This window comes from Salvia hispanica, chromosome 1, assembly GCF_029641045.1.
Source record: "Salvia hispanica isolate PSC_SH4W2 chromosome 1, Shi_PSC_v1, whole genome shotgun sequence".
NCBI lineage: Eukaryota > Viridiplantae > Streptophyta > Magnoliopsida > Lamiales > Lamiaceae > Salvia > Salvia hispanica.
The window spans coordinates 5956060-6077955 of NC_142692.1; the positions used below are offsets into that span (position 1 = coordinate 5956060).

The 121896-nt window shown below is 36.2% G+C and overlaps 14 protein-coding genes and 1 pseudogene across 17 annotated transcripts in view; 11 read left to right on the forward strand and 4 right to left on the reverse strand.

The window, feature by feature from the left end:
* LOC125220008 (cytochrome P450 76T24-like) overlaps positions 1-1742 on the forward strand; it is a 2460-nt gene extending 718 nt beyond the window's left edge. The window contains exons 1-2 of the mRNA XM_048122116.2: positions 1-190; positions 983-1742. The exon at positions 1-190 is cut by the window's left edge and continues 718 nt beyond it. Coding sequence (XP_047978073.1) covers positions 1-190; positions 983-1597 — 805 coding nt within the window. The 3' untranslated portion in view covers positions 1598-1742. The remainder of the gene's footprint in view (positions 191-982) is intronic.
* A 3517-nt stretch (positions 1743-5259) lies between these two features.
* LOC125218978 (cytochrome P450 76T24-like) lies at positions 5260-7192 on the forward strand. Of its 2 annotated transcripts, XM_089056054.1 has the most exons (3): positions 5260-5896; positions 5978-6154; positions 6267-7192. In XM_089056054.1, exons 1-3 carry the CDS (start codon positions 5291-5293, stop codon positions 6879-6881), a joined length of 1398 nt encoding a protein of 465 aa, XP_088912180.1. In that variant the 5' UTR covers positions 5260-5290; the 3' UTR covers positions 6882-7192. The 2 variants fall into 2 exon arrangements, with proteins under 2 accessions (XP_088912180.1, XP_047976768.1); XM_048120811.2 differs by having other exon boundaries at positions 5260-6154.
* Positions 7193-10452: 3260 nt separating this feature from the next.
* Positions 10453-12308, forward strand: LOC125218979 (cytochrome P450 76T24-like). The gene is made up of 2 exons (XM_048120813.2): positions 10453-11382; positions 11523-12308. Exons 1-2 carry the CDS (start codon positions 10519-10521, stop codon positions 12135-12137), a joined length of 1479 nt encoding a protein of 492 aa, XP_047976770.1. The 5' UTR covers positions 10453-10518; the 3' UTR covers positions 12138-12308.
* A 6676-nt stretch (positions 12309-18984) lies between these two features.
* LOC125218926 (cytochrome P450 76T24-like) lies at positions 18985-20907 on the forward strand (annotated as a pseudogene). The gene is made up of 2 exons (XR_016134626.1): positions 18985-19942; positions 20014-20907. The product of XR_016134626.1 is annotated as a cytochrome P450 76T24-like (transcript).
* A 10244-nt stretch (positions 20908-31151) lies between these two features.
* Positions 31152-32930, forward strand: LOC125219940 (cytochrome P450 76T24-like). The gene is made up of 2 exons (XM_048122034.2): positions 31152-32074; positions 32178-32930. The coding sequence occupies exons 1-2, from the start codon at positions 31199-31201 to the stop codon at positions 32790-32792; spliced, it is 1491 nt and encodes a 496-aa protein (XP_047977991.1). The 5' UTR covers positions 31152-31198; the 3' UTR covers positions 32793-32930.
* A 3098-nt stretch (positions 32931-36028) lies between these two features.
* LOC148933162 (uncharacterized) lies at positions 36029-39700 on the reverse strand. Its single transcript, XM_089059324.1, has 2 exons — positions 38557-39700; positions 36029-36066 (listed from the first exon to the last, which is right to left on the reverse strand). The coding sequence occupies exons 1-2, from the start codon at positions 39698-39700 to the stop codon at positions 36029-36031; spliced, it is 1182 nt and encodes a 393-aa protein (XP_088915450.1).
* A 17215-nt stretch (positions 39701-56915) lies between these two features.
* On the forward strand, positions 56916-60220 carry LOC125221386 (cytochrome P450 76T24-like). Of its 2 annotated transcripts, XM_089058563.1 has the most exons (3): positions 56916-57842; positions 59068-59678; positions 60088-60220. In XM_089058563.1, exons 1-3 carry the CDS (start codon positions 56979-56981, stop codon positions 60131-60133), a joined length of 1521 nt encoding a protein of 506 aa, XP_088914689.1. In that variant the 5' UTR covers positions 56916-56978; the 3' UTR covers positions 60134-60220. The 2 variants fall into 2 exon arrangements, with proteins under 2 accessions (XP_088914689.1, XP_088914691.1); XM_089058565.1 differs by lacking the exon at positions 60088-60220 and having other exon boundaries at positions 56918-57842; positions 59068-59828.
* Positions 60221-60499: 279 nt separating this feature from the next.
* LOC148933163 ((3S,6E)-nerolidol synthase 1-like) lies at positions 60500-63704 on the reverse strand. Its single transcript, XM_089068846.1, has 7 exons — positions 63561-63704; positions 63200-63452; positions 62714-63092; positions 62128-62346; positions 61835-61967; positions 61136-61384; positions 60500-60901 (listed from the first exon to the last, which is right to left on the reverse strand). Exons 1-7 carry the CDS (start codon positions 63663-63665, stop codon positions 60593-60595), a joined length of 1647 nt encoding a protein of 548 aa, XP_088924972.1. The 5' UTR covers positions 63666-63704; the 3' UTR covers positions 60500-60592.
* Positions 63705-72016: 8312 nt separating this feature from the next.
* Positions 72017-74808, reverse strand: LOC125219298 ((3S,6E)-nerolidol synthase 1-like). The gene is made up of 7 exons (XM_048121240.2): positions 74674-74808; positions 74313-74565; positions 73809-74187; positions 73253-73471; positions 72997-73129; positions 72653-72901; positions 72017-72418 (listed from the first exon to the last, which is right to left on the reverse strand). Exons 1-7 carry the CDS (start codon positions 74719-74721, stop codon positions 72110-72112), a joined length of 1590 nt encoding a protein of 529 aa, XP_047977197.1. The 5' UTR covers positions 74722-74808; the 3' UTR covers positions 72017-72109.
* Positions 74809-82689: 7881 nt separating this feature from the next.
* LOC125185595 (WAT1-related protein At3g30340-like) lies at positions 82690-84961 on the reverse strand. Its single transcript, XM_048082158.2, has 6 exons — positions 84708-84961; positions 84494-84556; positions 84279-84395; positions 83621-84011; positions 83385-83536; positions 82690-83020 (listed from the first exon to the last, which is right to left on the reverse strand). The coding sequence occupies exons 1-6, from the start codon at positions 84872-84874 to the stop codon at positions 82897-82899; spliced, it is 1014 nt and encodes a 337-aa protein (XP_047938115.1). The 5' UTR covers positions 84875-84961; the 3' UTR covers positions 82690-82896.
* A 5365-nt stretch (positions 84962-90326) lies between these two features.
* LOC125222685 (calcium-dependent lipid-binding protein-like) lies at positions 90327-96003 on the forward strand. The gene is made up of 11 exons (XM_048125435.2): positions 90327-90775; positions 91054-91155; positions 92134-92184; positions 92953-93073; positions 93702-93823; positions 93925-94023; positions 94100-94180; positions 94270-94355; positions 94750-94975; positions 95159-95323; positions 95482-96003. Exons 1-11 carry the CDS (start codon positions 90671-90673, stop codon positions 95836-95838), a joined length of 1515 nt encoding a protein of 504 aa, XP_047981392.1. The 5' UTR covers positions 90327-90670; the 3' UTR covers positions 95839-96003.
* Positions 96004-104024: 8021 nt separating this feature from the next.
* Positions 104025-106342, forward strand: LOC125223787 (Protein kinase superfamily protein). The gene has a single exon (XM_048127081.2). It carries the CDS (start codon positions 104232-104234, stop codon positions 106194-106196), a length of 1965 nt encoding a protein of 654 aa, XP_047983038.1. The 5' UTR covers positions 104025-104231; the 3' UTR covers positions 106197-106342.
* A 1862-nt stretch (positions 106343-108204) lies between these two features.
* On the forward strand, positions 108205-109392 carry LOC125219596 (alpha/beta-Hydrolases superfamily protein). The gene has a single exon (XM_048121612.1). It carries the CDS (start codon positions 108278-108280, stop codon positions 109274-109276), a length of 999 nt encoding a protein of 332 aa, XP_047977569.1. The 5' UTR covers positions 108205-108277; the 3' UTR covers positions 109277-109392.
* Positions 109393-111386: 1994 nt separating this feature from the next.
* Positions 111387-113009, forward strand: LOC125185371 (putative carboxylesterase 9). Its single transcript, XM_048081898.2, has 2 exons — positions 111387-112091; positions 112489-113009. The coding sequence occupies exons 1-2, from the start codon at positions 111555-111557 to the stop codon at positions 112894-112896; spliced, it is 945 nt and encodes a 314-aa protein (XP_047937855.1). The 5' UTR covers positions 111387-111554; the 3' UTR covers positions 112897-113009.
* A 1473-nt stretch (positions 113010-114482) lies between these two features.
* LOC125222403 (Nucleotidyltransferase family protein) lies at positions 114483-118750 on the forward strand. Its single transcript, XM_048124983.2, has 6 exons — positions 114483-115553; positions 116588-116956; positions 117170-117393; positions 117477-117540; positions 117930-118126; positions 118363-118750. Exons 1-6 carry the CDS (start codon positions 114546-114548, stop codon positions 118571-118573), a joined length of 2073 nt encoding a protein of 690 aa, XP_047980940.1. The 5' UTR covers positions 114483-114545; the 3' UTR covers positions 118574-118750.
* Positions 118751-121896: the final 3146 nt, after the last annotated feature.

Sequence of the window (121896 nt, forward strand, 5' to 3'; positions counted from 1 at the left end):
AGCGGATCCGCAGGGGCTTTTGAAGGCGGCGGAGCTTAGTACAGGAATGCTGTTTGTGAAATTGGATGAGATAATAGACGAGAAACTGAAATCGAGAGGAGAGAAACGTGATTTGGTGGAAGCGCTTCTTGAGATCAACCAAAGAGATGAAGCTCAACTTAGCCGAGACGACATAAGACATCTCCTTCTGGTACTACGCTTTCTCACTAACATTTCTTAAAACTCGTATTGGATCAAAGTGGAACACATATTTAGAACGGAGGGTGTATTTTTTTTCTCCACAAATATTGTCGCACCCTATGTCCACAGTCCAGTCAATCAGAAATATTTTCTCACTCTTTTTATTTTTCTCTTTTTCCCTGTAATTGTGAATGGTTGAGCATTTTAGTGACAATATGTCTGAACCACTAAATTTTTATTTACTCCATAAAATAACATGGTAGTGTTTTTTGAGAAGCAGCTATAATTTTAAAATTAAATTGAGATATAAGAAACTTGGTTTTTTTAAAACTTTATTTACATCTTCCCTTTGCTCAATCATTCTCATAAAATTTTGTAGCATAAACTTGTTTGAAAATAATTTGTTTGGTAAACGTCTTGAATCGAATCTGTTTCATATGTTACGTACATGTCCAGATTTTTCTTTTATCTTTTTTTTTGACCGTATTAACTTAATTTGAATATTTTTTGGTCTTAGAAGCGCTCTGTTTTACGTTCAAAAGTTTAATATCTCAAAATGCCTTCTTATTTTGGCTATATCTGTCAATTTAAGGCGAAAACATGAATTCATTGTATCTGATTTTTTCTCAACTTTTTTTATATATTTTGTCCTGATTAAATCATTCTTATTAACAAACTTGTTTGAGAATAATTTGTTGGGCGTACGTAATCATCTCGAACTGTGTCTCTTTTACGAATCATGTAGAGTATCTTCTTTTGTATTAACATGCGTGAATTTGGACTTAACAACAATAAAATGCAGGATCTACTCGTAGCAGGAACTGACACGTCTTCAGCAACGGTAGAATGGGCCATGACAGAATTAATACGCAACCCTCATAAAATGACCAAGCTCAGAAACGAGATCAAGAGTTTCATGTCTGAAAATGGGAAGCAGCAAGTTCAAGAATCAGACATCCCACTTCTGCCATATCTGCAAGCAGTGGTAAAAGAAACATTCAGGCTACACCCCGCAGCCCCTTTCCTACTACCCCACAAAGCCAGTTCCGATGTTGAAATAAATGGCTACATCGTACCAGCAAATGCTCAGATTCTGATCAATGTGTGGGCGAGTGGCAGAGATTCAAGAATCTGGAAGCATCCAGATGAATTCCTGCCGGAGAGATTCTTGAACGAGAATGAGGGCGTAGATTTTAAGGGTCAAGATTTTGAGCTGATTCCGTTCAGCGCGGGAAGAAGAATCTGCCCCGGATTGCCATTGGCGGATCGGATGGTACATCAGATGTTGGTGACATTTGTTGAAAATTACGAGTGGAAATTGGAAAATATGAAGCCAGAAGAAATGGACATGAATGAGAGTTTTGGAATTACTCTTCGAAAGGCAATACCTCTCAAAGCAATTCCCACCAAACTGTGATGAGTCGATAAATATAGACTATGTACAAGAGGAGTCGAACTCAGCACATCATACAATAATGTCTAAACTCATTGCCGCTAGGACAAAGGTTGTGGACTGTTTTCCCTTTATGATCTATATTACTTTTGGTGTTTGTTTATAATTATTAGGAGAATTATTTTGGTTTTATAATTAATATTATTAAACTAATTTTATTTTTAGTCTAGAAAAATTATCAAGCTTTAATCACACACAACTTTAGCATATCATTTTTTATTTTATCGAAAATTTGTTTGAAGAAAAATGCTCCGCATAGAATATTTTCCAATTCATAAATTTATGTAAAATTAAATTTATAATCGCCGTAGCTCAGAACTAAACAAGTTCAAAACTAATTCTAATTCAATAATGTCCTACGTGAGCGAAAATTTTCACGCATATATGCATACACTTATTCCGTAAAAAACTAAACTTCCTCTGTCTCAATATAGTTGAAGTATTTCTTTTAGATACGTAGTTGAGTATGAAGGGAGAAAAATATGAGAAAGAAAGAGCCCAACTAATGGTTTTCCCAAAAACAAACGAGATTTGTTTTAATACTTCCATAAATTTTGGAGAGGTATACATTACATTTTACTTGGGCAAATTATCCATACTGAATACTAATAGATTTAATATTGAAAAAAGTGAAAATAACAATAATTTTAGCTCATATTATTCATGTGCCTTAATAATAGAAACTATTTCTATTTTGGCAGGTCCCTAGTTAAAGTGTTAAACACATAAACTTTGGATATTTTTATTTTAGGACGTGAAACCCACCATTCACTAACACTATTTTCACTATCTTTTTTTTTCCTCTCTCTTAATTTACCAATTGTGCATTATAATTTGTGGCGTTTCAAAAGTTTCTGTTTTTCGTGGACGGAGGTAGTATTACGTAGTTTTAATATAAATCGCTAAGGTCATGCTTGATATAATGGAATGGTAGAATGAAATGTGATTCCTACTTTCATTCTTTTTGTTTGCTTGATATGATGAAATGAATAAAGGAATTGATGAAATTGGAAAGGAAATTTAAAGAAATTTTAACATTTCATTCAAATATATATATCTCCGTTCCATTTCATATCATTATAACAAGTACTATGTCCTAACAGGTTTGATAACAAAACTGAAAAAACTCGATCACAATTCCTAGGTTTGATAACAAAACTGAAAAAACTCGATCACAATTCCATTCACATTACTGTGTGTGTATCTAGTAGTAAAAAACAAAGGGGTGCAATTTGTACTCCAAAAATAATGAAATTAGTAGTAGTATATTAAGATTCCATAACTAACTGGTAGTATTATTCTTGTCTGGTGGTTGAAGAATGCATTTTCATAATGCAAGCATGGGTACGATTCTGTGTCAGAGCATTTTCAATTATTTGCACTAAACATAAATTTATTTTAATATAAGGGTCCATTAAATAGTGATTTTATTCTAACAATTTACAACTAAATTCAAACCTAAAAGGATATTCTACGAGAATATACTACATTTTTTTGAGTAGAAAATGAGTCTCACTTCATTAGAGATATTCATTAGAGAGAAAATAATTTTTAAAAATAAGAAATACTATATTTTTGTGAGATCCATTAAAAAAGAAAAAGTGTGTAGTATAATAAAATGCCAACACGATAGGAAGAAAAATAGGGATTGAGCGAATTTATAGGCGCTACCGTAAATGGCCTAACCATATCCTTTAACGAATTACTAGTTTAGAATTTTAGATGATCGAGAAAGTAGGTCCGTTAAATATTTTGGTGTCCGTTAAATATTTTGGTTCGCCTATTACGAATTACAATCACAACGAATATGAAATTTAATACTAGCACACAAACTATATATGTATTTTAATATCTTACTAAAAATGATATTGATATGTTTAATAGTGTACACATATGAAAATCATATTTATTGAGAAATTATTATTTTACGTAAGTAAGGTTGCGTTAGTGTGCTAACTAATTTACAGTAATAACTAGTAATTTTCAATTCTGTGTATTAAAATTATCAACATAAATACATAATTATATCAATACAACATGTAAATTTAAATATCAACACAAAGACACAAGTTTATCGAGTGTTGATATTTTTAACATACAAAATTGATATTAGCTATTATATTAGTTATTACTGTAAATTAGTTAGTATATATATTATGTGTAATAAAATGCAAACTTATATATTATACAAACTCAAAACTCCTCAACACAACTTCAACACAGTTCAATACAATATCAACATAGTGTAAAATTTCAAGATTTTAATGTCAACACAGTATCAACACAACATCAATCATTGACTACCGTTGAAATTCTATTGACATTTTCCTGTTGATGTTTTTTTGTGATCTTTTGACATTTTATAATGGTCCAGATCATAGTTTTGAGTTTGTATAATATTTAGAGTTTTCATTTGATCACATCCCTTGTATAATTTGTGTATTTATGCAATGTGTGTGTTATGGGTGCACTATGGCAATGTATGTAGTGTGTGTGAAGTTGGGTATGTGTGTTACATATGTGTTTAGTTTAGTGTGTGCATTTTATTCGATTTCAATCATATGTTATTTGTAGTCACTAAACATAGAAATAATATATAAAGAATAATAATTGTAATTCCCTTTGTATTCACGTACTTACCAAGAACAAGAATGAAATGCAATTGTCATTCCATTTTTTTTTTCAGTTCATGTCCATAATCATTTTATTCTCTCCTTATTGCATTCCATCGTACCAAAAAGTCAAAAACGATCTAATAACCTTATTAATTCTCTTAATATTAGGTTAGTTAAAGGATTAGTGGGCTAGCCTATATACTCGTTTTTATTGATTAGTAAAACTAATACTATTAATTACTGTAATACAGTATGTTAACAAGTTATAATTCATTATACAACTAACAAAAACACGTTTAGATAAATAGTACTAGTAATTAATAAAATATAGAAAAAAAGAGAAAAAATATTGAATTTTTAAACTAAAAATTGTTGTAATTATTCATGACACTTTCAAGTCAAAATTTGCCATTATTAGAGCTATCTTCAACCATACGCCAAAACTCATTTTTTTGGTGTAGACAATTTCTCCAACCGTACATCAAACCCAAATCCATTTTTGGGGTTTTCAATGGAATAACATCAAATATGGTGTTATTGCAAAATATTTGTGAGACAAAAACTCAAAAATAGTGTAAAATTTGAATATGAAGTAAATGATTGGAATAAAACTAATTTTTTATATGACGTATATTCAAAAATGAGTTTGAGTTTGTCGTAAATGATTGGAGATGGCCTTATAAAGTGCTAGAAATTCGCAAAATTGAATTATGGTCCTAGTAAAAATTTAAAGCCCACTTAATTGCATGGCCCATATTGAGTGAGGGACCACTACAACGTTCAATTGCTTGGCCCATCAAATACAGTCAACTAAATTCAGTAAAAATTTAAAACCACTTAATTGCATGGCCCATATTGGAGAGCTATAGTTTTAAAAATTAATGATTTTAGATGTAATATTGGAATTTTGGAAATAAAGCAAGTGAAGCAGCCCTACAGATATTATTGCAAAATATACAAATACGTTACATGTAATTATTTTTATATATAAAAATTTTACTCAGCAAATTTTTATAACTATAGATCAAACTTCAATTTAGGCATGGATTTTTTAACATCTTCGGTCATCCTAGCATCCATTGCATGGATATGCGTGCTGATTTCCCGGGCCCAAAAAGTATCGAAACTTCCTCCGGGCCCGTATGGGCTCCCGATCATTGGCAACATCCTCCAACTCGGGCCCAAACCCCACCACTCCCTCGCCAAACTATCCCAGAAATACGGGCCCGTGATGTCGCTGAAGCTGGGCAGCATCACAACCGTAGTTTTCTCCTCAGCTGAAACCGCCAAACTCGTGCTTCAAACACACGACTCTTCCTTCTCCAGCCGAAGCGCCCCGGTGGCATCGAAAGCCCTCCGCCACGACGAGTTCTCCGTGGGGTGGCTGCCCGCCGGAAGCCAGTGGCGGAAGCTGCGGAAGATATGCAAAGAGCAGATGTTTTCGGCTCCACGGCTTGACGCCAGCGAGGATCTCAGGAGAGAGAAGCTGCAGAAGCTGCGCGATTACCTGGCGGAGCGGTGCGAGCGCGGCATCGCCGTGGACTTAGGAGAGGCGGCTTTCACAACGACGCTGAATCTGATGTCGGCGTCGCTGTTCTCGGCGGAGTTCGCGCGGTTCGATTCGGAATTGTCGCAGGAGATGAAGGAGGTTATCTCGAGAGTCGTAAAATCCGTCTCCACGCCCAATTTAGCCGATTATTTTCCGGTGCTGAAAGCAGTTGATCCGCAGGGAATTTTCAAGGAAACGGAGCTTAATGTTGGAAAGCTGTTTGCTAAATTGGATGAGATAATCGACGAGAAACTGAGATCGGGGGGCGACAAACGAGATTTGGTGGAAGCGCTTCTTGAAATCAACCGAACTGATGAAGCTCTACTTAGCCGAGACGACATAAGACATCTCCTTTTGGTACGCTCATTTTTATCAATAATTAAACTACTAGTTTTGTATGTTACGTATCTTGTTTTGTATTAACGAGTGTGAGTTCTTAACGTTAACAAACAACAACAATGGTATGCAGGATCTGCTTGTAGCAGGAACCGATACGACTTCAGGGACAGTGGAATGGACGATGACAGAACTGATACGCAACCCTCAAAAAATGGCCAAGCTCAGAAACGAAATAAGGAGCTTCATGTCTGAAAATGGGAAGCAACAAGTTCAAGAATCAGACATCCCACTCCTGCCATATCTGCAGGCAGTGGTGAAAGAAAACTTCAGGCTACACCCCGCAAACCCCTTCCTAGTACCCCACAAAGCCAATTGCGATGTGGAAATTAGCGGCTACATCGTACCAAAAAATGCCCAGATTTTCGTCAATTTGTGGGCGAGTGGGAGAGATTCCAAAATCTGGAGGAATCCAAATGAGTTCTTGCCGGAGAGATTCTTGAACGAGAATAACAACGTAGATTTTAAAGGCAGAGATTTTGAGCTGATTCCATTTGGCTCGGGAAGAAGAATGTGCCCCGGATTGCCGTTGGCCGATCGGATGGTGCATCAAATGTTGGTGACATTTGTGGGAAATTATGATTGGAAACTTGAAAATATGAAGCCAGAAGAAATGGACATGAATGAGAATTTCGGAGTTACTCTTGAAAAGGCGATACCTCTCAAAGCAATTCCCATCAAAGTGTGAGACTATGTGTCGACAAACATAGAATATAAAAGTGTAGTACTCCTTCCGTCCCATTCAAGATGACCACCTTTCCTTTTTTGTTTGTCCCTGTCAAGATGACCACTTTCTAATTTTGGAAATAACCTCCTCTTTGCTCCCTCCTCATTAAAATAATTCAACTACATTTTTTCTCTCTACTTTATTCCATCTAACAACACTTCCTAAAATCACGTGCTACTCAAGAATGTGGTCATCTTGAGTGGGACAGAAAGAGTATAATGAGTGCATATGTTATAATGTTTTCACAATATAATCTAGAAAACTCTATATTACTTTTGGTGGTGTTGTTTATTGTTATTGTTATTTTTGTTTTATAATAAATAAGTATATTAAAATAATTTTTATTTTAATCTAGAATAACTATCGAGCCTTGATCAGACAACTTTAGCATATAATTTTTTTTATTTAACAGAAATTTGTTTGGAGAAAAATACTATAATTATCTACGTTTCCAGAAGTCCAATTTACCTCTTTCCACTTTAGGTAAATAAAACCACCATTTAATTAAATCATTGCACTCACGTTATATTAAATATTCAATATATAAAAGTGATGTCTAAATCCACTAACTCATTTCTCTAATTTTTTCATAATGAATCAAATAATTTATTATAACTCGTACTAAATTAAAATAAGATTATAATCGACTGACGGAAGAGAGAGCACTAAAAAAACAATAATATTAGACATGGGCCTCGATATCATGACCGCAAAGGACCCAACTAATGTTTTTCCCAAAAATAAATGAGATCTTTTACTACGAGATCTGGACCGCAATATCATGACCAGAAAAGGCCCCACTAGTATATTCCCAAAAATATAGTATGTGATTTTTTAATACTATTTGTATCACGCTTATGTATAAATTAATATATTTTTAACATATTGATGTTCAATTTTAAATTAATTAAACAAATTAGAATCAATATTAACCATGAACAATACGAGTAATAATTTTAGTTATATGAGAATCAAAAATCTATACAAATCAAACATTGAAGCATAATAAATTTGAAACAAATCATATAATATAATGTTTAAACATTAAATCATGGAGTATGAAGATAAAAATCTATCACAATAAAGAATTAAACACAATGAATAATTACTCATCAATTTTAAAACTTCTTTATACACTACTTTAACTTAAAATTAAAATCAATCTCATCATTATAAACTAAAACCTTCAATTCTTCACAATTTGTCACTCTTCAAAAGAACTCGTAGGTAAAGCTACCGGCCTCACCTAAAACTACAATAAAAATAAGGAACAAAATCAATTTGCAATGCACAAAATTAATAATCAATATGTATTAAAACGATCATCCGTACAGCAAAGCATAATTAGATGTATAAGACTAATGAAAGTACACAATCGAACAATTCACACCACATAATTTTGTGGAGGCTTCCCTAGCCATCCAAATCAAGAATATAAAGCTATAGTAACTACAAATTAACATCAATCAAAGTGACAAATAGAGAATAAAAGTATTTATTTACCTGGGAATGAGAGACAGAGGTGAATATGTCTACTGTGTGAGAATATATATAGCATAAATGATTCCAGAATGTAACCAAAAAGCGCCAATAAGAAGCAAATCCAAAATTCAACCTGTTAATTTCACTAAAATCAAATATAAATATAGTAGTAATTATATACTATCAAATTAAAGAAAAGAATATTAATTAGAAAGAGAAATAGAAGTAACCCATAGCCAAACTTGAGGAAAACACCGAGTGGAGGAAGAAGAATAGCCACGATAATGTCGATAAAAGTTGTTGTTACTCGGTGGAAGAAGAATAGCCACGATAATGTCTATAAAAGTTGTTGTTCCCATTTTCCTTTTCTCTCCCTCTCTCTTTTTTTTAAATTTCCAAGAAGAAGAAAATAGAAATGTAGAAACGTTTAGGAAAGAAATTGAATCAAATTATCTTTGCTAACCTCCCACTCACTCATATATATATATGAAATATGGGAAATTAATCTCCACTAATAAGAAGAATCTCCACTAATAAAAAAAAACGTGGAAAACCAACTAAGACAATTACATTGCTAAAATAACAAAGTTGACATGATCATTTAGCGGTTTATATTTACATATGTATAAGAATTATATATTTATTTGAATTCATTTCTGAATTTTATATTAATTACATTTACATCCCTTAATATAAAATGATTATTTAAAACGTCTCAAAACTCCCTTTTTTATATAGTATATAGATTTAGATAGCACTAATATGAACTCCGTGCTATGCATGACCCTCCCTATCTTTACAAATTACACAGAGTTAAGTTGTCAGTAATTAATTGAATTGATAATAGTAATATCTTAAATCACAATTATATATAATAACTGTCATAATGAAAAATAATATTATTATACAAAGTGAGGTAGATATATACTGGGACCTACACTAACATCATCTTCAATAATAACGCAAAACTAATTAATACAATACGAAAATTTTAAATTGTTGTAAATAATTTATCTTACTTCCAAGTTGAAATTACTAAATATGCCACTATTATCAACACAAGTAGAAAGTCTAGAATTGTGCAAAATCATAATACAATACGAAAATAAAAATTGTTGTAAATAATTTATCTTACTTCCAAGTCGAAAATACTAAATATGCCACTATTATCAACACAAGTAGAAAGTCTAGAATTGTGCAAAATCATAATACTCTCTCCTTGAATAAAAGATAATTTTGACTAAATAAATAATTGTGAAGTTGGGTATGTGCGTTACATAGTTGTTTAGCAAGTGTGCATTTTATTGGATTTCAGTCATATGTTATTGTAGTTACTAAATATAGAAATAAAATATAAAAGAATAACGATTTCATTCCATTTGTATTTCATCTGCTTACAAAGCACACCAATGAAGTACAATTGTCATTACATTCCTTTCTCCATTCCATTCTCATTACCATTTTATTTTCTTCTTATTTCATTCCATCCTACCAAAAACAATGTAATAACCTTATTAATTCTCTTAATATTAGGTTAGTTAAGGATTAGTGGGCTAGCCTATACACACGTTTTTATTGATTAGTAAAACTAATACTACAGTATGTTAACAAGTTATAATTCATTATACAACTAAAAAAATTAAGTTTAGATAAATAGTAGTAATTAATAAAATAGAAAAAGGAGAAAAAATATTGAATTTATAAACTAAAAATTGTTGTAAGTATTCATCACACTTTCAAGTCGAAATTCGCCACTATTATAAAGAGCATGAAATCCGCAATATTCAATTATAGTCCTAGTAAAAATATAAAACCCACTTAATTGCATGGCCATATTGAGTGAGGGACCACTACAACGTTCAATTGCATGGCCCATAATATAAGCAAAATACAGTCAACTAAATTCAGCAAAAATTTAAAACCACTTAATTGCATGGCCCATATTGCAAAGCTATAGTTTTAAAAATAAATGATTTTTTTAGCTGTAATATTGGAAATAACATAACTGAAGCAGCCCTAGAGATATTATTGCAAAAATACAAAGACGTTAAATGTAAATTTTATTTTTATATATAAAGATTTTACTCAGCAAATTTTTTAACTATAGATCAAAGTCATGGATTTTTTAACATCTTCGGTCATCCTAGCATCCATTGCATGGATATGCATGCTGATTTCCCGGGCCCGAAAAGTATCGAAACTTCCTCCGGGCCCGTACGGGCTCCCGATCATCGGCAACATCCTCCAACTCGGGCCCAAACCCCACCACTCCCTCGCCAAACTATCCCGCAAATACGGGCCCGTGATGTCGCTGAAGCTGGGCAGCATCACGACCGTAGTAATCTCCTCAGCAGAAACCGCCAAACTCGTGCTTCAAAAACACGACTCTTCCTTCTCCAATCGAACCGTCCTGTCAGCCATCACAGCCCTCCGCCACCACGAGTTCTCGGTGGGGTGGCTGCCCGTCGGAAACCAGTGGCGGAAGCTGCGGAAGATATGCAAAGAGCAGATGTTTTCGGCTCCGCGGCTGGACGCCAGCGAGGGTCTGAGGAGAGAGAAGCTGCAGAAGCTGCAGGACTACCTGGCGGAGCGGTGCGAGCGCGGCACCGCCGTGGACGTAGGAGAGGCGGCTTTCACGACGGCGCTGAATCTGATGTCGGCGTCGCTGTTCTCGGCGGAGTTCGTGCAGTTCGGTTCGGAGACGTCGCAGGAGATGAAGGAGGCTATCTCGAGCGTTGTAAAATCCATTGGCAGGCCCAATTTAGCCGATTATTTTCCGGTGCTGAAAGCAGTGGATCCGCAGGGGATTTACAAGGAAACGGAGCTTAATGTTGGAAGGCTGTTTGTGAAATTGGATGAGATAATAGACGAGAAACTGAGATCGAGAGGAGAGAAACGTGATTTGGTGGAAGTGCTTCTTGAGATCCACCGACGAGATGAAGCTCAGCTTAGCCGAGATGACATAAGACATCTTCTTCTGGTACGAATTTACTATTAAGGTCTCTTCAAATTTTTTGATCCCTTTTGTTTTGAGAATAATTTGTTTGGCGTAATCATCTCTAACTATATGTTGCGTATTAACATGCATGAATTCTAAATTTTGACAACAACGGTATGCAGGATCTACTCGTAGCAGGAACCGATACGACTTCAGGAACAATGGAATGGGCAATGACGGAACTAATACGCAATCCTCAAAAAATGGTCAAGCTCAGAAACGAAATCAGGAGCTTCATGTCTGAAAGTGGGAAGCAGCAAATTGAAGAATCAGACATCTCATCGCTGTCATATCTGCAAGCAGTGGTGAAAGAAAACTTCAGACTACACCCCGCAGCCCCTTTCCTAGTACCCCACAAAGCCAATTGCGATGTGGAAATTAACGGCTACATCATACCAAAAAATGCCCAGATTTTCGTCAATGTGTGGGCGAGTGGGAGAGATTCCAAAATCTGGAAGAATCCAGATGAGTTCTTGCCGGAGAGATTCTTGAACGAGAATGACAATATAGATTTTAAGGGCAGAGATTTTGAGCTGATTCCATTTGGCTCGGGAAGAAGAATGTGCCCCGGATTGCCGTTGGCCGATCGGATGGTGCATCAGATGTTGGTGACATTTGTGGGAAATTATGATTGGAAACTTGAAAATATGAAGCCAGAAGAAATGGATATGAATGAGAATTTCGGAATTACTCTTGAAAAGGCAATACCTCTCAAAGCAATTCCCATCAAAGTGTGAGACTATGACTCGACAAATATAGAATATAAAAGTATGGTATAATAAGTGCATATGTTATAATGTTTTCATCATATGATCTAGAAAACTGGGTGTTACTTTTGGTGGTGTTGTTTATTGTTATTGTAATTTTTGTTTTATAATAAATGTATATTAAAACAAATTTTATTTTAATCTAGAATAATTATCGAGCCTTGATCACAAAACTTTAGCATATCATTTTTTTTATTTACCGTAAATTTGTTTGGAGAAAAATGCTATAATTATCCGCGTTTCCAGAAGTCCAATTTACCTCTTTCCATTTTAGGTAAAAACTCACCATTCAATTAAATCATTGTTTTCACATTTATATTAAATATTCAATATATAAAAGTGATGTCTAAATCCACTAACCCATTTTCCCATTTTTCTTTATAAAGTCAAATAATTTATTAAAATTCGTGCCGAATCAAAATAAGATTATAATCGGCTGACGGAAGAGAGAACACTAAATTGATTAAATTTTTAAAAAAACTCAAAACTAAAAATGTCCAACGGGAGTGAAAATGTTCATGCATGCATATACATTAGGGGTGGCAAATCATGCGTGTCGGATCGTTATCGTGTCGACACGAACACGACCCGTTAAGAAAATTCCAAACACGAACACGGACACGACCCGCTATCCTTAGACATGAACACGACACGAATACGACACGAACCCATTAATGACACGAACCACTTCGGGTCAACACGACACGATAACAACACGTATTGGAAAGTGATTAAATATTTAAATGAGATATGACTGTATGAGGTTATGAGAGTCAATTTAATAATTATTGAAAAATTAAAATAATAAAAATTAATAATATTAAAAAATTATTTGTTAACGGATAACACGAATACGACACGAACACAACACGAAATTTTCGTGTCCTTAACGGGTCGATCCGATAAGAACACGAACCCAATAAGCTCCGACCCAAATCCATTAATTTTGTGCCGATTCGTGTCGTATTATCGTGTCGTGTCAAAAATTATAACCCTAATACATATATTCTAAAAAACCAATACTATTAGACTTGGGCCTCAATATCATGACCGTAAATGGCCCAACTAATGTTTTTCCCAAAAATAAATGAGATCTTTTACTACTAGATCTGGACCGCAATCATGATCGGAAATGGCCCCACTAGTGTCATCCCAAAAATATAGTAATGTGATTTTTTAATACTACTACTCCCTCCATCCCACATTATTTGAGATATATTACCTCTATCCCTGAAAATTTGATACATATTATCATTTCGGTCCGTCCCTGAAAATTTGATACACTTCACTTTTACCATTTTTGATAGTGGACCTCATATTCCACTAACTCATTCCTACTCATATTTTATTATAAAACTAATACTTTAAAAGTAGGACCCACATCCCACCAACTTTTTCAACTCACTTTCCATTACATTTCTTAAAACCCGTGTCGGGTCAAAGTGTAGCAAATTTTGGGGGACGGAGGTAGTATTTTTTTGGCACGAGATTTAAGAAAGTTGTGTTTAATGAGTTAAATAAAATAAAATAAAATAGAAGAGAGAATAAAGTAAGAGAAATGAGAGAGGGTAAAGTAAAAGAAAAAAAATAAAGTTGGTGTGATTAGATGTTTTGTTTTTAGTCAGAAAAAGAAATGACTCAAGTAACTTGGTACAACCCAAAATAAATACTCCCTCCGTCCCAAGATAAGTGACCTACTTCTTTTGGGCATGGGATTTAAGGAATGATATTTAAATAAGTTAAAATGGAGAGAGTAAAGTATGAGAGAAGGAAAAGTAGAGGAGAAAAGAGAGAATAAAGTAGGTGGAGAATAAAGTAAGAGAGATGACTTTTTGCTAAAAATGGAAATAGATCACTTATAGTGGGACACCTCAAAAAGGAATACAAGTCACTTATCTTGGGACGGAGGGAGTACGACTCAAGTAACTTTATTGGGACGGAGAGAATATTAGATAGCACTAATATGAACTCCGTGCTATGCATGACCCTCCCTATTTTTACACTAAGTTAAGTTGTCAATTAATTAATTGAATTGAAAATAGTACTCCATCCGTCCCATAAATTATGTCACACTTTTCTTTTTAGTTTGTTCCACTAAAAATGTCACATTTTCATTTTTAGAAAAAGTTATCTCTCACAATAATATAAATACTATATTTTCTCTTTCCATCTAACACACAAACAAAAGCTTCTAAAATTCTGTGTCATATCCCATAAGTGTGACATCTTTTGTGGAACGGAGGAAGTAATATCTTATAAATCACAAATTATATATAATAATGTCATAACGAAAAACAATATTATTATACGATGGTAGATATATCCTGGGAAAAACAATATTATTATACAAAGTGATGGTAGATATATACTGGGACCTACACTAACATCATCTCCAATGATAATGCAAAACTCATATTGCATTACTGTGTGTGTATCTAGTAGTAGTAAAATACAAAGGGATACAATTTTTCCTCCAAAAAAAAAAAGATTAGGGAGTAGTATATTAAGATTCCATAACTCGTCTGGTGGTTGAAGAATGAATTTCAAAATGCAAACATGGGTTCGATTCTTTGTTAAGAACATTTTCAACTATTTGTTTTAAACTTAAACTCCTTTTAGTATAAGTATCACATCAAAAACTGAGAATTTTGCTATTGCATTTTAAGTTTTGCAAGACCATCTCAGTTTACACAAACAATCATAAACCACTTTTCAGTAATTTATTACATTCAAGTCCAATAGAAATAGAGAAGCAAGATAAATAAAAACACAAGAAAAAAGCATAGAAAAAACTTATGAAGAATGAATACGCAAGAAGCATATGGACAAAGGAGCGAAAAAAGATACTTCTTCCGTTCCACGAGAATATACATTTTTGGATGTGCATGAGTTTTAATGCACAATTGTTAAAATAAGAGAATAGTAGAAAGAAAAACTAATTAAAGTACCTAAATAGAAAGAAAAGAATTTTCAAATTTAAGAAGTGCATATTTTTGTGAAACATATCAAAAAGGAAAAAGTGCATATTTTTTAGGACGGGGGAGTAATACACAACACATGTATTTCCATACATCACACATTGCATTTTTCATTTTAACTCCTAAAATTGAAGTTTTGACAATATCAGAATACGTGCAATTTATATTTTTTTATTAAGGAATATGTACACGAACTACTTCTCCATCACGTTGCAATTAATTTTTTTTTAAGTATATTTAATGTTGCATTTAATTTGCATTATTTTATATTTTATTTTATTTAATAACATAAAAAATAAAAGTAAAAATAGTAGTGAGGTGGATAGAGCGGATTTGATGCAGTTATAGAAGACAAGTCTTGGAGGCTAAGAAAAGTATATTTTTGGTTTTATTTATTTCCTAGTTAATAGAATTAGGAGATGGAAAAAATATTACTCCCTCCGTCCCGAATAATTCGGGTCACTTTGACCGGGCACGAGTTTTAAGAATTGTAATGAAAAGTGGGTTGAAAAAGTTAGTGAAATGTGGGTCCTACCTTTATATATTAGTTTTATAATAAAATGTGAGTAGGAATGAGTTAGTGGAATATGGGCTCCACTACGAAAAATGGTAAAAGTGAAATGAGACAAATTATGTGGGACGGACCGAATTATCTGGGACGAATTATTTGGGACGGAGGGAGTAGTTATTTTTGCTTATTATCTTTTTAGTTAATTTCTTTACGTAAGTTTAGATTTCTTAGTTATTTTCTTCCCAAGTTTAGGATTTCCCTTTGCCTATATAAAGACTTCTTTATTGATCTTAAAAGATAGACTTTTGAATATATAATTTGATATTGAGTTTTTATACTTCGAAGTTCTCAAATAGTTTGAGTTCTTTTTATCTACCAGTTAATTATTCTCGTACTTTTCTTCGTTCATTTGCATCATTTGGTATCACGATCCAGGTTGATTATCAATGGCTGAACGTAGATATGGCGGCAGACGTGGCGATGCTCGTAGTGGCGGTCGTGGTGGGGGACATGGAGATCCCCCAAACGAAGAGGCTGCACGACAGCGTGATCTGCGCGACATTGAGAACGATGATCTGAGACAACAGGTTCGAGACCTACAACGACGATTGACACGATTGGAGAAGCGTCGGGGGAAATCCAACCCGATGAGATCTAATGCGTTGGAGCGTCGTTCAGTGGACGATTCGTTATTCAACGACGTCTACGGTGGCCGGTCTAAGCCCGTATACGACAACGATATATTGTCGAAACCGGTGTATGATGAGCCCGCATACGACGAAGATATATTTTCGATACCGGTGTATGATAAATCCGTATATGATGAGGATATATTGTCGATACCGGTGTATGATAAGCCAATATACGACGAGGGTATATTCTATGAGCTCCCTGGATTGATGAGCAAATCCCAGACTCCTTCCGTGAAATTTGACGACGCTGCCGAAGACAAGAGCGTTGTCGTCGATGCCGATAAGGACAATAGTTGGATCAGTACGGCGATGGCGATGGTGGAGGACTTTTTTGAGAACGACCAACTCTCCTCAATGACTACCGAGGACATTACTCACGTCTCCCGTCTTCTGGATAATGAAATCCGTACTTTTATGGAAGAGTTACAGTGGAGCAATTTGGAGTCGTATTCGTTCCGCGAGAAAATAAAAGAGAATCAGGAAAGAAGTAAGCTGAATAAGCAGCTTCCTTACTTGGTCGGAAACCGCCTCTTGGGGCTCCAGCCGAGAACGAAGCATAAAATTTGGGATGAATGGGTGGCAATGGATGAAGGTGGAAGCATTCAATTTGATGGAGAAGGGACGTGCCTTGCAACAGAAGAGTGCCTACTATACAAGGAGATTGTAGAAGGCTATGGTGGTGGATTTGGGATTGGAAAGAGGGTAAGGCCGAAGGGTTCGATGAATAGGTTGCAAGTTAATCATAATACAAAGAGGAAAAAGAGAAGACGTAAGAAAAATTGGGCAGAATGGGATGGCATTATGACTAATGTAGTTGGAAAAATTTTAATTGGGTTAAAATGTTATTTTAATAAAGCAGACTCGAGGACAGACTCGAGGACGAGTCTTTTTTAAGAAGGAGAGTATGATGCAGTTATAGAAGACAAGTCTTGGAGGCTAAGAAAAGTATATTTTTTATTTTATTTATTTCCTAGTTAATAGAATTAGGAGATGGAAAAAATATTAGTTATTTTTGCTTATTATCTTTTTAGTTATTTTCTTTACTTAAGTTTAGATTTCTTAGTTATTTTCTTCCCATAAGTTTAGAATTTCCCTTTACCTATATAAAGGCTTCATTATTAAAGATAGACTTTTGAATATATAATTTGATATTGAGTTTTTATGCTCCGAAGTTCTCAAATAGTTTGAGTTCTTTTTATCTACCAGTTAACCATTCTCGTACTTTTCTTCGTTCATTTGCATCAGGATTTGTAGGGCGGAATGTAGAGCTGGAAATTAAAATGCTAACATGATAAGAAGAAAAATAGGGATGAACAGATTGGGGTGCGTTAAAATGACAACACTCTTAAAATGACATTGTGACACCACGCTAGACTGCAATAGTATAAACGCTAGACAACAATCTACAACAATCTATAGATTGCGGTCTAGCGTATTGGATATTGTAGGCCGCGTCACCTTGCAGTCTAGAGTATTGGATATTGCAGTCTGCATAAATTTACCCTTGCGAATTTTTTATGATTGCCACATGGCAGCTGATTATTCGTCCACGTGTATAAATGATTGACTAAAAATAGTGGTATGATGTTATTTTAAGATGGATTGTCATTTTAACACATCCCTAGACGGATTTATAGGCAAATGTAAATGGCCTATCCATATCCTTTTGACTAGTTTAGATAACCCAAAAAGTAGGTCCGTCAAATGTTTTGGGTCGCCTAATACAAATTACAATCATAACAGTGTACGAAATTTAATACTAGTAAACAAACTATATATGTATTTTAACAGTGTACAAATATTATTTTACGTATATATATATAATGTGTGTATTTGTGCAGTGTATGTGTTATGGATTCAGTACGGCACTGTATGTAGTGTGTGTGTGAAATTGGGTATGTGTGTTACATATGTGTTTACTGCGTGTGCATTTTATTGGATTTGAGTCATATATTATTTGTAGTTTCTCCTTACTAAACATAGAAATATAAAAGAATAATGATTTCATTCCTTTGTATTCCATGGGCTTAAAAAGCACACAATGAAATGCAATTGTCATTCCATTCCGTTCTTCGTTCCATTCCTATCTCCATTCTATTCTCTTCTTATTTCATTCCATCGTGCCAAAAATGATGTAATAACTTTTTTAATTCTCTTAGTATTAGGTTAGTTAAGGATTAGTGGGCTACTATATACACGTTTTTATTGATTAGTAAAACTAATACTATTAATTACTATAATACATTATGTTAACAAGTTATAATTCATTATACAACTAAGAAAAACACGTTTAGATAAATAGGAGTAATTAATAAAATAGAAAAAAAGAGAAAAAATATTGAATTTATAAACTAAAAATTGTTGTAATTATTATCACACCCTCAAGTCGAAATTCGCCACTATTATAAAGAGCTAGAAATCCGCAAAATTCTATTATCATGCCCCATATTGAGTAAGGGACCATTACAACGTTCAATTGCATGGACCATATAATACAGTAAGCAAAATACAGTCAACTAAATTCAGTAAAAATTTAAAACCACTCAATTGCATGGCCCATATTGCAAAGCTATAGTTTTAAAAATAAATGATTGTAGATGTAATATTGGAAATAACATAACTGTAGCAGCCCTACAGATATTATTGCAAAATACAAAGACGTTAAATGTAAATTTTATTTTTATAAATAAAAATTTTACTCAGCAATTTTTTTAACATTAGATCACAATCATGGATTTTGTAACACCTTCGGTAATCGCAGCATCCATTGCGTGGATATGCATTCTAATTTCCCGGGCCTGGGAATCATCGAAACTCCCTCCGGGCCCGTACGGGCTCCCGATCATCGGCAACATCCTCCAGCTCGGGCCCAAACCCCACCACTCCCTGGCCAAACTATCCCAGAAATACGGGCCCGTGATGTCGCTGAAGCTGGGCAGCATCACAACCATAGTTTTCTCCTCACCAGAAACCGCCAAACTCGCGCTTCAAACACACGACTCCTCCTTCTCCAGCCGAACCACCCCGATGGCATCCAAAGCCCTCCGCCACCACGAGTTCTCCGTGGGGTGGCTGCCCGCTGGAAGCCAGTGGCGGAAGCTGCGGAAGATATGCAGAGAGCAGATGTTTTCGGCTCCGCGGCTGGACGCCAGCGAGGATCTTAGGAGAGAGAAGCTGCAGAACCTGAACGACTACCTGGAGGAGCACTGCGATCGCGGCACTGCCGTGAACGTAGGAGAGGCCTCTTTCACGACGGCGCTGAATCTGTTGTCGGCGTCGCTGTTCTCGGCGGAGTTTGCGCGTTTCGATTCGGAATTGTCGCAGGAGATGAAGGAGGCTATCTCGAGCGCCGTAAAATCCCTCGCCAGGCCCAATTTAGCCGATTATTTTCCGGTGCTGAAACCAGTGGATCCGCAGGGGATTTTCAAGGAATCGGAGCTTTATGTTGGAAGGCTGTTTGAGAAATTGGATGAGATAATCGACGAGAAACTAAAATCGGGGGGCGAGAAACGAGATTCGGTGGAAGCGCTTCTTGAGATCAACCGACGAGATGAAGCTCAGCTTAGCCGAGATGACATAAGACATCTCCTTTTGGTACGCCTCATCTCTAACTGTCTCAGTTTTATATGTTACGTGTGTGAATATTTAACAACAATGGTACGCAGGATCTACTAGTAGCAGGAACCGATACGAGTTCAGGAACGGTGGAATGGGCGATGACAGAACTAATACGCAACCCTCAAAAAATGGCCAAGCTCAGAAGCGAAATAAGGAGCTTCATGTCTGAAAATGGGAAGCAACAAGTTGAAGAATCAGACATCTCATCGCTGCCATATCTGCAAGCAGTGGTGAAAGAAAACTTCAGGCTACACCCCGCAGCCCCTTTCCTAGTACCCCACAAAGCCAATTGTGATGTGGAAATAAATGGCTACGTCGTACCAAAAAATGCTCAAATTCTCATCAATGTGTGGGCGAGTGGGAGAGATTCCAAAATCTGGAGGAATCCGGATGAATTCTTGCCGGAGAGATTCTTGAACGAGAATGACAACATAGATTTTAAGGGCAGAGATTTTGAGCTGATTCCATTTGGCTCGGGAAGAAGAATGTGCCCCGGATTGCCGTTGGCGGATCGGATGGTGCATCATATGATTGGAAACTGGAAAATCTGAAGCCAGAAGAAATAGACATGAATGAGAATTTCGGAATTACTCTTGAAAAAGCAATACCTCTCAACGCAATTCCCACCAAACTGTGAGTCGACAAATATAGAATATAAACGTATAGTATAATCCATGTTTGGTAGGGGTGATAACTCATCTAGTGATGGAAATCCATGAAAGTCCTAACTCATCAAGGGATGAAAATTCATGAAAAAAAATTACTTTCATAGATTTTCATCCCTAGATGAGTTATCACCCCTACCAAATATGTTATAACGTTTTCATTATATGATCTAGAAAACTCTATCTATGATACTTTGGTGTTTGTTTATTGTTATTGTTATTGTTATTTTTGTTTTATAATAATCAATAAGTATATTAAAATATTTTTTATTTTAATCTAGAATAATTATCGAGCCTTGATCACACAACTTTAGCATATATTTTTTTTGTTTTACCAGAAATTTGTTTGTAGACAAATGCTATAATTATCCACGTTTCTAGTTCATAAATTTATGTAAAAATAAATATATAACCACCAAATTAGCTGCTATTTATACAAGCTCAAAACTAGTACTACTCCGTGAAAAATTATTTTATTTTACCATTTTGGGTTTTCACGATTTAAAGTTCAATTTACTTTTTTTTTTAGGTGAGTAAACCCACTCTTCAAATAAATCCTTGTATTCACATTATATTAAAATATTAATGTATTAGTGATTTCTAAATTCCACTAATTCATTTTCTTATTTTTCTTTATAAAGTCAAATAATTTATTAAAATTTAAAAACCAATTAAGACTATAATTGGCGGACTGAAGAGAGCACTAAACTGATTAAATTCTTTAAAAAACTCAAAACCAATTTTACCAACAATGTCTAACATATGTGAAAATGTTAACGCATGCATACCCTTATCCGAAAAACTAATACTTCCTCCGTCTCAAGATAAGTGACTTATATTACTTTTTGGGGTGTCCCACTATAAGTGACCTATTTCCATTTTTAGCAAAAAGTCATCTTTCTTACTTTATTCTCCACCTACTTTATTCTCTCTTCTCTCCTCTACTTTTCCCTCTCTCATACTTTACTCTCTCCACTTTAACTTATTTAAATACCATTCTTTAAATCCCGTGCCCAAAATAAGTAGGTCACTTATCTTGGGACGGAGGGAGTATAACAGTATTAGATTTGGGCCTCAAATCATGACCGGAAAGGGCCCAACTAAAGTTTTTCCCAAAAAGTAAATGAGATCTTTTACTATAAGATCTTTTACCCTTAGTGTCAGTGTTTCCAAGTGTTTCCAAAAATAATATGAACTCCGTGCTATGCATAACCTGACCCTATCTTTTTTTTTATATAATTAAATCAAATTATATATTAACAAAAGGTTTTTTTTACATCAGATACTCGAGTATACCCGAGAGAATATGTCAAAAGACAAACCAAAACAAGAACAAACTAGTACAAAGTGAATTAATTAATTGAATTGAAAATAATAATATCTTATAAATCACAAATTATATATAATAGCATCATAATGAAAAACAATATTATCATACAAAGTGATTGTAGATATATACAGGGACCTATACTAAGATCATCTCTAATGATATTGCAAAACTCATAATAAATATGAAAATTAAAAGTTGTTATAATTATTCATCTTACTCCCAAGTCGAAATTCGGGCTAATATCAACGGAGGTAGGAAGCCTAGAATTGTGCAAAATCATAGTACTCCCCCTTAATAAAAGATACATTCTGACTAGAGGTTGGTTTTAAAAAATTGTTGGATTTTGTAAAGAATATAAATGAAAAAAATAGTAGATTGTGAGTTTTATTTTTTATATAATATTAATTTTATGATAAAATATGAGTGTAATGAGTTAGTAGAGTAGTATATTTTTTATAAATAGACGTTCCAAAATAACGAAACAATGCCATCTTTTATTAGGAAGCGGAAGGAAAATCAAGCTAATTAAATACTTCAACGAACCATCATTTTTGTCTATATAAAAAAAATCAATTTTGGTCCCAGTAAAAAATTAAAACCACTTGATTGTATGGACTATATGAAGTGAGGGACCACTACAATGTACGTCTCTAGTAGTGAATAGAGATCATATAGTACATAAGAAAAAACAACCAACTAAATTCATATAGTCTTATCCTTATCACTTTTGATATGCGGATCCAGGATTGATGTCAGTAACAAAAACATGCTTCAAAGTAACACAAAAAATAATAATCTTTCTATTCTATAAAAATATAAATTTTAGAGTCGGTATGAGTTTTAATGCGAAAATATAACAAGTATGAGTTGTAATGCGAAAATGTAACATAACAAAGATGTAAGAAGAAAAATTGATTGAAGTATTATTAATGAAGAATGAGATTCACCTTTTAAGATGGAAAAAGAATACTCCCTCCGTCCCTTCATAGCTGAGTTATTTTTCCATTCCAGGAAGTTCCCTCATAGTTGAGTCATTTTCACATATAGTAACTTTTTTTCTCTTTCTTACTTTATTCTCTATACTTTGTTCAATTTTTTTTATTCTCTCAACATTTTTCTCTTTCTTACTTTTTTTTATTTATTTAACACACTCAATATTCATTTCTTAAATTCCGTGTCGAAAAGTTTCGACTCAACTATTATGGGAAAAAGGAAGTACTATTTTTATGGGATGTATGGAATATATGTGTTATTTTTTTAATATACTACTCCCTCCATCCCACAAGAGTATGCACACTTAGAGCATCCGCAGCGGTTAAAAGGACGCTGCTCGTCCGTCCGTGCCGCTGAGCACGGTGCCGTTCGTCCGCCGCTGGAGCTTGTCCGTCCGTGCCAGCGGCACGGCGCTGCTCTTAGCTAAGAGCACGTCCGTGCCGCTGAGCACAATTACGTGGCAGCTTCTAATTGGCCAACGGCATAGCCGTTGGCAATTTCGCTTTTTTTTTTTTTTTTTTTTTAAATTCGAAATTTATTTTAAAAAATGTTTTTAAATAAAAAAAAAATATTTTCCTACTTCCCAAAAAAATATATCCGTTTTCTACCCACTTTTAATTTATTTTTCAATTTTTTTTCCCCAAAATTCACATTTTCATCTATAAATACCCCCACTCCAACATAAAAAAAATCACATTCTCATCTATTATCTATACTATCATCATCTACATTCTCTCATCTTTTTTCCTCCCACTCTATCATCTAACTTCCCACCACACTACACAATGTCCGGCTCCGGCGATCACCCCTCCGGCAATCGCGGTTGGAACCACGATTGGTTCGACTCCGAGGCCGGATATAGTCCGGAAACCCAATTTACGGCCCCTCCTCAAACACAAGGTTCACAAGCTCCGGGTGGCTACCGTCTTTACCCGGTGCACGACCTAAACGCCCCCGGGTTCGGGTGGGCACCCGAACCCGGATCGGGAGTGAGCAACAGCTCTACTCCTACTCCTACTTCTGGTCCTACTCCTCCTGTTCGTGGCACCCGCACCCCGTACACTCCGGGTGAGATGATGGCGATGTTCAAAGCCTACTTGGCAGTCTCCGAAGATCCGGACGTCGGCACGAACCAAACCGGGGAAACTTATTGGTGGCGCATCACTCGCCTCTACAATGAAACCCGGCCGGAGGGAACCATATATCGCAATGATAGTATGGTTCGCAATTGCATCTACAGATGCAACGAGACAATCGGGAAGTTCCAGGGGATTTACCTCCAGGAAGAGCGGTCGGCGGGAAGCGGCACGAACGAGCTCGACATCATCACTGCCGCCTTGGCGGCATACCAACGGGAGGAGTACAAACCGTTCAAGTACCTCGATTGTTGGCAGGAGGGGCGCCAACATCCGAAGTATAGGGGCGGCATAGCAGCATCCTCCTCCAGCTCCTCCAGCAAACGGTCGAGGTCGGTAGCTCTATCCTCCTCCGATGATGTGGCTACCCAACTTGCCGGAACTAACTTGGGTAGCCCCGACGCTGGCCCGAGCGGTTCCCGCCGGCCGGTCGGAAGGAAGAAGGCGACGACCACCCGCCGCCGCGCCCCGACTCCATCCGCCCCCGCCCCCGCCGCCGCCGCCGCCCCCGCTCCCTTTGTGCCTCCTCCACCCCCGACCAACTCGTTGTGGGCCATCTTGAGTCAACTCCATATGACCGATACGTCTCACATGACTCCGGAACAACTTGCAACACATGAGCAATTGATCCGGGGTCTCAAGAGGCAATTGGGGTTGGAGGAATAGTCTTCCACGTTTGTAATTTTTAATTTGTAGGATTTTAATTATGTATTTTTTATTTTAATTATGTATTTTTATTTTTACTATTTTAATTATGTAATTTGTATTTTTTAGGATTTTAATTATGTAATTTTTATTTTATAATGTATTTTTATAATGTAGAAATGTTTTTAAAAATTGGAGTATTTAAATTGAATAATAGAATGGTGGGACCCTTGAGCTTGTTCTTAGCTAAGAGCATGGATGTGGGTGTTGTGCTCTTAGCTAAGGACAAGGAATAAAAGTGGATCCGGGCCCACCTCCGTGCTCTTAGCTAAGAGCACGGATGGGGATGCTCTTAGTTGGTCAAAAATTTAAAGCACAATTAGTAAAGTAAAAAAGAGATAGAAAGAAAAAGTAATTAAAGTATTATTAGTGGAGAATGAGTTTCACTTTAATAAAGAAAAAGTGTTTCTAAAATTAGAAAATGCATATTCTTGTGAGATGAATTATAAAGGAAATAATAATGCGTACTTTTGTGAAATGGAGAGAGTAATATATATTATCTTATTTGACCATTGTGCTTATCACGCAAAAGTTATTGCTTCAATGATTAAATATTATTTGTTGGTGGGCATTAGGCGTATATATGACATGCTTAGCTAAATACACTTTGGTAACAGACTTGGATGTCTAAAAAATGTGGGAGCTAAATGACCTTTGGTAATTGAATGGAACATTAAGGCGAAAAATTTAAGGCCCTTCTTGGTACGATGGAATGAAATGAGGGTGTTGAATGACATTCTTACCTTCATTTTATTCCTTTGCTTGATAAATATTTTTATCAGGAATCACCATTTCTTTTGGAATGGTCATTCCATTCCACATGAGAATACTCATTCCATCAATTTAGCTAAGGAATGACCATTCCATTTTCCTTTTTTCTCATTTTAAATTTTAACAAAATTATATAAATATTATTTTACATTATATTTAAATTTAATATAATCACAATTTTATAATAAAATTAATTTTTTTTAATAATTGAAAAATCCTCACACACACTATACACATTTCACACACTACACACACATTCACACACTACATGTACTTCACACATTTCACACACTACACACATTTCACACACTACACACATTTCACACACCACACACACTACACACATTTCACACACTACACACATTTCACACACTACACGCACTACACACACTACACACACTTCATACATTTCACACACTACACGTGCTTCACACACTACACACACTACACACTTCACACACTACACACACTTCACACATTTCACACATTTTACACATTACACACACACCAGTGTCTGTAGTGTGTGAAGTGCGTGTAGTGTGTGAAATGTGTGAAGTGTGTGTAGTGTGTGTAGTCTGTGTAGTGTTTTTTTGGTAGAATCAACATATTAATTATTCATATTTCATTCAACACATATAGGAATGGAATCAATCAAGGAAAAACAATTCCATTCCTTTTGCATTCCTAGTGCTTACCAAGCACAAAAATGGAGTGGATTCCATTCCCTCTTCATTCCATTCCATCATACCAAGGAGCCCTTAGAGCATCCCCATCCGTGCTCTTAGCTAAGAGCACGGAGGTGGGCCCGGACCCACTTTTACACCTTGTCCTTAGCTAAGAGCACAACACTCACATCCGTGCTCTTAGCTAAGGACAAGCTCAAGGGTCCACCACTCTATTATTCAATTTAAATACTCCAATTATTAAAAACATTTCTACATTATAAAAATACATTACAAAATAAAAATTACATAATTAAAATCCTAAAAAATAAAAAATTACATAATTAAAATACTAAAAAATAAAAATACATAATTAAAATCCTAGAAAATAAAAATACATAATTAAAATCCTACAAATTAAAAATTACACACGTGGAAGACTAGTCCTCTATCCCCAATTGCCTCTTGAGACCCCGGATCATTTGCTCATGTGTTGCAAGTTGATCCGGAGTCATCCGAGATGTATCGTTCATATAGAGTTGACTCAAGATGCCCCACAACGTGTTGTTCGGGGGTGGAGGAGGCACAAAGGGAGCGGGGGTGGCGGGGGCGGGGGCGGATGGAGTCGAGACGCGACGGCGGGGGCGGTTGGCCGCCGCCTTCTTCCTTCCTTGCGGGCGGGAACTGCTCGGGCCAGCGTCGGGGCTACCCAAGTTAGCTCCGGCAAGCTGGGTAGCCACATCATCGGAGACGCCGTCGGATAAGGCAACCGACTTGGACCGTTTGCCGGAGGAGCTGGAGGAGGATGCTGCTATGCCGCCCCTATACTTCGGATGTTGGCGCCCCTCCTGCCAACAATCGAGGTACTTGAACGGTTTGTACTCCTCCCGTTGGTATGCCGCCAAGGCGGCAGTGATGATGTCGAGCTCGTTCGTGCCGCTCCCCGCTGACCGCTCTTCCTAGAGGTAAATCTCCTGGAACTTCCCGATTGCCTCGTTGCATCTGTAGATGCAATTGCGAACCATACTATCATTGCGATAGATGGTTCCCGCCGGCCGGGTTTCATTGTAGAGGCGAGTGATACGCCACCAATAAGTTTCCCCGGTTTGGTTCGTGCCGACGTCCGGATCTTCGGAGACTGCCAAGTAGGCTTTGAACATCGCCATCATCTCACCCGGAGTGTACGGGGTGCGGGTGCCACGAACAGGAGGAGTAGGAACAGAAGTAGGAGTAGGAGTAGAGCTGTTGCTCCCTCCTGATCCGGGTTCGGGAGCCCACCCGAACCCGGGGGCGTTTAGGTCGTGCAACGGGTAAGGACGGTAACCACCCGGAGCTTGCAAACCTTGAGTTTGAGGAGGGGCCGTAAATTGGGTTTCCGGACTATATCCGGCCTCGGAGTCGAACCAATCGTGGTTCCAACCGCGATTGCCGGAGGGGTGATCGCCGGAGCCGGACATTGTGTAGTGTGGTGGGAATTTAGATGAGAGAGTATGAGGAAAAAAGATGAGAGAATGTAGATGAATGATGATAGAATAGATGAGAATGTGATTTTTTTTGTGTTGAAGTGGGGGTATTTATAGATGAAAATGTGAATTTTGGGGAAAAAAAAGTTGAAAAATAAATTAAAAGTGGGTAGAAAACAGATATAATTTTTTGGGAAGTGGGAAAATATTTTTTTTATTTAAAAATATTTTTTTAAATAAATTTCGAATTTTTTTAAAAATAAAAAATAAAAAACCGAATTTGCCAACGGCATAGCCGTTGGCAATCAGAGCGTGCCACGTAGGGCTGCTCAGCGGCACGCACGTGCTCTTAGCTAAGAGCAGCGGCACGGACAGGCTCCAGCGACGGACGGACGGCACCGTGCTCAGCGGCACGGACGGACGAGCAGCGTCCCTGCTACCGCTGCGGATGCTCTTAAGTCTTTACCCTCAATCCCACCTATTCACTGTCTCTCGATTCTCTAAGCTCGTCTCTTCAATTTTTTAAACGTACATAGAATTTGCTAAGCCTGAATTTAACTTGGATATTAAGTTGGGCAACTTGGTTCATAAGAGTTAGTTTAAATTTAATATGGCTTGGACTTGCAACCAATCGATCCAAGATAGCACTGCGGGATTTCTTTTTTCCTCTGGGACGACTTTGAAAGCAAACATATAGGGCTAACATGAAAAATTTATATCTAGGTCCATGGTAACTAGTCGTCGGGGAGGAGCGACCGCACCCTCCTACCCTCCTTGGATCCGTCGCTGGCCTACTACCCTCCTTGGATCCGCCGCTGGCCTACTACGTACATTTGTTACTTGTAATCAAAATGAAAAATTAGTAATCCTCTGTCTAATTGTACGTGATACATTTCTTTTTCGCATATATTTTGGAAAAATCATAATAAATAGTTAAAGTAGATAGAACGTTAATTAAAAGAGAATAATATAGAAAAGACTATCTTCTATATTTTTGCTCTTTTGCTTTATTTTCTTTCAACTTTAATAATTTATTATAATTCTACAATACGTGTGAAAAAAAAATATGTCACATACAATGAGATGGAAGGAATACTACTTTATAGTACTCCATATAAAGTTTTTTTGTCTCAATTTTATTGCTTTTTCAAATTTCTCATTCAGTAAAAACTAGTCGGAAAGATCGAGAAACTTTAATTACTCTCCAAAGTATTACCAAATTTAATCTTAGGACTAATATTTTACTATATAAATAAAAAATAATTGCAATATATTTTAAAAAATACACTATTCTAACATATGGACTTCTATTGTTTGATAAATTTAATTATTCTCCAAACTACTATTACCAAATTTTATCTTAGGACTGATATTTTGCTATATAAATATAAAAATTGCAAAAGGTTTTTAAAAATACATTAGTTGACTTCTATTGTTTGACAAATTTAATTACTAATTTTTTAATCTCTAATTACGTTTAGTTTAATTTAGTTTTTTTATATATTTAAAAACAACACTATAGTAAAGAAAAAGCAAAATCAAAATATAAGAGCGGCGTCGTTTTAGGATCCCGATTAAATCTAATCATGAAGAATCGCTGGCTAACTATTATTACTACCAATTGTATAGTTTATTAAATAAGAAAAAAATGAAGCAAGTAAACATAAACGTTGTCGTTTCTGAGGCACAACATTGTGCTGTGTTTTTTCAGTTTTCCCTACATAGCAGGGGATCCACCCCATGAAAATGACTGCATGGACATTGAAATGAAAACAACCAAACTACAGTCGCATGTTACAGCCACTGAAGTAAGATGCTTTAGGGAACATATTTTATTTTGAAAGATAGGTATATCTAATCGATGAGATATTTTTATATAAAACTCCAAACCAATCATAAAATTGATCCCAATTAGAATGATGGAATTATATATGCATTCTAGATTTGAAGGATCTAAGAGTTTTAATTATTGTGTGGACATGGCCGGTGGACAAGCCACAAAAAGATGTCCACGGCCACGAAAACAATAGTCAAGCTTTATAGTGGACTTGTCCACAGTCAATAATCACAATATTTTATCAATTGTTGGTATATTTTTGTTTAATTCGAATAAAAATTATTGAACTATTATAATTAGAAAAAAACATATAATTTAATATAAAAAAAATTCAAAGGGTGTAAATGTGTGTGAATGGAAGTAAAATGGGAGTGAAATAAGGAGTACTAATATAAAAAAATTGAAAAAAAACAAAATAAAAAAAAATAAAAAGTTGTCCACGGCCGCAAATCTCCTGGCCCTGCCACAGGGAGCCGCAGTCAGAGCCACGTCCTCCACCCCACCGCCCCGTCCCTGCCAGGTAGCTGGTGCACCCGCGTTCACCACCCCCCGCCCCGTCCACCCTCGTCCTCCACTATAGGGAGGCGTGGCTGCGCCACCTCCCATAGCGGCCGCCGTGTCCTCCCATAGCGGACACTCTAAAGGTTTGGAAAATATCATGTCGTTCCATGTTTGATTGCAATTCTAATGTTTTATTAAATTACTATTATTTTCAAAAGCTCAGCCTTTAACAATGTATCTTGGTCTTGGTCTGTCCCTATGATGCTAATGCTATAAGATTACAATATACTCCATTTTATAATTATACATTTCACTTGTATACTTATAACTAATATAATCCCAGATAAACTCTATTTTGACAAATTCCTTTCTATTATATCTTGTTATTTTCATGTCGAATTGAGTGCCTACTAATTATAGTACTCTCCCGATTAAAAAAACCTAAAGGTTTGAAAAAAATTCAATCAATAAAAGTATTTTAATCTTTTACTTTTTTAGGAGATGTAAAATACTTTTACGACAATTTAGTACTCCTAAGAAACTATTTTGATTTATATTAAATTACATATAATAACAAAGATTATGTCCAAACAAAAAATCACGTACTCTCACTACAAGATAGTGTATGTGTATCATTATTATGTTTCACTGTAGTTGAATTTCTTTCTTTCGTAGTTCTTTAATTTTTTTGGCAAAATACGACATATTTATATTTTAAAATTTAATCTTTCCTTTTCTTTTTCTTTTATTTTTTTTTCTCATTCTATATTATATGCTCTATATATATTTAATTCACTACAATTTTTTTATAAATAAAATATATGCGCCATCATTATGTAAGGCCTTTAGCTAGCTACATTTGTATTTTTCATGTACTATTATTTTCTATAAAATTCTTGGATAGTAAGAATGACATGTGAAGTGCAATACTATGACAACAAAAAAAATGTGAACAATAATTGATTTTTGATGTAGTACTAGAAATTAAAATAAGTGAAGAAGCCGTAGATATTATTCCAAAATGCCACTCCAAATCAAATTTGTTTTTCTTTTTCAAATAGTACTCCATAAAAAATCAATATTAGACTTAAGTTTATTTCTATATATATAGAAAGTTTTATACCAATACTCATCAATTTTTCGACTAAAGATCGAAGTTCAATTTTCTCATGGATTTTCTAACATCTTCGATCTTTGCAGCGTCCATTGCATGGATATGCATACTGATTCTAACATCAAATTCTCAGGCCCGAAAATTATCGAAACTTCCTCCAGGCCCGTACGGGCTCCCGATCATCGGAAACATCCTCCAGCTCGGGCCCAAACCCCACCACTCGCTCGCCAAACTATCCCAGAAATACGGGCCCGTGATGTTGCTAAAGCTAGGCAGCATTACAACCGTAGTAATCTCCTCAGCTGAAACCGCCAAACTTGTGCTTCAAAAACACGACTCTTCCTTTTCAAACCGAACCATTCCTTCGGCCATCACAGCCCTCCGCCACCACGAGTTCTCGGTGGGGTGGCTGCCCGTCGGAAACCAGTGGCGGAAGCTGCGGAAGATATGCAAAGAGCAGATGTTTTCGGCTCCGCGGCTTGACGCCAGCGAGGGTCTGAGGAGAGAGAAGCTGCAGAAGCTGCGCGACTTCGTGGCGGAGCGCTGCGATCGCGGAACCGCTGTGGACGTAGGTGAGGCCGCTTTCACGACGTCGCTGAATCTGATATCGGCGTCGCTGTTCTCGATGGAGTTCGCGCGGTTCGATTCGGAGTCGTCGCAGGAGATGAAGGAGGTGGTGTGGGGAGTCATGAAATCCATCGGAAGCCCTAATTTGGCTGATTATTTCCCACTGCTGAAACCGGCGGATCCGCAGGGGATTTTGAAGGCGGCGGAGTTTAATTTTGTGAAGCTGTTTGCGAAATTGGATGAGATAATAGACGAGAAACTGAAATCGGGGGTCGAGAAACGCGATTTGGTGGAAGCGCTTCTTGAGATCCACCGACGAGATGAAGCTCAGCTTAGCCGAGATGACATAAGACATCTTCTTCTGGTACGAATATACTACTAAGGTTTCTTCAAAGTTTTTGATCCCTTTTGTCTTGATACGGCTATTCTTATCAATAATTAAACTTGTTTGAGAACACGGTATGCAGGATCTACTCCTAGCAGGAACCGATACGACTTCAGGAACAATGGAATGGGCGATGACAGAATTAATAAGCAACCCTCAAAAAATGGTCAAGCTCAGAGACGAAATCAGGAGCTTCATGTCTGAAAATGGAAAGCCGCAAATTGATGAATCAGACATCTCATCGCTGCCATATCTGCAAGCAGTGGTGAAAGAAACCTTCAGGCTACACCCAGCAGCCCCTTTCCTACTACCTCACAAAGCCAGCTCCTATGTGGAAATAAATGGCTACATAGTACCAGAAAATGCCCAGATTCTCATCAATGTGTGGGCGAGTGGTAGAGATTCAAGAATCTGGAGGAATCCAGATGAGTTCTTGCCTGAGAGATTTTTGAACGAAAACAACAATATAGATTTTAAGGGTCGAAATTTCGAGTTGATTCCGTTTAGCACAGGGAGAAGAATATGCCCCGGATTGCCGTTGGCGGATCGAATGGTGCATCAGATGTTGGTAACATTTGTGGGGAATTTTGAGTGGAAACTGGAAAATATGAAGCTAGAAGAAATGGACATGAATGAGAATTTCGGAATTACTCTTCAAAAGGCAGTACCTCTCAAAGCAATTCCCACCAAACTATGAGTCGACAAATATAGAATATATACGTGTGGTATATGTGTATTAAGTTTTACTCCATGTTCTAATGCTTTCCTTATATGATCTAGAAAACTGTTTATGTTACTTGGTATTTGTTGAGAGAGTGATTGTATATTCATTCAACTTGCTTGCTCCTGTGAGGAATTACACGCCCATTAAGTAGGTTAAGGAATACACTTTACATGGAAAAGATTTACCCTAATGATAACTAGGAAAGTATCAATTACAATTATTATATGATTCCCAAGAATATCTTCTTTCCTTGTAGTTGATTTCTTTCCAACACTCCCCCTCAAGTTAAGTAATGGGGCCCATTCTTAACTTGCCTAGTATCTCATGGAAGCTTCTTGCATTCACAGCTTTAGTGAGTATATCTTCCAGTTGATCTTCAGATCTCACAAATGGAAGTTCTACCGTCTTGGCCTCTATGTTATCTTTGATGAAATGTCAATCCACCTCAACATGTTTCGTACGATCATGCTGAACTGGATTCTCAAATATACTGATTGTCGCCTTATTGTCACAGAATAACTTGCACGACTCCTGTGATTTTAAGTCCAGCTCTGTCATCAATTTCTTCAACCAAAGAATATCAGTCAGCCCACTCTTAATTCCTCGAAATTCTGCTTCAGCACTTGACAAAGCTACCACTTTCTGTTTCTTGCTCCGCCATGTGACAAGATTTCCTCCCACAAAGGTGAAATAACTAGCTGTTGACTTTCTGTCATTCGGGTTTCTTGCCCAGTCAGCATCAGTGAAACCGTGAATCTCCAAATGTCCATGATTCTCGAACAGAATCCCATGGTCCGCTGACCCCTTTAGATATCAAACAATCCTCAGAGCCGCTTCCCAATGAGCTACTTGGGGTTCATGCATGAACTGACTGACTACTCCAACTGCATATGCTATGTCGGGCCTGGTGTGAGATAAGTATATCAACTTTCCCACTAGGCGTTGATATCTCGCCCGGTGAGTAGCTTCAGCTCCTTCAACTATCCGCATACCGTGATTCTGAACCATAGGATGTCTGCTGGTTTACAGTCCAACATTCCTGTTTCAGTCAGTAGGTCAAGAACATACTTCCTCTGACTTATGAAGATCCCCATTTTAGATCTTAGCACTTCTATACCCAGAAAGTATTTTAGGAGTCCTAAATCCTTCATTTCAAACTCTGCAAATAAGTTCTTCCTTAGCTGAGTTATCTCCTCTTCGTAATCACAAGTAAGGATCATATCGTCCACATAGATGATTAGGCATGTAATCTTTCCCTCTCGTTTTTTCGAAAACAGGGTGTGATCAGAGTTGCTTTGCTTGTACCCATATTTCTTCATTACCTCTGTAAATCTTCCAAACCAAGCTCTAGGTGTTTGTTTCAGCCCGTACAGTGTCCGTTTTAACTTGCAAACTTCCCTTCTTCAAATTCTCCAGCAAATCCAGGGGGTGCTTCCATATAGATCGGCTTCTTTAGTTCCCCGTGTAGAAAGGCGTTCGTTACGTCGAACTGATGAAGTGGCCATTCTTTTGCTGCGATAATCGAAAAAAGGACTCGAATAGTACTCATCTTTGCCACAGGTGAGAATGTCTCAGCATAATCAACTCCATAAGTCTGTGTGTACCCCTTGGCCACTAGCCTCGCCTTATACCTTTCAATCGATCCATCTAGCCTTCGCTTAATGGTGAAGACCCATCTGCATCCCACAGTTCGGACTCCATCAGGTTTCAGACATACTTCCCATGTATTGTTCTTCATTAGGGCCTGCATCTCCACAAGCATTGTTTTTCGCCAGTGGGCAATCTTCATGGCCTCCTCGGCCGTGTATGGGATTTCTTCTTCTTCATAGAGGGCTGCCTCAAAAGCCCTAGCCATCTCTGTTAGATTTGCCTTAGCCAAGTTTTCCATCGAGTATTTACTTTTCTTACTGATCCTCTCAGGACTGTATCTTTTAGTCGGGATCCCACGAGTACTCCTTGAAGGAAGTATGTATCGGCCAGTATCACCGTCAACTGCTGCACTTTTATTTTCATCTACACCAGATTCGTCAGGGGAAACAACTATATTATCTGAGCTAGTTTCAGGAATTACCTTAGATATCACTGAAGGAGGACTGGATTGAGACGTAGGCGATTGAGGAGGCTCTACAGCAGACGTAACCGGCTCGGCGGTAACACTAGCTTGCTCTGTTAGTTTCACGATCGGATAGCTTGGATGTGGCACAGACAAACTGAGGGGTCGAATTATTTCACTCCCCCTGAACAGTGCTCTCCCCCTGACCCCGAGCTTGGGTGTAGTAAAAATACTCACTTACAAGGAAATTACAATTCATGGTTGTTATAATCTTCCTAGACCCCGGGTTATAACATCGATAACCCTTTTGATTTATCCCATATCCCAAGAAAACACATTTTAAAGCACATGCAGAAAATATACTCCTTTCGTGTTTTGGCACATGCACATAAACCGAACAACCAAAGATTTTGAGCGGAATAGTGAGAGGTGTATGGATGTTCGTCAGGGAATAAAGAATTTGCAAAGGGGTCTGCATACCTAATATCTTTGTAGGCAGCCTATTAATCAGGTAAACAGCAATAGCAACAGCTTCTGGCCAGAGGAACTTAGGAAAAGGGCTCTTGTAACCTCTAAACTTATCCTATTTTTTCGTTCAGCTACTCCATTTTGTTCAGGGGTGTGGGGACAAGTAGTTTGATGGACCAACCCCTTGTTCTTAAAAAAGTCTGTCATGTCCTTGTTAACAAACTCCCTACCATTATCTGACCTAAGAATTTTAACAGTGGCTTGGAATTGTGTTTGAACCATTGTGAAAAAAAGAACAAACTTTTCAAAAACTTCAGATTTATTTTTTAGAAAATATATCCTAGTCGATCGAGTGCAATCATCCACAAAAACAAGAAAATATTTGAAACCATGATCTCCCACAATAGGAGCCGAACCCCAAACATCAGCATGCACTAAAGAAAAAATAGTCTCAACACGAGTATCATTTGATCTAAAAGACTGTCTATGGCTTTTTGCCAAAACGCAAGATTCACAAGTAATACTTTTAAAATGAGAAAACTTTGGAAAAAATAATTTTAAATAACCCGAGGATGGATGCCCCAGCCTGCGGTGCCACAGCCAAGCTTCCCGGTTTGCAGATCCGTGAGCAAGCATCGCGGTGCCACCTTGTTGAGCAATCTCATCCACATAATAGAGGCCTTGATGCTCAGTCCCACGCCCAATTATCCTCCTCGTCCCGATATCCTGTAATACACAGAAATTTGGGTGCATCAATAATGGACAATTTAATTCTTTCGTCACATAGCTAATAGACATGAGTTTATGGGACAGTTTAGGCACATAGAGACACTTTGTGAGTTTCAAAGTGGGAGAAATTTCAATGGTTCCACTCCCACCCACAACAGTTAATTCCCCATCGGCAGTTTGTATATGGCTTTTGGTCGCTCCATCAAATTCAGAAAAATCATTTCTATCATATGACATTGTATCAGTCGCCCCACAATAAAAAATCCACCCACTCTCCTTAGGATCAGTTTTATTTTGAGCAATACAAGAAATTCTTATATGTTCTAAGGGTGCAAAACGGTAAGGACTCAAAATAGATATTTCAGAAAGTTCTGGGGGTCTAATTCGAATTTCTCTATTATGAGGTATTAATTGCACATGCTTAGAAGTATGGAGACTGAAATTGGAACAATTCATGCCATGAGGTCTTATTTTAGAGCATCCGCAATGGTGCTTAGGCCAGCCATAGGCCAGCAATAGGCCAGCCATTCTCTCCCCTGCCACATCAGCAACACTAAAAAATCCACCTGCCACATCAGATTTAGGCCAGCCATAGGCCAGCCGCAATAAAAATAATTCAAAATATACTACATTTACGGAATTAAAATTACGGAATTAAATTTACGACACATATACGGGAAAATTCATTAATTGCATTTAAAAAAGTTACATAGATAAAAAAAATTACATTTAAGAAGGTGCATAATAAAGAAAAAAAACTATCGCCGTGCAATCCTCCGTGCCCACAACTCTTCAATTATATCCTTTTGGAGTTGAATATGAGCATCCACTTGGCGCATGTTGGCAAATTCCTGAAGGCGGCCGGCTTCATCGAGAGGTACCCCACGTCGTACACTAGGGGTGGCCGTTCCGCGGCTTGGACCGGCTTCATCGCCACTGACCCAACTAGTCAGTTGTACGCTTTCGTCTTCGACGATCATGTTGTGAAGGATAATGTAGGCGTACATTATCTGGGAAACGCATCCGACATCCCACAAACGCGTTGGACCCTTAATTGCCGCCCATCGAGACTGGAGCACACCAAATGCGCGCTCCACGTCCTTGCGCGCCGACTCCTGTCGTTGCGCAAAGTAGGCCTTCTTTTCATCACTTGTTTGTCTGATCGTCTTCATAAAGACCGGCCACCGAGGGTATATCCCATCCGCCAAGTAGTAGCCCATATCATGCCGGTTGTCGTTGGCCACAAATGAGACGGCTGGACCGACGCCCTGGCACTTCTCGTTGAAGAGGGGAGACGAGTTCAGGACGTTGAGGTCGTTGTTCGACCCGGCTACCCCAAAATACGCATGCCAGATCCACAGTCGGTAATCAGCTACGGCCTCGAGGATTATCGTGGGGTTCTTTGACTTGTAGCCGGTCGTGTAGGCCCCCTTCCAGGCAGTCGGACAGTTCTTCCACTCCCAATGCATACAATCTATGCTGCCTAACATCCCGGGGAACCCATGCTTCTCCCCGTGCATCTGCATCAAATTCTGACAATCTTCGGGAGTAGGGCTTCGAAGGTACTGCTCACCGAAAATGCTGATCACGCCCCCACAGAACTCCTTCAGACATTTCAGGGCTGACGACTCACCGATGTGGAGGTACTCATCCCACATGTCTGTCGCGCCTCCGTAGGCCAAATTGTCGCCGTGCACTTTTGAATAGGGGTGTGGCCGGGTCTGCCAACCGCATCGTGCCTGAAACGGAAACACAGATATTGACGCTCTAATGCCCCAACGATGCGCATAAACAACTCCCTGCGCATTCTAAAACGGCGCCGGAACATGTTGGCGGGAAACCGCGGGTTCTCTGAAAAGTAGTCGTCGTACAGCCGCTGATGTGCAGCTACGTGATCCCGATCAATCACTGCTCGGTGGTGGACAACTCGTGGAGGGCGAGGTATCGCCTGCTGTTCCACCATACGCATGTACCGCTCCATCTCGCGGTTCATGTAGGCATTCATAGCCTCGTTCATCCTCCGTTCGTACTCCTCAGCATCCCCACCACTACCACCACTACCACCACCGCTACCACCCGCGTTACTCATCGCGCGATGATGCTCTTGTACAGAAAGTTAGAGAGAGAGAAAACTCGTTAACAAGTGGTGCAAATGAAAATGAAACGAAAATCGCGTTTATATAGGTTTGTAAAAAAAAAAAAAAAATCGGCGCTGGCCGATCGCTGGCCGATCGGGCAGCTACAATGGCGGCTAGCCGATCGGCTAGCGCATCGGCCAGCGCCCACCAATCGGCCAGCCCACGCCGATCGGCTGGCCGGTATACCGCTGGCCGCCTACAATGGTTCGGCTAGTCAACCGGCCAGCGCGAAGAATCGGCTAGCCGGTCGCTAGCCGACCATTGCGGATACTCTTAGTATCACAAAAAATTGAGGGACCAGGGAGTAAATTAAATTGAGGATTAGGACTGAATAATCCCAATCCGTTACCTCCAAGAGAGGCGCCGCCTCCCTTCCTCTCTGCAAATGCTGCCTCCCCAATTACACCTCCGTCGCCGGCTTTGCCGCCTACGACTGGCTGCCGGACGGCTTCTCCCATCCTCCCACGAGCGACGGCGACCTCCCGATTGCCTCCCCCTTGCGGAAATAACCCGCTGCCGTCCTCGATTCCAACCGCTAACCGAGCTTTCGCCTTATGATTTTCATCCCACCATTCCGGGAATCCGGCGAGAAGAAAGCATGTCTCCCTGGTATGTTTGTTCTTCCCACAATGTGAACACCGCATCTTGGATTTGTCGGGTTTGAAACCTCCTCTGCAGTTGGGAGGTTGAGCGGCGGTTCGTTGCGGCGGGGGTTGATTTGGGCGCTGTTGTTGTTGATTTCTGACCGCGAATCCTAGCCCCACTTGGCCCGATGATGAGTCGCCGACGATTGCGCCGGTCTGGTGGTCAGGGTCAGTTGTCGACATCATTTTGTGTCGTGCGGCTTCTCTTTTCACCATCCCGTACGCAGTCTCGGCTGAGGGCAACGGGACCTCTTTGAGAATGTCCCTCCGAATTTCGTCGTACCTTGAATTCAGTGCGGTTAGAAACTTGAATAGACGTTGGGTTCCTACATATGTTCGGAGTTGGCTGATTCCCTTGTCGCAACAATCGGCCTGTTGATATTGGCACCGGTCGATCTCGATCCAGACTCCGTGAAGTTGTCGCCAGTACGTCTCGAGCCCTTGTTCTCCTTGGACAACCTTGCCTGCCTTCTCCTCCAAATCATACAACAGATAAGGATCTGCCATGCTTTCAAAAATGGTTTGTAGGCTCTCCCATAGGGCCTGTGCAGTCTGATGATGTGCGAAATCGACAACGATTTCAGTCTCAACGTTGTCAATTATCCACGAAAATACAATCATATCGGCTTCCTCCCAACTTGAGTAGCCTCGCATTCCTGGTTCTGGTGGAGGCGGCGTACCGGTGATGTATCGGTTTGCCCGTCTCCCTACGATTGCTACTCTTATCAACCGTTTCCACAGGGAGTAATTCGTCCCGTTAAGTTTAACGGCTAGAGTAACATTCTTGCTCATCTTCAATCTTACATCCTCAATATCGTTTGGTTTTTGCTCCTCCTCGCTGTCTGACATTTTTGGTATAGGTTGCAGATTCGCCTTCTTGGTCGGGAAAGGTTTCTAGGCTATGATGAAATTTTTCTGAGCCTTTGCTTTGATACCATGTTGAGAGATTGATTGTATATTCATTCAACTTGCTTGCTTCCGTGAGGAATTAATTACACGCCCATTAAGTAGGCTAAGGAATACACTTTACATTGAAAAGATTTACCCTAATGATAAGTAGGAAAGTATCAATTACAATTATTATATGATTCCCAAAAATATCTTCTTTGCTTGTAGTTATTTCTTTCCAACAGTATTTGCTACTTGTTATTGTTATTTTAATATTATAGTAATAAATTTTGTTTTAATCTAGCTAGAATACTTATCACGCCTCGATCACACATAACTTTAACTTGTCATTAAATTTTTATTTACCGATAATTTGTTCGAAGAAAAATGCTTATATATAGTTATTTACGTAGAATAATTTCCAATTCATAAATTTAAGTAAAATTAGATGTATAAATAATATAACCACTAAATTAGCTGAGAAATAAACAAGCTCAAAACTATTTCTATATTGATCAAAATTATAAAAACTCAAAACCAATTTTTTCCATCAATATCCCACGTGCACGAAAATTTTCTTGTATGTATACACTTGTTCCAAAATACGACCCAACTAATGGTTTTCCCAAAAATAAATGAGATATTTTTGTTATAAATTTGGGAGAAGTATGCATTACATTTTCTTATGATTCTAAAATCTGGAATTTACCTGCATTTACTCGGGCAAGTTATCTCCATATAGTATATGTAACACCCTGACTTTTTATTCCTTTTAATTTGTTTCGATAGAACGTCGATTGTCTAGCCGGAAATTTTGCCTCAATTCTTTTCGATGTTTGATGGAATGGGCTGGAAGTTTTATTATTGAATTTGGGCTAGGATCTTGTTTCTTTATTTATATCAAGCCCAATTCTTTTTCATTTTTGCATAAGCCCAATTCTTTAGATTTTGACAGCAGCGGCGCTGCAAGATTAAGGAGCGAGGGCTGCCGGCAATGGAGATCGAGCAGCGGCGAAGCTGTCGGCACACAGTGACAGGAGCGGCGGGGGAAGGCAGTGCGATTAGAGATCTTAATTTCTGAATTGGGAATAACAAAGAGTGAGAAGAAAGGCAGCGGCGAGGTGAAGGAAAGAGGGAGAGAAGGAGAGGCCAGCGGCGCTGAAGCCGCCGTGATATCGCCGGAGACGGACGGTGTTATGTGCTGCTGGAAGGGAGGTTCCAATTTGAGGAATTTCGGGGAAAGAGAAGAGAAGCATGAACTCAATGAAAGGATTTCTCCGCGAACAAAACTGAAGTCAAAGTAAGAAATTCAATTTCAGAAAATTAAACTAATAAGGTGGGCTTTTTGAACTAAAGTGTTTTCAAGAGCTTCCGTTTTTATATATCGGTTTGAGCATCATTTTATGTGATGAAATTCCTAATTGAAATTATTATTTTATTCTATGATGATGTGAGATGTGATTAAAGTGAAACTGATTGTCAGGTGTTGCAATGGATAGTTGTTTGAATGGTTGTGAATTGCTCAACTTGTTGATGTGATGTGATATAATGCTCGACCTTGACAAAAATATGTTTCATTTTTCAAATTCGAACATATAAAATAGAACAATAAAAAAGAAATAGTAACATTCAAAAGCTACCTAAAATCTGCATGAAATAGAAAAATGACATTAAAAAACTCCTTAATATCTATACACAAACGTAAATACAAAACAGAATACTCCCTCCGTCCCTGAAAATTTGTCACCTATTTCCTTTTTCATTCGTCCCTAAAAATTTGTCACCTTTCACTTTTACCATTTTTGGTACTGGACCCCATATTCAACTAACCCATTCTCATTCATATTTTATTATAAAACTAATATATAAAAGTAGGACCCACATGCCACTAACTTTTTCAACACACTTTTTTATTACATTTCTTAAAACCCGTACAGGGTCAAATGGTGACAAATTATAAGGACGGAGGAAGTAATAAAAAGAAATAGTAACATTTAAAAGCTACCTAAAATCTGCATAAAATAGAATAATGACATTAAAAAACTCCTTAATATCTATACACAAACGTAAATACAAAACAGAATACTCCCTCCGTCCCTGAAAATTTGTCACCTATTTCCTTTTTCATTCGTCCCTAAAAATTTGTCACCTTTCACTTTTACCATTTTTGGTACTGGACCCCATATTCAACCAAGTCATTCTCATTCATATTTTATTATAAAACTAATATATAAAAGTAAGACCCACATGCCACTAACTTTTTCAACACACTTTTTTATTACATTTCTTAAAATCCGTACAGGATCAAATGGTGACAAATTATAAGGATGGAGGAAGTAATAAAAAGAAATAGTAACATTTAAAAGCTACCTAAAATCTGCATAAAATAGAATAATGACATTAGAAAACTTCATAATTGATCTCTGGTATTTGTTAAAGTACTTCTCAATAATATATTCCCTCCATTCCATAATAATGGAAGCATTTCTTTTCAGCACGGAGATTAAGAAAAATTGTGTTAGATGAATTAAGTAAAGGGAGAGTAAAGTGAAAAATGAAAAAAATAGAGAAATGAGAGAGTAAAGTAGGTGTGGAAAAATGTGTAGACTTTTACTAAAATGGGAAATGACACTATGAAACGTACCAAAATGACAAAATGACTCTATTGTATGGAACGGAGGGAGTACTAAGAAGAGAATAATTTGGGGGTACAGTCGTACACATGTGCTCTCAGCTGGATCCGTAAATGGTAAGTAGGTCTCACATTCCACCAACTTACTTCATTCATATTTTGTTATTAAACTAATATAAAAAAGTGAGACACATATTACACTAACTTTTCCAACTCACTATTATTTACATTTCTTAAATCTGTGCCCATCAAATGTGACTCCTATCTTGGGACGGAAGAAAGTAATACGGAACACTCGTATTTCCATGCAACACCCATTGCATTTTCATTTTAACTAGCTCCTAAAATTGAAGCTTTGACAATATCAGAATACGTGCAGTTTTTTATTTTTATTTAGGAATATGTACACTAACTACTCTTCCATCACGTTGCAGCTTATTTTTTTTAAGTAAGTAATTTTAATGTTGCCTTTAATTTGTATTATTTTAATATTTTATTTTATTAAATAACATAAAAAAAAATAGTAGAGCGGATTTGTAAGGGATTTGTAGGGCAGAATATAAAACGGCTATTGCAGGTAGGTACTTTGAACTGAAAAATAAATGCAGCATATTATGGTCAACACTCAACTGGATAAAAATAGGGATGAACCTATTTGTGGGCGCTACTATAAATGGCCTAGCCAAGCCATACTATTTTGACTAGTTTAGATAACCAAAAAAGCAGGGCCATTAAATATTTTGGGTTGCCTAATTTCAATCATAACAAAATGAAATTTAATACTAGCAAATATTCCCTCCGTCCACGATTAAGAGTCTCATTTATAAATGACGCGGGTTTTAAGAAATATTAAGAAAAGTGGGTGGAAGAAAATTAGTGGAATATGAGTCTCACTTGTATATATTAGTTTCAAATGATATGTGAGTGGAATGAGTTAGTGAAATGTGGGGTCTATTTACCATTTATGGTAATTATGAACCGAGACTCTTATTCGTGGACGGAGGGAGTAAACTATATAGGTTTTTTAATATACCTTACTAAAAATGATATTGATATGTTTAACAGTGTACAAATATGAAAATTATATTTACTGAGAAATTATTATTTATGTATATATGTAGGGATGCGTTAAAATGACAACACCTCTTAAAGTGACATTGTGACACCACGTAGCCTGCAATATTATAAAAGCTACACTGCAATAGTATAAATGTTACACTGCGATCTATAGATTGTAGTATAGCGTATTGGATATTGCAGACCGAGAAAATTTACCCTTGAGCGTTTTTTATCATTGCCACATGCAGCTGATTATTCGTCCACGTGTTCAAATGATTGGCTAGGAATGGTGGTATGGTGTTTAAGAGGTGTTGTCATTTTAACACAAACAAACATATATATGTATATTTATTCCGCATAACGTGTGTATATGTGCAATGTATGTGTTATGGGTGCTATGGCAGTGTATGTAGTGTGGGTGAAATTGGATATGTGTGTTATATATGTGTTTAGTGTCTGGGCATTTTATTCAATTTCATATATTATTTATAGTTACTAAACATATGAATAAAATTAATAAAAGAGTAACACTTTCATTTCCTTTGTATTCCATCTGCTTATCAATCACAAGAATGAAATGCAATTGACATTCCATTCCTTTCTTAATTTCATTCATATTACCATTCCATTCTCTCCTTATTCCATTCAATCGTACCAAAAACGATCTGATAACCTTATTAATTCTCTTAATTCCATCATGCCTAAAACGATCTAATAACCTTATTAATTCTCTTATTATTAGGTAAGTTAAGGATTAGTGGGCTAGCCTATATAGACGTTTTTATTGATTAGTAAAACTAATACTATTAATTATGGTTTATGGAGTACTACTATAATACAGTATTTTAACAAGTTATAATCCATTATACAACTAAAAAAAAAAGTTTAGATGAATAATAATTAATAAAATAGGAAAAAGAGAAAAAAATTAAAATTTTAAACTAAAAATTGTTGTAATTATTCATCACACTTTCATGTCGAAATACGCCACTATTATAATGAGCTAGTAATCCTAAAATTGTTCAAAATTCAATTATGGTCCTAGTAAAAATTTAAACCCACTTAATTGCATGGTCCATATAGAGTGAGGGACCACTACAATGTTCAATTGCATGGCCCATATAATATAAGCAAAATGCAGTCAATTAATTCAGTAAAAATTTAAACCCACTTAATTGCATGGCCCATATTAAGTGAGGGACGATTAAATTCAAACATATCCTAATATAGTAGTATTTAAATATAGTAGTATTTATCTCTTTTGATGCTATTAGAACATTAGCAATGGGGTTCCCCCCACCCTCCTACTGGCTCCCATCGTGGAGAGGGAGCCGATGGCCACTCCCTTCCGCCTCCACCCCAAGGCAGATAAATTAGCTTAGCCAATCTCCCCCTTTTATTTAGAAAAAAAAAATTAATTCATCTTTTATTCACTATATATATCTCATTCCTAATCAATTCACATTCATTCCTTTCTAATCTCAATCTCAATTTTTCATCTGTCTTGTTTTTTCTTTAATGTAGAATGTTTAATTTTTTTTTTTAATTTTATTGAAAATTTCCTCTCGTATTTTTTCCCAGTATTGTAATACAATGAAGAATTAATTTATTATGTATATTTCAATTCAAAATATTTAGACATTGATAGTAAAAATAAAATAAAATAGTGATGATGTTGAAATGAGATGAGCTTTGAGATAGGCTCTGAGATGGGTCTGCTGACGTGGCAGGAGAAAATGGAGATAGGCCTTGAGATGGGCTCCGGAAATAGGCCACCATTGCTAATGCCCTTTGATAAGGCTAATTTCATGCATTGGTTATGTAGTGAAAAACATCACATTTCTGCTGGATCTAACAAGTTTTGTTAAGCCAGGTGTGTGTGTAGCGCTAGATCCAGGAGATGCTGGAGGAGGATATCTAGCGAGGAGCAGGAACGGAATCACGAGGAAAAGCTAGAGGAAGGAAGCCAAAAGCTGAGGGCAATCAAGTCAATCAATACCTCGCTGGGCCCCACCTCGAAGCTTATAAATAAAGGAGTGCGCAACAAGAATGGCAGATCGGTTACACTCCACACACAGTCACGCTCTTAGCACACACACTAGGGAAATGGGAAATTTGGGGTGGTTTTCGTTTTCGTGAATTACGTATCAGTGCACCACCGTCCCTTGAGGGCGAAGAAACAATTGTTCTCTTAATTTCTGTTTACTACTCTGTTCCGTCTCGAACTTCACTTTTGGAAGTCGAGCTTGCTGTTTTTGTTGCTGAATCAGTTTATCCGTTCTATTTACATTTGATTTACTTTGATGAAGTTAGATTTCGTGTTGATTATTATGATGCTTGCTATTTTGGTTTGTTTATTTGAGATGTTCTCTTGAATTTGTTGCTGAATATTTTAGGAGATTCGAGAATCGTGGTATTGAAGTTGTGTTCGGTTGGATTTTTGTTCGGATGCTTGGATCCGGAGTGGATTTAGCATCCGAAGTGTGGATCTGAACAGGGGAGGTGAAATTTGTGCATGAGATTATGGGGATTTTGTTCTGCTTGGTTTGCTTCGTCTAGCAGTTTAATTTCCGTCGTTGTTTAGTTTTCTGTTAAGATTATGCCTCCGATCTACATCTGAGTTTGTTTTTCTTGATCTCTGCATTTATTTGTGTTCGTTGAAGAAGATGAAGTCATTTTCAGTTGATGCTTTAGTTAGTTAGGCTGCAGATTCGATTCTGTCCGTACTTACCTTTTTCAGAGTTTGGTCCCCACTTGTTTTAATCTCCTTGGTCTAGATATGTTCGTAGAAGTCCCAGATCTAGTAGTTGATTTGACTTAGTTCTTATGCAAAATTCATTTTCGCCTAGATCTAGCAGTTAGCATAGCGTACTTTATTTCCAAATTCACTTAGTTAAATTCCTCAACCCAAAATATGCGTGGCAGCAGCCAACCCAAAAATAGTTTCCAATTCTCTACGCATGTATTTTACGAGTCCATCTCTGTGGGATCGATCCCTACTTCCCTGTGCTAGTTTAGTATCTGTGGTTGAGGGTTTTGAAGGTTTGCTTGCGTACCAACGACCAGACTTCCAGTCTTGTGAGTCTCTAGACCTTGTGATCTAGTTGATTTACTGGATCTAGGAAGTGTGTAATTAGAAATTGATAGGATACAGCAAGCAGAAAATCAACTCTTCAAATGGCGCCGTTGCCGGGGATGGATGGCGTAGTTTGTTTATGTGTTTAGAGATTTGGTGTAAATAGTTTTAATCTTTTGAATTTCGCTTTTGGCAGTTTATGAGCAAGGGCTCAAGGTCAGGAATCTGGAGCAACCCATCTTGGTCAAGGAACGTGCAGTTGAAGTGGCAAGTTAAGGAATCAACATCCGCCATAACTACCAGATCGGGGTTGTCAACTGTAGATCCATTTCCGTTTGAATCAGGGAGTGAAGAAGAGTGGAATTCATCGGGGAAAGAGGATTCACGGTCGTCGTCAGAAACTGAGCATTCGGAAAGGGAGGAAGAGGAGTCTGTAATGGCAAACTTAGTGGACCTAGACCCAGAGATTGGTTCGCTAACTGCACATCTCGACGGAGAGCCAGCTCATGCCATAGTGTCAAATCAACGTCAGCGGTCTATTGAGATCAAGACGAATGTGCTGGGCGTTTTACCTACATTCTCTGGACGAAGGAATGAGTGTCCTTATGAGTTTTTGAACGAGTTTAGTAAGCTATGTAGCATCCAGAAAAGGCCTAACGAAACTACCGAGGAGGACTATCGCCTGCGAGCGATTCCATTTGCATTGAAAGGAGAGGCAAACACTTGGTTGCTGAGGCTTCCACCTGACTCGATCACCACATGGAGGGATTTCAAATTGGAGTTCCTGGACTATTTCTTTCCGTCCAATAAGACAAACGCTTTGAAAAAAGAAATTCAAGAGTGTAAGCAGGACTACGATGAATCTTTAAGCCAATATTGGTCTCGGTTTAAAGGCCTGCTTGACGCTTGCCCAAATCACAGGATGACGGAGGCTGAAACATTTTATCTATTCTACGAAGGGGCAAATCCTGAGTCCAAGGACTTAATGAATTCCTCGAGCGGGGGGAATTTCACCAAGAATAAGGCAAGCGAGGCACGCGAGATTCTGGGAAGATTAATCGACGCGAAGAAGGCGTATGACTGCCCGCGTGCTATCATGAGGAGAAGCTCCGCGAACACAGTTAAGGAACGAGAAGGAGAAGAGGTTAGAGACAGAATAGATCGACTGGAGAAGGCACTGCTAAATGCCATTGAAAAGAAAAATACCCCTGGGTCGACTGATAAGGAAAAAAACCCAGGTCAAGAGGAACATCAGCTTCAATTTTACAATAATCCCTCACTCGATGGAGATTTCCAAGCTCAAGTGAATGCAATGGGGAATTGGAATCAAAGTAATCAAAATACCAACTGGAACCAGTGGAAGATTAAGGAGGCACCATGGAGGGACAATCCTTGTTTCAGATGGGCTGAAGGGAACCAACAACCACAGTCACAACACCCAGGTCCAGCGGAGAACCAGCAGACATGGCCCAGCCGGAATCAGGAAGGACCACAGCATAATTCTAACTGGGCAGGGAAGCAGCAAGAGGGGTTGAACAACTGGAATTTCCGTAACCAAGGGGATCAGCATAACTGGAACAACAGGAACCAGAGCAACCAAGGGAATTCTTATGTGCCACCGCATCAGAGGAACAATTCAGGAAACAATCAAAATTTCCAACAGAGTCACCCAGGTCCAGCAACCCAGTACAACAATAATCAAGGAGGTCAGGGAAATTTTCGCCAGAACCAGGTGGTTGGAACCAATCAAAATCAAGGATTTAATCCCAGTTCAATTCAAGGTTTCCGACCACAGCGGAATCTTGATGACATGGTGCATGACCTGGTAAATTTCCAACAACACATGCAGAATAACATGCAGGCTAACAATGACGTGGTGCACAAAATTCAAGATGCCCAGCAGGAGCAGAAGTCTGCCATGGACATGTTGGCAAAGCAGATGTCCCAGTTGGCCACGTCGCTGAACGAAATGCGGGGAAATGAAGGGAAATTGCCTGCCACTGTCAAACCACCAGACCGAGCAAATATTAGTCAAATTACCTTGAGATCGGGGAAAGGCTATGAAGGACCGAAGCAAGTGATAAACGAGGAGACACCCTCACAGATGAACGGAGAAAAGGGGAATCAGAAGTCTCGAGGAGATGATCCTGGACTCAGAGAAATTCCTATACAGGATGACCTCCAGGAGGGAGATTTAAGGGGATCGATGCCTCGACTAAGTGACCCATTTTTCCTTGATCCAGAACCTGAGTTGGAACTTAAAGAGGGAAGCAGGGAGACAGGTGCAGCCCCAGCAGGGAGTTCCACGAATGCAGTAAAGCGACCCAAACCATTCCCATATCGAGGAGAAGCCAAGAAAAAGAAAGATGATACTGAGGACCTTGTGGAAATATTTAGTAAGCTGGAGATTAACCTACCCTTTTTGCAGGCTCTGAAAATACCCACCTTCAGCAAGTTCATCAAGGAATTCATAGCAGGAAAAACCAAACCTGATGGGAAGATTGTTATAGGAGAAAATGTATCCGCCGTGATACAAAAGAGGAGGATGCCGTCAAAGTGTACAGATCCAGGTATGTTCACTCTTCCTATTTCTATAGGTGATATTAAAATTGAGCATGCCATGTGTGATCTAGGTGCTTCGATAAATGTCCTACCGCTGTCAATATATAAAAAATTGGTGGGAGTCAGTTTGGTCGATACTAAAGTAGTGATTCAGTTGGCCGATAGAACATGCATATCGCCTGAGGGAGTATTGGAAAATGTCATAGTCAGAGTGCATGATTTCCTATACCCAGCTGATTTTCATGTGATAAAAATGAGGGGTAATGAATCTGCTGAGTCTAGTGGGGTGTTACTGGGGAGACCCTTCCTTCGCACCGCGAAGACTGTTATTGATGTGTTTGATGGAACCATATGCCTGGACTATCATGGGGAGAAATACACCTTCAACATTGAAGAAGCTATGAAAAAACCGCTTGATGTTGAAAACTTGCATGTTGTAGATGTAATTAACCCCCTAGTCCAAGAATATCTTGAGACTGAACTAATGCAGGAACAGTTTGACAATTCGGAGCTGAGCCAGACTGTAGAAAAGGAGGTGACAGGATGGTGTGAAACTCTTTTCACACGGGACTTGACAGATGATCAGATCAATGAAGCGATCATGGCATTCTGCCACCAGCCACTATCATTCCAATCAGCCAGGTCTGCTCAGGAGAAGAGCCTAGACGAGGGAGCGAATCTAGAGGAAATGGCGACAAGAAGTAAGGCGGAGAACCCTTTACCTCAGGAAGCCATCACACTGAAGAAGGAGTTGAAAGCTCTGCCTGAAAATTTAAAATATGCATACTTGGAGGAAGGAGAAACTTGTCCAGTGATAATTAACAGCCGCTTGACTGAAGACCAAGAGAGTGCGCTGCTGGAAGTAATAAGGAGGAACAAGAAGGCCATAGGGTGGACACTTTCTGACCTAGTTGGAATTAGCCCTGATCTTTGCATGCACCACATCAGACTAGAGGAAGGGGCAAAGGCTCGGCGTGATCCACAAAGGAAACTGAATCCAAACATGAGGGAGGAAGTGCTCAAGGAAGTTCTGAAACTACTGTCCCTTGGAATCATATACTCTATTCCAGATAGCGAGTGGGTCAGTCCGGTTCACATGGTACCGAAGAAATCTGGAATACAAGTGGTGAAGAATGACAAGAACGAGTTGGTGCCTACTCGACTGGTCACTGGATGGAGGATGTGCATCGACTATAGGAAACTAAATGAAGCCACCAAAAAGGATCATTTTCCTTTACCATTCATTGACCAGATGCTAGAGAGGCTGGCTGGCAAACAGTATTTCTGTTTCCTCGACGGATATAGCGGTTATTTCCAGATTTTCGTGAACCCAGAGGACCAGGAAAAGACCACATTTACATGCCCTTTTGGAACTTATGCCTACCGAAGGATGCCATTTGGTCTATGTAATGCACCAGGGACATTCCAACGTTGTATGATGAGTATTTTTTCGGATCTACTAGAGGTGTGCATCGAGATATTCATGGATGATTTCACTGTATATGGAGGCTCATTTGACACTTGTTTAGCCAGCCTTGACCCAGTGCTGCAAAGATGTCAAGAGAAACATCTAGTTCTGAATTTTGAAAAATGTCACTTCATGGTAACTGAGGGGATTGTTTTAGGTCATGTGGTCTCTGAAAGAGGAATACAAGTGGACAAGGCAAAGGTGGAAGTGATTGCAAAGCTACCTTACCCTACAAATCAAAAGGAAGTTAGAGGATTCCTCGGTCACGCAGGGTTTTATCGAAGGTTTATCAAGGACTTTGCAAAAATTGCACAACCACTCACTCATTTGCTGCACAACGATGTGGAGTTCGAGTTTGATGAGGGATGCAAGAGGGCATTTCAATTGCTCAAGGAGAGACTAGTGTCCGCACCAATTATCAGGGCACCGGACTGGAATCACCCTTTTGAGATAATGTGCGACGCGAGCGATTTCGCTGTGGGAGCCGTCCTAGGGCAGAAGATAGATGGGAAAAACTACGTAATTTTCTATGCGTCCAAGACACTAAATCAAGCTCAGAAGAATTACGATACTACGGAGAAGGAAATGTTGGCTGTCGTCTACTCGTTCGAAAAATTCCGCCCTTATCTTCTTGGGTCAAAGGAGTTTGATTGGGAAGTAAGAGACAAAAGAGGAACAGAGAATCGAGTGGCTGACCACTTGAGTAGAATTCATCAAGGAGATACGGACGAGGCTATTCCCGATGTTTTTCCCGAAGAGCATTTGTACTATATGGACGAACCACCTAGACCGATAAGCTGGGAATCTGTCTTAGTTTTAACCGGTCCAGGAGAATCTGATCGAGGAAAGCGCGTACGTAACGCAGAACCATGGTACGCCGACCTGGCAAATTACTTGGTCACGGGAGAGGTGCCAAGTTCAGAGGAAGCCTCCCGGGCCCAGAAGATGAAGCTTAAAAGCGAAGCCAAATATTACTTCTGGGATGATCCTTATCTTTGGAAGATGTGTGCAGATCAGATAATTCGACGTTGCATTCCTGAATGGGAACAAAGAGATGTACTCCATCATTGTCACTCCTTGGCGTGTGGAGGGCATTTTGGACCAAGGAGAACCGCAAGGAAAGTTCTAGACAGTGGATTCTACTGGCCTACATTGAACAAGGATGCCTTTGAATACTGTCAATGCTGCGAAAGGTGTCAACAGACAGGGGGAATCTCGAGACGAGATGAGATGTCCCAAGTGCCCATAGTGATCTGCGAAATTTTCGATGTTTGGGGGATGGATTTTATGGGCCCATTTCCGTCGTCGTACGGAAATGCTTACATATTGGTCGCTGTAGACTACGTTTCCAAATGGATAGAGGCGAAGGCTACGCCCACTTGTGAGTCTAAAGAGGTGGCCAAGTTTCTGAAGTCAAACATTTTCAGCAGATATGGAGTTCCTAGAGCGATTATCTCAGATCAAGGAACACACTTCTGCAACCGCACTATAGAAGCGCTCATGAGGAAATACGGCGTGCATCATAGATTGTCTACACCATATCACCCCCAATCGAATGGGCAAGCTGAAGTCTCTAATAGGGAGATAAAGAGTATTTTGGAAAAATCAGTTAACACCACAAGGAAGGATTGGAGTAAACGCCTTGACGATGCTTTGTGGGCGTATAGAACTGCTTACAAGACACCAATCGGGATGTCACCTTATAGGTTGGTGTTTGGGAAAATGTGTCACTTACCCGTGGAAGTGGAGCACAAGGCATACTGGGCCATTAAGGAAATGAATATGAAGTCTGTGGCATGTGAAGAAGAAAGGAAGCTGCAATTACAGGAGCTGGAGGAACTACGGCTAGAGGCATTCGATTCAGCAATGTGGTACAAGGAAAGAACGAAGCTCTGGCACGACAAGAACCTCCGGGTCAAGGAACTTCAGGTGGGGCAGAAAGTACTTCTATTTCAGTCCAGACTCAAGCTAATGCCAGGGAAGTTGAAGTCAAAGTGGGTAGGTCCATATACCATCGTTGGCCTCCGCGCACACGGAGCAGTGGAAATCCAGGGAAGTGCTCCTAACTCGGTCCCTTTTCTTGTTAATGGCCATAGATTGAAAGTCTATAGGGATAATTCTGAGCTATGCGTAGTGGAGGAAATACCACTACGTGCGCTCTCAGTTATCACTTAGCCAGACAAAGGAATATTCTCGATGAACTCCTGGGTCAAGGGAAATGTTATGTTTTTACACACTGATCCAGGGGATTCGAGAATATTCAAAGGTAATTGTACATAGTTTAATTGCTTTAGAAGACAAAGAAAATCCAAACAAAATAAAAATTCAAAAATTTCCAAAAATATTTTCGAAGACCCAAACTCAAAGGGGATTTATGTCTCGTACTTTAACCTTGACCCAGGAGTCTGGGGTCTTCATATTTTTTTTAGGTCGCGGTCAAGGGAATCAATTAGAGGAAGAGTGCATGAAGGAGCAGTTGAGGAGGGAAGTTATAATTTGAAATTCAAAATGCCGACAATTATGGAGGAGTACGGTCGCTGATGTCATGCCTGCAACCGTCTCTCTCTTCTGTGTAAAAGATGCGAACCGACCTTCTCTCTCCACATAATAATTTCACAACTTGCTCCTCCCTCTCTCTACTGTCATTCTCTCTCTAAGCTTACAAACCCTAACCAAATCGGCCGAAGTGGCGAGGCACAGAAGATCATCCACAGCAGTCCCTCGATCAAGCCATTCCAGCAGTTGACCACCCCGACTATTCCCGAGAAAGTTCCAAATCCACCGAGGACGAAAATGCTAATGAGGAAACCAGGACTCGATCAAGCTGCAGAAGGAAAGGAAGAGCTGGAGCAACCAGCGAAGAAGAAAGTGAAAACAAACCGCCCCAGTGTTCCACCACCGTCTGGCTCTCGCGGGAGCCAGCCCCAGAAATGAGCAATTTCCCCAGACCAAGTAAATTTTAGTTTTTGTGTTTCTTTTTCTGTGTTTTATTTCCATGCGTTGCTGTGTTTTATGCTATCTTCTCCCACTTAGCCCAATGCTTGGTCTAAGTGTGAGAAGTTCTATGTTTTCTGTTGGTTTATTCTTCTCCCACTTAGCCCGTTGCTCGGTCTAAGTGTGAGAAGTGAAATTGTTGTTTAATTCTGCATTGAATTCTCTGTTTTCCCCCCTTCACGACGATGGCTTGAGGACAAGCTTGAGTGAAGTGGGAGGGGGAGAGGAATCAATGCAGTGTTATTATGCTTTGAGGAGTTGTAGGTCTAGGATTGTATCGCATGAACTAGTGGATATAATACGGCAGATTCCCTTAGGGAGAGTAATTGAAAATAGGAGGTATTCCAACTTAGAAGCCTGATTCTTTAGTAAGCCGAACCAATCTGAATGAAGCAAGAACGATAGTAAATGCCTTTACTTGCCTAGTTGTGAAGCCCTACTCTAGAGGTGAGTTATAAGCCTGTGATAACACTTAGAGCTAACACATGTCAAAAGTCTGCCACTGAATGCTGAAGGAAAAGAGAAAAGAAAAAAATAATAAAAAAAAGGGAAAGGAGAAAATATATAATCGCAAAAATTTGGAGGTATAAGCTGGACGAAGTCCAGAGGAGGAAATAAAAAGAGAGAAAAAAATCAAGGAGGTATAAGCTGGACGAAGTCCAGGAAATCAAGGAGGTATAAGCTGGACGAAGTCCAGGAAATCAAGGAGGTATAAGCTGGACGAAGTCCAGAAAGAAAAAAAAAAAAAAAAAAAAGAAAAAAAGGGGGATAGTGACGGAGGATAGAAGGAGGAATTCTCATAACCCGAGGTTTCAGTGGTTTGGCAATAACTTAAGAGAGAATCGGTCCTAACATCCCTGGTAAGGAATGAGCGATCGAGTGAATCTAACAATTGGGGAAGTAAAAGGCTATCTTGACGAGCTGACAGATTGGCTAGGTAGAGGGGAGAAAAGGGCCTATTTGGAGGAGTGCAGCCTGTTGGATTGATCTTAATCTTGTGGGGACGGTTGCCTAAAAGTTGAAACCAGTTCATGCATATGTGTTTATATGTTTTCATCCTATGTGATTATGTACTCTTTGTTTTAGTGTCTAGCTTTGCCTCAGTTGTGTCTAGGTGTAGGAGTTTTGTCTAGAGTCTGTAGAGTCGGTCAAGGGGATAACCATGCTTGAAATTCGCCTTATTCTTCTTTTCTTCTTGTCTTTATACTTGAGGACAAGTATGGTTTAAGTGTGAGCAGTTTGATAAGGCTAATTTCATGCATTGGTTATGTAGTGAAAAACATCACATTTCTGCTGGATCTAACAAGTTTTGTTAAGCCAGGTGTGTGTGTAGCGCTAGATCCAGGAGATGCTGGAGGAGGATATCTAGCGAGGAGCAGGAACGGAATCACGAGGAAAAGCTAGAGGAAGGAAGCCAAAAGCTGAGGGCAATCAAGTCAATCAATACCTCGCTGGGCCCCACCTCGAAGCTTATAAATAAAGGAGTGCGCAACAAGAATGGCAGATCGGTTACACTCCACACACAGTCACGCTCTTAGCACACACACTAGGGAAATGGGAAATTTGGGGTGGTTTTCGTTTTCGTGAATTACGTATCAGTGCACCACCGTCCCTTGAGGGCGAAGAAACAATTGTTCTCTTAATTTCTGTTTACTACTCTGTTCCGTCTCGAACTTCACTTTTGGAAGTCGAGCTTGCTGTTTTTGTTGCTGAATCAGTTTATCCGTTCTATTTACATTTGATTTACTTTGATGAAGTTAGATTTCGTGTTGATTATTATGATGCTTGCTATTTTGGTTTGTTTATTTGAGATGTTCTCTTGAATTTGTTGCTGAATATTTTAGGAGATTCGAGAATCGTGGTATTGAAGTTGTGTTCGGTTGGATTTTTGTTCGGATGCTTGGATCCGGAGTGGATTTAGCATCCGAAGTGTGGATCTGAACAGGGGAGGTGAAATTTGTGCATGAGATTATGGGGATTTTGTTCTGCTTGGTTTGCTTCGTCTAGCAGTTTAATTTCCGTCGTTGTTTAGTTTTCTGTTAAGATTATGCCTCCGATCTACATCTGAGTTTGTTTTTCTTGATCTCTGCATTTATTTGTGTTCGTTGAAGAAGATGAAGTCATTTTCAGTTGATGCTTTAGTTAGTTAGGCTGCAGATTCGATTCTGTCCGTACTTACCTTTTTCAGAGTTTGGTCCCCACTTGTTTTAATCTCCTTGGTCTAGATATGTTCGTAGAAGTCCCAGATCTAGTAGTTGATTTGACTTAGTTCTTATGCAAAATTCATTTTCGCCTAGATCTAGCAGTTAGCATAGCGTACTTTATTTCCAAATTCACTTAGTTAAATTCCTCAACCCAAAATATGCGTGGCAGCAGCCAACCCAAAAATAGTTTCCAATTCTCTACGCATGTATTTTACGAGTCCATCTCTGTGGGATCGATCCCTACTTCCCTGTGCTAGTTTAGTATCTGTGGTTGAGGGTTTTGAAGGTTTGCTTGCGTACCAACGACCAGACTTCCAGTCTTGTGAGTCTCTAGACCTTGTGATCTAGTTGATTTACTGGATCTAGGAAGTGTGTAATTAGAAATTGATAGGATACAGCAAGCAGAAAATCAACTCTTCACCCTTACGTACATTTAGAATCAAAATGCCATTGCATATAATGTTCTTTTGTCTCAATTTTATTATTTTTTTAAATTTCTCATTCTATAAGAACAAGTCACAAAGATCGAGAAATAAAACTATCTAAGTTAATTCGTTACAACACATCACTACAATGAAAAGTTGAATTATCGACGGAATTATTGATGGTGGACTGGCCAAGTCCTCAGGCACGCAGCTAAAAAATTACCGACATGCAAATTACTGATGATAAGCTTATAAATTCACAAATTCAGACACAATTTTTACCATCCCGCCTGTGAGATTATAAATGTCAAAGTATACCAAAAAAAATTGAATACAATGGTGGACTGGCCAAGTCCTCAGGCACGCAGCTAAAAAATTACCGACATGCAAATTACCGACATGCTCAAAATTTATAAATTCAGACACGATTTTTACCATCCCGCCTGTGAGATTATAAATATCAAAGTATACCAAAAAAAATTGAATACAAAATACCAATTAAATTACATCATTTTGTAATACTCTTGGCGATGATTACCTCATTGTTTACTTTAATTGATACTATTTTGTTTTGATTTTGATTTTAATTTTTTATTTTTATACTTTGATATTTATATCTATTCAGACTTCAAGAGTAGGATGGTAAAAAAATTATGATTTTGAGCTTTTTTGACTAAAATCAAAGTCAAAGATTGCAACTAGAACCTAACATTTATAATTTGTTTTTGAGTAAATATAACACAAGATTAATTTCAGACTTTAATTTACTTGTATAAATAAAAGTTTAATACACCACCAATACTCACCAATTTCTTCCTCATGGATTCTGTAACATCTTCGATCATCCTAGCATCCATTGCATGGATATGCATTCTAATATCCCGGGCCTGGAAATCATCGAAACTTCCTCCGGGCCCGTACGGGCTCCCGATCATCGGCAACATCCTCCAACTCGGGCCCAAACCCCACCACTCCCTCGCCAAACTATCCCGCAAATACGGGCCCGTGATGTCGCTGAAGCTGGGCAGCATCACAACCGTAGTTTTCTCCTCACCAGAAACTGCCAAACTCGTGCTTCAGAAACACGACTCTTCCTTCTCCTCCCGAACCATCCCGTCCGCTAACAAAGTCCTCCGCCACCACGAGTTCTCCGTGGGGTGGCTGCCCGTCGGAACCCAGTGGGCGAAGCTGCGGAAGATATGCAGAGAGCAGATGTTTTCGGCTCCGCGGCTGGACGCCAGCGAGGGTTTGAGGAGAGAGAAGCTGCAGAAGCTGCAGGACTACCTGGCGGAGCGGTGCGAGCGCGGCACCGCCGTGGACGTAGGAGAGGCGGCTTTCACGACGGCGCTGAATCTGATGTCGGCGTCGCTGTTCTCGGCGGAGTTCGTGCAGTTCGGTTCGGAGAAGTCGCAGGAGATGAAGGAGGTGATGTCGGGCCTCATAAAATGCGTTGGCAGGCCCAATTTAGCCGATTTTTTTCCGGTGCTGAAAGCATTGGATCCGCAGGGGATTTACAAGGAAACCAAGTTTTATTTTGAAAAGCTGTTTGCGAAATTGGATGAGATAATCGACGAGAAACTGAAATCGGGGGGCCAGAAACGTGATTTGGTGGAAGCGCTTCTTGAGATCCACCGATCAGATGAAGCTCAGCTTACCCGACGCGACATACGACATCTCCTTCTGGTATACATTTCTTATCAATTTAATTTTCCAGTTTTGTTGGAAAATAAATCATTATCTTCTTCCTCATTAAAAAGTGTTGAAACTAGGGATTTTTCAAACATTCATTATGTCTTCTTTTGGTTTATAGTCATTCTCTTAAGACTTTATAGCATAAAAATCATGTTTATTCGTTGAATTTGTTTCGTTGAATTTGTTTCATATGTAACGTACATGTCTTAGTGTCTAGATATTTTTGTCCTATTTTGGGTTTAAATTGTCTTCTTATTCTTTTGAACAATATTTGAATCCATAAAAAGGCATGTACAAATTACTCATTTTTGCCTTAAAAATTCAGGTACCTCAAATGCTTGAAATTCGAGATAAATATGAAGCGGTGGATTTTTGCCCATTTTGAGGGAAGAAAACTAAATTAGTAGTACTACAATTTTCCGATACTTTTATCAATTTTCAATTTTTTGTTTTAAGATGTTTAGAGTTTCTATGAAGTTTTTCAGAGCATCTAAATACGTGAAAACATAAAAACTTTCGATCTATTTTCTTTTGATTAGGTCATTCTCATTTATCTTTGGCATCAACAAAATTACTTGCTGAATTCATCTTTTGATTTCTTAGGGCATGCTTGGTATGATGGAATGGAGGTTGGAATGGAATAAAGATAGGAATGAAATGTCAATTTCCTTGGATTTCCTTTACATTTTCATTCATTCACTCGTTCATTCCATCACACCAAGCAAATGAACAGAATGGAAGTAGGAATCACATTTCATTCCACCATTCCATTCCATCATACCAAGAAGCCCCTTAGTATTTTGGATAATAGATTACCAACTTCTCACCTAAGGCATATGTACATATCACTCATGAATTTTGCCTTCAACAGTGTGAAATGATGGATTTTGGCCATGCACGGCACGAGGGGCAAAAATCATCCTCATATTGTTTTCTGATTTTTTTTCTTCAAGTTTTTAACTTTAAGTTGTTTAGAATTTATGGGAAGTTTTCGGAGCCTCTAAATATTGTGAAATCATAAACTAAGGTATGAGCAACTAGGGTTCCTTCAAATATTTGATCCATTTTCTCTTGATTCGGTCATTCTTGTCGAAAAACATGCACGAGAATAATTTGTTTGGCGAATTCATCACGAATATATATGTTTCATATGTTGTGTATATACTTTTGTATTAACATGCGTGAATCGTGACTTACTACCAACAATGGTATGCAGGATCTGTTCATGGCAGGAACCGACACGACTTCAGGAACGGTGGTATGGGCGATGGCAGAACTAATACGCAGCCCTCAAAAAATGTCCATACTCAGAAACGAGATTAAGAGCTTCATGTCTGAAAATGGAAAGCAGCAAGTTCAAGAATCAGACATCCCACTTCTTCCATATTTGCAAGCAGTGGTGAAAGAAACATTTAGGCTACACATGCCCGGTCCTCTCCTACTACCCCACAAAGCCACCTCCGATGTGGAAATAAATGGCTATATCATACCGGAAAATGCTCAAATTCTCATCAATGTGAGGGCAATTGGGAGAGATTCCAAAATCTGGAAGAATCCAGAGGAGTTCTTGCCTGAGAGATTCTTGAACGAGAATGAAGGCTTAGAATTTAAGGGCCAAGATTTTGAGCTGATTCCGTTTAGTGCGGGGAGAAGAATGTGCCCCGGAATGCCGTTAGCAGATCGGATGCTGCATCAGATGTTGGTGACATTTGTGGGAAATTACGAGTGGAAACCGGAAAATATGAAGCCAGAAGAAATAGACATGAATGAAACATATGGACTTACTCTTCAAAAGGCAGTTCCTCTCAAAGCAATTCCCACCAAACTGTGAGCCACTAAATATATGTGTGTGTGCGCTATAATGTTTTCATTTTATGATCTAGAAAACACGATCGATGTTACTATGGTTATAAAATTAATGTTGTGATAATTTATTCTTAATATAAAATATTTATCAAGAATTAAGGGATAAAGAAAGGGAAACCTCCAGAATGTGTACATTTAGTTGCAGATATTTCCTGCATGGACAAAGAAGGGAAACAATCAAAATATAGTCGCAGATATTTCAAAATTCACATTTATCATTGCAGCCACAGAAGTAATGTGTTGCGAAACTAAGATTTCACTATCTCATTTCTAAACACATTTTATTATAAAACTAATATATAAATGTATGATTCATATTCCACTAACTTTTTCAACTCACTTTTATTACATTTGTTAAAACCCGTGCCAGGTCAAAATGGGACAATATTTGGAGGACGGAGGGAGTAAAATTTTAAAATCTCACATGATTGTATGGACAACTACAACGTACGACTCTAGTGAGATCACATAAAATAAGAAAGAAGAAAAAAGCATCTAAATTGGTTCAGCGGGACATTTTTTTACTCAATTTTATGAATTTGTTCAATTTTCTTGATTCCGTAAGGACAACTCAGAAAAATTATAGAACGATTTAATTCGTCATCCACACATACCAATTACAAAATGTACATAATTGTAATTAGCTAGTGTTTACTTTGTTGTTGGGACCCCAATCATAATAATTATTTATCATTATAACTAACTTTTAATTAGATGTGGTTCTTAAACAATAAAAACATAAAAAATGATGTGAAAATGACTGCATGGACAAAGACAGGGAATAATGGAAAAAGTAGTGCAGTAATAGATATTTCACAAGTTGTGATTTCAGCCACATAAGTAATGTGTGGCGAACTAATTAACAAAGCTACAGTTTAAGATAGGAGTGCTTTAGCAAAGGCAGGATCGGCAAACATGATCTGAAGATGATGTTGAAGAAGATGAAGACGATGATCTTCGTCATAGGTATACATGGTCGGAACCATACGCGCTGCGTTGAGACAAGCCCTTCTAAAACCCGCAGAAAATGAAGTCGTTGAAGAGAAGCCATGCTTGTTTATGTTTTCCCATGTCTCTGAAACCATGTTCATCACCTCCTCTCGCGCCTCTTCCCTCGATTTTGCTTTCCCTTCTTTCATGTAGAAATCTATGTAGGATCCGTCGAACCCTATTTGCTCCTCGTCCTAATTTTATCATCACACAGTCAGAATGACCAAACTGATAGAAAACGAAATTCTGAGTACGAAAATAACCCTATTATAGTCAAATGCTGATGACTTCCTAGAAATCCTAAACGACTAAAAGCAAAAACTAAAAACATCCAAAAAATAGTAAATTGACGTTTTTGCCCCTTAAATGAATTTCAAGGCATTTCGAGATACTGTAACTTTTCCTTGCAAAACTGCGTTTGAAATTACCTTGGCGGAGCCCAAGTCGTCGAGAAGCCTGAGGAGTTTGGCGACGGAATGTGTGAGTCCATTGGGATCAGTGAGAAGAGTTTGAGTTTGGTGAGAGAGAGGGTTTCCCATTAGTAAGAAGAGATGAGATAGCACCATAGGTACTCCTGAGCTTATCACTCCATTCTTGAGATATTCCTCAGCCTTCACCACTTCACCATTTCTAAGCCATTTTCCCTCCACAAGAAATGCATCCATCAAACTCCCCCACTGCAATATTACGTAAAATTGGTAATTAAGAGAGAAAAATAAATTGATTAATTAGAGTATTGATAGTTGAAAGTTAATAAATGGGAGATGAGAGGAAGATATAAAAATGGTTAAAAATGAAAAAATTAATTACTACCTCCGTCCCCAAAATTTGCTACACTTTGACCCGACACGGGTTTTAAGAAATGTAATTTAAAGTGAGTTGAAAAAGTTGGTGGGATGTGGGTCCTACTTTTAAAGTATTAGTTTTATAATAAAATGTGAGTAGGAATGAGTTAATGGAATATGGGGTCCACCACCAGAAATGGTAAAAGTGAAGTGTATCAAATTTTCAGGGACGGACCAAAATAGTAAACTCTATCAAATTTTCAGGGACGGAGGTAGTAATTTTTATGGATGAATGAAAATGAAAAAAATTAGAGTATTAGTAGTAGACGAACTGCACTGCACCTCTCTTTTGAGAAAGTGGCTAGGATTCCATCCATGCTCTCGATAGACGAAGCTGCTGATTTCCTCCGTAGTCTCGTAAATGGCATTCAAGCATGTTTTCATATAACTTGGTAATTCATCACAAACATCCCATCTGTATTCAACAAAAACACACACATATGATATATCAAATCAATTAATCTGTCGATCCATTGTTTCAAATGGTCGTTTTCTTTTTACCGAGCACTTGCTTTTGCTTGGTAATTCTGTTTTACAGAGTACTTTTGTACGTTGACAATTTTTAGTAATCATACCTTTTAACAGCGTGGGTGAATAGAATGAGCTCGTCAATAGTGCCATAAAGATCAAATATATCGTCTACGGCGTAGACAAGAGATATCGGCTTCGTTAGCATGATTCTATGTTTCGACAACATTGGATTCCTTAGGATCGCCATCGACCACACATGCCATTTTAACGGCTGATTCCTCGACGACTTCAGCTCCTCGCTCAGCCCCAGCCTCTTCCACCACCTACAACATCATTCACTTTGAAAATTAGTACTGTCCCCATTTGGGAGGCTAAAGATCCCCCCAACTAAGGTCTGTTCCCTTCGTCCCAATTTCCAATTTAGAAGTCTCAGTTTTCCATTTTAACTGGCCCTTCCAACTTAGAAGTCTCTGTCAACTTTTACTACTTTAAATAAGTGAATCTTACATTCCATTATTCAATCTAATTATAGTATTCAATTAATATATAAAAATAAGACTCAGTTGATTGTTTTTCACCCGTGCTTATTCCACTCATTACACAACCAATTCCTAATTAAAATTATAGTAGGACTTTTAAGTTGGGACATAGAGAGTTCCTATTTTAACCCGAGTCGAGCTTCTGACTTACTCTACAACTCGAAGGATTTCATGTTTGTGGAGGGACTCAGTGTATGCGAATTCGAACTCTGCAAGCTCTCTCAAGACATGATTATCATCACCCACAAACTGAAGATAGCTCTTCGCAGTAAAACCAGCCACAATCTTGTGCTGTGGAAAACTCAATCCAAAATTCACCACTCTCTCTAGTTCGTCGTCGAGGCAGATCGCGGCCCTGTTCGCATTCAGCCACAACGAGCTAAACTCTCCAGCCTCGCGCAAAATCTCCTCCCCTCCGGTGTTCAAATGAGACGCCTCGTGCATCGCCACCAAACCCCTCGTCACTCCACCGACCAGACCATCTTCCAGCCTCAGCTCCCCACTCCGCAGAAAATGTCCAAAAAAGTCATCTGACAAAAAATAAATATTACTGTTACAAAAAGAGAACTGAAATTACTATATAAATTTTATAAGCAGTCCTATCAAATAGTATGAGACGTAACATGAAAATCCGCACCTGCAATGACTCGGTATCCGTGCTGCCTGAGCAGACGGAAGCGGAGGCAAGCCTCTAGAAGGCCGTCACTGGAGGTGTGGGCCAAGTATTGTTGATGGAGAATGGATTCGATCTCGTCTTTGAAGTGATGGCAGAGGCCGAGGCGTTGGATTGTGTCGACGAGCACTAGGATTTGCAACGAATCTTGCTCAGTTTTCATCAGCATTTCTCTTACTTGCTCCAATTTTGCTGCGTGTTCGAGCAACGACGATTCCTACACATGTATACATATAAATTGCCTCAAATTCGTTACTAGGATTTTTTCGAAATATATAGACAGAAAAATTAAAGAGACAGAGCAGAAGTACTAATTCACGGCTACCTCTTTGGTTAGAGGCAAAAAATCAAATGTTTGGTAGATGGCTTCCATTAGGAAAATATATTTTGCAAAGGTGGAAATAAAGGAGGAATGTATACTAACTAACATAATACTAAGCACTTGTATTTATAGATACACAGCTCAACCATCATAAGAATAATTGGTACTGTAAAAACAAGTTGATGTTAATATTGGATTTATGTGTTGCTAGCTAGATGAACTAAAAGCATGATAAGAAAAAGTAGAGTGTTTGACAGGGTAGAATATTTTGTAGATTACGCTGTAAAATTATGTAGTAGTAACTATAGATGAAAAATAGTCATATTTCTTGGTATGTCAACCAAAATTAATTTATATTCTCGAATAAGATGGTTCCCTTTTTTCAATTAACAATATTTGAGTTTTTTTTTCTCTATTTTTCTCTCATTTTACCAATTTTGCATTAATACATGTATCCTCCACTACTAAAATAATTTTTATCCTTGGCCACCACCATTGCCACCCTCTTTGCCCACAGTCTCGTCCTTCGAATAATTCCACAAAAACAAACACTAAAATTTCTATCGGCGAATTCCAACTCCTATGCAACTGAACCTCCTGCCGCCCTTCACCGCCTCCCAAGAAAGTCTAACGAGCAATTCCCACAAAAAAATTGTGGCCACTTTTATTAAGAGTTTGCCACAATTGCCTAATCAGGTGTCTTCAAAGAATATGCAATTCGATCAATTACCCCACATAACATATCATCTCTAAGACACTATTTGTCTTGAATAGGATATTTTTTCTATTAACAAAATATTTATCACATTTCTAAAACTTTCTAATGTTTTAATATTGCACACTTTCTAGCCAATCCTCGTCCTACTTTCTAGAATAGAATGACCACCCTCTTCCTACATTTGCACATTTTTCCCATAGATTAGAATGACCACCCTCTTCCTACTTTCTAGCCAATCAATGGTGTATATCCAATAATCCAAATAATGAAATACTATGTTATTATACTAGTATAGTTTTTTAAGACACAACATACAAATCATGTTTCGAAATAGCGACGACTTTTGGTGCAATTGGGCCACTAATTATTGATCTCTAGAGTAGCTATGGGAAATTGCATCATTAATGAAAATGCATTTTAATCTCGTACGATCGAGCCTGAAATAATTATAGTTTCTATAAAGTTTGTTGGGTTTTTTCTCGAAATATTCCAGTGCCAGGATATTGACACAACATATTTGAATTAATATTGACTTAGAATTAATTTGGGTATATTAGTGATAATTGCTCGGAAATTTTGCCAGATTCGTGACAATGTTAAAGTTTGAAGGAGTAAAAAAATGACTTGAACTTGTGGCCTTGTAGGACTAAAATTGCGAATCCAATCAATTGTTTAAGTTAGACTAGACTAGAATTAAAATTTCTGACCTCATTATAACAAATGTTTTTAAACTCCGAACAATTGATATTGTATCAATTGTACCTCAAATTATTTCGCGGCACCAGAAAACTCAACACGTTTCATCCGATTGAACGACTATGCCACATAAGTTTTACCCTATTAATATTTTTTTACTTTTGTATAAAATGACATAATGTTATCATATATCATTGAAATAAAATTACTTACTAAAAATGTGTGTAATTAAAATTTTTAATTTTCATAATTGAATGCACCGGCTAGTAATATAGACTTTGCAACTTGGCATATAGCAACTTCATTTAAAATGTTCTTTTCGTTTTAGCTACTTTTCTTTATTTTCTTTTGCAGGCCAATTGTATCAATTAATGAGACACAATTGATTTTGAAAAATTGTACCTCTGAAATTTGAAGATAAAAGATAACGGAAATCCATTGAAGAAGGAAAAGAAACTGCCATGGAGAAGGAAGAAACCGTCGCACAAGAGAGAATGGCTACATTTTGGAAATTGTTAACAATTTTTGAACTAACCTCCTCTCTCCTCATAAAAATATTCATCTATTTTTGTCCTCTCTACTTTATTCCACCTAACAACACTATCCAAAATCTCATGTCACTCAAGAAAGTGGTCATCTTAAGTGGAGACAGAGGGAGTAATACATTACTCCTACTTTATATATATGTTGAGAATAAAAGCCAAACTAGCAAATAAAATTCTAAACAATACATTTTTCATTTTTCAATTTTAACACATTATTTTGTTGCAACGGAAAGTTGATGTGTCTCGTCCGATTGCAGCGATGTATGCTACATAAGTTTTACCCTATTTTTTTTTATATACAATAATATTATCATTGCAATAAAAATAAATGTGTATAGTTAAAATTTTGAATTTGACAGTTAAATATAAAAGAGTCCATATCAACAGGGGTTTGCAACTTCATTTAAAATGTTATTTTTCCTTTTTTCAGCTGGAAACTCATGAGATATTTTTCTTTCTTATTTTTGTGGTCCAATTGTATTAATTAACGTGTTCCCCTTTCATGATTTTGCACAATCATTTAGTGGTCACGGTAGCATGTAACATCATCAGTTTGTTTAGCCAATAAAGACAACGGCACTAATCCAATAATATCAGTGTGTAAGTAATTTAAATTTTGTTAAAATAGAAAAGTGTGAATAACATGGAAGATAGATAATAGTATAGAAAGAAAATATAGCAACAAAATAGCAACACATAAGCACACTGTAATGAACACTTGACTTACATTATTAACTATTCCACTTTTATATTTTTGGCTTCAATACTCACAATTTAAGTGTAATATATATATATATATATATATATATATATATATATATATATATATATATATATATATAGAGGGGAGTGATCAAAACAAGTATGTACTTAAATCAAGAAATGCAGCCCAAATCTTGGCCCTAGGATTAGATGATCTAATGGTCAATAATTAACTAAAAATACGGAATGTCATAATTAAGCAGTTTTAGGTCATATTATAAAAATCGGGTTTATGTCATGTTAAGATCATTTTAGGTCATGCTTTGTTAGCATGACCTAAAAATAAACTAACTATGACCTAAAAATGCCCCACGTATGACTTTGTTCTGCGTTTCTGTATTTAAATTTGGTCTTCATAGATCAAAACCTATATATATATATATATATATATATATATATATATATATATATATATATATAGGTTTGTGTTAAAATGACAACCCCTCTTAAAATGACAACGTGACAACGCTTATACAGCAATATTATAAACGCTACACAGTAATATCCAACACGTTAGACAGCAATCTATAGATTGCTGTCTAACGTGTTGGATATTGCTGTTAAAAAAAAATTGCTGTTTAAAGGCTACAAAATTGCTGCCCGTCTTTTTTGGTTTTTTTTTGCCACGTGGCAACTTATTATTCGTCCACGTGTACAAATGATTGGCTAGAAATGGTGGTATGGTGTTATTTTAAGGGGTGGTGGCACCCTAACATGCCCATATATATATATTATATATATATATATATATATAGGTTTGTGTTAAAATGACAATCCCTCTTAAAATGACAACGTGACAACGCTTATACAGCAATATTATAAACGCTACACAGCAATATTCAATACGGTAGACAGCAATCTATAGATTGTTGTATAGTGTGTCGGATATTGCTGTTCAAGAAAAATTGCTGTTTAAAGAACAGCAGATTGCTGCCCGTCTTTTTCCAGAATTTTTTTTTTTTTTTTTTGCCATGTGACAGCTTGTTATTCGTCCACGTGTACAAATGATTGACTAGAAATGGTGGTATGGTGTTATTTTAAGGGGTGGTGGCACCCTAACATGCCCATATATATATAATATATCATTGTTGTTTATATTAATAAATTCTAATTAAATTTTTTTGAATAATTTGTAATGTTAAATAATAGAGAGAATATCTTATTTTGTATATCAACTATCTCAAATAAACAACTTTGGTCCATAATATTTCATAATATCTTTTGAGGTTGACGAATTATGAGTTAATATCAATTCAACTACTTTTTGGCTATTTTCAATATTTTTATGACCAAAGTACCCTCAAGACAATGAAGGTCATTTCAATCTATCTACTCTCTCTCTCTTTTTAATTAAAATATACTAATATATTATTTCTCATTCTTTCTTCATCTCATTTCTTCTTTCTAATATTTTCTTTCCCTTTACCCTAAAAGATGTTGGGGTTACCGCAACGGAAGATACGGAAATCAAACAGTCCCTTACGAATCTATTTAGGTGACTATGTGATTAACTCCAATTTTCATGCAATTAATCTAGATCTATAGAAAACACATCAAAATTACACACAAACATGTTATTTGATGTAGATATGATTGTTACATCTTGATCCATTGAAGGATTGACGTTGCTTGCTGAACCTCCCAGTAATCCTTGATTTCTTGACCACAAATCATCCATTCTATTCTCACGTCCTTGATTGTTCATCCGCGTGGGCGAATCTTGAAGAATCAATAAAAGTGATATGAGATATAGGAAAAAACAATACAGAACACGAGATTGTCTTGATCTAATCCTGTGAATTAGGATAGAACAAGAACAAAACAAAAACCCTATAAATCCCTTTGGAGTGGCTCGAAAATCGATACAAGGGGGAGAGAGAGAGAGAGAGACGTGAGTGGCGGCTAGGGTTAGGTGGGAGGAGTGTGTTGTGTCTTGTGTGCTAGGGTTTCCCATCTCTCTCACTATTTATAAGATAGACTTTTTGAGCTAGAATGGAGAGCCATGGAGTGATAAGATGTTGGGTTAGCCCATTAGATAATAAACTTATTAAATCAATTAACTCATGATTTAATATATATTATCCAATTGAATATTATTTTATTCCACTAAAGAATAATATTGAACTACCATCTAAATCATCGAATTACGAAGAATTTGGGTTTTATTTTATTTTATAATATTTTCCGTGTTTAATATTATCTTAATCCATTAATTTAATCCTTTGTATGTTATGTGCCTTGAATTAAATTAATTCCCCAAAGAGTTTTTCTAGTTTGAAACTTTATTTATTATTCGTGGAATAAAATTCCAACTGCGCAGATTTATGAATAATAAATTCTTTTTTCAAGCACCTCTTGGGGATGAAATCATACCACACTAGGCACGTGAATTCTATGAAATGATATTCCAATATTTTCATGTTATTCAATAACTACCACCCAAGATATCATGTTTGAGTTGCAAAAAACTCTCCCATATTGATAAGTCAAAGTTGCGTCTGATTAAATAAACAATATTAATAGTATTATTTTCATAGACTAGAAAATACTAAAATTTTCTCAAATACATTCTTTCAGTAGATAGCAATAAAGAATATATTTCGTATTAGATCATTTTAATGCTTTATCACACTAATGTTACTAATCTCTTCTTAGGTAAAAGAGAATTATCACAAAATATATTATAAAAAGGATACAAAAGTCTATCATGCATACATATATTGTTATCTACATGCAGCTTTACAGAGAATCTCTGTTTTAATTGATCATTTTTTATAAAATATATAATGCCAATATTTATAAAAAATAAAAAAATTAATTATACAGTCAACTTTCACTTTGCACCAAAGAAGATAAAATTGTCTTTTCACCAAATCGGCACTTTAGATTAGTAAGATAAGATAAGATAAGATAAGATAAGATTGTGATGAAAAATTTATGTTATTTAAGTGTAATTGTAATTAATTATTATTAACTAATTCTATTATAATTTTTTAGTGCAATATTCTATGAAAAATCTCGGAAATGCCCTTTTCCCTATACAACTGAGACGCTTATGGACTCATTTTATTTATACATATTTAAAAGGAGAGGTTGAAAAAAATAACAAAAATGTTATTGTGATACTTTAAAATACATTTATAAAATTATAAATTGAAATAATTTTTTACATATAACTAATTTAGAGAAGTGAAAACATTATTATTATTATTATTATTATTATTATTATTATTATTATTATTATTATTATTATTATTATTATTATTATTGGGGAAGTGAATGGTTTTGGAGAATTAGAAGTGAAATGGTTCTTGCCTTCTTGGAAAGGTTTAGGTACGGATACTTCAAATGGGAAATAATAATAATAATAATAATAATAATATTATTATTATTATTATTATTATTATTATAAAAGTTTTCACTTCTCTATATAACTAAATTAGTTATATGTAAAAAATTATTTCAATTTATAATTTTATAAATGTATTTTAAAGTATCACAATGACATTTTTGTTATTTTTTTCACACCTCTTCTTTTAAATATGTATAGATAAAAATGAGTCCATAAGCGTCCCAGTTGTTTAGGGAAAAGGGCATTTCCGAGATTTTTCATAGAATATTTTACTAAAAAGTTATAATAGAATTAGTTAATAATAATAATTACAATTATACTTAAATAACATAAATTTTTCATCACAATCTTATCTTATCTTATCTAATCTTATCTTACTAATCTGAAATGCCAATTTGGTGAAAAGACAATTATCTAAAATGCCAATTTGGTGAAAAGACAATTTTATTTTTTTTTGGAGGGAATTGAAAACCTGATTGTGTAGTTAATTTTTTCATTTTTTATAAATATTGACATTATATATTTTACAAAAAATGATCAATTAAAGCAGAGATTCTATGTAAAGCTGCATGTATATAACAATATATGTATGCATAATACACTTTTGTATCCTTTCTAACAATATATACTCCTTCCGTCCCATAAAAATTGAGACAAAACTTTTGGGCACGAAGATTAAGAATTTATATTAAAAAAATAGGAGAGATGAAAAAAGTAGGAAAGATAAGAGAGAGTAAAGCAAATGATGGAATAAAGTAAGAATGATTAGATGTTTTGTCTTTTGTTAAAAAAGGAAATGACTCAACTTTTATGGGATCGACTAAAAAGGAATAAGACTCAACTTTTACGGGACGGAGGAAGTATTTTGTGATAATTCTCTCTTACCTAAGAAGTGATTAGTAACACTAATGTGGTAAAGCACTAAAAGGATCTAATACAAAATACTACCTCCGTCCACCAAAATTTGTCCCACTTTGACCCGTCACGGGTTTTAAGAAATGTAATTGGAAAGTGAGTTGAAAAAGTTAGTGGATTGTGGGTCCTACTTTTATATATTAGTTTTATAATAAAATGTGAGTAGGAATGAGTTAATGGAATATGGGGTCCACTACCAAAAATGGTAAAAGTGAAATGGGACAAAATTTGGGGGCGGAAATGGCAAAATGAGACAAATTTTGGTGGACAGATGTAGTATATTATTCATCAGTTGACATTTTCTAACGATCCAAATCATAGTTTGGAGTTTGTACAATATTTAGAGTTTGCCTTTGATCACATTGCTTTAGCTATTTATTTATAAGATTTTAAAAGGAGTGCTATTCTATAAAAGACTTATATATTCCTTCTCTCTCACTCTATGTGATAATTTTTCTATTTTGAATGTTCCACTCTAATTGATACATTTTCTAAAATTAAAACATCATTATCTCTACTTTAATATATTATCTCTCCTATTTTATTCATTATTATTATTTTTAGACTTTATTCTTAAATGTAAAGAAACATTAAAAATGGTGTGAAAATGACTGAAGGATAAAGAAAGGGAAACATCCAAAATTGTGTACATTTAGTTGCAGGTATTTCCTGCATGGATAAAGAAAGGGAATCAAAATGTAGCATAGATATTCCACACTTCACATTTTCCATTGCAGCCACAGAAATAATGTGTGGCGAAACTAAGAAAATTGAACAAATTCATAAAATTGAGTAAAAAATGTACGACTGAACCAATTTTAAAATCCCACGTCATGTTGGTTGAGTCAGGGATCACTACAACGCACGACTCTAGTGAGATCACTTAAAATACACTCTCTTTGTTATATTAGAAATGAAACATTTTTCTTTTTGAGTTGTCTCAATAAAAATGAAATGTTTCCTAAAATAAAAACAACACTATCTCTACTTTTTCTTCTCTTACTTTACTCTCTCTTCATTAACTCACAAAACAACACTGCATAAAATTCCGTGCCGGAAATCAAATATTGCATGTTTATTGGGTCGGATGGAGTATTTGGTTGAGTCAAGAACCACTACAAGGTACGACTCTAGTGAGATCACTTAAAATACGAGAGAAAAAGAAAAAAAGCATCTAAATGGGTTCAATCGGACATTTTTTACTCAATTTTATGAATTTGTTCAATTTTCTTAATTGCATAAGGACAAGTCAGAAAATTAAGAAATAGAACGATTTAATTCGTTATCCACGCATACCAATTACAAAATGTACATTGTAATTAGTGTTTACTTTGTTGTTGGGAACCCCAATCCTAATAATTAGGAGTACTATTTATCATTATAAATTTATAACTAACTTTTAGATGTGGTTCTTAAACAATAAAAACATTTAAAATGTTGTGAAAATGACTGCATGGACAAAGACAGGGAATAATGGAAAAAGTAGTGCAGTTATAGATATTTCACAAGTTGTGATTTCAGCCACATAAGTAATGTGTGGCGAACTAATTAACAAAGCTATAATTTAAGATAGGAGTGCTTTAGCGAAGGCGGGATCGGCAAACATGGTCTGAAGATGATGTTGAAGAAGAGGAAGACGATGATCTTCGTCATAGGTATACATGGTCGGAACCATACGCGCTGCATTGAGACAAGCCCGTCTAAAACCCGCAGAAAATGAACTCGTTGAAGAGAAGCCATGCTTGTTTATGTTTTCCCATGTCTCTGAAACCATGTTCATCACCTCCTCTCGCGCCTCTTCCCTCGATTTTGCTTTCCCTTCTTTCATGTAGAAATCTATGTAGGATCCGTCGAACCCTATTTGCTCCTCGTCCTAATTTTATCATCACACAGTCAGAATGACCAAACTGATAGAAAACGAAATTCTGAGTACGAAAATAACCCTATTATAGTCAAATGCTGATGACTTCCTAGAAATCCTAAACGACTAAAAGCAAAAACTAAAAACATCCAAAAAATAGTAAATTGACGTTTTTGCCCCTTAAATGAATTTCAAGGCATTTCGAGATACTGTAACTTTTCCTTGCAAAACTGCGTTTGAAATTACCTTGGCGGAGCCCAAGTCGTCGAGAAGCCTGAGGAGTTTGGCGACGGAATGTGTGAGTCCATTGGGATCAGTGAGAAGAGTTTGAGTTTGGTGAGAGAGAGGGTTTCCCATTAGTAAGAAGAGATGAGATAGCACCATAGGTACTCCTGAGCTTATCACTCCATTCTTGAGATATTCCTCAGCCTTCACCACTTCACCATTTCTAAGCCATTTTCCCTCCACAAGAAATGCATCCATCAAACTCCCCCACTGCAATATTACAAAAACGAAAAAAGTAGTAAGTTTTTATGGACGAATAAAAATGAAAAAATTAAAGTATTGGTAGTAGACAAACTGCACTGCACCTCTCTTTTGAGAAAGTGGCTAGGATTCCATCCATGCTCTCGATAGACGAGGCTGCTGATTTCGTCCGTAGTCTCGTAAATGGCATTCAAGCATGTTTTCATATAACTTGGTAATTCATCACAAACATCCCATCTGTATTCAACAAAACCACACATATATGATATATCAAATCAATTAATCTGTCGATCCATTGCTTCAAATGGTCGTACTTGCTTTTGCTTGGTAATACTGTTTATAGAGTACTTTTGAACATACCTTTTAACAGTGTGGGTGAATAGAGTGAGCTCGTCAATAGTGCCATAAAGATCAAATATATCGTCCACAACGTAGACAAGAGATATCGGCTTCGTTAGCATGATTCTATGTTTCGACAACATTGGATTCCTCAGGATCGCCATCGACCACACGTGCCATTTTAACGGCTGATTCCTCGACGACTTCAGCTCCTCACTCAGCCCCAGCCTCTTCCACCACCTACAACATCATTAACTTCGAAAATTAGTACTGTCCCACTTTTTGGGGGACTGGCTCCCCAACTAAGATATGTTCCCTTCGTCCCAATTTAGAAGTCTCAGTTTTCTATTTTAACGGCCGGTTGTTACAACTTAGAAGTCTCTATCAACTTTTACCACTATTCATTTAATTATAGTAGTGTTTCAATTAATATATAAAAATAAGACTCAGTTGATTGTTTTTCACCCGTGCTTATTCCACTCATTACACAACCAATTCCTAATTAAAATTATAGTAGGACTTTTAAGTTGGGACATAGAGAGTTCATATTTTGACCCGGGTCAAGCTTCCAACTAACTCTACAACTCGAAGGATTTCGTGTTTGTGGAGGGACTCGGTGTATGCGAATTCGAACTCTGCAAGCTCTCTCAAGACATGATTATCATCACCCACAAACTGAAGATAGCTCTTTGCAGTGAAACCAGCCACAATCTTGTGCTGTGGAAAACTCAATCCAAAATTCACCACTCTCTCTAGTTCGTCGTCGAGGCAGATCGCGGCCCTGTACGCATTTAGCCACAACGAGCTAAACTCCGCAGCCTCGCTCAGAATCTCCTCCCCTCCGGTGTTCAAATGAGACGCCTCGTGCATCGCCACCAAACCCCTCGTCACTCCACCGACCAGACCATCTTCCAGCCTCAGTTCCCCACTCCGCAGAAAGTGTCCGAAAAAGTCATCTGACAAAAAAAAATATTACTATAACAATATTTACTATTACAAAAAGAGAACTTAAATTACTACTAATATAAATTTCATAGGCAGTCCTATCAAATAGCACGAGATGTAACATGAAAATCCGCACCTGCAATGACTCTGCATCCGTGCTGCCTAAGCAGACGGAAGCGGAGTGAAGCCTCTAGAAGGCCGTCATTGGAGGTGTGGGCCAAGTATTGTTGATGGAGAATGGATTCAATCTCGTCTTTGAAGTGATGACAGAGGCCGAGGCGTTGGATTGTGTCGACGAGCTCTAGGCTTTGCAACGAATCTTGCTCTGTTTTCATCAGCATTTCTCTTACTTGCTCCAATTTTGCTGCGTGTTCGAGCAACGACGATTCCTACACATGTGTACATATAGATTGCATCAAATTTGTTACTAGGATTTTTTCAATATAGATAGACAGACAAATTAAAGAGACAGAGCAGAAGTACTAATTCATGGCTACCTCTTTGGTTAGAGGCGAAAGATCAAATGCTTGGTAGATGGCTTCCATTAGGAAAATATATTTTGCAAAGATGGAAATAAAGGAGGAATGTATACTAACTACATAATACTAAGCACTTGTATTTATAGTGTAGATACACAGCTCAACCATCATAAGAATAATTGGTACGGTAAAAACAAGTTGATCTTGCTAGCTAGATGAACTAAAAGCATGATAAAAATTAAGTAGAGTGTTTGACAGGGTAGAATATTTTGTAGATTACGCTGTAAAATTATAGAGTAGTAACTCTAGAAGAAAAATTGTCATATTTCTTGGTATGTCAACCAAAATTAATTTATATTCTCGAATAAGATGGTTTCCTTTTTTCAATTAACAATACTTGAACACTTTAAAATCTATCTTTCTCTTACTTTATCAATTTTGCATTAATATGTATCATCCACTACTAAAACTATTTTCATCCTTGGCCACCACTATCGCCACCCTCTTTGCCCACAGTCTCATTACAAACACGAAAATTACTATCGGCGAATTCGAACTCTTATGCAATTGAACCTCCTGCCTCCCTTCACCGCCTCCCAAGAATGTCGAACGAGCAATTCCCACAAAAAATTGTGGCCACTTTTGTTAAGAGTTCGCCACAATTGCCTTATTAGGCGTCTTCAAAGAATATACAATCCGATCCATTATGCAAAAGGTATGCCTATTACTTCAGAATTTTGATTCCGTGGTTATTCGTCATGTGTATAAGGAAGATATTTTGTTGTTGATTATTTGTCGTATTTTTCCTATACTAATAGCTTTCATATAGACTTTCATGTTTTAAAGTCGTCGTTGTTGGGTATCAGTATTTGTTGGCTGATTCATGATAAATTAATTGTTTTTTATATTCGTTAGAGTTATACAATTGAGTTTAACCACCTTTTTCAACAAAAAAAAATCAAGCAATTTTCTATTATGAACACTTCTTATAATATCGCCATTGTAATACTTCTTAAATTTAAAAAATGTCATTACCACACATAACATAGCATCTCTAAGACACTATTTGTCTTGAATAAGATATTTTTTCTATTAACAAAATATTTATCACATTTCTAAACCTTTCTACTGTTTAAATATTGCACACTTTTTGTTGGATAACTAACTATTTAGGAATCTAGAAAATAAGAAGCGTTCGTGCACGAAACTGCACCATGAAAAATTATGATGCATCGTTTTCTTTAGTCCATTCAAAATGTGCAAATGTACGAATTTTTCTTCTTCTATAATGTTGTAGATGGAAGCACTCAACTCAACACTCAATAGATACTTCCTTTGTTTTACAAGAATATACACTTTGGGTTGAGCACGAATTTTAATGTATAATTGAAAAAGTAAGAGAGTTATAGAATGAAAAATTAATTTAAATATGGTTAATGAAGAATGGGTCTCACCTTAATAGAGAAAAAAGAGTTTCCATGATTGAAAAATGCATATTCTTGTGAAACAGACTAAAATGGAAAGAGTGCATATTCTTGTGTAACGGAAGGAGTATCATATTAGTGTAAGAATTTTTGTTCAACTAAAATGTTATGCATTTAACACTCAAAAGATATTGTGTAAGAATTTTGTCCACTATACTATTTTTCTCGATGAAGGCACCAAAAGTCATTGATATATGGTATATTTTAATCTTTTTCCCATGGAATAGAATGACCACCCTCTTCCTATTTTATAGCCAATCAATGGTGTATATCCATATAATAAAATACTACTGCTAGTATAGTTTTTACACTCAACATACAAATCATGTTTCAAATAGCGACACTTTTGGTGCAAATACAAATCATGTTTCAAATAGCAACGACTTTTGGTGCAATTGGGCCAATAATTATTGATCTCTAGAGTAGCTATCGGAAATTGCATCATAATGAAAATGCATTTTAATCTCGTACGATCGAGCCTGAAATAATGATAGTTTCTATAAAGTTTGTTGGGTTTTTTCTCGAAATATTCCAGTGCTAGCTATATATTTAGATTCAATCAACCCAACATATTTGACTATTGACTTAAAACTAATTTGAGTATACGTTTGGTCAATATTATTAGTGATAATTTCTCGGAAATTTTGCCAGGATTCATGACAATATTAAAGTTTAAAGGATTGAAACATGACTTGAACTTGTGGCCTTTTAGGACTAAAATTGCTAATCTAATCAATTGTTTAAGTTAGACTAGACTTGAACTAAAATTTTCTCACCTCATTATAACAAATGTTTTAAACTCCAGAAAATTCAACTCGTTTCATCCGATTGCACGATGTATGCCACATAAGTTTTACCCTATTAATTTTTTTTACTTTTGTATAAAATGACATAATGTTATCATTGAAATAAAAATTATTTACTAAAAATGTGTGTAATTAAAATTTTTAATTTTCACAATTAATGAATGCACCAGCTAGCTAGTACCGTAGACTTTGCAACTTAATTGGCATATAGCAACTTCATTTAAAATGTTCTTTTCGTTTTAGCTACTTTTCTTTATTTTCCTTTGTAGGCCAATTTTATCAATTACTGAGACACAATTGATTTTAAAAAATTGTACCTCTAAAATTTGAAGATAAAAGATATAGAGAAATCCATCGAAGAAGGAAAAGAAACTGCCATGGAGAAGGAAAAAACGGTCGCACATTATTGACTATGTCTTGAAAAGTGTTAACAACTTACAATAATACATTACTCCTACTTTATATATATAGGCTGAGAATAAAAGCCAAACTAGCTAATAAAATTCTAAACAATATATTTTTCATTTTTCAATTTTAACACGTTATTTTGTGGCACCTGAAAGTTGATGTGTCTCGTCCAATTGCTGAGATGTATGCTACATAAGTTTTACCCTATTATTTTTTATACAAAAGGAAGTATATCATTGCAATAAAACAAATATGTGTATAGTTAAAATTTTGAATTTGACAGTGAAATATCAAAGATTCGATATATCAGCAGGGGTTTGCAACTTCATTTAAAATGTTTTTTTTCCTTTTTCCGGCTGGAAATTCATGAGCTCTTTATCTTTCTTTTGTTGTGGTCCAATTGTACAGTACCATTTAACGTGTTCTCCTTTCATGATTTTGCACAATCTTTTAGTGGTCACGGTAGCATGTAACGTTATCAGTTTGTTTACCCAATCAGACACCTGCACTAATCTAATAATATCAACAACTATTAACAATGGAAAGTCTTTAAATTAATCAGCGTTTGGATTGATTAGAATGTAAATGGTCCATTTTATGATTTTATCCATACACTAAAAACAATTTTTTTAAGGATTAAAAAATTGAGACATAATTAAAGAAAAGTGTCCTTAAATTAATAAATTAACTTGATCTTTTATTTTTTTTCCAGTACGCTATTGTCTGTGCTTTTAAATTTTAGTTGAGACACCAATAAAATTTTTTTGAAATGTTGATGGTATAGTATTTAAAACCATGTACAAATTAGCGTCCTTAAATGTATTAAAAATGTCTTTAACGAATTTTTTTGCTGTAGTGATGCGACATTTACTAAACACGTTTCACTATTTAGTACTCAGTCAGTTTGCTCTTTAAATATAAACTGCCTCGAAACAAAAATTAATCAACGAAATAAAACGTGTTTTGAAGTAATATTCCAATTTTTGATCAAAGAACTTTTTTAGGAGGCATTTTATTTTTAAAATTGAAACGATGAACTCTAAATGGGAGTAGTAATTTTCTAAACAGTAGACAAATTTTAGGTAAAACCCCAAACGATTGATCCTGGTTAGAATGATGGAATTATGTAATGCTTCCATACTGTTCTGTACTCTCCAGATTTGTAAGATCTATAACTATAATGATTGGAAAAATCATTATCAATAAAAAGTATTTTACTCTTTTGCTTATTTCGGAGAGTTAAAAAATAATTTTTGTACTTCCTCTGTCATGTAGTACTATATAAAATTAACTGGATAGTAAACGACATATATAGAATGACATGTCCAGTAATAATATTGTGTCGAATATTATGACTACAGAAGATCACGTGATATACTATTCAATATGCACCAAACTTAATGAAATGATTCACCGCGCGCCATCAAATCATAACAATCGGTCACATTGAAATGATTCACTATCATCCAATCACCATCGTTCACACGTTAAACACATTATTTAGTGTATTTAAATTATCATCATCGTTCACACGTTAAACACATTATCTTAACAAATACTCATAAATTAGGAATTGATTTTTTAGTGTATTTAAATTAGCATTTTAAGTGTAATTAAAATCACTTAATAAAAAAAATACTTAATTAACTCTAATATATTAATTAATTATCTTAATTCTTACTTAAAATAGAAATAATATAATAACTTAGGACTAATCAAAATAGAAAAATACTAGTAACATGGGACATAGAGATTAGTATAGAAAGAAATATTATGGCAACAAAATAGCAACACATAAGCACACTTGACTTACATTATTAACTATTTTTATATTTTTTGGCTTCAATGCTGATCATAATTTAAGTGTACTAGTATATATCATTGTTGTTTATATTGATAAATTCTAATTAATTTTTTTGAATAATTGTAATGTTAAAATAATATTATAGCCTTGTAAAGGCTGAGTATCATTAATGGTAGTTACTCGTCGATTATGACTTTTGGTGAAGTGAATTGTTTTGAGAACTCTAACAATGGTTAAAGAAAATCATAAGTATATTGTTAACGGGTCCTATTCTAATGCTTACAGCATCATAATTCAAAATTAAGACTAAATCTCCACTCTTAGATTTTAAAATGAGTGGATGAGATTAAAGCTCACAAATCTCAATAAATAGTAGACAAAATATCAACAAAAGGGTAATATCATCATTATGTTATCATATGATAATTTTCGTGAGTGTTTTTTTATATCAACATTGTGTATTACAAATATCAACAAATATGACATTAGAAATCAACACAATGACAAGAAAATATCAACACATTTTTATTGAGATTGGACATGCATAATATTGAGATTTTGCCTATGATATATTGAGATTTTTTATTGCATTTGTTGATAAAAGCTGCTTATCAACATGTACGAAAATTATAATTTATCAAATTTCATCACCCGAACATCGTCGGAACATATGCAATTGAGATCTCGTTGGAATCCTTATTAAATTATCTTTAATTTGATATATTTTTTGCGAAAAAATAATTTAAATTGAGAGAGTTACGTAAATTTAAAGATTTGAGATGATTTTGAGGAGAGAGAAAGTAGTTATAATTACTACATATAGGATTTGACATTAATACCCTTTTAATTTAATTAATAATTATTTAAATTTAAAATATTTTACACTTGTCATTATATCAACCCAAGATCTTCTAATCTAATGGTTAAAAATTGGTCCCAATTTTGAATTGATAATTAATTAGCAATTCATTACGTCCCCATCGTTAACAACCATATCATATCAATATTAATTTTGATAGTGTTAACGATATACTTATGAATATTGAATATGATTAAGTGGACACAATAGAAGAAGAAGTAGTATTTCAAAACTTATCCTTATAAAAGTTTGATATTACATGGAATCTTTTATTCTTAGTCCTTTTAACTTCTAAAGATAGTTTAGGGAGTAAAACATTATAAGTATAATATAAGATCATTAAGTTATTATGAGTCTGTAATTAGTTCCAATTGTGATGAAAATTTTATTTATTTAAAAGTAATTGTAATTATTATTAACTAATTCTATTATATACGTTTTATAGTGAATTCTATGAAAAACCCCGGAAATATCCTTTTCCCTAGACAGATGGGACTCATAAGGACTCATTTTTATGTATCCATATGTAAAAGGAGAGTTTTGAAAAAAAAATATAACAAAAATTTCATTGTGATACTTTAAAATGCATATATAAAATTATTAATATTTCAAAGCTTTATCAGTGTGCTTTTTTAATTTCTTAGAGCATGAATTGCAACGAGATACAGATGAGGTCTAACATCCTTTTTCTATTTATATGAGATCTAAAGATTAGTGTGATCTTTCAGGTATGAGCTCTAATTAATTTTTCATATTTTTTATTTAGAGTTCTGATATTTTAATCGATTAGTTCAATTAGCATGATTCTAGATTTAGTTTAATTTATTTCATTTTTCGATATGTGGTGTGTTAATCTGAGGTTCTATCGGAAGTTTAGATTCAGTTATCAAATGAAACTATATTTCACTTTATCATGCATATTCTAGATTTAGTTTAAATTTCTAATTTTTCGATGAGGGTTTACAGTTTTTGTACTCCATATCGATTGGATTTTCATCAACATGTATGAGCTAACTTTAATAAATATTAGTTCCGTTCCAAGAAAAATGACCCCTTACTTGGGTGACACAAGATTTTATATAACTTTATTTTGTGTGTTGAATGGAGAGATAAAGTAAGAGAGAGTGAATAAAGTAAAAATAAAAGTTGTTTTTAGTTTTAGTAATGTGTCATCTTAAGTGAAATAAACTAAAAAGGAAAATGAGTTATCTCCAATTTATATTTTTATAATTTTCTGCTTTTAGTGCATAATAATTTAATATTTAAGTTCCTTAACTGCTTTTGTTATAAATTGAAGTTTAAAAACCGTGTTATATGGTCGGACGAATTTAATTAGTTATATGGTCGGACGAATTTAATTAGTCCGGGACAGTTGAAACGGCATCCTCACTGTGTTTAATTTAAATTCAAATAGATTTACTTTGACTGCAGATCAATTCAAAAATTACAGAATTCAAACAGTTTAACTTTGATCGATGACTTCAAATTATAGATAATTAGAATTAGTCAAGTAAACAACACAATTACAAGAGAGAGACTGAGAGAGGTGATTATTATTGTCAAATTTCTCAATAATGTCTCTCCTAATATCTTTGACGACCGTAATTGCATAGAATTCGAGTCATTAATTAATAATACTGGGATTAGAAAAGTATATTTTAAATTTGTAAGTGGCGATATTTCAAGGCAAGAAACTACTCCAAAAAAACCGTTATTATTATTTGGAGATGTCCTATGTATCTTTTCCAAAGAGGAATCTGAGATTGTTAATCATGTCATTTGCGGGTGGAATTTATCTCTTTGTTTATCCAAAAAAGAGCCAGACTTATGCTTCGTAAAAAAAAAAAAAAAAACAACTTTGGAGCTCCCTCTTTAAGAAGATTATCCCAAATTGTGAGGTTGAGAAGAGGCTTTTATTAGGAATATTAGGATCAAGGGTTAAAGGGTGGTGTCTAGAATTTTCTCTTTTTTTTTCACAAGGACAAATGTATGACAAATGTATGAAGAGTCGATAAAGATTAGAAGATGGACTAATAACAAACATAGGACCAAGGGCACAATCAGACTACCAGAGAGATTACCTTCTATTGCCTTCAATTTGTTGTTTAATGGTCTTATGACCTTAGTCATGTTTACTTTGTGATTTGGGCTTTGGATAAGGGTTTGTGTGCCTTCTTTTGTCTTTTGGTCTTGGGTGAGTACTAGGTTTTCTTTGGTGAACTTGACTAGATTGTATTCTTAGTGTGATAATATTGTTGGACTCCTGCTCACCAATTTTCAGTTTGAGCCCCTAATTTCTCAAAAAAAAAATTAATGTGTAGTATTATTTTTATCACACGAAATATTATTAATTCAATAAAAATATTTTGAAAAAAGTAGTATTAATTATAAAAAATAATGAAATACTTACAAAAAATAAATTAGAGGGCTATGGGCCCCAAGCTTTAGAATGACGAAAACTATAAAAGGCATGAAACTGAAAACTACTATAGGCGAATACATCGTTTTCTTTGGGCCAAGCTAAGGCCCAAAATCATTCATAATGGCAGATTATGTGTTTTTTCTTTCCTTTGTTTTTTTATATCAAAATAACGTTACATTTAATATTAAAAACCTTCAACGTTTCACGTTTCTATTGGTATGTTGAATGATCCTATACTATTTTTAACTTAATTGCATTCAATATTTATTTTCTCGCTTTAGCATTGTAATGAAGAATTTTTTGCAGTACATAGTTCTAATTTCGTGCATATTACACACTACACAGTACAATTGATAGTAACATTTACTCCTATATTATTTTCCAGATAAATTTATCATTAAGATATTTCAAATAGTTGAAAATACATTCATTCTACCTAAATTGTGAAATAAATGTGACTAATTGGCAATGTCTTGGTGTTGTGGTACATCTACTGTCTTAGGAAGAGCTTCTTGAACATCTTTGCTTTTGCCCCACAGCAAAACATACATTCCCACGACTACCACAATCGATCCCAAAACGCTGTTCAAATCATTGCACAATTTGATCAATTGAATTATACAATACTAGAAAATCAAATTAGTTAAGTAGTATAAGTCTACATGCAATAAGAAATGTTGAGTGAAATTTTTGGCTCTATCACTCTACATGCATGAAAAACACCATTCAACGATGAACAACGAATTCACAATTCCTTATATTTCTCTCGTGATGTGTCCAGTCAATCACAATTTTTTTTTTTCTCTCTCGATGCAATTGTGATTGGTTGATCACACCATATAACAATATGTCCAGAACTACTAATATTTCACGTAAAATCTGACAAATATGCTCAATGAAGTAAATAATAAATTGACGAAAAATTACGAAGTATAGTCAAAATTACCTCCCAAGGTAAATCTCTTCACGCAGCACCAAAACATCCAAAACAGCCGCGAAAACCTGAATCAAAGGGCTAAACGCAGCGGTAAAAACCGGGCCACGTCGCTTCACACACCAAGACATCACCACATAACATAGCCCTGATCCCACGATTCCCTAACGCAACAACACAATATACCAAAGTAAATAAAAATTAATTGAATTAACATAAATACCAAACTCAATATGATCAACACTCACACTAAACAAAACAGCTATTATGTCTAGCCCCCCTCGAACAATCCACTTGGAAAAGTCCCTCTCCGTGACCAAGCACAGCAACATGGACTGGAATGAGCTGAACGACGACATGATCAACGTGCTAGAGTAACGATGTGGGAAGTACTGCCCGATCCTCGACTGCATAAGGAACCATGACGACCAAGCCACACTTCCCACACCAAGAAACGCTGCACCCAACCCGAACTTCTTTGCCCTAACAACCCGGGGATCACCTACTACACCATGTTGGGGGCTGATGATGATAAGCTCGCCCTTGTAGAGCGAGAGCAACAAGGCTCCCATGATGCATACCACCGTGCCCACCACCTTAGCCTTGCCACTTCTCCTCTTTATGTCGACCCTCTCCATCCTGCACGACATTGAAAAAAAGAACACGGTATCAGAGCTGATCTAGGGGGAGCTCCGGCCCCCTCAACAAATTGTGCAAATTATTTCCTATTGGAACATTATAATATAGTCCAATATAATTGTCTAAACATGACTATATAATTAAGTGATCTACTCCACTAAGCATATATAAATGCAATTTCGAACAATCATCAATACTAATTATGTGCCGATCACATTTTGAATAACAAAATTGAAGTTATATAAATTGAAGCGGAGATGGTTTTACCTAAGTGGCAATGCGAGGAGGAATGTGACAACTGGAACTAAGTTAATGAAAGCACAAGTGAATGTTGCTGATGTGTAATCAAGTCCCACCAAGAAGAGATATTGAGTGAGTGTCAACCTACATTTCCATAAAGGATTTGATTCAATTTAAAACAACTTATTTCCATAAAGGAGTAAATAAATTGCAAAAAAAATTCCCAAAATCATCTTAATTACCCTAACAAAGCGCAGATAAATATTTGACAAATCATACTGGCAGTCAGCTTGGTCCAGCTACTCCTGCAACATTAATCACCGAAACGAGGGTCAGGTGCGGTCTCATTTATTGAAGCGTACTTCTTCACACATGAAACAAAGACCAACCAAAATTATAGTCTCTCATTCACGTATCAAGTACACTTCAATGCACCTAATCTTCGTAAAATCTAACCTTTCGCGGAAGAAGGCGAAGGGGATCAAGAAGACGGTGGCAACGGATTGCCGGTACAGGACGATGATGACGTGGCCCAGACCTCCGTTCATGGCCTTCTTGAGCAGTATGTTGACGACAGACAAGCTCAGCTCCACGCTCACCATCGCACACACATCCTTCCACATTTTTCAGCCACTCAAAAACGACGTCACATCGACCACCATTTATAGTGCTTCACCACATTTTTTATTCAATGTTTTATTTTGGAATTTTAATTCACTCAACTTTGTAACAACTCATTGCCGCCATGTAACCGAATATTGCATTTTAACATGATTTGAAATAAAGTATTATACGCAATGTTGTTGTCGATCATACTAGTGGCTACGACTAAGAACAGTGGCGCAACCACTAAGAAGGGATGAGAGGACACTAGGTGACAGAGCTAGACATTTCACGTTGGGGGCTCAGTTCCGCATTTCACAATTTTTTTCGATAAAGTTTTCTTTAATTATATTGAACTCAAATTTACTTATAGGGCAAATTGCCAAAAAAATACTCCAAGTTTGGCTTTCTTAATTGTCACATGAGAAAAAATTCCTGACATCATACATGTCATAATTTATTGACATGCCGCTACATAGGTAAAAACTAAAGATGTGACTGAGTAAGTGTATTACCAACATCGTTTAAGTAGCCGAATGTTTTGTCTACATAGTAGTATTATTTAATTTTCCGTTTGCCGCATCATACATAATTTCTCTCAAATAGGAGATTATATGGCAATTGAGAAAAATGTTAAAATTATGATAGTCGGCTATTTTCTAAAGTTGTGGAACTGGCTAGAACTTGACCAAACTTGATGGTTTTTTAGCGATTTGCCCTTAATAAAATTTAATAAACCTCAAGAAGTTTTATTTTTTTAATACAACTCAAATATTAATTTAGAGTAAAAAGAATAACAAAAATAAAAAAAAAACTAACCATGGGTTTAAATTCTTTAAAAAAATTCTAATTCTAAAATTTAGCCAATTTAACAATAATATTTGTTTAAAAAATCTATACGTATATAACATAAAATTATCAAAACACCTCTATAAATATTTTAAATTGCTGGGGCCATCACTGAAGAGAGGGGTGGTATTACGCCCTTGCTAAAAAACACTACTACAGTACATTTTTACTTAAATTACTCTCATTTCCCCATTATACTAGTACCTAGTTTATTGTTGCAAATTTTCTGTAAAATCGAAATTGTAGGAAAATTAACTTGTCAATATCTCAAATTTAAAATTAGAAATACATAATTCATAAAAAAATAATTCTTCGAACACCATTCGTACCATAAGTTATGGAGGTGATGAAAAAAACTAAGCATCAATATAAAGCGGTTGATTTTGATGCATGCATCCTTTTGATATGCTTGTTGAGACAGCATCTTATACTTTTCTTAATGTAGGTGAATTTTTTTAATCATTTTTGGTAAGTTGGAGGTAGAACAAATGTGTCTAATCTCCGTAATCGTTGTATCAAATCATAAAATTCATCAGCAATTGGATTATTGGAATATGTTACGATCGCTTGCAAACGTATGGTTCTATTATATTGAAATAATGCTAAGACCGAATAATTTCAATCTAGGGTATCCATAATTTAGCACGCTTCGAATTGCACTTTTTAATTATAGAGATTGTTTCCTTAATAAATTGTATTCCCTGTGAGCATGAGTTTTAAGAAATGTATAAAAAACAATGGACTAGAAATGTGACTTTTATTATAGGACGGAGGTAGTAGTAATTGTATTTTCAGGCGAAGTAGACAAACATCAATTTACCTTAATGATGATACCCCCTTCGTCTCGGCTAAGATGACACATTTCTTAGTCAGCACGATATTTTAGGAGTTGTTAGTTAATGTGATTAATTGGAGAGGGAAAATGTGCGTGTAAGTCTTACTCCTCCGTCCACCAATAAACGTCTCATTTTTTCATTTAATTTTCATCAATCCACCAAAAAAAGTCTCTTTTACTTTTTACCATTTTTAGTAATGGACTTCACATTCCTCTAACTTTATCTCACTCACATTTTATTATTAAAGTATGTAAAAGTATGACTCACCTTCCACTAATCTTTTTCCCACCCACTTTCTACTATATTTCTGAAAACCCGTGTTGGATCAAACTTGACCTTATATTAGTAGACGGAAGGAGTAAATGATTGAGAAAGAAAGTTGAATATTTAATTGAAAAGAAAAAAAATGGTTGAGTGTATTAATTGAAGAGAGAAAGCTACTAATAATAAAAAAAAATGTACTATTATATACTCCCTCCGTTCCACAGTAATAGAGGCATTTCATTTTCTGCACTTGTTTTAAAAAAATGATATTAAATAGTTAAAGTAAAGAGAGAATAAAGTAAGAAGAAAATAATGTAGAGAAGAGTCTTATCTACAATATTGTCTCTCTTACTTTACTTTTTCTTCACTTTAACTATTTATAATTATTTTTTCAAAATGAGTGTGCAAAATAAAATGCCTCTATTACTGTGGAACGGAGAGAATACTAGATAAACTAAAAAAGAAAATGTATCATCTTAAATAGAACGATAAGAATAATATTTTTCTAACATTTTCTTGCTCGAATTGGAGGTGGGATGTATAATTATATACTCCATATGATTGTACTTTTTTTTTATCTCATTGATTTTACATGAGGAGATTTGTTTTGTGAAAAATACCGGACAAAGTTACTTATATTGTGTACCGAGAAACATCGAGTGTGAATTCTCCATGTATAGAAAATTACATCTTTTTAATAAAATATTCAACTCTCTTTCATTTAATACTTACACTTGCTATTTCTCTTTACAATTAACCATATTAATCAACTAACTCTTAAAATTTACTGTCAATTAAGAAATATATTATCTTAGGGTATATTGTACTCCATAATAACTAGTTAATGTGTTAAAGAATGATTCTTACATTTAAAAGTGATCATTGTTATGAATAAAAATACTCGTCCTTAAGAATAAAATGATACTCCAGTTTTTAAATATAGAGTGACACTTTTTTGGATCAGAATGACAATTACAGAAATGACTGTTGTTTTCTATAAAAAAGTTTAGTATTTTCATTAATAAAATTTATTATTAGTACAAAATAGTGTCGAACTGATTTAACTCGAGCGCACTATGGGCGCTGCGCGTAGAGGAGTGCCACTCACTCAAAGATACTTACTCCAATAATAAATAGTAATTACTAATTACAACTATATTAATATATGTGTACTAATAATAACACAATTTATACAACACAATATATAAAAAAATATAAAGGTATGAAACAAAGATTTAATGATGCAAATCCGACAAATCGAGTACACTAAACGATAGATCGAACCAATTTTGTAAATAATGAAGTGTTTTTTGTTCACCTATGTATAATAAAATATTATACTCCCCTAATAATTTTTACTTCTATATAAATCATCAATATTTGGATAAAACATGATGTCGGCAACGTGTGGAACACGCGCCTGTCGTCTCAATATATCTGTGTATTAAATCTTTTTAATTATTAATTAATATGGCTTGGAAATTCCAGAGAGGAGTGGCCACCATCAATTATGATTCATATAGCATGATTCATATAGCAACAATACGAATAATATCCAATCATTTAAGAAATTCTCCACTAAAATGGCATACATATACATACTCCGGATAACCGCTTATTCAAACAAAAAGAAATGAAAAAAATATCAATTATAGTAATCTCTAACTCACTCTTTTACGAAGCCTTTTAAGAAGACGAATAATAAATGATTCATTTCTAATATGATATTAAAGTGAATTTAAGTCAATAATATTGTTCATATTGAGTAATAGAAAAAATATCATCTTACTTAGAAAAGTTAAGATATCGCAACACTCTCTTTGACGAGCAGTTTTGGGTTTAATTTTCCCTACTTATATGATGAAAATGGAAAAATGGAGACACTACGAAACTCTTAATGGTCTCAGATGCGCATTGTAATATTTTAATTGATAGTATTGTATATATTTGTATTCCTTCTATTCTAAGGTAGTTGAGTCGTATTCTTTTTTTGTATTATTACAAGATAGTTGAATCATTTTCTTTTATACTAGTAAAAATTTTATCTTCTCTCATATTTTACTATTTTTTTTTATCTCTTTTACTATAATCTCTCACTTTAACCTTTATCACATTAATTTCTTAAATGGCGTGATTAAAAGAAATGTGCCAACTACCTTGAGAGTTGGGACTGAAGAAGTATTTAATTATCTTAAATTAAAATGACAAATTAAAACAATTTTAACAATGAATTTGGCATAATAGCAATATCAATATGTACGTATGTGATAAATTGTGGTTGTTTTATGAGATCATGTATGTGTGTGTTTGCTAGTGTGTGAGGATCATTGCGTGGACAAGAATTATGCTAGCAAGTGATTGAATTGTTTGATGATTTTTCTATTATTTTTATAGATAGTTTTTATGACAATGAAGGCCATGAAACATTCATAATTGTGATAATAACATGACTTCCATGTCACATGAAACAGTGCCACAGTGGCCTACAATCCTTACTTAATAATTAAGTTCTTCCTATATTTTATTTTTTCACATACTAGTCAAGCAGGCAAAGTTACTTTTGGGTATATAATTTGAGGGAATTAGAATTGTATGCTTTCACTAAAAATAGCAATATTGGAGATTTTGTTAACTCCAATTTTTTAATCGTACGTAACTTTAGTTTGCTCTTAAAAAGAATTAGGATTCACCAAAAATAAAATTAAGAATAACTTTAACATTACAATTTTTCTTAGATGGTTAATTATGTTTTCAACCATGCACATACCTATGTCTATCTATAAGTATTTAGCAATTCCGTGGATAAAATGATAGTATTCGGTAATAAAAAGTTGTTATTTTTAACAACTCAGCTATTGAGATCTATATAGAAATTGAGCTAATAAATAGGGTGTTATGCATTTATATTATTACGATCGAACCTCTAATAATCTTGATGCTTCTAAATGAACATTGGTATCACAAACTATTATCATGTCGATGAATATATCGATATGTATGCGTCTTTTATTTTAGATCAACGCTATTTAACTTTTTACAAGTTGTTATAGTTCAAATTTGCAATCGATTCTTTGAAGGATCTATTAAGATGTTGATAATTCACATTTCTATCATTGAAATTTTATTTCTACGATATATTTGAACAAATTCACTTTTGTCTACAGCTTATTTGACTATTACTCTAATTGAATATTAAGTGATTAACTTAAAGTTGTCTAGTTCTCAAATCCAGTTCAAGTCCGATTTAAGGTTCGATTTACCTAAACCTATGACTGAATCAAGTTAGACTAGACTTTACTAAGATTGAATTCTAGTTCATCTTATTTTATTGATGATTGGACTTAGAATCCAGTTGAATTTACAACTCCACATAAAAATTAAAAAATATACTACAACAAAAAAATTGAATTTTTAATTTCACAAATAAGCCAAAAGGAGAAAGACGAGGGAGTGAATTGACTTGGAAGAGTCTCAACTACCCTCTCTTTATTACAGGATACACACAATCAACACGCCCTCAGATATTATCGCTCTCTTTTTTAAAAAAAAGGGCGAAATAAAATTTACGTTTCCCCCACACACACAGCACGCTCTCTGCTTGCTCTGTTCAACAAGAAATTCCTATCTTGTAGATGTTACCCATTTCGCATATCACACTTTTTTCGATAACGACTGAATGAAATAATTGAGGATTTATTGCTGTTTTACTAGTAATTTGCATATATTCAGATCAGTAACAGTAAAATAGTAAAACAGTAAACATCAGCTGCAATCGTTGAAGTAGTCGGTCGACTACCTGTAACGTAAAATTCCACATTCGTTTCGTTTTTTTGGGGGGAAGAATTAGGCAATTTCTCGGTGACGAAGATGGGGCTGGTATCGGGAATGGTGATGGGGATGGTGTTTGGGATCGCGCTGATGGCGGGCTGGAAATACATGATGGAGCATCGGAGCAGGAAGCGTGTTGCTAAGGTTTATTTTGTTCACTGTTTTCTTATACCATTTCAATTAAATTGTGTGTGTGTTCGTTGAAAACCTCGAGCGGAATTGATGTTGAAATTATGCGGACTTGGATTGTATCAGTTTAGGTTGTTATTTCAGCTAGTTGGATTTGATTTTGTATGATCTTGCTGGAAATTCGGCTTTCGTGCCTTGGGGTTTCTTTCCATTGCTGTCGGTTAGCTTGTTGATGTGTGAATTTCCTTGAGATTTATGAGGAATTTGAAATTTTGGTCTTCTATGGTCAACAGGCAGTAGATATCAAGCTGCTAAGCTCACTGAACAGGGATGATATGAAGAAAATATGTGGAGAGAACTGCCCAGAGTGGATATCGTTTCCTGTGTTCGAGCAGGTTAGGTTATTTTCGTTTAGTTGGATTCAAGTGCTGGAAGAATGCGTTAGGTTTAGATATCGATTGGTGATATTAATTGATTGATGTCTGTGTCGATGCCCTTTCATTATTGTGTTGTTAGAATTGTAGGATTGTAGCTAGTCTTTCATTTTCGGTTAGTTTCTATGTTCCTTTGTTATAACTACTGGCTTCAACTCCTGCACCTTAATTGCTGGAGATTGTTCTGGGGGTGCATTGTAGTATTAACCTAGTTACTTCCTCATGAATATTTAGTTTCCATGTGATTCAGTGATTCTAGAAAAGCATTTTGTTAGTTGTTCTAGAGATTGCCTCCATATTAGCTTGGATTGTGACTTACTTTATTGAGTATGCTTTGTGTTGGTGGATGTATTCCTTGGACTGATAAAACAGGTGAAAGCTATCAGTTAGAAAACACTCTCACCCCTCGCCACCACCATCCCCCAACACACGCGCACACACCGCTCAGTAATAGCTAATAGAGAACCGAACAGACCTCTGCAATCCATGTCCTATTTCCAAAAGCTAGGTCATCTGTTAAAATAATCTATTGTTTCAGCAAAAGTGTTTAGAAAAGAAAGTAAGAGTTTTAGAGTGGTTTGACCCCTAATCTTGCTTCACCACTCAATTTTCTTCGCTTAGTTAAACTATTGACCTCAGCTGTAGCAACCCTTTTGGAGGTGTCTGGTCCAATTTAGCATTAGATTATGCACTAAGTAAGGGACAATAGAGGTGCATTATTCGATTGACCTATATCCTTTTGTATTATGAGAGCTTTAGGACTATGTAATTATTTTGCAATAATCAAATTTTAGGATTGTCTTGAGGAATTTCCTTTTCTCCTCTACGTTTACAATTTTCTGTTTATAATACAAGCTTATGTGAACACATGATTTGTTTCTTCTCCTTCATGCCTATAAGTCATCACGTTAACCTTTTGCTGCTCCGTTTTTCTTTCAGGTGAAATGGCTAAACAAACAGCTAAGCAAGTTGTGGCCATTTGTAGCAGATGTAAGCTTCTTCTTCTCTTTCTGTTTTTGGCTTTTGGCTCGTGCAATTCATTTGATTTTACTTATTTTTAACCTGCCTCATCCTGCTTCTAAGTACGACATGAAGAAGCTTTAAATATATCACTATTGACCTGAAATAGGAAGTACTGACCTTGAGTCTTGAGGCTTCTCTTTATGACATGTCCGAGGCACCACATATCTGTATATTTGTTCGTATTTTGAACTGGTTTTGATTAAGTAGTATAAAAACCTCATCTCCATGCTATATAGTAGTTCAAGAGATGCTAATAGTTTACATTGTCAAGAAGATTAGTAATTCTTCCTTGCATAAATACATGCTAAGATTCATGCATTCCACATGATAGTTATATGCACCTTCCTCTGTAGTTTCTTCGCATGAAAATGATAGTCATTTAACCCTCATTCAGAAATTCCTTATAAATTACATATCCAGAGAAGGAAAGACTGCAGCACGAAGATTTCAGTACACTGGTGGTCGTGTGTAAATATTGAATTGACAAGGACAATCATGGAATTTTTATTGAACGTTGGAACTGTCTATTTATTGGTTTAAGACTTTAAGTTGTACTTTTTGTGATTCTTTAATCAACAATTTGTTAGGGTTCACATGTTTTTATGTTTTACTATCCATACGGTGATATTTGAGTTGGTTAATGAAGGTTGACTATGTAGGCTTACTGATTCTATGCTTCCAGTTAGAGTCAAGTTGCTGCTAAATTGCTAAATTATTCAATGTTTGCTATCTCAGGCAGCAGAGGCTGTCATAAAAGAATCTGTGGAACCATTATTGGAGGAATATCGTCCTACTGGGATCACTTCTTTGAAATTTAGCAAACTCTCCCTTGGAACTGTGGCTCCCAAGATTGAAGGTTGAAAAACTAGCATCTTATTTATCAGTGCATGTTGTCCACTTAGTTTTTGCATTCTTGTTATGGCATCATTCAAAGTGTTTGCAGTTATGGTCCTTTGATAAAATATCCTATCTTCTCATTTGGCTTCATTACATACATTGCTGCTGAGCATTGCTATCAGTATCACTTTATGCAATAGGTTCTGTTAGTGTACTTAGTGTGATGATAAAGGTGTACCAATATGAACTTTATAAGCACTTCTTAGTTGAGGAGTCTTAGAGATTCCTTTTCTTTTTTTTTTCTGTGAATGCTTCTTATGTTATAAGTTATAACCTATACTAAGCTGAAACTTATACAACTGCTTATATATATATAGACATATCTAACACATCTGCTGAATTTTTGGTCCTCACTTTTAAGATGAAAAGTTATATTCAGACAAACTTAAAAATATGCCATAAGCACTCTACCATATACTGAAATACTAAGATTTTCACTGAATACCTTTTTCCAGATATTGATTATTGGTTGTGCTTGATAATGAATGGTTTTGGATTGTTTGCTGTTTACATCGATTCAGGCTTCTTACTATGAATTTGCATGTGTAAGATCCAACCTCATTGTCTGCATAGTTCAAACCTTGCAGGGATTCGAGTTCAGAGTCTTAAAGAAGGTCAAATCACAATGGATATTGACTTACGCTGGGGTGGCGATCCTAGCATTATTTTAGCTGTTGAGGCTGCACTTGTTGCTTCTATTCCTATTCAGGTTGGTGCACTAAATATTTTACCCCCTTTCACTGTTGCTATATCTATATTATAGTATTCTGTACTGAAAAGGAATATCTACCATTATGTTTCTTTTTGCAGTTGAAGGATCTCAAGGTTTTTACGGTGGTTCGTGCTATCTTTCAACTAACTGATGAAATTCCTTGCATATCTGCAGTAGTTGTAGCGCTTCTTGCGGAGGTATATAAAGCACACATCAAACTTTCTAGAGTAATTATCAATGTGTAAATCATTTGTGTTTTTCCATGTCATCCAGCCAAAACCACGAATTGATTATACTCTTAAGGCTGTGGGTGGAAGTTTAACAGCTATTCCCGGGCTTTCTGATATGATTGATGTAAGTTTTAATATGATACTTTAATGATCTTAGTCAAGTAATCTAGCTTATATTATTCGGACTGACTAGCTATTTTTTACTTGTACAAGGACACTGTTAATACTATTGTTATGGATATGCTACAATGGCCTCACAGGATAGTTGTCCCTATTGGTGGAATTCCTGTGGATACAAGGTAATTCCAATACCTACCTATTCTCTTTGCCTTTTGGACTTATCCTTTTATTAGTTTCTTATGTTCCGTACATAGTCTAACCTTTTTAAAGTATACTAGATAGTTCAGCAACTTTCTGAATATGATTCCCTGTACCTGATTTTAAATAGTTTTAATTTATTAGATATTTTTGCCTGTCAATAAAGGTTGATGTTTAAATAGCCAAGTAGTTCTGCTTTCTACAATAATTAATGTTCTGCCAACGCTAATGTTTGTCAATGTGGTGATTAGTAATTTGTTAATTTAGAGAATAACGTGAGGCAGTTATGTATGCTCGACTTAATTTCTGCAATTACAACCATGTGAATATATAGATGCGGTCTTGAGTGGCTTACATTCTTCTGATACTTTGCAGTGAATTGGAGCTTAAGCCAGTGGGACTGCTCAAAGTTACTGTTGTAAAGGCAAATGATCTGAAAAACATGGAACTGATTGGAAAATCTGATCCCTATGTTACAGTACACATTCGTCCTCTCTTTAAAGTTAAGACGAAGGTTGTTAATAACAACTTGAATCCTACTTGGAATCAAACATTCGATTTGATTGCAGAAGATAAGGAGACACAGTCACTCATTCTCGAGGTTTCTACTTTATACTTTCCCAGTTTCCGTCCATTTCACTTTATGAAGCGTGCTTATGAGTTTCCAAACACTGAGCATCTTTCTCATCCCTTTACCATACATATATATGATTGTTTTAGTTTTTAATTATATTCGCTTAATGTCTAAACTTAAAACAATTTAAACAATCTCTTCTAAAAATAGGTGTTTGATCAAGACATTGGGCAAGACAAGCGATTGGGCATTGCAAAGATGCCTCTGATCGAACTGGAAGCTGAAACCTCAAAAGAACTGGAACTGAGGCTGTACCCATCTCTTGATATGCTCAAAATTAAGGACAAGAAGGACAGAGGAACCATAACGGTTCAGGTATTTACCGAGTATATGCTATTATAGTCATATAAGATCCACTTTGTGATCTCAACACTGTCTTTTCGTTCTGTTTTTTTTTTTCGCGGTGGGGGTTTGTGTCATTATGGTTTTAAACTTGTATTTCCGACTCATTGGTTTGGGTTTCTTGATTTCAGGTGTTCTATCATGAATTTACCAAGGAAGAGCAGATCGCTGCCCTGGAAGAAGAGAAGAGGATCTTAGAGGAGAGGAAGAAACTGAAAGAAGCTGGAGTGATAGGGAGCACTATGGATGCCCTCGACGGTGCAGCCTCACTAGTTGGTTCTGGTATTACTGGTGGAGCAGGGCTTGTGGGAAGCGGCATAGGGGCTGGTGCGAGCTTGGTCACTGGTGGTTTTGGAGCTGTTGGCAGCGGTCTGTCGAAAGCTGGAAAGTTCATGGGCAGGACCATCACTGGATCTTCCACAACTAGGAGGAATGGAGCTTCAACGCCAACGAACCCTCAAGAAAATGGAGGCGCAAAGCCAGTTTGACAACCCCTCAAAACTCAAACTGTGTTATTTTGTGTTTAAATACCTTTGGGTTTGATGAGTTTGAATGTATGTTCACGTAGATTTTGATTGTGTTTGTGATGTAAAGTTTCACTGAATTGGTTAGACATTAGCACTGCCATCTTTGTAAGTTTTAAAATTCTTTCACTCTCTCCTCTTTGCTTTGTAACGAGATTTGAAACGTGCCCTCTCTCTCTCTCTCTCACACACACACACACACAGGTTTTCGTTATGAACACTGTAGTTTCACTTTTGACATTCTCTTGAAAAGATAAAAGGGGGGTGCATGTTCAAACATAACTTTATTTATATAATCGATATATATGGTTTTATTTTGGCAAATGAATAACTAGAAGAGTCTCGTGATCTGAATGATGACATTTTTGAAAGGCAGATTTTGAGCCCGTGAAGGAACAACGTGGCAATGTGTTTTCCATATGAATACATACACATGTATATACTCCATTTTGTAGACTAGTAGTATTATTTTTATTTCTTCATAATATTCCTCCAAAAAGTTGAAATATTTTTGGAGTTCGGGAAATGTGATTAAGATGCAAATGATCAAGATTTAGATTAATAAACATAAATCAAATTTACCTATGCCAATGACATATTTAAGTTTATGTGAAGGTGTTTAAATCCGAATCTTGACTTCTCTCACGGTTTTGACCGATGAGATGCTCTGGTGCAAGATTCTCCAAAATGTAATAGTGTAATCAACCCAATTTTGATTTTTTGCTATACAAAGCTAGGCACATGGACTTGAATAGTGTAATTTGTCTTCACTTGTGTATATACAAGCAGATTTTACTCATAAATCTTTATTATCTTATGATCATTACATACATAATCTTTGAAAATTTTCCTCTATTACGAAAAGTTTTGGTAGACCCATTTGACAGAGTCGATCAAATATGTGAATGTTTTTTATTTATTATCTTAAAACTTTTAAATAGAATATAGAAATTTCCACGAATTATGAATCTCAAGTCATATTCCACTAATATCTTTTGTAAAATATATTCCATTCAGCTATGAGTACAATAGACAGTAAGAAATATCCTTTTCATCCAAAATATTGAAAAAGAAAAAGAAAAAGAAAAATACACGACCAGTTTTATCTGATTTAACTTTACAACATTCTCAAAAGGCGATTTATATGGTAGGAAAAGAAAGAGCCAATAGATTCTCTTTTTTTGTTCATGAACCTTACAATATTTTAGTGAGTGATTCTTGTATGGACTATACATGAATTATATATACAGCTAGATATTCTTACAATAAATATGAAATAGACAATAAATCACCATATGTTTGTTGTGAATCTTGTGATTCATAATCACATCATGTTTTATCATTTTCAAAATCATAAATCTTAGTTCTTGCCCTTTTGTGTTGGAATCAACGGCCCCAAATCCAGATCTAAAATAAGAATAATTGATCGATTAACTAATCATTATTTCCCTAAAAAACACTAATCATGATTATAATTTCCACTAAGACATTGATTAGGATAGAGACAACGAGCAAGACACAAAGGGAACTCAACAAACAATAAAGTTTGAACTTTGAAAACTTGCCTCGTAATTAGAGTCTCAAAAGATGCTATTTAGGGTTTGATTAATAGTAATATATACTACTACTGTATAGTAATTCAGATCATCAAACCAGATTTGGTTCATTAATTATGGGAGTAACTAAATATGCGTTGTTTAGTAATATAAGCTTGACAATGCTTTAGACTATAGATATAATAGCATCATTTAAACTATAGATATGATAGCACCATTTAAACCATATTATTATTATTATAAGAAGATTTAATATTGAAATTCTACCCTAACTCAGTGAATAGGTTGAGCACTAGTTTTTAGTAGTAGTAATTTTTGTTTTATATAAATTCTAAAATATTGTAAAATTTCGTAGTTCATGGTAACAAACCAACCCACACGCATAATTCGTTGTAAAAAAGATAGATTAAATAATACGCATTTGCATAATTAGTATGCAATTTTGCTACTTCTCCCGATACTAGAAAGGAAAATAAAATATTTTATACTCATTTATAAAGATAGGTTGGTTGGGCTCACGTGACATTCATCTTTATTTCGATTTTATTTTGCATTTTACAAGGCCAAATTTTCTCTCTTTTAACTGAATCCATTTAAAATTACACAGAGAAAGTCAAGAGATATAAGTCAAGGGTATCATTTCATTTTAACCACAGATGAATAGTGTCTAAATTTTATTATAATGTCGAGCACCTCCCACAAAATAATTAATTTTGCTCTCCAATCATCAATATGCTGGTCATTGTATAATTTAATTAGCCAGTAATTAATTATCAATTTTTAAATTTCAAAATGTGATATTTGATGAATTGATATTTTTATTAAATACTGAAAATTATGTTATGGTGAGAAGGAAGATTATTAAATTACATCATTCCAAAATGAGTAGCATATCACATCTGATAGTGAAACATATTTTGGACAATAAAATGCGCTACTTTGGCGTGTGTGAAAAAATTGTTTTGTATACATCAATTGTTGCTAACGAGGTGTATTTTCAATTTACATTTTGCCCAAGACATATCTTGAACTTTGCATATGAAAAAGTTGAAATTTACTTTTACTTCTCTAGAATGGCTACATAATTGTATGTTTTGAGGTCTATATGGCCTGAGACTATTCTTTTATAAATATATGAGATTACCGCATATTGCTACGACGTGTGTTGTCTATTTGTGATATTTTCCTTGTGTTTGCTCTTTACATTTTCGACTTCGATGTTTTTTTGTTTTTAGAGGGAACTACAAAAATGGTTCTTGAACTATGGGTTTATCTCGCCCATAGTCTCTGGACTTTAAAAATATCGTCAGTAGTCCCTGGACTATAGGTTTATCTCGAAATTGGTCCTTTTGGCTTTTTTTGGTACGAAAATACCCTTTGATATTATTTTGGGGGGTTTGGGCAATTTGGTCTTTTTACACTTTTAACATTTTAAATATGATATTATTTTAGTTATGTACTAACTTTGATATTATTTCAAAATTATCATTCTTCTTCCATTTTGTTATCCTTCATTGAATTTGTTTATTTTTTTTTTTTCAATATTAAATTTAATTTTATATTTAGATTTTTAAATATCAATAAATTTTTTTAATGAAAACTATTAATTCATGGACACTATAAATATTGATTAAAACTATTAATTTTTGTTATTTAATATAATATTCAATTGAATTGAAGAAGTACAGAAAAATAATATTAATCATGATGGAAAAATAAGAGTTATTCTATTTAGCCTCCGTTTGGTTGTTATAATTGCTTGTGGTTAAATATTATGAAGTTGACTAAAAATTTGATCATACTTAAAATTTTATATAGGAGTATTTTTGTTGAAGTTTTCTAGTAAATTTTGATTGTTTTCAAATTAATAAACGAAAATTATATTAGTCTTGCATTAGATGTATATTTATTTCAGAATAAATTGTATTATATAATCTATTTATGATTAAAGTTATATTAAACATTGATTAAAACTAAGGCGTTGTCATACTTTATTGACATAGTACTATACACTATCAAATATTGATTATAACTATTAATTTTTGCTATTTAATAATTTTTTTAATTAAAAAAATTTATTGATATTTAAAAATTAAAATTTAAAATTTTGTAAATTTAAATCTAATATTGAAATAAAAAAAACCAAATTCAGTGAAGGATAACAAAATGGAAGAAGAATGATAATTTTGAAATAATATCAAAGTTAGTACATAACTAAAATAATATCAGATTTAAAATGTTAAAAGTGTAAAAAGATCAAATTGCCAAACCCCCAAAATAATATCAAAGGGTATTTTCGTACGAAAAAAAGCCAAAAGGACCAATTTCGAGATAAACCCTTAGTCCAGGGACTACTGGCGATATTTTTAAAGTCCAGGGACTATGGGCGAGATAAACCCATAGTCCAGGGACCATTTTTGTAGTTCACTCTTGTTTTTATTTTTATTTTCTTATGAATAGCTAATTATTAGGAGTATTTCCTTAGTCTTAGAATAAGAGTCACACTTTATCATTTTTACCATAAATAATAGGTAGATCTCACATTCTACTAACTCGCTTTACTCATATTTTATTATAAAACTAATATAAAAAAATGAGTCTCATATTTCTTTAACTTGACATTCTATTTATCATATTACCAATTAAGTTCAAATTCACTTTTATTTTAGTTGACAGTCTATTTATCATATGTTTTGTGGTTTATATCGTTTGAGACGATTCTTTTATGATGGATGGGGTCTACAGATAATGCTGAGATATGCGTTGTCCATTTGAAATGTTTTTCTCGTGTTCGTCTATTACATTTTCGATTTCGTTGTTTTTATGTTATTATTTCTTTTTCTATTTTTGTATGTACAACAACATATTATTTTGTTGCTTACCAATTAAGTTCAAATTTACTTTTATTTTACTTGACGGTCTATTTATCATATGTTTTGTAGTTTATATCGTTTGAGACGATTTTTTATGATGGATGAGGTCGACAGATAATGTTGAGATGTGTGTTGTCCGTTTGCAATGTTTTTCTCGTGTTCGTCCACTACACTTTTGATATCGTTGTTTTTATGTTATTATTTCTTTTTCTATTTTTAGTATGCAAAACAATGGAGTACTATTTTGTTGCTTACCTATTAAGTTCAAATTTATTTTTTATTTTACTTGACAGTCTATTTGTTGTATTTTTTGTGGTTTATATCGTTTAAGACGATTCTTTTATGATGGATGAGATTGACAGATAATATTAAGATGTGTGTTGTCCATTTGCAATATTTTTCTCATGTTCACCCACTATGCCTTCGATTTCGTTGTTTTTGTTTTATCATTTCTATTATTTATGTTATACTATCATTTAGTTGCTTACCAATTTTGACTTCGAGGAATTATTATATAAAAACATAATTTCATATTGAATAGAATAAATGGCTACTAAAAATGAAAAAAAAAATTGTACCTCCAATAAAAAAAATAGAAAAAGTTATAAATGAATGAGTTTTGATGCATAATTGGTACTCCCTCCATCCCAGAGAAGATGTCACACTTGGAAAATGGCACAGGATTTTAGGAGATGTTATTTTGTATTTTAAGTGGTGAGAGAAAATATAATTTTATAATTAATGTGAGAAGGAACTTTTTCCAAAAGAGGAAATGTGACATTTGACAAACTAAAAAGGAAAGTGTGACATCTTTTGTGGGACGGAGGAGTAACATAAAATAAAGGAAGGGAAAAAGTGGTGACAGTATTATCAGTTGATTATGGGGTCACATTTAGAATAATGTATATAGTTTATAGTATTTGTTTAAAAAAAATTTATATAGAATTAGTCTAATTTTAGTGAAGACTTCAAAATAATAATACTAAAATTAGTTTTTTTTTTTTTTTTACTGTTATAATAGTAGTACTACTCCTACAGTCCTACTACTTTATTTATGAGAGTTGATGCCAGTTTCACGAGTTATGAAAATACTTTTATAATTTAGTGGAATTAAAAGTTTTAAACTGTACCTTTCTTTATCAAGGTGAGCTTTTCTGACAAGTTACAAGATTGTTTAATCCTTGTTGAAAGTTTAATTTATTGTAAAATTGAATGAAAAACTTACAACAGATATTTTAATTCTATTAAAAAATAGACATGGTCGAAGAATCAATTGCAACCCTAGAAGAAAAAGTCAACACCTTTGTTCAGATGAATTATCTTTTCTATTGCCCTTTTGTCACCAATTTTTCAAAATTTTATCTTCTTTCATAAAGTTACCTAATTTTATTTTTTATGCCAATAGTCAATTGTGTCCTTTTCATTTGCAACATCGTCTGTTCCTATTTGTGTTTTTAAGCAATATTAACACAGAAATATTAGCAAGTAGCAACACATTAAGGAGCGTGAGAAACGTCACGCTAAAACTATTATTTTCATTTTATCCATTTAATTTAATTTCAGTACCTTAAAATTTATAATTGATGCTTTTTAACTTTATAAGTCACTCAAAAATTTTAATGATCAATCCATTTTTTCGAGTATAATTTTGAATAAAAAATAAAATAATAAATTGAACTTGAATTTTGTATAATTTGTCAAATTAATAACAGTAATAATAAACTTTTCAAGTACTATTAGAATCAAATCAGATTTATTATCTCCAAACTTTAGTGCTAATAAACTATATTCTCTCTGTTCCACTTAAGATTAACACACTTTTCTTTTTAGTTTGTCTCAACCAAAATGACACATATCTATTTTTGGTAATTTTCTCTTTCCAATTAATACACCCAACCATTTTTTTCTCTCTTCAATTAAATACTCTCTCTATTTAATATTTACACTCACATTTTCTCTCTTCAATTAAACGCATTAACCAACAACTTCTAAAATTCCGTGCCGACTAAAAAATGTGTATCTTAGCCAGGACGGAGAAAGTAGGAGTAGCATTCTAGCCTGATCGACCATCAGATTAGCAGAAAATCCGAAATCTTTATGATTAAAATTTTGAATTATTAGTAACTCAATGGTGTCATCCTACTATTGCAGTAAACAGTATAAACTGAATGCCCACATTGATTTGATAAGGATTCTAGAGTCTTATACTCCCTCCGTCCCGCTTAAAATGACACATTGCTTAGCCGGCACGAGATTTTAGGAGTTATTGGTTAAAGTGTTTAATTTGAGAGAGAAAAGGTGGTGTAAGTATTCAAGTAGAGAGATAAAGAAAAATGAATATTTTAATATGAATGAGAAAAAGTAGTTGAGTGTATTAATTGGAGAGAGAAAGTTTCCAAAAAAAAAATGTGTCATCTTAGTTGGGACAAACTAAAAAGGAAAATGTGTCATCTTAAGCAGGACGGGGAGTAGTTACTAGTACTACTTAGTTACAAGAGTAAAATACTTGAATGAGAGGACGGAGGGAGTAGTTACTAGTACTACTTAGTTACAAGAGTAAAATACTTGAATGAGGGGACGGAGGGAGTAGTTACTGGTACTACTTAGTTACAAGAGTAAAATACTTGAATGAGACAGGCAACAATTTCAAGAATCGTTAAATTATTTGTTACTCCCTCCGTCCTGATTAAGAGTCACACTTTTTTATTTCAGTCCGTCCCCAATTAAAAGTCACACTTCATTTTTACTATATAATAAATGTTAAGTAGGTCCTACATTCCACTAACTCTCTTCACTCATATTTTATTATAAAACCAATACAAAAAAATGGGTCTCACCTTTCACTAACTTTTTCAATTAACTTTTCTTTATATTTCTTAAAACTTGTGTCTAGTCAAAATGTGATTCTTAATCAGGAACGAGAAATATTAAATTGTAAATGCAAACTGTATGAGAATAAGAATTGATTGATGTTTACAGTTTAGGGATAGTCAATGTGACATAGACCTATCTTGCAGTTTACATATTCATCTACAAAAACCATAGACCCCACACAACTCCTCTACAACTTATACAATAATTTCGATTCCACCTATTTAATGTTTCTTGTTCTTATTTTCTTCGATATTTTGCAATCAAGAATAATAATTGCCTCATTTATTCTTTTCACACACTACATATGCATAAATCAAAATGCCAGAATATTTCAATAGCTAGCTTGGCTTTAAAATATGTGCATTATCCATGATGACTTATTATCTCAAACAATATAAATTAAAGAATGAGTTGTATTAGTTGATTCTATGTATATTTCTAAAATCATAAATTTTAGTTAATTTTCTACAAATTTTAAACTTGGTTGCTAGTACTATATGTTACCAGAATTTTAAATCGTAATAAATGCTATGTACGTAAATTCATGATTTTATTAAATTTAAATTCATAGAAATATTACTAGTACTATCAAACTAACTTCAATGATAAATAGCCAATTTACGTACTTATAATAATACTAATAAAAATATGAAATAAACGAATATGAGATGCTATGTAAAGTGGGGCATAAGTTGACCTTGATATGGCATATATGCGATTACTTTAGTGGGTTGATTAGTAAATTTGTGCAGATAATGAAAATGTATAATTGTAAAATATTTCACAATTTGTGAGCATCTAAGTTGAATTAGTAGTTAAATATTGGAATAAATAAAAACTCAGATTTGTGACAGTTGTTCCGTCACAACACTGTAGCGTTAGCAGTGTGACAAAACACAGCTGAGAAAGAAACGAAGAAGAAGAAGAAGACGACGACCAAGCTCCATAACGATCGTCACCTTCTCTCTCTGCCATCTTCCTTCTCTCACTAGTCTCTGTCTACAACCTCTATATACTCTTTTGCTTCTATCCGATTGTATCCAGATTCACGACAATGCCGCCGCCGCCGCACCACCGCCTCCTCACGCCGCTGCTCGCCGCCGCCTCCGCGCTGGCGCTTATCTTCGCATCCGTCGTTCTCTACCGGAAGATCACCCGCAAGAGGACCGTTCCGGCAGATCTGATGAAGCCTCCGTTTCCGCCGCAGCGCTTCTCCTACTCGCTCCTCCGCGCCTCCACCGACTCGTTCGCCGCTGCCAACCGCCTCGGCCAGGGCGGCTTCGGCTCCGTCTTCAAAGGCATCCTCCCCTCCGGCCAGGAAATCGCGGTCAAGCTCATGAGCGAGGCCTCCATCCAGGGCGACCGCGAGTTCCAGAACGAGCTCTCCCTCGCCTCGCGCATCGACGCCGCCTGCTGCCCTAACGTCGTCTGCGCGCTCGGATTCTCCACCTCCGACGCCGCCGCATCCTGCGGTTTTCTTCAATTCGTCCGCCGGAAAAAGAGGAGAGAGAAGAAGCTAGTCCTCGTGTACGAGTACATGCAGAACGGAAGCTTGCAGGATGCGCTGCTGGATCGGAAATGCGCGGAGCTCATGAATTGGGGGAAACGGTTTTCGATTATACTTTCAATCGCAAAAGGCCTCGATTATCTGCATTTCTCCTGCGATCCGCCTATCATTCACGGCGATATCAAGCCTTCCAACATACTGCTCGACTCCAATTTCGACGCGAAGATCGCCGATTTCGGATTGGCGCAGGTGCTGAGCAAATCGGAGGAGATGTTCGTCGAGGAGGATGAGGACGAGGAGAAGAAGATTCATAAGAAAGGCGATGATTACTGCTCGATAATCGAGGAAAACGAGAGTTTCGTGACGGAGGATGCCGTGGTTGTGAATGTGGAGCAATCGCCGGATTCCTATTGTGTGAGGATAATTGATGCTGCGGCGTCCCCATCTGAGCTTGTGGAGAAGGAGGGCAGTGTTTCGGAAGGGATTTTAGATCGGATTAGTGTTGAGAGTGGAAACAGAAAAGGAGCAATTGGAGCAGGCAAGAGTGACGCCGCCGGAGATTGGTGGTGGAAGCAGGAAAATGTGGGCGGTTTATCGGATTCCGGCAGGGTAAAGGACTACGTAATGGAGTGGATTGGGAGCGAGATCAGTAAGGAGAGGCCAAAGAAGGAGTGGATCAGGTCGAAAAGCTCGATAAACGAAGAATCGAAAGCAGAGACAAAGAAGCCGGGGAAGAAGCTCGAATGGTGGGCTTCATTAGATAGGGATGCAATGAGGAAGGAGAGAAAGAATAGGAAGCCACGGGAATGGTGGAAGGAGGAGTTTTGCGACGAGCTATCCAAGAAGAAAAAGAAGAAGAAAAGGGGGCTAAAATCGGATAACAATGAGGGCGAAATGTGGTGGCAGAGGGATGATGATGGAGTGCCGGAGAAGAAGAGGCGGCGGAGTCGTGGCAGCCGTACCAGCATTGACCGGTGGCTCGACGGTTTCAGCGGAGAGTTTCGTGCAGGGAGGAGGAACAGTCAAGATTGGACTAATGGTGACATCCCAAAGAGTGGTGGGATTAGTAGCACACCTAGTATGAGGGGTACTGTGTGCTACATTGCTCCCGAGTATGGGGGCGGAGCGCAGGTCTCGGATAAGTGCGACGTCTATAGCTTCGGGGTGCTGGTGTTGGTGGTGGTGTCGGGGAGGAGGCCCTTGCAGGTCACGGCCTCGCCCATGTCGGAGTTTGAGAGGGCTAATCTGATATCATGGGCGAGGCAGTTAGCCTTGAACGGGAAGCTCTTGGATCTCGTGGATTCGAGTATACAGTCGTTGGACAGAGAAGAGGCGACGTTGTGCATCACCATTGCCCTTCTCTGCTTGCAACGGGCGCCTAATAAGCGTCCGTCTATGAAGGAGATCGTGGAGATGCTCTCTGGCAAGTCGGAGCCACCCCACTTGCCATTCGAGTTCTCTCCATCGCCACCTTCAAGTTTCCCTTTCAGGTCGAGGAAAAAGGGCCGGTGAAATTGAGGTCGTTTAAGGCTAATTAATGCATTAGATCTCATTTCTCAGCAGAGAAATGTTTCAAGCTTTTTGATATTTACACTTTTACTTGTTCCTGTGCAGTTTCTTCTTACTTGATTAATAGGAAAATGGGTTAAGACTTTTCATTTCCCTTTGGTCTTACTACATGAGCTTGGCTTTGGTCTGAAAATTGAACTATCTTTTGACCACTTTAGCTGACTTATTTCATTGATAAAAGATGGGATATTTGCACCAAGAATTTAGTGCCACTAGCTTGGTTGATCTTTGCTTTTAAAGCTCTTTTAATGGGAATGAAAAGAGGCATTGTTTTCTAGCAAAGAGTCATTGATTTCAGCGTAGAGGGAGAAGCAAAACTAGGTCCCAATGTGCAATATCATCTGAAAAAAGTGATTGGCATTTTTATTCAACTTTCTTTTTGAGTGCTTTTCTTCATGGCCCCTTTGACATATCTCATGTGATGCCACAAAGTAAAGATCCAAATTGATGTCACTCCATAAAGAAAAGAAAGAAAAGTGAAGATATGATTGGTAGCTCACTCACTCACTCACTCACACATGACATGCTTTGCTTTTGAGATTGATTGTCATTTTGACCTTCCATGATCTAGCATTATGTTTTTCCTGCTCATTGATTGATATTAGATCATCTACTAACTAACTGCATGGGACCTCTAATTTGTATGTCTTGTGTTGGTTAAACAATATCATGTAGGGATTATGTTTACTTTTTGTGGAATGAGGGTGATGTTTATTCCATCAACGATCATTTTCTCAATTTATGTGTGACATCCTTGTAGTAGGCTAATCTTCTATATATCGTTTCAATTTTATCCGGTGTTATCGGATGTCTGGAACTATTTTTGACTGCGTCCAGTGGTGTGACCTTTAAAAATGGCAATTTCAGACTTATAATACCCATATCGACTTCATGTCGTTACCTTCCTTTTGAAAATGGCATTTTCAAACACAGAGCCACATTGACTTAATGTCGTTCAACATTTTAACCCAAAATAAATATTTGTATTTTCAATTAGTTACTATCATAATATTCCTATGGGCTATGGCATTTCACTAACCTATATTATAATTTATAAAGGTGGGCTTAGCCTTGGATAAACTATGGAAAATTATTTTTGGCCCAAAAACTACGATTAGGCCCAATTGTGCCTAAATGTATTTTTGTAACGAAGCCCTTAAACGCTACCAACAACATAAAACAGTAATTACTGTTGGAAATATTGAGTTTTGGTATAAATTGGAAGCATTTCTTTTAAATTTTGTGTCCGCTTTTTTTTCTTGAATTTTAAAGGAAAAGTCTACACCTTGTAGTGAGTCTAGTGACCTCAAGAAACAAAAATCTCCTTCTATCAATGGAGAATGGGATCTTTTTATTAATGTGTTCAATCCCACAAATTTTATTTTTTGAACCGACATTGCTACCTATTACCCTTGGTTTGTGTTAAAATGACAACACTTCTTAAAATTATACTGTGACACCACGTATCCAGCAATATTATAAACGCTACACAGCAATAGTATAAACGTTAGATTGCTAGATTGCTATCTAGCGTATTGGATATTGCTGACCGAGAAAAATTGTTGTACAGTGTATTGGATATTGTTGGCCGAGAAAATTTACCCTTGAGCATTTTTTATGATTGCCACATGGCAATTGATTATTCGTCCACATGTACAAATGATTGACTAGGAATGAGTGTGATAGTGTTACTTTAAGGTGTTGTCATTTTAACGCACCCTTATTACCCTTTTTAACATTCATATTAGCGTTTCTACAGAGAATTAAATAAAATGTTATACTGTGACTTCTTATCGTCCAATTATTTTTCAAACTATTTCCTAGAAATAGACTAACCACCCATATTATTACACACCCAATAAATATAGTTGTTGGATATTTATATGATTGTACGAAATCATAAAAAAATAAGATGAGAAATGAACCAATGATCGGTACACTACATTCAATGCCCCCTTTCATTTCACATGAAAACTCTATAAACTTATGTCACGCATTGCATAATTTCATCAACAAAACCAAAAATGACAAATACACAAAACACCCCACAAATTCCACCCGCTGAAGATGCTTACAAATTCTTCAACATCGAGCTCAACCCGGACGGCTCCCTCACACGGCGCAACGAACTCCCGACCCTACCTGCATCGCCCGAACCCGACCCGAACAACCCGAACTCCCCCCTCTCCAAAGACATTCCCCTCAACGCCGCCGCCAAATCCTTCATCCGCCTCTTCCGCCCGCAATTAAACCCCCCTCCCAGCGCCAAGCTCCCGCTCCTCATCTACTTCCACGGCGGCGGCTTCGTCTTCGGCAGCGCCGCCAGCGCGCCGTTCCACGCCTCCTGCGGCCGCATGTCGGCTCACCTCCCCGCGCTGATCGCCTCCGTCGAGTACCGCCTCGCGCCGGAGCACCGCCTCCCCGCCGCCTACCGAGACGCCATGGACGCGGTCGCGTGGGCCAGGGATCAAGCTGCTGCCGATTCCGCCGCCGATCCATGGCTGGAAGAGCTGGCCGATTTCTCTAGGGTTTTTCTGATGGGGAGCAGCGCGGGCGGGAACATAGCGTACCGCACCGGATTGCGCCTCCTCGATGAGGACGTCCGTCCGATGAAGATCGTGGGGCTGATAATGAACCAGCCGTTTTTCGGTGGGGTGCGAAGGACGGGATCGGAGATCAAGTACTACAACGACCGCATCATACCGCTGCACGGTGCGGACCTGCTTTGGTCGCTGGCGCTGCCGCACGGTGCGGACCGGGCGCACGAGTACTGCGACCCGATGGCCGGCGGCGGGCCCGGGGAGGAGAGGATCCGGCGGCTGCCGGTGAGCATGGTGCGGGGCTACTCGGGGGATCCCCTGGTGGACAAGCAGAAGGAGTTCGGCGAGATGCTGGAGGCGCGTGGGGGGCGCGTGGTGGCGCAGTTCGTCGATGGAGGACACCATGGCGTCGAGCTTTTCGATTCCAGGTTCGCCGATGCTTTGTATGATGCCATCAGAGACTTTGTCGGCGCATGCATATGATTTATCGTTTTGTTAAAATTTAAATAATGTGGTGGTGGATTATCTATTGCAATTTCTTCTGCTTTTGTGTTGTACTAAACCGCCAATAAAATGCTCAATAAGTCTTAAGGGTCAAACCTGGATCTCAACACGTAATTTAGCATGTACATTGTACACAGCCGCTGCGCCACTAACAATTCAATGATAAGTTTGTCTCAATATAAGATTAAGGAGTCAAGCTTGGGGTACAGCCGTAGCCCTTTATTCTACATTGGCTCCGCCCGCACGAATTTTAAAAAAATGTACTCCATATAGGAGAAAGTTGGTTGAAAATGTTATAAAATGTGAGTCATGCTTTTAATTTTTAAATACTTCTATAAAAATAGTTTTCTTTTTACATTTTTGTATGTCTCACAAAAATAGTCTCTTTCTATTTTTGGCAAATCTTTTATACACTAAAAGTACTTCAATCACTTTATTCTTTCTACATTTCTCATACTTCACCAATTTCATATTGAAACTCGTGTCGCCCCAAAAGTCTCAATTTTGTTGGGACGAAATGAGCTTTAGTTTTAAAATAATACGTGAGTGAGATAAAATTAGTGGAACTTTGGGTCCATTAACAAAAGTAGTAAAAGACAAATGAGAAGTTTATTTGTGGACGGATGAAAATGGCAAAATGAGAAGTTTATTTCGGGATGGTGCGAGTAATAATATTTTGTTCTCCCCTCTGTTCACTATTAGGTTATATACTAGTAGTAGTAAAATTTGGGCTAAATCTACTCCGTATGTAATTATGGGTGTTCAATGTATAAGTTATAATTCTTGGTGGCCCTAGAATTACGGTAGGTCCTCACTATTTGCGTAAATGAATTCTTCCCAATGAGCTGATATCTGTAAGTGCACCAATTTTTGGACCCATAATTGAAGGCACTTAAATTCGTTACCTCTCGGACTCTGCGTGTTGTGTTAAATTCTTGCTGAGAGCTTCTCGTGATTATGTAGGGAGATTGATTTAGCCATGAGGGAATGGCCCCAGGTAATTAGATGTCAATTATTGCGTAAACTCGATTAGTCGTTGTTTAATTAATAGATGGAGCATCAATAATTGAAAATAACGCAGAAAAAGCTACTAGTGCTTAAAAGTAAATGAATGGTTAATTAATCGTCCATATTGACACAATCCTTTTTACAAATTTTTAAATTACAGTAAGTTCTTAAGAGTAGTAATTCAGTAATAATTAACATTACAAATTACAATAATTGTGTTACTAGTATAAACATTGTAAATTTACGTCCAACAATATAATATTGGGCCGTAATACCGGCCCAAATTATGTCTCGTTCATAGTCCTCCATATTTGGGCTGCATATAAGAGTCCCTAAACAGAGAGGCCCAAATTATGTCATGTTTATTATAGTTTCATACAAAATACAAAATTCAATAAAATAAAAAATTCGGATACAAATGGGGGCAATACCAAGTACTCCATTCAATATTTATCGGAAAATGGAGTACTATGTTTAATGAGTTCCAAGATGCTGAGTGCCATGTGGCGTATGCCATGCCTCTCAATATTAAAATTTATTTTTATAATAAAGCAATAAAATGTCGTTTTAAATTATTTAATCCCTATATTACTCTCCGAGTATAATAATGGTAGGTCAAATAGGATAAATTAAAGTTGTAAATAGGTTGGGAAAATGAAGATATATCTAAGAAAATTGTTTTTTAAAATGAGAATACAATAAATACTAACACTAATTTGAGAGATATTTTTAAATGTCAAATCATAGAAATTTGGCAAAAAATTATGCGTAGTAATTGTATGTGGTGATGTCTACTGAGTTTATATAGAAATTTGTATGATATGCTAATATTAAGAAATTTGAATCAAAATATTCCATATACTTACATTTAAATCCAAATCATTGTTTTTTAGTATTTATTAGACTACTAACATTTGAATTTAATTCATAACTTATACATAGCCACACTCGTAAATAGTGGAGTAATTAATTAATTAATTAGGCATACTAAATTATTCGATTGAAACAACATAGGAGTATATAGTACTAGTAGCTTATATGATTATATATATCTTCCGTTTGTTAATAAAATTTATATGAGCCAAATTTGATTTTTAAAAAATCCCAAAACGAATCATACAACTCAACTTTGTTATTAAGTGCGAAATTTAAGGCTAGCCATTTATAACCCAATAAAAAATAAAAACCACAAAAGTTAACTCTCTAATATCCTCTACACATCCAAAATAAAAAAATAAAGAGCAAAACCATGTCCAAAGTGGATCCCTACACACACCTCAAAATCTCCCTCAACCCCGACGGCTCACTGACCCGCCACCACCTCAGCCTCCCCACCTCCGCCGCAACCGGCGAAACCTCCGGCCACGCCGTCCTCAGCAAAGACATAACCCTCGACGCCGCCAAGAACACGTGGCTGCGGATCTACCTCCCCGCCCGCCTCCCTTCCAACGACAACACCGTCGCCCGCCTCCCCCTCATCTTCTTCTTCCACGCCGCCGGATGGATCCGCGCCGCCGTCGCCGACGCCGCCACCCACGACTGCTGCAACCGCATCTCCGCCGAGGTCCCCGCCGTCCTCGTCGCCGCCGAGCTCCGCCTCGCCCCTGAGAACCGCCTCCCCGCGCAGTACGAGGACGCGGCCCACGCTGTTGCCTGGGTCCGGGACCAGGCCGCGGATGGCGGTGGCGATCAGTGGATCAGAGACTACGCCGATTTATCGCGGTGCTACCTCTACGGCGCCGGCTGTGGCGCTAACGTAGCGTACCACACCGCCCTGCGGCTGCAGGTTGGTAGTTTTTTAAGAGGATCAATAATAGTTTTTCATTCTCGACTACTTGACCAACATAGTAGTATTTTGCATTGCATATAGTTTTTATATTTTATAGACCAAATAAAATAACTCATAAATCATAATACTAAGCTTATTAAGAGAACGTGCTCATTTAGTCATAGACCACATATCGATTGTGAATTATTCTTCACAATCGAAGTGGGACATTATATTTCGTAACAAATACTAATGTTAAAATTATGGAGTCAAGTGTCAAATAATTTGGATAGGCACACAACTTTGTTTAGTATCAATAAAATTTGGGGTACATACACAACTTGATGCAATGTTATGTTCAAATTTATTATTTATTATGTTATCGAGTCGAGTATCAAATAACTTGCGGATGCAGGACGCGAAGCTGCATCCGCTGAAAATGGCGGGAACCATTTTGAACCAGCCGTTTTTCGGGGGGAAGCAGCGGACAAAGAGTGAGCTAGAGCGGGCCGCGGATGATAATTTGCCGCTGCCCGTGCAAGACTTACTGTGGGAGCTGGCGCTGCCAGTTGGGACGGATAGGGATCACCGGTTCAGTAATCCGTTCGTGGCAAAGGAGGAGGTGAAGAATTTAGGGAGGTGTTTGGTTATAGGGTTTGGCGGGGACCCGTTGATTGACCGGCAGCAAGATTTGGTTAAAATGCTGGCGGAGGAGGGGGTGGCGGTGGAGGCGCATTTCGAAGACGGCGGGTTCCACGGCGTCGATATGGTGGACTCCAAGAGGGCGACGACGGTTCTCAATTACATCAAAACTTTTGTTTGATATATTAAGTTATTCATGAGATAATTTGTAGATGTGACTCTATAATCTACTATACAGATTTTTATTGATTGGTCTTTGCAGGATACATTAAATAAACTCTTACTTTCCAATTACCGAATATTTGTTGGATGATTGATAGTATGTAGTTTGTGCAGTGTATGGTCAAACTTGATAGTTATGCCACAATTAAACATAGGATTAACGATCGAGTATATAAATTTTAATACTCCCTCCGTCCTAGATTAAGAGTCACTTTTTGCCATAAAAGTTCGTCCCAGTTTAAGAGTCACTATTAGAATTTTTCATATTTGGTCATACAATTTTACTCCATTCTTCATCAAAATTATATAAAAATGTCATAATCTACATTTAAATAAATCAAAACAAAAATCAAAAGTCAAAAGTCAAAAGAGACCCACCTTCAACCAACTCCATCATCTCACTTCATTTATTAGACACTCCACCATCTCACTTCATTTATTACACACTTCTACTCTTTCTTAAAACCCGAGCCATAACAATAAGTGACTTCAAATATGAGACGGAGGGAGTATTAGTCTAAGGGCCTGTTCGATCTTTCATATTTCCACTTGGAAGAAATAAATGTGGTCATATTTAAATGTTGATGACCCCACCACAATGAAAGTCAATTGCATCGATTGGTGAACAGGAAATGAGTGCCAAAATTTGGTGTGATGGGGTTTGATTGACTACTATTGTAAGGCGTGATTGACCAATATTGCTCATGTCATTTCACACAAATTTCACCGACTACCCAATCCTAAAAACCATGCCAACATCAAAATGTCAAATTTCATGGGCCAAATTGATAATCTGACACACAATTATCGATGCACTGTAGCAGAGCAGTCTTCAAATATCAAGTAGGAGGCCATAATTATATACGCCGAAAATCGTGGCCAACAGTGCAGGCCCCTGGTCATATCGAGGGCAATGCATAAAAATATGCGGAACACCAAACCATCATTATTCACCTGTTTTCACACCAATTCTGCCCATTTAGCAAACACCGAAGCCCTAATTATTCCCATAAAATAAAAAGTTAATTGGAATTCAATATTCTCGTATTCAACTTACGTTTAGAGCAAAATACTAGATTTTCTTCCAACTGCATAGTGTCATGATTTAATATTTTTTTAAGTAACGTTTGAATGATAAAAATGACACACGTTCAAAATATTTGGATATAAACGATAAATTGAAAGATTTAGATAATATTGATATATTGACGTGATATAAATATTATCTGAAAATAATAAAGTTGCAATGTGTATAACTAAGAGATTAAGTTTCCAAATTAACATGCATATTACTATAGAGTTTATCACAAGAGTATGTTTTTATTTATGATTGATTATTTCCTTTTAATATAGCTAATCCAAATAAAACGGATTCAAGTAAATTAAAAACAGACATAAACTTTGGATAAAAATATTAGTAGAGTCCAATAGGAGTAATTATTTTTGGTACAATGATACCCAATCGAAGAAAGGAATCAATTAGTACTTGTTTGACGAATAGGATTTAACAATAGATGCGTTTTATAAATAGACGAGAAAAAGATTAAGGTAAAACAAACCCCACTTTGTGTGTGTGTGTGTGTGTGTCGGCGTCCAAAAACTTCCACCATGAGCGGTCGAGGAGGCGACGCGCCGCTGCCGAATGGCGGGGAGTTCCTCCTCCAACTACTGCGTAATAACCAATCCGATTCCGCACATCCTATTTTCCCGCCACCGCCTCACCACCACCAGACTTTCTCGCAGGACCCTGCCGTCGCCGCGGTCGGCCCCACAATCCCCACCTTTCCTCCGCCGCCGCACGCCGCCTTCCCTCCCTCGAACGGCGCCGATTTCGCCTTCCCTCCGTGGAGCCACCTCCCGCCCCTGCCTTTCGCTCAGCACAATTACTTCCAGCAAAACCCTAATCCGAACCCTAATTTCTCCGCGCCGTCTCGCCCATCTCAATTCGATCTTCAGCTGAGGCGCGTCTCGCCGGGCGATGGAGCGAGGAATCTAGGGCTCTACGGGGATAATTCGAAGCCAAGCGCGCCGAATCTGATATTTGGGTCTCTGAATGAGGACGTTCTGAAAAATGGTGCCGTCAATGATTTAGAGCCGTCCTTTTATAGAGCGGCTGAGAATAGGTTTCCGCAGAGTTCAATTGAGGCGAATAGTAATGTATTGAGAGCTCAGGCGCTAGAAAGGAGCAGGAATAGTAATGACAGGCTGCAGCAGGGAGATTCTGGAAGGGTGGCGGCTCCTCCTCCCGGTTTTTCGAGTAATTTCAAAAATGTGAGGCCGATGGAGCATGGTTATGGGAGGAGGGCTCTTGATCTGAATGGGGATAAGGGTAAGGGTAATGCTGCTCATTCCTATAAGACTGATAGGTTAATCAATCAGCTCGATTCGCCTGGTTTGCCAGCGGGCAGCAGCCTCCACTCTGCCTCGAATTTCGATATCGAGGAGTCTATGAAGCAACGCAGTGCTGGGGATGGTGAAGAATCTAGACACAGTGGGGAGGATAAGGCTAACAACGATGGTTCTGAGATAGAGGTTTTGGAGGATCTAGTGGATTCTTTAGGAATTGAAGATCAATCCAGTGAGAAGAATGGTAAAAAGAAGCATATCCGTGACAAGGTAACATCTTTTTTCTGCGCATTTGTGTCGTTTGATATTGGCTATTGAATGTAAAAGTAGTTTCATATGCTTTGCACTTTTCTAAATCTCGTTATATCTGTTTTTGATTTAAACAGAACAAATCACCACCAATGGCATCTTATATGCAACCTATTAGTTTTGTTGGAGAAATTTAACTCTCTTCCTGGTATCTATTCTTTATGCCCGCCCGTCTGGAATAAGTAATCCACTTCCCACTTTACAACGTTCTGCTCCTAAAACTCTGATAGAGATGGTTTATGTGTAAACATCATATCCCAAATTCTTCAGAGGATTCGTGTAGCATTTGAGAACTGATAAAACTTGTTGTTTTGGGTTTGGGCATGTGGATAAATGACTACAAAGAGTAACATTATGTTGCATAACATATGTGATTACAGAACAATTTCATTATCCTTTTCTGTTGCACTGTACTTTATGCTCTAATATTTGATACAGCATCTATTGGAGTGTTATACTCTTTGCATTTAGGATTGCTATTAGGTGAAATTAGAAATGAGACTGAATCCCCTGTCATCTGAAAATATGTCATCAAACTCATTACGTTTAGGATTACCTAACTTCAACAGTTAGGTGCCTTTGGTTGTATATCTACCTTTTGCTGGCTGTGTGTGGCTGCTTAGTCTCTTTATTAATCCTTGATGGCATTCTAGTACTCATTCATGTGAACGTTGGTTAATACTCTTATTTATTTGATATCAGAAGTCGTATTGCTTCCTTTCTATGAATTAGTATTTTTGCATAAGTTAAATATCAATTGACATCCAATCAAGTAAGTATTGGATTCTGAGTATTTGATATCAAAAGTTGTATTGCTTCCTTCCTAAGAATTAGTAGTATTTTTTCGTAATATTAGTATAGAAAAATATCATTTGATTCAATCTAGTAAGTATTGGATTCTGATTCTTGTTTGAGTATTTTAAGATTCATATTATGTTGAAAATGTTTCTACAAATACTTGGATTTTGAGACTCACAATTTTCTCATATGATCAGGATTATCGATCTGATGACAGAGGAAAGTGGATAATGCCACAGAGAGTGAGGATTCAGAAAAGGCATACAACCTGTCGAAATGACATAAACATGCTTAATGCTCCACTTTTGGCATTGTTTGAATCTTTGATCCCATCTGATGAAGAAAAGCTGAAGCAAAATCAATTGATAGCTCTATTGGAGAGCCTTGTTTGCAAAGAGTGGCCTAATGCCCGCTTGTTCCTTTATGGATCATGTGCCAACTCATTTGGTTTTCCAAAAAGTGATGTTGATGTTTGCCTTCAAATGGATCTTGGGGATTTTGAAAAGTCTGAGGTCTTGCTAAAGCTGGCAAAAATATTCGAGTCAGGCAATCTGCAGAATGTACAGGTTAGTGATGCCTCGGGTTATGCTGTTTATTTTACTGATTTCAGTTTTGTTCAGCTGTTGTAACTTGTAAGTTAAGTATTCATGTTGGCATAAGAATTACATTTGGGAGACTTAATGAATTACTCCAACATAATTTACCTCTTTGTTCTTGCTTTTTGGGTGTCCCTGCTGGAATATAAATTAAGTTCTTTCCATTTTTAATGATTTTTTCAGGCACTTACACGTGCCAGAGTTCCTATAGTGAAGCTCATGGAACCAGTCACGGGTTTATCCTGTGACATTTGTATAAACAACGTGCTGGCTGTTGTAAATACTAAGCTGCTTTATGATTATGCGCGGATAGATATAAGACTTCGTCAGTTGGCATTCATTGTGAAACACTGGGCTAAATCACGAGGAGTCAATGTGACTTACCAAGGAACACTCTCGAGTTATGCGTGAGTCATCTTAAACAACCCTCATATTTCCAGGTTTATATAATTCAGTTTTACTTGTTAAATATACGAACTTTGTTTTACAGGTATGTGTTGATGTGCATTCATTTCTTACAACAGCGCAGACCTTCCATTCTTCCATGCTTGCAGGTAACTTAGTAATAAGCTTCTATTACTATCACTTGTGCTCCCTGCATCTTTTGAATTATTATGTTACATATATTTAGGAAATAAAAACCTTTGTCCCATGCATGTGACAGTGTCAGACATTAGCATGTTGTGTAGTCTGTAGATAGTTATTTTGAGACTATAAGCCCACTAAACACTAACACGGTCCACATCAATTTTTTCTTAATCTCAATGCAACTGTGGATGGGATGTGTATTGTTTTGTTGAATGGCCCCCTCTTTGATAACATGCCTCAGCTTACACCTATGACTTGTCTATTCTGGATATTGCATTCGCTCTTAATTTTCTTTTGCGTTTGAGGATAAATAAATTTGAAAATTCATTTTCTTCTGCTTTTTCATCTTATACAGAGAATGCAGGTTACACATTCTGTAAAAGTGGAGGACGTGGAATGTGCATATTTTGACAAAGTGGAGAAGCTTCAAAATTTCGGGGCACAGAATCGGGAAAGTGTTGCTCAGCTAGTATGGGGCTTTTTCCATTACTGGGCTTATTGTCATGATTATGCAAATGATGTTATATCAGTTCGCACAGGAAGCATGATCAGGTGAGAAACATTCACTCTCGACATATCTCACATGATGGCTGCATCATTTATTCTTCTTGTCACGTTCGAGTAAAGTAATCTTTTACATCCATTGATCACTAGATTTATACTAGAGCTGTATTACTTTCTTATGCTTTTTAGAAGGGAAACAGTTTGAGGGGTTGGGCTGGGCTGGGCAACGTAAGCGACTTTCGTTAGTTAAATAACTAAGAAAATAACTTTGTGCATTACTACAGCAAGAGAGACAAGGACTGGACTAGGAGGGTTGGGAACGACCGTCACTTGATATGCATTGAGGATCCATTTGAGGTGTCTCATGATCTCGGCAGGGTGGTGGACAAACACAGTATTAGGGTCCTGCGCGAGGAGTTCGAACGTGCTGCAGAAATCATGCAATACAATCCTAATCCTTGTGTAACTTTGTTTGAGCCTTATAATCCTAACTAGTGTGCTATTGTTTTGTAGAATTTGCTTTAGTTTATGGTTCAGTTAAGTTGTAAATTCCTTATCTTCAGATATCCTCATATTTATGAGGTGCAGTATCTAAGCTTATTTATTCCTTTTGTCAGTGGACCTTAGAAATGTATGCTTTCCTCCTGTATGTATATCATGCATTTTTTGTCAGCCCTTTGTATTTTTTTTTTGTCCAAGGATTTTAATTTATATGATTATTTTGTTTCAATTGGCATTATTTGTTGAATATATAATGTGTAGTTTATCACTCCCACCATATTATTTACTTTTTCCCCCTCGCAGCATTTAATATTTGGTTATTGAATGCAGTGTGCTACCATGTTCACTTGCTTGTAAATTTCATTCCTTTCTGAAAATCTTTTAAAAGCTGTACAATATTCCTATTTATGCAATAGACCAAAATCTCCATGTCTGTCAAAGCATGTGTCTTCAATATTACATGTGCCCTTGCCTGCTTTAGGCTACTCGACCTATTATTACAACATATTAAATCTGTCTTCTGATTTCAATTCATACGAGTTATTCTTACAACAACATTCTCAAACAATATGCTTATTTCCTTGGTATACTAACAGCTAATGAAACTTTAAATTTATTGACTATTGTATAACTGTATATATACTTTTTGAACTTATTATACATCTAATTATATATCCTTAAACTAATAGTAAAAAATAAATTAATTTTGGTATAGTCAGTCTATTTATAGTAAAGTTCTATCATGCCATTTAAGCTTTTGCCATATTAAGTTAAGCCAAAAATCTATTATCAATAGAAAAACTTGAAAATAAATAAGGATATGCTAATTGAGAGTAAAATAAAGAGAAGAAAGAAAGTTAAAAAACATTAGCTGTTGACTCCTTTTTTCCAGCGACTTCGAATTTTGAAATTTCAAGTCGCTAAAATCATGTATCACATCTCCAAATTGAAAGTTTTGAATCAATTACAACTGAATAGGAGTACCATGTACCTTGATTTTTGAACTAGTTAATTGGTTCAAAATCAGAATTCTTAAACGTGATTATATATATAAAAATATGTGGATCCGAGTGGAATTCATCATATCATAAGTTCCTGGAAACTTCTGTCGATGCATGTCTCTGACTTCCGAAGTAAGTGAAGATTTATTCTTGTGTCCGAACCAACCAATTTTGTTTCATGGCAAATAAAATGATAGTGTGTGACAGTGGAAAAAGGACGCAGTGTTTTTTTTTCAATCCAACTCAATGATGATGATGATTTTGGTCCCCTACCCTAATTGTAATAGGGCAGTACAAAATATTTAGGGCATCTTGTTTGTTGAAAATGTAAAAGCAATTTAATAAAGAAGGGTTACTTAAAATTGTAAAAAGGCCAATCTAACCTTCAAACTTGGACCACCCCATTATTTTCCATTTATGGTATGCTTTAACCACCACAATTGCCTTTATCTCACTGAATATCTTCCAATCCTATGCTACATATATAATTTTTTTTTTAAATTAATAAATAAAGAGAAGAAAATCACGTATATATGTGGCCTCAAAATTCATAATTAGAGGCTTAAAAGGTGAAACAAATTCAAATTCGGATAGGGCAATTAATGGGACAATTTTTTAGTAAAAACGAGTAGTATGATTTAAATTTCTAAATATGTACCAAAAAATTCCAAAACTTGCAAATTTTTACACGAGAGATAGAGGGCCCAATTGTCGTGCCAACTACCTCACCACACTTAAATTAAATGCCACCACACCAAATATTTTTGTGGGTCAGTTTTTATACTTATTACAGTATTTAAATTGTTGTTTCTTTCCACTTCCAATCTTCCTCTTATGGGCAGGTTTTTATTAATTGCTATTAGGCTATTTATTTTATTGGGGGCTTTTATTAGATCAAAGATAAAGACTTCTTACCAATCTCATTATTTATTCTCCTGAACAGGCACCGCTAGCTGCATTTGATCGTACGGTAGAGTGATGGCGTATACTGAAAACGAAACTCTTAGAGTCAGACACAATAAAGAAATATGTCACCACTGTCAAAAAGCAGAGGCAATGTGCGGAGCCTTTGCCAACAAATGAAAATGGAGTGATCCACAATCCCTGAAGGATTGGCCGGACTTGACACACTGTGAGGTCGACGACAACTCCAAATGCTGAACTTAGTACTCCCTCTGTTCCACAGTAATAGAGACATTTCATTTTGCGCACTCATTTTGAAAAAATAATTATAAATAGTTTAAGTGGAGAAAAAGTAAAGTAAGAGAGAGAATATTGTAGATAAGACTCTTCTCTATATTATTTTCTCTCTTACTTTACTCTCTCTCCACTTTAACTATTTAATATCATTTTTTCAAAAAGATTGCAGAAAATGAAATGTCTCTATTATTGTGGAACGGAGGGAGTAGCATTTTCCAGCCCCTATGGGCCGAAGGTGGAGTCAGTCGAACCATCCGACCTCACCTAGATCCGCGGGCCCGACATAGGAATTATTTGTTGTAATGATTTATTACGATTTTGACATCTTTAACTAGCTAGGTAGTGTGCAATATTTCAAATCCATTAATCTTGTTTATCTAGTTTGAGTATATCCAAGGGAAGAAGTAAATGGTAAAATAAAGATAAATAACATATAGTATATTTTTTTTTATGAAAATTTATTCTGTATTGGAAGAGTATTTGAGAAGGTATTATATCTTCTTCAATTTCGAAAAGGTATCTTTACATTTTATTCCCACAAAAGATAAAAAGTTAGCTATTTCTTTTTTGCATTTTTAAATTTACCGTCTTCTCTTAAAATTTTGTACTTTTTGAGAAGGTACATGAGAAATGTACCTTCATAATTTATCTTTCCTATGGTATTTATGGTAATAACAATGAAGTTGATGTAGGATAAATAGTTGACATAAGTCAAATGATCAGAATGGACTCAATGAGCCAATTCTAGCCCATTTGGTAATATATTAGGGTTTATATTAGACTAAAATTTCCCTTTTATTCTTAGTCTAATGTGCTTATATATAGTCCCAATTTTTATTGTCTATGAAGCATGATTACTAAGTAATTACTCTACATGGAAACCGTGATTTTTAGGTAGTATTTTGATGGGTTTATAAATCCAACTACTTATTAGAAGCCATTGATTTATAAGTGATGTAAATTGCAATATTGATTGCACATGTTCATGTTTGAGCTTGCTAGATTTTATTTATATATGAATTTTGGTCATTCCGACTTAATATGTCGGGAGTAATTAACAAGAAACAATTAGAGGTTGATTGATGTCGATGCCTATCTACAAATGTACATGTTTTT

What these genes read in the sequence shown, in the direction of transcription:
- LOC125219596 (XM_048121612.1), top strand. Translation starts at nt 108,278, where the DNA reads ATGACAAATACACAAAACACCCCACAAATTCCACCCGCTGAAGATGCT.
- LOC125219298 (XM_048121240.2), bottom strand. Translation starts at nt 74,721, where the DNA reads ATGGAAGCCATCTACCAAGCATTTGATCTTTCGCCTCTAACCAAAGAG. An exon ending in CGGATGCAGAGTCATTGCAG is followed by an intron (nt 74,188 to 74,312) that starts GTGCGGATTTTC and finishes TTTTTTTGTCAG; the next exon opens with ATGACTTTTTCGGACACTTT. An exon ending in GCCACTTTCTCAAAAGAGAG is followed by an intron (nt 72,902 to 72,996) that starts GTGCAGTGCAGT and finishes GTAATATTGCAG; the next exon opens with TGGGGGAGTTTGATGGATGC.
- LOC125222403 (XM_048124983.2), top strand. Translation starts at nt 114,546, where the DNA reads ATGAGCGGTCGAGGAGGCGACGCGCCGCTGCCGAATGGCGGGGAGTTC. An exon ending in GCAATCTGCAGAATGTACAG is followed by an intron (nt 116,957 to 117,169) that starts GTTAGTGATGCC and finishes TGATTTTTTCAG; the next exon opens with GCACTTACACGTGCCAGAGT. An exon ending in CGCACAGGAAGCATGATCAG is followed by an intron (nt 118,127 to 118,362) that starts GTGAGAAACATT and finishes GCATTACTACAG; the next exon opens with CAAGAGAGACAAGGACTGGA.
- LOC125219940 (XM_048122034.2), top strand. Translation starts at nt 31,199, where the DNA reads ATGGATTTTCTAACATCTTCGATCTTTGCAGCGTCCATTGCATGGATA. An exon ending in ACATAAGACATCTTCTTCTG is followed by an intron (nt 32,075 to 32,177) that starts GTACGAATATAC and finishes CACGGTATGCAG; the next exon opens with GATCTACTCCTAGCAGGAAC.
- LOC125218979 (XM_048120813.2), top strand. Translation starts at nt 10,519, where the DNA reads ATGGATTTTTTAACATCTTCGGTCATCCTAGCATCCATTGCATGGATA. An exon ending in ACATAAGACATCTTCTTCTG is followed by an intron (nt 11,383 to 11,522) that starts GTACGAATTTAC and finishes AACGGTATGCAG; the next exon opens with GATCTACTCGTAGCAGGAAC.
- LOC125185595 (XM_048082158.2), bottom strand. Translation starts at nt 84,874, where the DNA reads ATGTGGAAGGATGTGTGTGCGATGGTGAGCGTGGAGCTGAGCTTGTCT. An exon ending in TTCGCCTTCTTCCGCGAAAG is followed by an intron (nt 84,557 to 84,707) that starts GTTAGATTTTAC and finishes TTAATGTTGCAG; the next exon opens with GAGTAGCTGGACCAAGCTGA. An exon ending in GAAGAGATTTACCTTGGGAG is followed by an intron (nt 83,021 to 83,384) that starts GTAATTTTGACT and finishes TGATTTGAACAG; the next exon opens with CGTTTTGGGATCGATTGTGG.
- LOC125218978 (XM_048120811.2), top strand. Translation starts at nt 5,291, where the DNA reads ATGGATTTTTTAACATCTTCGGTCATCCTAGCATCCATTGCATGGATA. An exon ending in ACATAAGACATCTCCTTTTG is followed by an intron (nt 6,155 to 6,266) that starts GTACGCTCATTT and finishes AATGGTATGCAG; the next exon opens with GATCTGCTTGTAGCAGGAAC.
- LOC125223787 (XM_048127081.2), top strand. Translation starts at nt 104,232, where the DNA reads ATGCCGCCGCCGCCGCACCACCGCCTCCTCACGCCGCTGCTCGCCGCC.
- LOC125185371 (XM_048081898.2), top strand. Translation starts at nt 111,555, where the DNA reads ATGTCCAAAGTGGATCCCTACACACACCTCAAAATCTCCCTCAACCCC. An exon ending in ACACCGCCCTGCGGCTGCAG is followed by an intron (nt 112,092 to 112,488) that starts GTTGGTAGTTTT and finishes TTGCGGATGCAG; the next exon opens with GACGCGAAGCTGCATCCGCT.
- LOC148933162 (XM_089059324.1), bottom strand. Translation starts at nt 39,700, where the DNA reads ATGTCAGACAGCGAGGAGGAGCAAAAACCAAACGATATTGAGGATGTA. An exon ending in AGGCGGCGCCTCTCTTGGAG is followed by an intron (nt 36,067 to 38,556) that starts GTAACGGATTGG and finishes TGTGTATTACAG; the next exon opens with GATATCGGGACGAGGAGGAT.
- LOC125222685 (XM_048125435.2), top strand. Translation starts at nt 90,671, where the DNA reads ATGGGGCTGGTATCGGGAATGGTGATGGGGATGGTGTTTGGGATCGCG. An exon ending in GCAGGAAGCGTGTTGCTAAG is followed by an intron (nt 90,776 to 91,053) that starts GTTTATTTTGTT and finishes TATGGTCAACAG; the next exon opens with GCAGTAGATATCAAGCTGCT. An exon ending in GGAATTCCTGTGGATACAAG is followed by an intron (nt 94,356 to 94,749) that starts GTAATTCCAATA and finishes GATACTTTGCAG; the next exon opens with TGAATTGGAGCTTAAGCCAG.
- LOC125221386 (XM_089058563.1), top strand. Translation starts at nt 56,979, where the DNA reads ATGGATTCTGTAACATCTTCGATCATCCTAGCATCCATTGCATGGATA. An exon ending in ACATACGACATCTCCTTCTG is followed by an intron (nt 57,843 to 59,067) that starts GTATACATTTCT and finishes AATGGTATGCAG; the next exon opens with GATCTGTTCATGGCAGGAAC. An exon ending in AAAGCAATTCCCACCAAACT is followed by an intron (nt 59,679 to 60,087) that starts GTGAGCCACTAA and finishes AACCCGTGCCAG; the next exon opens with GTCAAAATGGGACAATATTT.
- LOC148933163 (XM_089068846.1), bottom strand. Translation starts at nt 63,665, where the DNA reads ATGTTAGTTAGTATACATTCCTCCTTTATTTCCACCTTTGCAAAATAT. An exon ending in GAAATCCTTCGAGTTGTAGA is followed by an intron (nt 62,347 to 62,713) that starts GTAAGTCAGAAG and finishes ATGATGTTGTAG; the next exon opens with GTGGTGGAAGAGGCTGGGGC. An exon ending in TTCACCCACGCTGTTAAAAG is followed by an intron (nt 61,968 to 62,127) that starts GTATGATTACTA and finishes TGTTGAATACAG; the next exon opens with ATGGGATGTTTGTGATGAAT.